Here is a 144,179-nt window from a genome sequence, read left to right on the forward strand (position 1 = left end):
TATCACTTAGAGAGGGAATGTAAAAACCGCTACACTTGAACTGAATTACAAAACAGAACAGCGTCACACGTTTACAAAACACACTATGGCTGCTTAACGGGAAAGGTGAGGTCGGGTGAGGTAGAAAACAAGGGTTTCAAATGAGCTCAGATACCGTTCCATAAACCCAATATGTAATAGACAAGACCTACTCCTTGCTCAGTGAACTGGACTCGACACCCCCTGTTCACCGCCCAAGAATATACCTGACTAGGAAGAATCTTCAAAGCTATGTATTGATATCTCTCTGTAAATGAGTCAAGTGAGTGTAAAGCAGCATGAACAGAGCAGTGAAAAGCAGCTACACCCCATTATAAAAATCAATTACTTTTAAAATCCCGTGAAACAAAGACAGTGAAAGAGAGAGAAATTCTTACAAAATTCGTTCAGGGGCTGTGATGCCACCTGGATTGACCATATCTAGACCCACAGCTGATTGAGACATAAGGGTGGACACTCTTGGGGCTGAGAGGTTTGGTGAGGTTGGGTGAGCAAACGCACACCCTTTAAAGTAATACTGCGTGGTACCCATCCCATGGGTCCCAAATCTCCAGGTTCAAGGGCATCTTCCTACATCGAAAACATGCATGAGAAACCCAGAAGATGGTACACCGTGTGATCGGGAAAGGTTTCTAAAACGCACCTCATTTCTCATCTCCTTGTGCTCGGGTTCGCCATTCCAGCCGCGTTAGTAGCAATCTCCCTCCGTGGAGAATCAGCACCTTTAACCTCCTGTTCCGTACAGGTTGCAATTTGTCCTGAGGATGAACGGGAAGAGGGGGAACCAATGAGAAACTAGCTCTAGGTGTTGGGACAGGCACAGGTCACTCTATTTTCCCATCAGGAAGAAGAATTAACCACAGGCTCAGCCTGCCGCCCGGAACCAGAATAGGGCCTGAAGCAATCCTGCGCTTTTGCGGCCAGCTCCGAAGAAAGCGAGTTGAAAAGTCGAGCTCAGGGGCACTGCAATTCACAAACCTGCAGAGTTAGAAATGATAACTCTCGTCCACAAATATATTGAGGGAAGGCAACGAAGAGGATTTGAAAGCAAGGCAGAATTGCAGGAAACAGATTTCAGGAGGTAGATATGAATCGCCTTTAAAGCACAGGAAAGGCGGCAAAACCTCGACCATGATGCCCTTGGCCAAAAAGGGCATATGCGTTTTTTCCTGAATATATTCAGGAAAAAACGCAGACGCCCTTTTTGGCCAACCAAGCAACCTGGAAAGGCATATCAGCGCTACAAAGAAGTCTCGCTTCCCATCGGTCAAAAGGGCCATGCTGAATAAAGTGTCAAAACCAGAAATGCAGGACAGGCCATGGAGAAACGGGAGCCTTGCTACGCTCATGGGCGGGATGTAAATTGCCAACAGCCACTCTGGAGAAGAGTACGGTGTGTCCTGAAACCTCTAAAAAACTCAGCTTAGAGAGCATAGGGCACTTCCACTCATGGGCGTATAAATTGGGAAAACTAAAAATCAGCAAGACACAGGCACCCCAAAGTTTAGGGCTGCTCTGTTGACAAGAACCTCCACTTCGTTACACCTTAAATATCCCAGGAAAGAGAAAAATGGATAAAGAAGTTGTGGTCCTTATGTACAATGGAATATCACTCAGCAATGAAATCAACGTCATAAGGCTAGTAGCAGCATGATGAGTGGATTTAGGTACGACGATTCTAAGTGAAATAAGTCAACCAGAAAACGACACTTATCATAAGATATCACTTATAGAGGGAATGTAAAAACCGCTACACTTGAACTGAATTACAAAACAGAACAGAGACACACGTTTACAAAACACACTATGGCTACTTAACGGGAAAGGTGAGGTCGGGTGAGGCAGAAAACAAGGGTTTCAAATTAGCTCAGATACCGTTCCATAAACCCAATATGTAATAGACAAGACCTACTCCTTGCTCAGTGAAGTGGACTCAACACCCCCTGTTCACCGCCCAAGAATATATCAGACTAGTAAGACTCTTAAAACCAATGTATTGATATCTCTCTGTAAGTGAGAAAAGTGGGTGTAAAGTGGCATAAACACAGCAGTGAAAAGCAGCTAAACCCCATTATAAAAATCAATTACTTTTAAAAACCCGTGAAACAAAGACAGTGAAAGAGAGAGAAATTCATACAGAATTCGTTCAGGGGCTGTGATGCCACCTTTATTGACCATCTCTAGACCCACAGCTGATTGAGACATAAGGGTGGACACTCGTGGGGCTGAGAGGTTTGGTGAGGTTGGGTGAGCAAACGCAGACCCTTTAAAGTAATACTGCGTGGTACCCATCCCATGGGTCCCAAATCTCCAAGTTCAAGGGCATCTTCCTATATCAAAAACATGCATGAGAAACCCAGAAGATGGTACACCGTGCGATCGGGAAAGGTTTCTAAAACGCACCTCATTTCTCATCTCCTTGTGCTCGGGTTCGCCATTTCAACCGAGTTACTAGCAATCTCCCTCTGTGGAGAATCAGCACCTTTAACCTCCTGTTCCGTACAAGTTGCAATCTGTCCTGAGGATGAACGGGAAGAGGTGGAACCAATGAGAGACTAGCTCTAGGTGTTGGGACAGGCACAGGTCACTCTATTTTCCCATCAGGAAGAAGAATTAACCACAGGCTCAGCCTGCCGCCCGGAACCAGAATAGGGCTTGAAGCAATCCTGCGCTTTTGCGGCCAACTCCGAAGAAAGCGAGTTGAAAAATGGAGCTCAGGGGCACTGCAATTCACAGACCTGCAGAGTTAGAAATGATAACTCTCGTCCACAAATATATTGAGGGAAGGCAACAAAGAGGATTTGAAAGCAAGGCAGAATTGCAGGAAAGAGATTTCAGGAGGTAGATTTGAATCGCCTTTAAAGCACAGGAAAGGCGGCAAAACCTCGACCATGATGCCCTTGGCCAAAAAGGGCGTATGCGTTTTTTCCTGAATATATTCAGGAAAAAACGCATACGCCCTTTTTGGCCAACCAAGCAACCTGGAAAGGCAAATCAGCGCTACAAAGAAGTCTCGCTTCCCATCGGTCAAAAGGGCCATGTTGAATAAAGTGTCAAAACCAGAAATGCAGGACAGGCCATGGAGAAACGGGAGCCTTGCTACGCTGATGGGCGGCATGTAAATTGCCAACAGCCACTCTGCAGAAGTGTACGGTGTGTCCTGAAACCTCTAAACAACTCAGCTTAGAGAACATAGGGCACTTCCACTCATGGGCGTATAAATTGGGAAAACTAAAAATCAGCAAGACACAGGCACCCCAAAGTTTAGGGCTGCTCTGTTGACAAGAACCTCCACTTCGTTACACCTTAAATATCCCAGGAAAGAGAAAAATGGATAAAGAAGTTGTGGTCCTTATGTTCAATGGAATATCACTCAGCCATGAAATCAACGTCATAAGGCTAGTAGCAGCATGATGAGTGGATTTAGGTACGACGATTCTAAGTGAAATAAGTCAACCAGAAAACGACACATATCATAAGATATCACTTATAGAGGGAATGTAAAAACCGCTACACTTGAACTGAATTACAAAACAGAACAGAGACACACGTTTACAAAACACACTATGGCTGCTTAACGGGAAAGGTGAGGTTGGGTGAGGCAGAAAACAAGGGTTTCAAATTAGCTCAGATACCGTTCCATAAACCCAATATGTAATAGACAAGACCTACTCCTTGCTCAGTGAAGTGGACTCAACACCCCCTGTTCACCGCCCAAGAATATATCAGACTAGTAAGACTCTTAAAACCAATGTATTGATATCTCTCTGTAAGTGAGAAAAGTGGGTGTAAAGTGGCATAAACACAGCAGTGAAAAGCAGCTAAACCCCATTATAAAAATCAATTGCTTTTAAAAACCCGTGAAACAAAGACAGTGAAAGAGAGAGAAATTCATACAGAATTCGTTCAGGGGCTGTGATGCCACCTTTATTGACCATCTCTAGACCCACAGCTGATTGAGACATAAGGGTGGACACTCGTGGGGCTGAGAGGTTTGGTGAGGTTGGGTGAGCAAACGCAGACCCTTTAAAGTAATACTGCGTGGTACCCATCCCATGGGTCCCAAATCTCCAAGTTCAAGGGCATCTTCCTATATCAAAAACATGCATGAGAAACCCAGAAGATGGTACACCGTGCGATCGGGAAAGGTTTCTAAAACGCACCTCATTTCTCATCTCCTTGTGCTCTGGTTCGCCATTTCAACCGAGTTACTAGCAATCTCCCTCCGTGGAGAATCAGCACCTTTAACCTCCTGTTCCGTACAGGTTGCAATCTGTCCTGAGGATGAACGGGAAGAGGTGGAACCAATGAGAGACTAGCTCTAGGTGTTGGGACAGGCACAGGTCACTCTATTTTCCCATCAGGAAGAAGAATTAACCACAGGCTCAGCCTGCCGCCCGGAACCAGAATAGGGCTTGAAGCAATCCTGCGCTTTTGCGGCCAACTCCGAAGAAAGCGAGTTGAAAAATGGAGCTCAGGGGCACTGCAATTCACAGACCTGCGGAGTTAGAAATGATAACTCTCGTCCACAAATATATTGAGGGAAGGCAACAAAGAGGATTTGAAAGCAAGGCAGAATTGCAGGAAACAGATTTCAGGAGGTAGAGTCGAATCGCCTTTAAAGCACAGGAAAAGCGGCAAAACCTCGACCATGATGCCCTTGGCCAAAAAGGGCGTATGCGTTTTTTCCTGAATATATTCAGGAAAAAACGCATACGCCCTTTTTGGCCAACCAAGCAACCTGGAAAGGCAAATCAGCGCTACAAAGAAGTCTCGCTTCCCATCGGTCAAAAGGGCCATGCTGAATAAAGTGTCAAAACCAGAAATGCAGGACAGGCCATGGAGAAACGGGAGCCTTGCTACGCTGATGGGCGGCATGTAAATTGCCAACAGCCACTCTGCAGAAGTGTACGGTGTGTCCTGAAACCTCTAAACAACTCAGCTTAGAGAACATAGGGCACTTCCACTCATGGGCGTATAAATTGGGAAAACTAAAAATCAGCAAGACACAGGCACCCCAAAGTTTAGGGCTGCTCTGTTGACAAGAACCTCCACTTCGTTACACCTTAAATATCCCAGGAAAGAGAAAAATGGATAAAGAAGTTGTGGTCCTTATGTTCAATGGAATATCACTCAGCCATGAAATCAACGTCATAAGGCTAGTAGCAGCATGATGAGTGGATTTAGGTACGACGATTCTAAGTGAAATAAGTCAACCAGAAAACGACACATATCATAAGATATCACTTATACAGGGAATGTAAAAACCGCTACACTTGAACTGAATTACAAAACAGAACAGAGACACACGTTTACAAAACACACTATGGCTGCTTAACGGGAAAGGTGAGGTTGGGTGAGGCAGAAAACAAGGGTTTCAAATTAGCTCAGATACCGTTCAATAAACCCAATATGTAATAGACAAGACCTACTCCTTGCTCAGTGAACTGGACTCGACACCCCCTATTCACCACCCAAGAATATATCTGACAAGGAAGAATCTTCAAAGCTATGTATTGATATCTCTCTGTAAATGAGTCAAGTGGGTGTAAAACAGCATAAACACAGCAGTGAAAAGCAGCTAAACCCCATTATAAAAATCAATTACTTTTAAAATCCCATGAAACAAAGACAGTGAAAGAGAGAGAAATTCTTACAAAATTCGTTCAGGGGCTGTGATGCCACCTTTGTTGACCATCTCTAGACCCACAGCTGATTGAGACATAAGGGTGGACACTCGTGGGGCTGAGAGGTTTGGTGAGGTTGGGTGAGCAAACGCAGACCCTTTAAAGTAATACTGCGTGGTACCCATCCCATGGGTCCCAAATCTCCAAGTTCAAGGGCATCTTCCTATATCAAAAACATGCATGAGAAACCCAGAAGATGGTACACCGTGCGATCGGGAAAGGTTTCTAAAACGCACCTCATTTCTCATCTCCTTGTGCTCTGGTTCGCCATTCTAGCCGAGTTACTAGCAATCTCCCTCCGTGGAGAATCAGCACCTTTAACCTCCTGTTCCGTACAGGTTGCAATTTGTCCTGAGGATGAACGGGAAGAGGTGGAACCAATGAGAGACTAGCTCTAGGTGTTGGGACAGGCATAGGTCACTCTATTTTCCCATCAGGAAGAAGAATTAACCACAGGCTCAGCCTGCCGCCCGGAACCAGAATAGGGCCTGAAGCAATCCTGCACTTTTGGGGCCAGCTCCCAAGAAAGCGAGTTGAAAAATGGAGCTCAGGGGCACTGCAATTCACAGACCTGCAGAGTTAGAAATGATAACTCTCGTCCACAAATATATTGAGGGAAGGCAACGAAGAGGATTTGAAAGCAAGGCAGAATTGCAGAAAAAAGATTTCAGCAGGTAGATTCGAATCGCCTTTAAAACACAGGAAAAGCGGCAAAACCTCGACCATGATGCCCTTGGCCAAAAAGGGCGTATGCGTTTTTTCCTGAATATATTCAGGAGAAAACGCATACGCCCTTTTTGGCCAACCAAGCAACCTGGAAAGGCAAATCAGCGCTACAAAGAAGTCTCACTTCCCATCGGTCAAAAGGGCCATGCTGAATAAAGTGTCAAAACCAGAAATGCAGGACAGGCCATGGAGAAACGGGAGCCTTGCTACGCTGATGGGCGGGATGTAAATTGCCAACAGCCACTCTGGAGAAGTGTACGGTGTGTCCTGAAACCTCTAAAAAACTCAGCTTAGAGAGCATAGGGCACTTCCACTCATGGGCGTATAAATTGGGAAAACTAAAAATCAGCAAGACACAGGCACCCCAAAGTTTAGGGCTGCTCTGTTGACAAGAACCTCCACTTCGTTACACCTTAAATATCCCAGGAAAGAGAAAAATGGATAAGGAAGTTGTGGTCCTTATGTACAATGGCATATCACTCAGCCATGAAATCAACGTCATAAGGCTAGTAGCAGCATGATGAGAGGATTTAGGTACGACGAGTCTAAGTGAAATAAGTCACACAGAAAAAGACACTTATCATAAGATATCACTTATAGAGGGAATGTAAAAACCGCTACACTTGAACTGAATTACAAAACAGAACAGCGTCACACGTTTAGAAGACACACTATGGCTGCTTAACGGGAAAGGTGAAGTGGGGTGATGCATAAAACAAGGGTTTCAAATAGGCTCAGATACCGTTCCATACACCCAATATGTAATAGACAAGACCTACTCCTTGCTCAGTGAAGTGGACTAAACACCCCCTGTTCACCGCCCAAGAATATATCTGACTAGTAAGAATCTTAAAACCAATGTATTGATATCCCTCTGTAAGTGAGTCAAGTGGGTGTAAAGCGGCATAAACACAGCAGTGAAAAGCAGCTAAACCCCATTATAAAAATCAATTACTTTTAAAAACCCGTGAAACAAAGACAGTGAAAGAGAGAGAAATTCTTACAAAATTCGTTCAAGGACTGTGATGCCACCTTTGTTGACCATCTCTAGACCCACAGCTGATTGAGACATAAGGGTGGACACTCGTGGGGCTGAGAGGTTTGGTGAGGTTGGGTGAGCAAACGCAGACCCTTTAAAGTAATACTGCGTGGTATCCATCCCATGGGTCCAAAATCTCCAGGTTCAAGGGCATCTTCCTACATCGAAAACATGCATGAGAAACCCAGAAGATGGTACACCGTGTGATCGGGAAAGGTTTCTAAAACGCACCTCATTTCTCATCTCCTTGTGCTCGGGTTCGCCATTCCAGCCGCGTTAGTAGCAATCTCCCTCCGTGGAGAATCAGCACCTTTAACCTCCTGTTCCGTACAGGTTGCAATTTGTCCTGAGGATGAACGGGAAGAGGGGGAACCAGTGAGAGACTAGGTCTAGGTGTTGGGACAGGCACAGGTCACTCTATTTTCCCATCAGGAAGAAGAATTAACCACAGGCTCAGCCTGCCGCCCGGAACTAGAATAGGGCCTGAAGCAATCCTACGCTTTTGTGGCCAGCTCCCAAGAAAACGAGTTGAAAAATGGAGCTCAGGGGCACTGCAATTCACAAACCTGCAGAGTTAGAAATGATAACTCTCGTCCACAAATATATTGAGGAAAGGCAACGAAGAGGATTTGAAAGCAAGTCAGAATTGCAGGAAACAGATTTCAGGAGGTATATTCGAATCGCCTTTAAAGCACAGGAAAAGCGGCAAAACCTCGACCATGATGCCCTTGGCCAAAAAGGGCATCTGCGTTTTTTCTGAATATATTCAGGAAAAAACGCAGACGCCCTTTTTGGCCAACCAAGCAACCTGGAAAGGCAAATCAGCGCTACAAAGAAGTCTCGCTTCCCTTCTGTCAAAACGGCCGTGCTGAATAAAGTGTCAAAACCAGAAATGCAGGACAGGCCATGGAGAAACGGGAGCCTTGCTACGCTGATGGGCGGGATGTAAATTGCCAACAGCCACTCTGGAGAAGTGTACGGTGTTTCCTGAAACATCTAAAAAACTCAGCATAGGGAGCATAAGGCACTTCCACTCATGGGCGTATAAATTGGGAAAACTAAAAATCAGCAAGACACAGGCACCCCAACGTTTAGGGCTGCTCTGTTGACAAGAACCTCCACTTCGTTACACCTTAAATATCCCAGGAAAGAGAAAAATGGATAAGGAAGTTGTGGTCCTTATGTACAATGGCATATCACTCAGCCATGAAATTAACGTCATAAGGCTAGTAGCAGCATGATGAGAGGATTTAGGTACGACGATTCTAAGTGAAATAAGTCACACAGAAAAAGACACTTATCATAAGATATCACTTAGAGAGGGAATGTAAAAACCGCTACACTTGAACTGAATTACAAAACAGAACAGCGTCACACGTTTACAAAACACACTATGGCTGCTTAACGGGAAAGGTGAGGTCGGGTGAGGTAGAAAACAAGGGTTTCAAATTAGCTCAGATACCGTTCCATAAACCCAATATGTAATAGACAAGACCTACTCCTTGCTCAGTGAACTGGACTCGACACCCCCTATTCACCGCCCAAGAATATACCTGACTAGGAAGAATCTTCAAAGCTATGTATTGATATCTCTCTGTAAATGAGTCAAGTGGGTGTAAAGCAGCATAAACAGAGCAGTGAAAAGCAGCTAAACCCCATTATAAAAATCAATTACTTTTAAAATCCCGTGAAACAAAGACAGTGAAAGAGAGAGAAATTCTTACAAAATTCGTTCAGGGGCTGTGATGCCACCTGGATTGACCATATCTAGACCCACAGCTGATTGAGACATAAGGGTGGACACTCTTGGGGCTGAGAGGTTTGGTGAGGTTGGGTGAGCAAACGCAGACCCTTTAAAGTAATACTGCGTGGTATCCATCCCATGGGTCCCAAATCTCCAGGTTCAAGGGCATCTTCCTACATCGAAAACATGCATGAGAAACCCAGAAGATGGTACACCGTGTGATCGGGAAAGGTTTCTACAACGCACCTCATTTCTCATCTCCTTGTGCTCGGGTTCGCCATTCCAGCCGCGTTAGTAGCAATCTCCCTCCGTGGAGAATCAGCACCTTTAACCTCCTGTTCCGTACAGGTTGCAATTTGTCCTGAGGATGAACGGGAAGAGGGGGAACCAATGAGAAACTAGCTCTAGGTGTTGGGACAGGCACAGGTCACTCTATTTTCCCATCAGGAAGAAGAATTAACCACAGGCTCAGCCTGCCGCCCGGAACCAGAATAGGGCCTGAAGCAATCCTGCGCTTTTGCGCCCAGCTCCGAAGAAAGCGAGTTGAAAAATGGAGCTCAGGGGCACTGCAATTCACAAACCTGCAGAGTTAGAAATGATAACTCTCGTCCACAAATATATTGAGGGAAGGCAACGAGGAGGATTTGAAAGCAAGGCAGAATTGCAGGAAACAGATTTCAGGAGGTAGAGTCGAATCGCCTTTAAAGCACAGGAAAAGCGGCAAAACCTCGACCATGATGCCCTTGGCCAAAAAGGGCGTATGCGTTTTTTCCTGAATATATTCAGGAAAAAACGCATACGCCCTTTTTGGCCAACCAAGCAACCTGGAAAGGCAAATCAGCGCTACAAAGAAGTCTCGCTTCCCATCGGTCAAAAGGGCCATGCTGAATAAAGTGTCAAAACCAGAAATGCAGGACAGGCCATGGAGAAACGGGAGCCTTGCTACGCTGATGGGCGGGATGTACATTGCCAACAGCCACTCTGGAGAAGAGTACGGGGTGTCCTGAAACATCTAAAAAACTCAGCTTAGAGAGCATAGGGCACTTCCACTCATGGGCGTATAAATTGGGAAAACTAAAAATCAGCAAGACACAGGCACCCCAAAGTTTAGGGCTGCTCTGTTGACAAGAACCTCCACTTCGTTACACCTTAAATATCCCAGGAAAGAGAAAAATGGATAAGGAAGTTGTGGTCCTTATGTACAATGGCATATCACTCAGCCATGAAATCAACGTCATAAGGCTAGTAGCAGCATGATGAGAGGATTTAGGTACGACGAGTCTAAGTGAAATAAGTCACACAGAAAAAGACACTTATCATAAGATATCACTTATAGAGGGAATGTAAAAACCGCTACACTTGAACTGAATTACAAAACAGAACAGCGTCACACGTTTAGAAGACACACTATGGCTGCTTAACGGGAAAGGTGAAGTGGGGTGATGCATAAAACAAGGGTTTCAAATAGGCTCAGATACCGTTCCATACACCCAATATGTAATAGACAAGACCTACTCCTTGCTCAGTGAAGTGGACTAAACACCCCCTGTTCACCGCCCAAGAATATATCTGACTAGTAAGAATCTTAAAACCAATGTATTGATATCCCTCTGTAAGTGAGTCAAGTGGGTGTAAAGCGGCATAAACACAGCAGTGAAAAGCAGCTAAACCCCATTATAAAAATCAATTACTTTTAAAAACCCGTGAAACAAAGACAGTGAAAGAGAGAGAAATTCTTACAAAATTCGTTCAGGGACTGTGATGCCACCTGGATTGACCATCTCTAGACCCACAGCTGATTGAGACATAAGGGTGGACACTCTTGGGGCTGAGAGGTTTGGTGAGGTTGGGTGAGCAAACGCAGACCCTTTAAAGTAATACTGCGTGGTATCCATCCCATGGGTCCCAAATCTCCAGGTTCAAGGGCATCTTCCTACATCGAAAACATGCATGAGAAACCCAGAAGATGGTACACCGTGTGATCGGGAAAGGTTTCTACAACGCACCTCATTTCTCATCTCCTTGTGCTCGGGTTCGCCATTCCAGCCGCGTTAGTAGCAATCTCCCTCCGTGGAGAATCAGCACCTTTAACCTCCTGTTCCGTACAGGTTGCAATTTGTCCTGAGGATGAACGGGAAGAGGGGGAACCAATGAGAAACTAGCTCTAGGTGTTGGGACAGGCACAGGTCACTCTATTTTCCCATCAGGAAGAAGAATTAACCACAGGCTCAGCCTGCCGCCCGGAACCAGAATAGGGCCTGAAGCAATCCTGCGCTTTTGCGGCCAGCTCCGAAGAAAGCGAGTTGAAAAATGGAGCTCAGGGGCACTGCAATTCACAAACCTGCAGAGTTAGAAATGATAACTCTCGTCCACAAATATATTGAGGGAAGGCAACGAGGAGGATTTGAAAGCAAGGCAGAATTGCAGGAAACAGATTTCAGGAGGTAGAGTCGAATCGCCTTTAAAGCACAGGAAAAGCGGCAAAACCTCGACCATGATGCCCTTGGCCAAAAAGGGCGTATGCGTTTTTTCCTGAATATATTCAGGAAAAAACGCATACGCCCTTTTTGGCCAAGCAAGCAACCTGGAAAGGCAAATCAGCGCTACAAAGAAGTCTCGCTTCCCATCGGTCAAAAGGGCCATGCTGAATAAAGTGTCAAAACCAGAAATGCAGGACAGGCCATGGAGAAACGGGAGCCTTGCTACGCTGATGGGCGGGATGTACATTGCCAACAGCCACTCTGGAGAAGAGTACGGGGTGTCCTGAAACATCTAAAAAACTCAGCTTAGAGAGCATAGGGCACTTCCACTCATGGGCGTATAAATTGGGAAAACTAAAAATCAGCAAGACACAGGCACCCCAAAGTTTAGGGCTGCTCTGTTGACAAGAACCTCCACTTCGTTACACCTTAAATATCCCAGGAAAGAGAAAAATGGATAAGGAAGTTGTGGTCCTTATGTACAATGGCATATCACTCAGCCATGAAATCAACGTCATAAGGCTAGTAGCAGCATGATGAGAGGATTTAGGTACGACGAGTCTAAGTGAAATAAGTCACACAGAAAAAGACACTTATCATAAGATATCACTTATAGAGGGAATGTAAAAACCGCTACACTTGAACTGAATTACAAAACAGAACAGCGTCACACGTTTAGAAGACACACTATGGCTGCTTAACGGGAAAGGTGAAGTGGGGTGATGCATAAAACAAGGGTTTCAAATAGGCTCAGATACCGTTCCATACACCCAATATGTAATAGACAAGACCTACTCCTTGCTCAGTGAAGTGGACTAAACACCCCCTGTTCACCGCCCAAGAATATATCTGACTAGTAAGAATCTTAAAACCAATGTATTGATATCCCTCTGTAAGTGAGTCAAGTGGGTGTAAAGCGGCATAAACACAGCAGTGAAAAGCAGCTAAACCCCATTATAAAAATCAATTACTTTTAAAAACCCGTGAAACAAAGACAGTGAAAGAGAGAGAAATTCTTACAAAATTCGTTCAGGGACTGTGATGCCACCTGGATTGACCATCTCTAGACCCACAGCTGATTGAGACATAAGGGTGGACACTCTTGGGGCTGAGAGGTTTGGTGAGGTTGGGTGAGCAAACGCAGACCCTTTAAAGTAATACTGCGTGGTATCCATCCCATGGGTCCAAAATCTCCAGGTTCAAGGGCATCTTCCTACATCGAAAACATGCATGAGAAACCCAAAAGATGGTACACCGTGTGATCGGGAAAGGTTTCTAAAACGCACCTCATTTCTCATCTCCTTGTGCTCGGGTTCGCCATTCCAGCCGCGTTAGTAGCAATCTCCCTCCGTGGAGAATCAGCACCTTTAACCTCCTGTTCCGTACAGGTTGCAATTTGTCCTGAGGATGAACGGGAAGAGGGGGAACCAGTGAGAGACTAGGTCTAGGTGTTGGGACAGGCACAGGTCACTCTATTTTCCCATCAGGAAGAAGAATTAACCACAGGCTCAGCCTGCCGCCCGGAACTACAATAGGGCCTGAAGCAATCCTACGCTTTTGTGGCCAGCTCCCAAGAAAACGAGTTGAAAAATGGAGCTCAGGGGCACTGCAATTCACAAACCTGCAGAGTTAGAAATGATAACTCTCGTCCACAAATATATTGAGGAAAGGCAACGAAGAGGATTTGAAAGCAAGTCAGAATTGCAGGAAACAGATTTCAGGAGGTATATTCGAATCGCCTTTAAAGCACAGGAAAAGCGGCAAAACCTCGACCATGATGCCCTTGGCCAAAAAGGGCGTCTGCGTTTTTTCTGAATATATTCAGGAAAAAACGCAGACGCCCTTTTTGGCCAACCAAGCAACCTGGAAAGGCAAATCAGCGCTACAAAGAAGTCTCGCTTCCCTTCGGTCAAAACGGCCGTGCTGAATAAAGTGTCAAAACCAGAAATGCAGGACAGGCCATGGAGAAACGGGAGCCTTGCTACGCTGATGGGCGGGATGTAAATTGCCAACAGCCACTCTGGAGAAGTGTACGGTGTTTCCTGAAACATCTAAAAAACTCAGCATAGGGAGCATAAGGCACTTCCACTCATGGGCGTATAAATTGGGAAAACTAAAAATCAGCAAGACACAGGCACCCCAAAGTTTAGGGCTGCTCTGTTGACAAGAACCTCCACTTCGTTACACCTTAAATATCCCAGGAAAGAGAAAAATGGATAAGGAAGTTGTGGTCCTTATGTACAATGGCATATCACTCAGCCATGAAATTAACGTCATAAGGCTAGTAGCAGCATGATGAGAGGATTTAGGTACGACGATTCTAAGTGAAATAAGTCACACAGAAAAAGACACTTATCATAAGATATCACTTAGAGAGGGAATGTAAAAACCGCTACACTTGAACTGAATTACAAAACAGAACAGCGTCACACGTTTACAAAACACACTATGGCTGCTTAACGGGAAAGGTGAGGTCAGGTGAGGTAGAAAACAAGGGTTTCAAATTAGCTCAGATACCGTTCCATAAACCCAATATGTAATAGACAAGACCTACTCCTTGCTCAGTGAACTGGACTCGACACCCCCTATTCACCGCCCAAGAATATACCTGACTAGGAAGAATCTTCAAAGCTATGTATTGATATCTCTCTGTAAATGAGTCAAGTGGGTGTAAAGCAGCATAAACAGAGCAGTGAAAAGCAGCTAAACCCCATTATAAAAATCAATTACTTTTAAAATCCCGTGAAACAAAGACAGTGAAAGAGAGAGAAATTCTTACAAAATTCGTTCAGGGGCTGTGATGCCACCTGGATTGACCATATCTAGACCCACAGCTGATTGAGACATAAGGGTGGACACTCTTGGGGCTGAGAGGTTTGGTGAGGTTGGGTGAGCAAACGCAGACCCTTTAAAGTAATACTGCGTGGTACCCATCCCATGGGTCCCAAATCTCCAGGTTCAAGGGCATCTTCCTACATCGAAAACATGCATGAGAAACCCAGAAGATGGTACACCGTGTGATCGGGAAAGGTTTCTAAAACGCACCTCATTTCTCATCTCCTTGTGCTCGGGTTCGCCATTCCAGCCGCGTTAGTAGCAATCTCCCTCCGTGGAGAATCAGCACCTTTAACCTCCTGTTCCGTACAGGGTGCAATTTGTCCTGAGGATGAACGGGAAGAGGGGGAACCAATGAGAAACTAGCTCTAGGTGTTGGGACAGGCACAGGTCACTCTATTTTCCCATCAGGAAGAAGAATTAACCACAGGCTCAGCCTGCCGCCCGGAACCAGAATAGGGCCTGAAGCAATCCTGCGCTTTTGCGGCCAGCTCCGAAGAAAGCGAGTTGAAAAGTGGAGCTCAGGGGCACTGCAATTCACAAACCTGCAGAGTTAGAAATGATAACTCTCGTCCACAAATATATTGAGGGAAGGCAACGAAGAGGATTTGAAAGCAAGGCAGAATTGCAGGAAACAGATTTCAGGAGGTAGATTTGAATCGCCTTTAAAGCACAGGAAAGGCGGCAAAACCTCGACCATGATGCCCTTGGCCAAAAAGGGCGTCTGCGTTTTTTCCTGAATATATTCAGGAAAAAACGCAGACGCCCTTTTTGGCCAACCAAGCAACCTGGAAAGGCAAATCAGCGCTACAAAGAAGTCTCGCTTCCCATCGGTCAAAAGGGCCATGCTGAATAAAGTGTCAAAACCAGAAATGCAGGACAGGCCATGGAGAAACGGGAGCCTTGCTACGCTGATGGGCGTGATGTAAATTGCCAACAGCCACTCTGGAGAAGTGTACGGTGTGTCCTGAAACCTCTAAAAAACTCAGCTTAGAGAGCATAGGGCACTTCCACTCATGGGTGTATAAATTGGGAAAAGTAAAAATCAGCAAGACACAGGCACCCCAAAGTTTAGGGCTGCTCTGTTGACAAGAACCTCCACTTTGTTACACCTTAAATATCCCAGGAAAGAAAAAAATGGATAAAGAAGTTGTGGTCCTTATGTACAATGGAATATCACTCAGCCAGGAAATCAACGTCATAAGGCTAGTAGCAGCATGATGAGTGGATTTAGGTACGACGATTCTAAGTGAAATAAGTCAACCAGAAAACGACACTTATCATAAGATATCACTTATAGAGGGAATGTAAAAACCGCTACACTTGAACTGAATTACAAAACAGAACAGAGACACACGTTTACAAAACACACTATGGCTGCTTAACGGGAAAGGTGAGGTCGGGTGAGGCAGAAAACAAGGGTTTCAAATTAGCTCAGATACCGTTCAATAAACCCAATATGTAATAGACAAGACCTACTCCTTGCTCAGTGAACTGGACGCAAAAACCCCCTATTCACCGCCCAAGAATATATCTGACTAGGAAGAATCTTCAAAGCTATGTATTGATATCTCTCTGTAAGTGAGTCAAGTGGGTGTAAAGCAGCATAAAAACAGCAGTGAAAAGCAGCTAAACCCCATTATAAAAATCAATTACTTTTAAAAACCCGTGAAACAAAGACAGTGAAAGAGAGAGAAATTCTTACAATATTCGTTCAGGGGCTGTGATGCCACCTGGATTGACCATCTCTAGACCCACAGCTGCTTGAGACATAAGGGTGGACACTCTTGTGGCTGAGAGGTTTGGTCAGGTTGGTTGAGGAAACGCAGGCCCTTTAAAGTAATACTGCGTGGTACCCATCCCATGGGTCCCAAATCTCCAAGTTCAAGGGCATCTTCCTATAACAAAAACATGCATGAGAAACCCAGAAGATGGTACACCGTGTGATCGGGAAAGGTTTCGAAAACGCACCTCATTTCTCATCTCCTTGTGCTCGGGTTGGCCATTACAGCCGCTTTACTAGCAATCTCCCTCCTTCGAGAATCAGCACCTTCAACCTCCTGTTCCGTACAGGTTGCAAATTGTCCTGAGGATGAACGGGAAGAGGGGGAACCAGTGAGAGACTAGCTCTAGGTGTTGGGACAGGCACAGGTCACTCTATTTTCCCATCAGGAAGAAGAATTAACCACAGGCTCAGCCTGCCGCCCGGAAGCAGAACAGGGCCTGAAGCAATCCTGTGCTTTTGCGGCCAGCTCCCAAAAAAACGAGTTGAAAAATCGAGCTCAGGGGCACTGCAATTCACAAACCTGCAGAGTTAGAAATGATAACTCTCGTCCACAAATATATTGAGGGAAGGCAACGAGGAGGATTTGAAAGCAAGGCAGAATTGCAGGAAACAGATTTCAGGAGGTAGAGTCGAATCGCCTTTAAAGCACAGGAAAAGCGGCAAAACCTCGACCATGATGCCCTTGGCCAAAAAGGGCGTATGCGTTTTTTCCTGAATATATTCAGGAAAAAACGCATACGCCCTTTTTGGCCAACCAAGCAACCTGGAAAGGCAAATCAGCGCTACAAAGAAGTCTCGCTTCCCATCGGTCAAAAGGGCCATGCTGAATAAAGTGTCAAAACCAGAAATGCAGGACAGGCCATGGAGAAACGGGAGCCTTACTACGCTGATGGGCGGGATGTAAATTGCCAACAGCCACTCTGGAGAAGTGTACGGTGTTTCCTGAAACATCTAAAGAACTCAGCATAGAGAGCATAAGGCACTTCCACTCATGGGCGTATAAATTGGGAAAACTAAAAATCAGCAAGACACAGGCACCCCAAAGTTTAGGGCTGCTCTGTTGACAAGAACCTCCACTTCGTTACACCTTAAATATCCCAGGAAAGAGAAACATGGATAAGGAAGTTGTGGTCCTTATGTACAATGGCATATCACTCAGCCATGAAATTAACGTCATAAGGCTAGTAGCAGCATGATGAGAGGATTTAGGTACGACGATTCTAAGTGAAATAAGTCACACAGAAAAAGACACTTATCATAAGATATCACTTAGAGAGGGAATGTAAAAACCGCTACACTTGAACTGAATTACAAAACAGAACAGCGTCACACGTTTACAAAACACACTATGGCTGCTTAACGGGAAAGGTGAGGTCGGGTGAGGTAGAAAACAAGGGTTTCAAATGAGCTCAGATACCGTTCCATAAACCCAATATGTAATAGACAAGACCTACTCCTTGCTCAGTGAACTGGACTCGACACCCCCTGTTCACCGCCCAAGAATATACCTGACTAGGAAGAATCTTCAAAGCTATGTATTGATATCTCTCTGTAAATGAGTCAAGTGGGTGTAAAGCAGCATAAACAGAGCAGTGAAAAGCAGCTACACCCCATTATAAAAATCAATTACTTTTAAAATCCCGTGAAACAAAGACAGTGAAAGAGAGAGAAATTCTTACAAAATTCGTTCAGGGGCTGTGATGCCACCTGGATTGACCATATCTAGACCCACAGCTGATTGAGACATAAGGGTGGACACTCTTGGGGCTGAGAGGTTTGGTGAGGTTGGGTGAGCAAACGCAGACCCTTTAAAGTAATACTGCGTGGTACCCATCCCATGGGTCCCAAATCTCCAGGTTCAAGGGCATCTTCCTACATCGAAAACATGCATGAGAAACCCAGAAGATGGTACACCGTGTGATCGGGAAAGGTTTCTAAAACGCACCTCATTTCTCATCTCCTTGTGCTCGGGTTCGCCATTCCAGCCGCGTTAGTAGCAATCTCCCTCCGTGGAGAATCAGCACCTTTAACCTCCTGTTCCGTACAGGTTGCAATTTGTCCTGAGGATGAACGGGAAGAGGGGGAACCAATGAGAAACTAGCTCTAGGTGTTGGGACAGGCACAGGTCACTCTATTTTCCCATCAGGAAGAAGAATTAACCACAGGCTCAGCCTGCCGCCCGGAACCAGAATAGGGCCTGAAGCAATCCTGCGCTTTTGCGGCCAGCTCCGAAGAAAGCGAGTTGAAAAGTGGAGCTCAGGGGCACTGCAATTCACAAACCTGCAGAGTTAGAAATGATAACTCTCGTCCACAAATATATTGAGGGAAGGCAACGAAGAGGATTTGAAAGCAAGGCAGAATTGCAGGAAACAGATTTCAGGAGGTAGATTTGAATCGCCTTTAAAGCACAGGAAAGGCGGCAAAACCTCGACCATGATGCCCTTGGCCAAAAAGGGCGTCTGCGTTTTTTCCTGAATATATTCAGGAAAAAACGCATACGCCCTTTTTGGCCAACCAAGCAACCTGGAAAGGCAAATCAGCGCTACAAAGAAGTCTCGCTTCCCATCGGTCAAAAGGGCCATGCTGAATAAAGTGTCAAAACCAGAAATGCAGGACAGGCCATGGAGAAACGGGAGCCTTGCTACGCTGATGGGCGTGATGTAAATTGCCAACAGCCACTCTGGAGAAGTGTACGGTGTGTCCTGAAACCTCTAAAAAACTCAGCTTAGAGAGCATAGGGCACTTCCACTCATGGGTGTATAAATTGGGAAAAGTAAAAATCAGCAAGACACAGGCACCCCAAAGTTTAGGGCTGCTCTGTTGACAAGAACCTCCACTTTGTTACACCTTAAATATCCCAGGAAAGAAAAAAATGGATAAAGAAGTTGTGGTCCTTATGTACAATGGAATATCACTCAGCCAGGAAATCAACGTCATAAGGCTAGTAGCAGCATGATGAGTGGATTTAGGTACGACGATTCTAAGTGAAATAAGTCAACCAGAAAACGACACTTATCATAAGATATCACTTATAGAGGGAATGTAAAAACCGCTACACTTGAACTGAATTACAAAACAGAACAGAGACACACGTTTACAAAACACACTATGGCTGCTTAACGGGAAAGGTGAGGTCGGGTGAGGCAGAAAACAAGGGTTTCAAATTAGCTCAGATACCGTTCAATAAACCCAATATGTAATAGACAAGACCTACTCCTTGCTCAGTGAACTGGACGCAAAAACCCCCTATTCACCGCCCAAGAATATATCTGACTAGGAAGAATCTTCAAAGCTATGTATTGATATCTCTCTGTAAGTGAGTCAAGTGGGTGTAAAGCAGCATAAAAACAGCAGTGAAAAGCAGCTAAACCCCATTATAAAAATCAATTACTTTTAAAAACCCGTGAAACAAAGACAGTGAAAGAGAGAGAAATTCTTACAATATTCGTTCAGGGGCTGTGATGCCACCTGGATTGACCATCTCTAGACCCACAGCTGCTTGAGACATAAGGGTGGACACTCTTGTGGCTGAGAGGTTTGGTCAGGTTGGTTGAGGAAACGCAGGCCCTTTAAAGTAATACTGCGTGGTACCCATCCCATGGGTCCCAAATCTCCAAGTTCAAGGGCATCTTCCTATAACAAAAACATGCATGAGAAACCCAGAAGATGGTACACCGTGTGATCGGGAAAGGTTTCGAAAACGCACCTCATTTCTCATCTCCTTGTGCTCGGGTTGGCCATTACAGCCGCTTTACTAGCAATCTCCCTCCTTCGAGAATCAGCACCTTCAACCTCCTGTTCCGTACAGGTTGCAAATTGTCCTGAGGATGAACGGGAAGAGGGGGAACCAGTGAGAGACTAGCTCTAGGTGTTGGGACAGGCACAGGTCACTCTATTTTCCCATCAGGAAGAAGAATTAACCACAGGCTCAGCCTGCCGCCCGGAAGCAGAACAGGGCCTGAAGCAATCCTGTGCTTTTGCGGCCAGCTCCCAAAAAAACGAGTTGAAAAATCGAGCTCAGGGGCACTGCAATTCACAAACCTGCAGAGTTAGAAATGATAACTCTCGTCCACAAATATATTGAGGGAAGGCAACGAGGAGGATTTGAAAGCAAGGCAGAATTGCAGGAAACAGATTTCAGGAGGTAGAGTCGAATCGCCTTTAAAGCACAGGAAAAGCGGCAAAACCTCGACCATGATGCCCTTGGCCAAAAAGGGCGTATGCGTTTTTTCCTGAATATATTCAGGAAAAAACGCATACGCCCTTTTTGGCCAACCAAGCAACCTGGAAAGGCAAATCAGCGCTACAAAGAAGTCTCGCTTCCCATCGGTCAAAAGGGCCATGCTGAATAAAGTGTCAAAACCAGAAATGCAGGACAGGCCATGGAGAAACGGGAGCCTTACTACGCTGATGGGCGGGATGTAAATTGCCAACAGCCACTCTGGAGAAGTGTACGGTGTTTCCTGAAACATCTAAAGAACTCAGCATAGAGAGCATAAGGCACTTCCACTCATGGGCGTATAAATTGGGAAAACTAAAAATCAGCAAGACACAGGCACCCCAAAGTTTAGGGCTGCTCTGTTGACAAGAACCTCCACTTCGTTACACCTTAAATATCCCAGGAAAGAGAAACATGGATAAGGAAGTTGTGGTCCTTATGTACAATGGCATATCACTCAGCCATGAAATTAACGTCATAAGGCTAGTAGCAGCATGATGAGAGGATTTAGGTACGACGATTCTAAGTGAAATAAGTCACACAGAAAAAGACACTTATCATAAGATATCACTTAGAGAGGGAATGTAAAAACCGCTACACTTGAACTGAATTACAAAACAGAACAGCGTCACACGTTTACAAAACACACTATGGCTGCTTAACGGGAAAGGTGAGGTCGGGTGAGGTAGAAAACAAGGGTTTCAAATGAGCTCAGATACCGTTCCATAAACCCAATATGTAATAGACAAGACCTACTCCTTGCTCAGTGAACTGGACTCGACACCCCCTGTTCACCGCCCAAGAATATACCTGACTAGGAAGAATCTTCAAAGCTATGTATTGATATCTCTCTGTAAATGAGTCAAGTGGGTGTAAAGCAGCATAAACAGAGCAGTGAAAAGCAGCTACACCCCATTATAAAAATCAATTACTTTTAAAATCCCGTGAAACAAAGACAGTGAAAGAGAGAGAAATTCTTACAAAATTCGTTCAGGGGCTGTGATGCCACCTGGATTGACCATATCTAGACCCACAGCTGATTGAGACATAAGGGTGGACACTCTTGGGGCTGAGAGGTTTGGTGAGGTTGGGTGAGCAAACGCACACCCTTTAAAGTAATACTGCGTGGTACCCATCCCATGGGTCCCAAATCTCCAGGTTCAAGGGCATCTTCCTACATCGAAAACATGCATGAGAAACCCAGAAGATGGTACACCGTGTGATCGGGAAAGGTTTCTAAAACGCACCTCATTTCTCATCTCCTTGTGCTCGGGTTCGCCATTCCAGCCGCGTTAGTAGCAATCTCCCTCCGTGGAGAATCAGCACCTTTAACCTCCTGTTCCGTACAGGTTGCAATTTGTCCTGAGGATGAACGGGAAGAGGGGGAACCAATGAGAAACTAGCTCTAGGTGTTGGGACAGGCACAGGTCACTCTATTTTCCCATCAGGAAGAAGAATTAACCACAGGCTCAGCCTGCCGCCCGGAACCAGAATAGGGCCTGAAGCAATCCTGCGCTTTTGCGGCCAGCTCCGAAGAAAGCGAGTTGAAAAGTGGAGCTCAGGGGCACTGCAATTCACAAACCTGCAGAGTTAGAAATGATAACTCTCGTCCACAAATATATTGAGGGAAGGCAACGAAGAGGATTTGAAAGCAAGGCAGAATTGCAGGAAACAGATTTCAGGAGGTAGATTTGAATCGCCTTTAAAGCACAGGAAAGGCGGCAAAACCTCGACCATGATGCCCTTGGCCAAAAAGGGCGTCTGCGTTTTTTCCTGAATATATTCAGGAAAAAACGCATACGCCCTTTTTGGCCAACCAAGCAACCTGGAAAGGCAAATCAGCGCTACAAAGAAGTCTCGCTTCCCATCGGTCAAAAGGGCCATGCTGAATAAAGTGTCAAAACCAGAAATGCAGGACAGGCCATGGAGAAACGGGAGCCTTGCTACGCTGATGGGCGTGATGTAAATTGCCAACAGCCACTCTGGAGAAGTGTACGGTGTGTCCTGAAACCTCTAAAAAACTCAGCTTAGAGAGCATAGGGCACTTCCACTCATGGGTGTATAAATTGGGAAAAGTAAAAATCAGCAAGACACAGGCACCCCAAAGTTTAGGGCTGCTCTGTTGACAAGAACCTCCACTTTGTTACACCTTAAATATCCCAGGAAAGAAAAAAATGGATAAAGAAGTTGTGGTCCTTATGTACAATGGAATATCACTCAGCCAGGAAATCAACGTCATAAGGCTAGTAGCAGCATGATGAGTGGATTTAGGTACGACGATTCTAAGTGAAATAAGTCAACCAGAAAACGACACTTATCATAAGATATCACTTATAGAGGGAATGTAAAAACCGCTACACTTGAACTGAATTACAAAACAGAACAGAGACACACGTTTACAAAACACACTATGGCTGCTTAACGGGAAAGGTGAGGTCGGGTGAGGCAGAAAACAAGGGTTTCAAATTAGCTCAGATACCGTTCAATAAACCCAATATGTAATAGACAAGACCTACTCCTTGCTCAGTGAACTGGACGCAAAAACCCCCTATTCACCGCCCAAGAATATATCTGACTAGGAAGAATCTTCAAAGCTATGTATTGATATCTCTCTGTAAGTGAGTCAAGTGGGTGTAAAGCAGCATAAAAACAGCAGTGAAAAGCAGCTAAACCCCATTATAAAAATCAATTACTTTTAAAAACCCGTGAAACAAAGACAGTGAAAGAGAGAGAAATTCTTACAATATTCGTTCAGGGGCTGTGATGCCACCTGGATTGACCATCTCTAGACCCACAGCTGCTTGAGACATAAGGGTGGACACTCTTGTGGCTGAGAGGTTTGGTCAGGTTGGTTGAGGAAACGCAGGCCCTTTAAAGTAATACTGCGTGGTACCCATCCCATGGGTCCCAAATCTCCAAGTTCAAGGGCATCTTCCTATAACAAAAACATGCATGAGAAACCCAGAAGATGGTACACCGTGTGATCGGGAAAGGTTTCGAAAACGCACCTCATTTCTCATCTCCTTGTGCTCGGGTTGGCCATTACAGCCGCTTTACTAGCAATCTCCCTCCTTCGAGAATCAGCACCTTCAACCTCCTGTTCCGTACAGGTTGCAAATTGTCCTGAGGATGAACGGGAAGAGGGGGAACCAGTGAGAGACTAGCTCTAGGTGTTGGGACAGGCACAGGTCACTCTATTTTCCCATCAGGAAGAAGAATTAACCACAGGCTCAGCCTGCCGCCCGGAAGCAGAACAGGGCCTGAAGCAATCCTGTGCTTTTGCGGCCAGCTCCCAAAAAAACGAGTTGAAAAATCGAGCTCAGGGGCACTGCAATTCACAAACCTGCAGAGTTAGAAATGATAACTCTCGTCCACAAATATATTGAGGGAAGGCAACGAGGAGGATTTGAAAGCAAGGCAGAATTGCAGGAAACAGATTTCAGGAGGTAGAGTCGAATCGCCTTTAAAGCACAGGAAAAGCGGCAAAACCTCGACCATGATGCCCTTGGCCAAAAAGGGCGTATGCGTTTTTTCCTGAATATATTCAGGAAAAAACGCATACGCCCTTTTTGGCCAACCAAGCAACCTGGAAAGGCAAATCAGCGCTACAAAGAAGTCTCGCTTCCCATCGGTCAAAAGGGCCATGCTGAATAAAGTGTCAAAACCAGAAATGCAGGACAGGCCATGGAGAAACGGGAGCCTTACTACGCTGATGGGCGGGATGTAAATTGCCAACAGCCACTCTGGAGAAGTGTACGGTGTTTCCTGAAACATCTAAAGAACTCAGCATAGAGAGCATAAGGCACTTCCACTCATGGGCGTATAAATTGGGAAAACTAAAAATCAGCAAGACACAGGCACCCCAAAGTTTAGGGCTGCTCTGTTGACAAGAACCTCCACTTCGTTACACCTTAAATATCCCAGGAAAGAGAAACATGGATAAGGAAGTTGTGGTCCTTATGTACAATGGCATATCACTCAGCCATGAAATTAACGTCATAAGGCTAGTAGCAGCATGATGAGAGGATTTAGGTACGACGATTCTAAGTGAAATAAGTCACACAGAAAAAGACACTTATCATAAGATATCACTTAGAGAGGGAATGTAAAAACCGCTACACTTGAACTGAATTACAAAACAGAACAGCGTCACACGTTTACAAAACACACTATGGCTGCTTAACGGGAAAGGTGAGGTCGGGTGAGGTAGAAAACAAGGGTTTCAAATGAGCTCAGATACCGTTCCATAAACCCAATATGTAATAGACAAGACCTACTCCTTGCTCAGTGAACTGGACTCGACACCCCCTGTTCACCGCCCAAGAATATACCTGACTAGGAAGAATCTTCAAAGCTATGTATTGATATCTCTCTGTAAATGAGTCAAGTGGGTGTAAAGCAGCATAAACAGAGCAGTGAAAAGCAGCTACACCCCATTATAAAAATCAATTACTTTTAAAATCCCGTGAAACAAAGACAGTGAAAGAGAGAGAAATTCTTACAAAATTCGTTCAGGGGCTGTGATGCCACCTGGATTGACCATATCTAGACCCACAGCTGATTGAGACATAAGGGTGGACACTCTTGGGGCTGAGAGGTTTGGTGAGGTTGGGTGAGCAAACGCACACCCTTTAAAGTAATACTGCGTGGTACCCATCCCATGGGTCCCAAATCTCCAGGTTCAAGGGCATCTTCCTACATCGAAAACATGCATGAGAAACCCAGAAGATGGTACACCGTGTGATCGGGAAAGGTTTCTAAAACGCACCTCATTTCTCATCTCCTTGTGCTCGGGTTCGCCATTCCAGCCGCGTTAGTAGCAATCTCCCTCCGTGGAGAATCAGCACCTTTAACCTCCTGTTCCGTACAGGTTGCAATTTGTCCTGAGGATGAACGGGAAGAGGGGGAACCAATGAGAAACTAGCTCTAGGTGTTGGGACAGGCACAGGTCACTCTATTTTCCCATCAGGAAGAAGAATTAACCACAGGCTCAGCCTGCCGCCCGGAACCAGAATAGGGCCTGAAGCAATCCTGCGCTTTTGCGGCCAGCTCCGAAGAAAGCGAGTTGAAAAGTGGAGCTCAGGGGCACTGCAATTCACAAACCTGCAGAGTTAGAAATGATAACTCTCGTCCACAAATATATTGAGGGAAGGCAACGAAGAGGATTTGAAAGCAAGGCAGAATTGCAGGAAACAGATTTCAGGAGGTAGATTTGAATCGCCTTTAAAGCACAGGAAAGGCGGCAAAACCTCGACCATGATGCCCTTGGCCAAAAAGGGCGTCTGCGTTTTTTCCTGAATATATTCAGGAAAAAACGCAGACGCCCTTTTTGGCCAACCAAGCAACCTGGAAAGGCAAATCAGCGCTACAAAGAAGTCTCGCTTCCCATCGGTCAAAAGGGCCATGCTGAATAAAGTGTCAAAACCAGAAATGCAGGACAGGCCATGGAGAAACGGGAGCCTTGCTACGCTGATGGGCGTGATGTAAATTGCCAACAGCCACTCTGGAGAAGTGTACGGTGTGTCCTGAAACCTCTAAAAAACTCAGCTTAGAGAGCATAGGGCACTTCCACTCATGGGTGTATAAATTGGGAAAAGTAAAAATCAGCAAGACACAGGCACCCCAAAGTTTAGGGCTGCTCTGTTGACAAGAACCTCCACTTTGTTACACCTTAAATATCCCAGGAAAGAAAAAAATGGATAAAGAAGTTGTGGTCCTTATGTACAATGGAATATCACTCAGCCAGGAAATCAACGTCATAAGGCTAGTAGCAGCATGATGAGTGGATTTAGGTACGACGATTCTAAGTGAAATAAGTCAACCAGAAAACGACACTTATCATAAGATATCACTTATAGAGGGAATGTAAAAACCGCTACACTTGAACTGAATTACAAAACAGAACAGAGACACACGTTTACAAAACACACTATGGCTGCTTAACGGGAAAGGTGAGGTCGGGTGAGGCAGAAAACAAGGGTTTCAAATTAGCTCAGATACCGTTCAATAAACCCAATATGTAATAGACAAGACCTACTCCTTGCTCAGTGAACTGGACGCAAAAACCCCCTATTCACCGCCCAAGAATATATCTGACTAGGAAGAATCTTCAAAGCTATGTATTGATATCTCTCTGTAAGTGAGTCAAGTGGGTGTAAAGCAGCATAAAAACAGCAGTGAAAAGCAGCTAAACCCCATTATAAAAATCAATTACTTTTAAAAACCCGTGAAACAAAGACAGTGAAAGAGAGAGAAATTCTTACAATATTCGTTCAGGGGCTGTGATGCCACCTGGATTGACCATCTCTAGACCCACAGCTGCTTGAGACATAAGGGTGGACACTCTTGTGGCTGAGAGGTTTGGTCAGGTTGGTTGAGGAAACGCAGGCCCTTTAAAGTAATACTGCGTGGTACCCATCCCATGGGTCCCAAATCTCCAAGTTCAAGGGCATCTTCCTATAACAAAAACATGCATGAGAAACCCAGAAGATGGTACACCGTGTGATCGGGAAAGGTTTCGAAAACGCACCTCATTTCTCATCTCCTTGTGCTCGGGTTGGCCATTACAGCCGCTTTACTAGCAATCTCCCTCCTTCGAGAATCAGCACCTTCAACCTCCTGTTCCGTACAGGTTGCAAATTGTCCTGAGGATGAACGGGAAGAGGGGGAACCAGTGAGAGACTAGCTCTAGGTGTTGGGACAGGCACAGGTCACTCTATTTTCCCATCAGGAAGAAGAATTAACCACAGGCTCAGCCTGCCGCCCGGAAGCAGAACAGGGCCTGAAGCAATCCTGTGCTTTTGCGGCCAGCTCCCAAAAAAACGAGTTGAAAAATCGAGCTCAGGGGCACTGCAATTCACAAACCTGCAGAGTTAGAAATGATAACTCTCGTCCACAAATATATTGAGGGAAGGCAACGAGGAGGATTTGAAAGCAAGGCAGAATTGCAGGAAACAGATTTCAGGAGGTAGAGTCGAATCGCCTTTAAAGCACAGGAAAAGCGGCAAAACCTCGACCATGATGCCCTTGGCCAAAAAGGGCGTATGCGTTTTTTCCTGAATATATTCAGGAAAAAACGCATACGCCCTTTTTGGCCAACCAAGCAACCTGGAAAGGCAAATCAGCGCTACAAAGAAGTCTCGCTTCCCATCGGTCAAAAGGGCCATGCTGAATAAAGTGTCAAAACCAGAAATGCAGGACAGGCCATGGAGAAACGGGAGCCTTACTACGCTGATGGGCGGGATGTAAATTGCCAACAGCCACTCTGGAGAAGTGTACGGTGTTTCCTGAAACATCTAAAGAACTCAGCATAGAGAGCATAAGGCACTTCCACTCATGGGCGTATAAATTGGGAAAACTAAAAATCAGCAAGACACAGGCACCCCAAAGTTTAGGGCTGCTCTGTTGACAAGAACCTCCACTTCGTTACACCTTAAATATCCCAGGAAAGAGAAACATGGATAAGGAAGTTGTGGTCCTTATGTACAATGGCATATCACTCAGCCATGAAATTAACGTCATAAGGCTAGTAGCAGCATGATGAGAGGATTTAGGTACGACGATTCTAAGTGAAATAAGTCACACAGAAAAAGACACTTATCATAAGATATCACTTAGAGAGGGAATGTAAAAACCGCTACACTTGAACTGAATTACAAAACAGAACAGCGTCACACGTTTACAAAACACACTATGGCTGCTTAACGGGAAAGGTGAGGTCGGGTGAGGTAGAAAACAAGGGTTTCAAATGAGCTCAGATACCGTTCCATAAACCCAATATGTAATAGACAAGACCTACTCCTTGCTCAGTGAACTGGACTCGACACCCCCTGTTCACCGCCCAAGAATATACCTGACTAGGAAGAATCTTCAAAGCTATGTATTGATATCTCTCTGTAAATGAGTCAAGTGGGTGTAAAGCAGCATAAACAGAGCAGTGAAAAGCAGCTACACCCCATTATAAAAATCAATTACTTTTAAAATCCCGTGAAACAAAGACAGTGAAAGAGAGAGAAATTCTTACAAAATTCGTTCAGGGGCTGTGATGCCACCTGGATTGACCATATCTAGACCCACAGCTGATTGAGACATAAGGGTGGACACTCTTGGGGCTGAGAGGTTTGGTGAGGTTGGGTGAGCAAACGCACACCCTTTAAAGTAATACTGCGTGGTACCCATCCCATGGGTCCCAAATGTCCAGGTTCAAGGGCATCTTCCTACATCGAAAACATGCATGAGAAACCCAGAAGATGGTACACCGTGTGATCGGGAAAGGTTTCTAAAACGCACCTCATTTCTCATCTCCTTGTGCTCGGGTTCGCCATTCCAGCCGCGTTAGTAGCAATCTCCCTCCGTGGAGAATCAGCACCTTTAACCTCCTGTTCCGTACAGGTTGCAATTTGTCCTGAGGATGAACGGGAAGAGGGGGAACCAATGAGAAACTAGCTCTAGGTGTTGGGACAGGCACAGGTCACTCTATTTTCCCATCAGGAAGAAGAATTAACCACAGGCTCAGCCTGCCGCCCGGAACCAGAATAGGGCCTGAAGCAATCCTGCGCTTTTGCGGCCAGCTCCGAAGAAAGCGAGTTGAAAAGTGGAGCTCAGGGGCACTGCAATTCACAAACCTGCAGAGTTAGAAATGATAACTCTCGTCCACAAATATATTGAGGGAAGGCAACGAAGAGGATTTGAAAGCAAGGCAGAATTGCAGGAAACAGATTTCAGGAGGTAGATTTGAATCGCCTTTAAAGCACAGGAAAGGCGGCAAAACCTCGACCATGATGCCCTTGGCCAAAAAGGGCGTCTGCGTTTTTTCCTGAATATATTCAGGAAAAAACGCAGACGCCCTTTTTGGCCAACCAAGCAACCTGGAAAGGCATATCAGCGCTACAAAGAAGTCTCGCTTCCCATCGGTCAAAAGGGCCATGCTGAATAAAGTGTCAAAACCAGAAATGCAGGACAGGCCATGGAGAAACGGGAGCCTTGCTACGCTCATGGGCGGGATGTAAATTGCCAACAGCCACTCTGGAGAAGAGTACGGTGTGTCCTGAAACCTCTAAAAAACTCAGCTTAGAGAGCATAGGGCACTTCCACTCATGGGCGTATAAATTGGGAAAACTAAAAATCAGCAAGACACAGGCACCCCAAAGTTTAGGGCTGCTCTGTTGACAAGAACCTCCACTTCGTTACACCTTAAATATCCCAGGAAAGAGAAAAATGGATAAAGAAGTTGTGGTCCTTATGTACAATGGAATATCACTCAGCAATGAAATCAACGTCATAAGGCTAGTAGCAGCATGATGAGTGGATTTAGGTACGACGATTCTAAGTGAAATAAGTCAACCAGAAAACGACACTTATCATAAGATATCACTTATAGAGGGAATGTAAAAACCGCTACACTTGAACTGAATTACAAAACAGAACAGAGACACACGTTTACAAAACACACTATGGCTACTTAACGGGAAAGGTGACGTCGGGTGAGGCAGAAAACAAGGGTTTCAAATTAGCTCAGATACCGTTCCATAAACCCAATATGTAATAGACAAGACCTACTCCTTGCTCAGTGAAGTGGACTCAACACCCCCTGTTCACCGCCCAAGAATATATCAGACTAGTAAGACTCTTAAAACCAATGTATTGATATCTCTCTGTAAGTGAGAAAAGTGGGTGTAAAGTGGCATAAACACAGCAGTGAAAAGCAGCTAAACCCCATTATAAAAATCAATTACTTTTAAAAACCCGTGAAACAAAGACAGTGAAAGAGAGAGAAATTAATACAGAATTCGTTCAGGGGCTGTGATGCCACCTTTATTGACCATCTCTAGACCCACAGCTGATTGAGACATAAGGGTGGACACTCGTGGGGCTGAGAGGTTTGGTGAGGTTGGGTGAGCAAACGCAGACCCTTTAAAGTAATACTGCGTGGTACCCATCCCATGGGTCCCAAATCTCCAAGTTCAAGGGCATCTTCCTATATCAAAAACATGCATGAGAAACCCAGAAGATGGTACACCGTGCGATCGGGAAAGGTTTCTAAAACGCACCTCATTTCTCATCTCCTTGTGCACGGGTTCGCCATTTCAACCGAGTTACTAGCAATCTCCCTCCGTGGAGAATCAGCACCTTTAACCTCCTGTTCCGTACAAGTTGCAATCTGTCCTGAGGATGAACGGGAAGAGGTGGAACCAATGAGAGACTAGCTCTAGGTGTTGGGACAGGCACAGGTCACTCTATTTTCCCATCAGGAAGAAGAATTAACCACAGGCTCAGCCTGCCGCCCGGAACCAGAATAGGGCTTGAAGCAATCCTGCGCTTTTGCGGCCAACTCCGAAGAAAGCGAGTTGAAAAATGGAGCTCAGGGGCACTGCAATTCACAGACCTGCAGAGTTAGAAATGATAACTCTCGTCCACAAATATATTGAGGGAAGGCAACAAAGAGGATTTGAAAGCAAGGCAGAATTGCAGGAAACAGATTTCAGGAGGTAGAGTCGAATCGCCTTTAAAGCACAGGAAAAGCGGCAAAACCTCGACCATGATGCCCTTGGCCAAAAAGGGCGTATGCGTTTTTTCCTGAATATATTCAGGAAAAAACGCATACGCCCTTTTTGGCCAACCAAGCAACCTGGAAAGGCAAATCAGCGCTACAAAGAAGTCTCGCTTCCCATCGGTCAAAAGGGCCGTGCTGAATAAAGTGTCAAAACCAGAAATGCAGGACAGGCCATGGAGAAACGGGAGCCTTGCTACACTGATGGGCGGCATGTAAATTGCCAACAGCCACTCTGCAGAAGTGTACGGTGTGTCCTGAAACCTCTAAACAACTCAGCTTAGAGAACATAGGGCACTTCCACTCATGGGTGTATAAATTGGGAAAACTAAAAATCAGCAAGACACAGGCACCCCAAAGTTTAGGGCTGCTCTGTTGACAAGAACCTCCACTTCGTTACACCTTAAATATCCCAGGAAAGAGAAAAATGGATAAAGAAGTTGTGGTCCTTATGTTCAATGGAATATCACTCAGCCATGAAATCAACGTCATAAGGCTAGTAGCAGCATGATGAGTGGATTTAGGTACGACGATTCTAAGTGAAATAAGTCAACCAGAAAACGACACATATCATAAGATATCACTTATAGAGGGAATGTAAAAACCGCTACACTTGAACTGAATTACAAAACAGAACAGAGACACACGTTTACAAAACACACTATGGCTGCTTAACGGGAAAGGTGAGGTTGGGTGAGGCAGAAAACAAGGGTTTCAAATTAGCTCAGATACCGTTCCATAAACCCAATATGTAATAGACAAGACCTACTCCTTGCTCAGTGAAGTGGACTCAACACCCCCTGTTCACCGCCCAAGAATATATCAGACTAGTAAGACTCTTAAAACCAATGTATTGATATCTCTCTGTAAGTGAGAAAAGTGGGTGTAAAGTGGCATAAACACAGCAGTGAAAAGCAGCTAAACCCCATTATAAAAATCAATTACTTTTAAAAACCCGTGAAACAAAGACAGTGAAAGAGAGAGAAATTCATACAGAATTCGTTCAGGGGCTGTGATGCCACCTTTATTGACCATCTCTAGACCCACAGCTGATTGAGACATAAGGGTGGACACTCTTGGGGCTGAGAGGTTTGGTGAGGTTGGGTGAGCAAACGCAGACCCTTTAAAGTAATACTGCGTGGTACCCATCCCATGGGTCCCAAATCTCCAAGTTCAAGGGCATCTTCCTATATCAAAAACATGCATGAGAAACCCAGAAGATGGTACACCGTGCGATCGGGAAAGGTTTCTAAAACGCACCTCATTTCTCATCTCCTTGTGCTCTGGTTCGCCATTTCAACCGAGTTACTAGCAATCTCCCTCCGTGGAGAATCAGCACCTTTAACCTCCTGTTCCGTACAGGTTGCAATCTGTCCTGAGGATGAACGGGAAGAGGTGGAACCAATGAGAGACTAGCTCTAGGTGTTGGGACAGGCACAGGTCACTCTATTTTCCCATCAGGAAGAAGAATTAACCACAGGCTCAGCCTGCCGCCCGGAACCAGAATAGGGCTTGAAGCAATCCTGCGCTTTTGCGGCCAACTCCGAAGAAAGCGAGTTGAAAAATGGAGCTCAGGGGCACTGCAATTCACAGACCTGCAGAGTTAGAAATGATAACTCTCGTCCACAAATATATTGAGGGAAGGCAACAAAGAGGATTTGAAAGCAAGGCAGAATTGCAGGAAACAGATTTCAGGAGGTAGAGTCGAATCGCCTTTAAAGCACAGGAAAAGCGGCAAAACCTCGACCATGATGCCCTTGGCCAAAAAGGGCGTATGCGTTTTTTCCTGAATATATTCAGGAAAAAACGCATACGCCCTTTTTGGCCAACCAAGCAACCTGGAAAGGCAAATCAGCGCTACAAAGAAGTCTCGCTTCCCATCGGTCAAAAGGGCCGTGCTGAATAAAGTGTCAAAACCAGAAATGCAGGACAGGCCATGGAGAAACGGGAGCCTTGCTACGCTGATGGGCGGCATGTAAATTGCCAACAGCCACTCTGCAGAAGTGTACGGTGTGTCCTGAAACCTCTAAACAACTCAGCTTAGAGAACATAGGGCACTTCCACTCATGGGTGTATAAATTGGGAAAACTAAAAATCAGCAAGACACAGGCACCCCAAAGTTTAGGGCTGCTCTGTTGACAAGAACCTCCACTTCGTTACACCTTAAATATCCCAGGAAAGAGAAAAATGGATAAAGAAGTTGTGGTCCTTATGTTCAATGGAATATCACTCAGCCATGAAATCAACGTCATAAGGCTAGTAGCAGCATGATGAGTGGATTTAGGTACGACGATTCTAAGTGAAATAAGTCAACCAGAAAACGACACATATCATAAGATATCACTTATAGAGGGAATGTAAAAACCGCTACACTTGAACTGAATTACAAAACAGAACAGAGACACACGTTTACAAAACACACTATGGCTGCTTAACGGGAAAGGTGAGGTTGGGTGAGGCAGAAAACAAGGGTTTCAAATTAGCTCAGATACCGTTCCATAAACCCAATATGTAATAGACAAGACCTACTCCTTGCTCAGTGAAGTGGACTCAACACCCCCTGTTCACCGCCCAAGAATATATCAGACTAGTAAGACTCTTAAAACCAATGTATTGATATCTCTCTGTAAGTGAGAAAAGTGGGTGTAAAGTGGCATAAACACAGCAGTGAAAAGCAGCTAAACCCCATTATAAAAATCAATTACTTTTAAAAACCCGTGAAACAAAGACAGTGAAAGAGAGAGAAATTCATACAGAATTCGTTCAGGGGCTGTGATGCCACCTTTATTGACCATCTCTAGACCCACAGCTGATTGAGACATAAGGGTGGACACTCGTGGGGCTGAGAGGTTTGGTGAGGTTGGGTGAGCAAACGCAGACCCTTTAAAGTAATACTGCGTGGTACCCATCCCATGGGTCCCAAATCTCCAAGTTCAAGGGCATCTTCCTATATCAAAAACATGCATGAGAAACCCAGAAGATGGTACACCGTGCGATCGGGAAAGGTTTCTAAAACGCACCTCATTTCTCATCTCCTTGTGCTCTGGTTCGCCATTTCAACCGAGTTACTAGCAATCTCCCTCCGTGGAGAATCAGCACCTTTAACCTCCTGTTCCGTACAGGTTGCAATCTGTCCTGAGGATGAACGGGAAGAGGTGGAACCAATGAGAGACTAGCTCTAGGTGTTGGGACAGGCACAGGTCACTCTATTTTCCCATCAGGAAGAAGAATTAACCACAGGCTCAGCCTGCCGCCCGGAACCAGAATAGGGCTTGAAGCAATCCTGCGCTTTTGCGGCCAACTCCGAAGAAAGCGAGTTGAAAAATGGAGCTCAGGGGCACTGCAATTCACAGACCTGCAGAGTTAGAAATGATAACTCTCGTCCACAAATATATTGAGGGAAGGCAACAAAGAGGATTTGAAAGCAAGGCAGAATTGCAGGAAACAGATTTCAGGAGGTAGAGTCGAATCGCCTTTAAAGCACAGGCAAAGCGGCAAAACCTCGACCATGATGCCCTTGGCCAAAAAGGGCGTATGCGTTTTTTCCTGAATATATTCAGGAAAAAACGCATACGCCCTTTTTGGCCAACCAAGCAACCTGGAAAGGCAAATCAGCGCTACAAAGAAGTCTCGCTTCCCATCGGTCAAAAGGGCCATGCTGAATAAAGTGTCAAAACCAGAAATGCAGGACAGGCCATGGAGAAACGGGAGCCTTGCTACGCTGATGGGCGGCATGTAAATTGCCAACAGCCACTCTGCAGAAGTGTACGGTGTGTCCTGAAACCTCTAAACAACTCAGCTTAGAGAACATAGGGCACTTCCACTCATGGGCGTATAAATTGGGAAAACTAAAAATCAGCAAGACACAGGCACCCCAAAGTTTAGGGCTGCTCTGTTGACAAGAACCTCCACTTCGTTACACCTTAAATATCCCAGGAAAGAGAAAAATGGATAAAGAAGTTGTGGTCCTTATGTTCAATGGAATATCACTCAGCCATGAAATCAACGTCATAAGGCTAGTAGCAGCATGATGAGTGGATTTAGGTACGACGATTCTAAGTGAAATAAGTCAACCAGAAAACGACACATATCATAAGATATCACTTATACAGGGAATGTAAAAACCGCTACACTTGAACTGAATTACAAAACAGAACAGAGACACACGTTTACAAAACACACTATGTCTGCTTAACGGGAAAGGTGAGGTTGGGTGAGGCAGAAAACAAGGGTTTCAAATTAGCTCAGATACCGTTCAATAAACCCAATATGTAATAGACAAGACCTACTCCTTGCTCAGTGAACTGGACTCGACACCCCCTATTCACCGCCCAAGAATACATCTGACAAGGAAGAATCTTCAAAGCTATGTATTGATATCTCTCTGTAAATGAGTCAAGTGGGTGTAAAGCAGCATAAACACAGCAGTGAAAAGCAGCTAAACCCCATTATAAAAATCAATTACTTTTAAAATCCCATGAAACAAAGACAGTGAAAGAGAGAGAAATTCTTACAAAATTCGTTCAGGGGCTGTGATGCCACCTTTGTTGACCATCTCTAGACCCACAGCTGATTGAGACATAAGGGTGGACACTCGTGGGGCTGAGAGGTTTGGTGAGGTTGGGTGAGCAAACGCAGACCCTTTAAAGTAATACTGCGTGGTACCCATCCCATGGGTCCCAAATCTCCAAGTTCAAGGGCATCTTCCTATATCAAAAACATGCATGAGAAACCCAGAAGATGGTACACCGTGCGATCGGGAAAGGTTTCTAAAACGCACCTCATTTCTCATCTCCTTGTGCTCTGGTTCGCCATTCCAGCCGAGTTACTAGCAATCTCCCTCCGTGGAGAATCAGCACCTTTAACCTCCTGTTCCGTACAGGTTGCAATTTGTCCTGAGGATGAACGGGAAGAGGTGGAACCAATGAGAGACTAGCTCTAGGTGTTGGGACAGGCATAGGTCACTCTATTTTCCCATCAGGAAGAAGAATTAACCACAGGCTCAGCCTGCCGCCCGGAACCAGAATAGGGCCTGAAGCAATCCTGCACTTTTGGGGCCAGCTCCCAAGAAAGCGAGTTGAAAAATGGAGCTCAGGGGCACTGCAATTCACAGACCTGCAGAGTTAGAAATGATAACTCTCGTCCACAAATATATTGAGGGAAGGCAACGAAGAGGATTTGAAAGCAAGGCAGAATTGCAGAAAAAAGATTTCAGCAGGTAGATTCGAATCGCCTTTAAAACACAGGAAAAGCGGCAAAACCTCGACCATGATGCCCTTGGCCAAAAAGGGCGTATGCGTTTTTTCCTGAATATATTCAGGAGAAAACGCATACGCCCTTTTTGGCCAACCAAGCAACCTGGAAAGGCAAATCAGCGCTACAAAGAAGTCTCGCTTCCCATCGGTCAAAAGGGCCATGCTGAATAAAGTGTCAAAACCAGAAATGCAGGACAGGCCATGGAGACACGGGAGCCTTGCTACGCTGATGGGCGGGATGTAAATTGCCAACAGCCACTCTGGAGAAGTGTACGGTGTGTCCTGAAACCTCTAAAAAACTCAGCTTAGAGAGCATAGGGCACTTCCACTCATGGGCGCATGAATTGGAAAAATTAAAAATCAGCAAGACACAGGCACCACAAAGTTTAGGGCTGCTCCGTTGACAAGAACCTCCACTTCGTTACACCTTAAATATCCCAGGAAAGAAAAAAATGGATAAAGAAGTTGTGGTCCTTATGTACAATGGAATATCACTCAGCCATGAAATCAACGTCATAAGGCTAGTAGCAGCATGATGAGAGGATTTAGGTACGACGATTCTAAGTGAAATAAGTCAACCAGAAAACGACACTTATCATAAGATATCACTTATAGAGGGAATGTAAAAACCGCTACACTTCAACTGAATTACAAAACAGAACAGAGACACACGTTTACAAAACACACTATGGCTGCTTAACGGGAAAGGTGAGGTGGGGTGAGGCATAAAACAAGGGTTTCAAATTAGCTCAGATACCGTTCCATAAACCCAATATGTAATAGACAAGACCTACTCCTTGCTCAGTGAAGTGGACTCAACGCCCCCTGTTCACCGCCCAAGAATATATCAGACTAGTAAGACTCTTAAAACCAATGTATTGATATCTCTCTGTAAGTGAGTTAAGTGGGTGTAAAGCGGCATAAACACAGCAGTGAAAAGCAGCTAAACCCCATTATAAAAATCAATTACTTTTAAAAACCCGTGAAACAAAGACAGTGAAAGAGAGAGAAATTCATACAGAATTCGTTCAGGGGCTGTGATGACACCTTTATTGACCATCTCTAGACCCACAGCTGATTGAGACATAAGGGTGGACACTCGTGGGGCTGAGAGATTTGGTGAGGTTGGGTGAGCAAACGCAGACCCTTTAAAGTAATACTGCGTGGTACCCATCCCATGGGTCCCAAATCTCCAAGTTCAAGGGCATCTTCCTATATCAAAAACATGCATGAGAAACCCAGAAGACGGTACACCGTGCGATCGGGAAAGGTTTCTAAAACGCACCTCATTTCTCATCTCCTTGTGCTCTGGTTCGCCATTCCAACCGAGTTAGTAGCAATCTCCCTCCATGGAGAATCAGCACCTTCAACCTCCTGTTCCGTACAGGTTGCAATTTGTCCTGAGGATGAACGGGAAGAGGGGGAACCAGTGAGAGACTAGCTCTAGGTGTTGGGACAGGCACAGGTCACTCTATTTTCCCATCAGGAAGAAGAATTAACCACAGGCTCAGCCTGCCGCCCGGAAGCAGAACAGGGCCTGAAGCAATCCTGCGCTTTTGCGGCCAGCTCCCAAAAAAGCGAGTTGAAAAATCGAGCTCAGGGGCACTGCATTTCACAAACCTGCAGAGTTATAAATGATAACTCTCGTCCACAAATATATTGAGGGAAGGCAACGAGGAGGATTTGAAAGCAAGGCAGAATTGCAGGAAACAGATTTCAGGAGGTAGAGTCGAATCGCCTTTAAAGCACAGGAAAAGCGGCAAAACCTCGACCATGATGCCCTTGGCCAAAAAGGGCGTATGCGTTTTTTCCTGAATATATTCAGGAAAAAACGCATACGCCCTTTTTGGCCAACCAAGCAACCTGGAAAGGCAAATCAGCGCTACAAAGAAGTCTCGCTTCCCATCGGTCAAAAGGGCCATGCTGAATAAAGTGTCAAAACCAGAAATGCAGGACAGGCCATGGAGAAACGGGAGCCTTGCTACGCTGATGGGCGGGATGTAAATTGCCAACAGCCACTCTGGAGAAGTGTACGGTGTGTCCTGAAACCTCTAAAAAACTCAGCTTAGAGAGCATAGGGCACTTCCACTCATTGGCATATAAATTGGGAAAACTAAAAATCAGCAAGACACAGGCACCCCAAAGTTCAGGGCTGCTCTGTTGACAAGAACCTCCACTTCGTTACACCTTAAATATCCCAGGAAAGAGAAAAATGGATAAAGAAGTTGTGGTCCTTATGTACAATGGAATATCACTCAGCCATGAAATCAACGTCATAAGGCTAGTAGCAGCATGATGAGTGGATTTAGGTACGACGATTCTAAGTGAAATAATTCAACCAGAAAACGACACTTATCATAAGATATCACTTATAGAGGGAATGTAAAAACCGCTACACTTGAACTGAATTACAAAACAGAACAGAGACACACGTTTACAAAACACACTATGGCTGCTTAACGGGAAAGGTGAGGTCGGGTGAGGCAGAAAACAAGGGTTTCAAATTAGCTCAGATATCGTTCAATAAACCCAATATGTAATAGACAAGACCTACTCCTTGCTCAGTGAACTGGACTCGACACCCCCTATTCACCGCCCAAGAATATATCTGACTAGGAAGAATCTTCAAAGCTATGTATTGATATCTCTCTGTAAATGAGTCAAGTGGGTGTAAAGCAGCATAAACAGAGCAGTGAAAAGCACCTAAACCCCATTATAAAAATCAATTACTTTTAAAATCCCGTGAAACAAAGACAGTGAAAGAGAGAGAAATTCTTACAAAATTCGTTCAGGGGCTGTGATGCCACCTTTATTGACCATCTCTAGACCCACAGCTGATTGAGATATAAGGGTGGACACTCGTGGGGCTGAGAGGTTTGGTGAGGTTGGGTGAGCAAACGCAGACCCTTTAAAGTAATACTGCGTGGTATCCATCCCATGGGTCCAAAATCTCCAGGTTCAAGGGCATCTTCCTACATCGAAAACATGCATGAGAAACCCAGAAGATGGTACACCGTGTGATCGGGAAAGGTTTCTAAAACGCACCTCATTTCTCATCTCCTTGTGCTCGGGTTTGCCATTACAGCCTCTTTACTAGCAATCTCCCTCCTTCGAGAATCAGCACCTTTAACCTCCTATTCCGTACAGGTTGCAATTTGTCCTGAGGATGAACGGGAAGAGGGGGAACCAGTGAGAGACTAGATCTAGGTGTTGGGACAGGCACAGGTCACTCTATTTTCCCATCAGGAAGAAGAATTAACGACAGGCTCAGCCTGCCGCCGGGAAGCAGAACAGGGCCTGAAGCAATCCTGCGCTTTTGCGGCCAGCTCCCAAAAAAGCGAGTTGAAAAATCGAGCTCAGGGGCACTGCAATTCACAAACCTGCAGAGTTATAAATGATAACTCTCGTCCACAAATATATTGAGGGAAGGCAACGAGGAGGATTTGAAAGCAAGGCAGAATTGCAGGAAACAGATTTCAGGAGGTAGAGTCGAATCGCCTTTAAAGCACAGGAAAAGCGGCAAAACCTCGACCATGATGCCCTTGGCCAAAAAGGGCGTATGCGTTTTTTCCTGAATATATTCAGGAAAAAACGCATACGCCCTTTTTGGCCAACAAAGCAACCTGGAAAGGCAAATCAGCGCTACAAAGAAGTCTCGCTTCCCATCGGTCAAAAGGGCCATGCTGAATACAGTGTCAAAACCAGAAATGCAAGACAGGCCATGGAGAAACGGGAGCTTTACTACGCTGATGGGCGGGATGTAAATTGCCAACAGCCACTCTGGAGAAGTGTACGGTGTTTCCTGAAACATCTAAAAAACTCAGCATAGAGAGCATAAGGCACTTCCACTCATGGGCGTATAAATTGGGAAAACTAAAAATCAGCAAGACACAGGCACCCCAAAGTTTAGGGCTGCTCTGTTGACAAGAACCTCCACTTCGTTACACCTTAAATATCCCAGGAAAGAGAAAAATGGATAAGGAAGTTGTGGTCCTTATGTACAATGGCATATCACTCAGCCATGAAATTAACGTCATAAGGCTAGTAGCAGCATGATGAGAGGATTTAGGTACGACGATTCTAAGTGAAATAAGTCACACAGAAAAAGACACTTATCATAAGATATCACTTAGAGAGGGAATGCAAAAACCGCTACACTTGAACGGAATTACAAAACAGAACAGCGTCACACGTTTACAAGACACACTATGGCTGCTTAACGGGAAAGGTGAGGTGGGTGATGCATAAAACAAGGGTTTCAAATTAGCTCAGATACCGTTCCATAAACCCAATATGTAATAGACAAGACCTACTCCTTGCTCAGTGAAGTGGACTCAACACCCCCTGTTCACCGCCCAAGAATATATCTGACTAGTAAGAATCTTAAAACCAATGTATTGATATCCCTCTGTAAGTGAGTCAAGTGGGTGTAAAGCGGCATAAACACAGCAGTGAAAAGCAGCTAAACCCCATTATAAAAATCAATTACTTTTAAAAACCCGTGAAACAAAGACAGTGAAAGAGAGAGAAATTCTTACAAAATTCGTTCAGGGGCTGTGATGCCACCTGGATTGACCATCTCTAGACCCACAGCTGATTGAGACATAAGGGTGGACACTCTTGGGGCTGAGAGGTTTGGTGAGGTTGGGTGAGCAAACGCAGACCCTTTAAAGTAATAATGCGTGGTATCCATCCCATGGGTCCAAAATCTCCAGGTTCAAGGGCATCTTCCTACATCGAAAACATGCATGAGAAACCCAGAAGATGGTACACCGTGTGATCGGGAAAGGTTTCTAAAACGCACCTCATTTCTCATCTCCTTGTGCTCGGGTTGGCCATTACAGACGCTTTACTAGCAATCTCCCTCCTTCGAGAATCAGCACCTTTAACCTCCTGTTCCGAACAGGTTGCAATTTGTCCTGAGGATGAACGGGAAGAGGGGGAACCAGTGAGAGACTAGCTCTAGGTGTTGGGACAGGCACAGGTCACTCTATTTTCCCATCAGGAAGAAGAATTAACCACAGGCTCAGCCTGCCGCCCGGAAGCAGAACAGGGCCTGAAGCAATCCTGCGCTTTTGCGGCCAGCTCCCAAAAAAGCGAGTTGAAAAATCGAGCTCAGGGGCACTGCAATTCACAGACCTGCAGAGTTATAAATGATAACTCTCGTCCACAAATATATTGAGGGAAGGCAACGAGGAGGATTTGAAAGCAAGGCAGAATTGCAGGAAACAGATTTCAGGAGGTAGAGTCGAATCGCCTTTAAAGCACAGGAAAAGCGGCAAAACCTCGACCATGATGCCCTTGGCCAAAAAGGGCGTATGCGTTTTTTCCTGAATATATTCAGGAAAAAACGCATACGCCCTTTTTGGCCAACCAAGCAACCTGGAAAGGCAAATCAGCACTACAAAGAAGTCTCGCTTCCCATCGGTCAAAAGGGCCATGCTGAATAAAGTGTCAAAACCAGAAATGCAGGACAGGCCATGGAGAAATGGGAGCCTTGCTACGCTGATGGGCGGGATGTAAATTGCCAACAGCCACTCTGGAGAAGTGTACGGTGTGTCCTGAAACCTCTAAAAAACTCAGCTTAGAGAGCATAGGGCACTTCCACTCATGGGCATATAAATTGGGAAAACTAAAAATCAGCAAGACACAGGCACCCCAAAGTTTAGGGCTGCTCTGTTGACAGGAACCTCCACTTCGTTACACCTTAAATATCCCAGGAAAGAAAAAAAAGGATAAAGAAGTTGTGGTCCTTATGTACAATGGAATATCACTCAGCCATGAAATCAACGTCATAAGGCTAGTAGCAGCATGATGAGTGGATTTAGGTACGACGATTCTAAGTGAAATAAGTCAACCAGAAAACGACACTTATCATAAGATATCACTTATAGAGGGAATGTAAAAATCGCTACCCTTGAACTGAATTACAAAACAGAACAGAGACACACGTTTACAAAACACACTATGGCTGCTTAACGGGAAAGGTGAGGCCGGGTGAGGCAGAAAACAAGGGTTTCAAATTAGCTCAGATACCGTTCCATAAACCCAATATGTAATAGACAAGACCTACTCCTTGCTCAGTGAACTGGACTCGACACCCCCTATTCACCGCCCAAGAATATATCTGACTAGGAAGAATCTTAAAAGCTATGTATTGATATCTCTCTGTAAATGAGTCAAGTGGGTGTAAAGCAGCATACACAGAGCAGTGAAAAGCAGCTAAACCCCATTATAAAAATCAATTACTTTTAAAATCCCATGAAACAAAGACAGTGAAAGGGAGAGAAATTCTTACAAAATTCGTTCAGGGGCTGTGATGCCACCTGGATTGACCATCTCTAGACCCACAGCTGATTGAGACATAAGGGTGGACACTCTTGGGGCTGAGAGGTTTGGTGAGGTTGGGTGAGCAAACACAGACCCTTTAAAGTAATACTGTGTGGTACCCATCTCATGGGTCCCAAATCTCCAGGTTCAAGGGCATCTTCCTACATCGAAAACATGCATGAGAAACCCAGAAGATGGTACACCGTGTGATCGGGAAAGGTTTCTAAAACGCACCTCATTTCTCATCTCCTTGTGCTCGGATTCGCCATTCCAGCCGCGTTAGTAGCAATCTCCCTCCGTGGAGAATCAGCACCTTTAACCTCCTGTTCCGTACAGGTTGCAATTTGTCCTGAGGATGAACGGGAAGAGGGGGAACCAATGAGAGACTAGGTCTAGGTGTTCGGACAAGCACAGGTCACTCTATTTTCCCATCAGAAAGAAGAATTAACCACAGGCTCAGCCTGCCGCCCGGAAGCAGAACAGGGCCTGAAGCAATCCTGTGCTTTTGCGGCCAGCTCCCAAAAAAGCAAGTTGAAAAATCGAGCTCAGGGGCACTGCAATTCACAAACCTGCAGAGTTATAAATGATAACTCTCGTCCACAAATATATTGAGGGAAGGCAACGAGGAGGATTTGAAAGCAAGGCAGAATTGCAGGAAACAGATTTCAGGAGGTAGAGTCGAATCACCTTTAAAGCACAGGAAAAGCGGCAAAACCTCGACCATGATGCCCTTGGCCAAAAAGGGCGTATGCGTTTTTTCCTGAATATATTCAGGAAAAAATGCATACGCCCTTTTTGGCCAACCAAGCAACCTGGAAAGGCAAATCAGCGCTACAAAGAAGTCTCGCTTCCCATCGGTCAAAAGGGCCATGCTGAATAAAGTGTCAAAACCAGAAATGCAGGACAGGCCAAGGAGAAACGGGAGCCTTGCTACGCTGATGGGCGGGATGTAAATTGCCAACAGCCACTCTGCAGAAGTGTACGGTGTTTCCTGAAACATCTAAAAAACTCAGCATAGAGAGCATAAGGCACTTCCACTCATGGGCGTATAAATTGGGAAAACTAAAAATCAGCAAGACACAGGCACCCCAAAGTTTAGGGCTGCTCTGTTGACAAGAACCTCCACTTCGTTACACCTTAAATATCCCAGGAAAGAGAAAAATGGATAAGGAAGTTGTGGTCCTTATGTACAATGGCATATCACTCAGCCATGAAATTAACGTCCTAAGGCTAGTAGCAGCATGATGAGAGGATTTAGGTACGACGATTCTAAGTGAAATAAGTCACACAGAAAAAGACACTTATCATAAGATATCACTTAGAGAGGGAATGCAAAAACCGGTACACTTGAACTGAATTACAAAACAGAACAGCGTCACACGTTTAGAAGACACACTATGGCTGCTTAACGGGAAAGGTGAGGTGGGTGATGCATAAAACAAGGGTTTCAAATTAGCTCAGATACCGTTCCATAAACCCAATATGTAATAGACAAGACCTACTCCTTGCTCAGTGAACTGGACTCAACACCCCCTGTTCACCGCCCAAATATATATCTGACTAGTAAGAATCTTAAAACCAATGTATTGATATCCCTCTGTAAGTGAGTCAAGTGGGTGTAAAGCGGCATAAACACAGCAGTGAAAAGCAGCTAAACCCCATTATAAAAATCAATTACTTTTAAAAACCCGTGAAACAAAGACAGTGAAAGAGAGAGAAATTCTTACAAAATTCGTTCAGGGGCTGTGATGCCACCTGGATTGACCATCTCTAGACCCACAGCTGATTGAGACATAAGGGTGGACACTCTTGGGGCTGAGAGGTTTGGTGAGGTTGGGTGAGCAAACGCAGACCCTTTAAAGTAATACTGCGTGGTATCCATCCCATGGGTCCAAAATCTCCAGGTTCAAGGGCATCTTCCTACATCGAAAACATGCATGAGAAACCCAGAAGATGGTACACCGTGTGATCGGGAAAGGTTTCTAAAACGCACCTCATTTCTCATCTCCTTGTGCTCGGGTTGGCCATTACAGCCGCTTTACTAGCAATCTCCCTCCTTCGAGAATCAGCACCTTTAACCTCCTGTTCTGTACAGGTTGCAATTTGTCCTGAGGATGAACGGGAAGAGTGGGAACCAATGAGAGACTAGGTCTAGGTGTGGAGACAGGCACAGGTCACTCTATTTTCCCATCAGAAAGAAGAATTAACCACAGGCTCAGCCTGCCGCCCGGAAGCAGAACAGGGCCTGAAGCAATCCTGTGCTTTTGCGGCCAGCTCCCAAAAAAGCAAGTTGAAAAATCGAGCTCAGGGGCCCTGCAATTCACAAACCTGCAGAGTTATAAATGATAACTCTCGTCCACAAATATATTGAGGGAAGGCAACGAGGAGGATTTCAAAGCAAGGCAGAATTGCAGGAAACAGATTTCAGGAGGTAGAGTCGAATCGCCTTTAAAGCACAGGAAAAGCGGCAAAACCTCGACCATGATGCCCTTGGCCAAAAAGGGCGTATGCGTTTTTTCCTGAATATATTCAGGAAAAAACGCATACGCCCTTTTTGGCCAACCAAGCAACCTGGAAAGGCAAATCAGCGCTACAAAGAAGTCTCGCTTCCCATCGGTCAAAAGGGCCATGCTGAATAAAGTGTCAAAACCAGAAATGCAGGACAGGCCAAGGAGAAACGGGAGCCTTGCTACGGTGACGGGCGGGATGTAAATTGCGAACAGCCACTCTGGAGAAGTGTACGGTGTGTCCTGAAACATCTAAAAAACTCAGGTTAGAGAGCATAGGGCACTTCCACTCATGGGCGTATAAATTGGGAGAACTAAAAATCAGCAAGACACAGGCACCCCAAAGTTTAGGGCTGCTCTGTTGACAAGAACCTCCACTTCGTTACACCTTAAATATCCCAGGAAAGAGAAAAATGGATAAAGAAGCTGTGGTCCTTATGTACAATGGAATATCACTCAGCCATGAAATCAACGTACTAAGGCTAGTAGCAGCATGATGAGTGGATTTAGGTACGACGATTCTAAGTGAAATAAGTCACACAGAAAAAGACACTTATCATAAGATATCACTTATAGAGGGAATGTAAAAACCGCTACACTTGAACTGAATTACAAAACAGAACAGCGTCACACGTTTAGAAAACACACTATGGCTGTTTAACGGGAAAGGTGAGGTGGGGTGATGCATAAAACAAGGGTTTCAAATTAGCTCAGATACCGTTCCATAAACCCAATATGTAATAGACAAGACCTACTCCTTGCTCAGTGAACTGGACTCAACACCCCCTATTCACCGCCCAAGAAAATATCTGACTAGTAAGAATCTTCAACGCTATGTATTGATATCTCTCTGTAAGTGAGTCAAGTGGGTGTAAAGCGGCATAAACACAGCAGTGAAAAGCAGCTAAACCCCATTATAAAAATCAATTACTTTTAAAAACCCATGAAACAAAGACAGTGAAAGAGAGAGAAATTCTTACAAAATTCGTTCAGCGGCTGTGATGCCACCTGGACTGACCATCTCTAGACCCACAGCTGATTGAGACATAAGGGTGGACACTCTTGGGGCTGAGAGGTTTGGTGAGGTTGGGTGAGCAAACGCAGACCCTTTAAAGTAATACTGCGTGGTATCCATCCCATGGGTCCAAAATCTCCAGGTTCAAGGGCATCTTCCTACATCGAAAACATGCATGAGAAACCCAGAAGATGGTACACCGTGTGATCGGGAAAGGTTTCTAAAACGCACCTCATTTCTCATCTCCTTGTGCTCGGGTTGGCCATTACAGCCGCTTTACTAGCAATCTCCCTCCTTCGAGAATCAGCACCTTTAACCTCCTGTTCTGTACAGGTTGCAATTTGTCCTGAGGATGAACGGGAAGAGTGGGAACCAATGAGAGACTAGGTCTAGGTGTGGAGACAGGCACAGGTCACTCTATTTTCCCATCAGAAAGAAGAATTAACCACAGGCTCAGCCTGCCGCCCGGAAGCAGAACAGGGCCTGAAGCAATCCTGCGCTTTTGCGGCCAGCTCCCAAAAAAGCGAGTTGAAAAATCGAGCTCAGGGGCCCTGCAATTCACAAACCTGCAGAGTTATAAATGATAACTCTCGTCCACAAATATATTGAGGGAAGGCAACGAGGAGGATTTGAAAGCAAGGCAGAATTGCAGGAAAGAGATTTCAGGAGGTAGAGTCGAATCGCCTTTAAAGCACAGGAAAAGCGGCAAAACCTCGACAATGATGCCCTTGACCAAAAAGGGCGTATGCGTTTTTTCCTGAATATATTCAGGAAAAAACGCATACGCCCTTTTTGGCCAACCAAGCAACCTGGAAAGGCAAATCAGCGCTACAAAGAAGTCTCGCTTCCCATCGGTCAAAAGGGCCATGCTGAATAAAGCGTCAAAACCAGAAATGCAGGACAGGCCATGGAGAAACGGGAGCCTTACTACGCTGATGGGCGGGATGTAAATTGCCAACAGCCACTCTGGAGAAGTGTACGGTGTTTCCTGAAACATCTAAAAAACTCAGCATAGAGAGCATAAGGCACTTCCACTCATGGGCGTATAAATTGGGAAAACTAAAAATCAGCAAGACACAGGCACCCCAAAGTTTAGGGCTGCTCTGTTGACAAGAACCTCCACTTCGTTACACCTTAAATATCCCAGGAAAGAGAAAAATGGATAAGGAAGTTGTGGTCCTTATGTACAATGACATATCACTCAGCCATGAAATTAACGTCCTAAGGCTAGTAGCAGCATGATGAGAGGATTTAGGTACGACGATTCTAAGTGAAATAAGTCACACAGAAAAAGACACTTATCATAAGATATCACTTAGAGAGGGAATGCAAAAACCGGTACACTTGAACTGAATTACAAAACAGAACAGCGTCACACGTTTAGAAGACACACTATGGCTGCTTAACGGGAAAGGTGAGGTGGGTGATGCATAAAACAAGGGTTTCAAATTAGCTCAGATACCGTTCCATAAACCCAATATGTAATAGACAAGACCTACTCCTTGCTCAGTGAACTGGACTCAACACCCCCTGTTCACCGCCCAAATATATATCTGACTAGTAAGAATCTTAAAACCAATGTATTGATATCCCTCTGTAAGTGAGTCAAGTGGGTGTAAAGCAGCATAAACACAGCAGTGAAAAGCAGCTAAACCCCATTATAAAAATCAATTACTTTTAAAAACCCGTGAAACAAAGACAGTGAAAGAGAGAGAAATTCTTACAAAATTCGTTCAGGGGCTGTGATGTCACCTGGATTGACCATATCTAGACCCACAGCTGATTGAGACATAAGGGTGGACACTCTTGGGGCTGAGAGGTTTGGTGAGGTTGGGTGAGCAAACACAGACCCTTTAAAGTAATACTGTGTGGTACCCATCTCATGGTTCCCAAATCTCCAGGTTCAAGGGCATCTTCCTACATCGAAAACATGCATGAGAAACCCAGAAGATGGTACACCGTGTGATCGGGAAAGGTTTCTAAAACTCACCTCATTTCTCATCTCCTTGTGCTCGGGTTCGCCATTCCAGCCGCGTTAGCAGCAATCTCCCTCCGTGGAGAATCAGCACCTTTAACCTCCTGTTCCGTACAGGTTGCAATTTGTCCTGAGGATGAACGGGAAGAGGGGGAACCAATGAGAGACTAGGTCTAGGTGTTGGGACAAGCACAGGTCACTCTATTTTCCAATCAGGAAGAAGAATTAACCACAGGCTCAGCCTGCCGCCCGGAACCAGAATAGGGCCTGAAGCAATCCTACGCTTTAGTGGCCAACTCCGAAGAAAGCGAGTTGAAAAATGGAGCTCAGGGGCACTGCAATTCACAGACCTGCAGAGTTAGAAATGATAACTCTCGTCCACAAATATATTGAGGGAAGGCAACGAAGAGGATTTGAAAGCAAGGCAGAATTGCAGGAAACAGATTTCAGGAGGTAGATTCGAATCGCCTTTAAAGCACAGGAAAAGCGGCAAAACCTCGACCATGATGCCCTTGCCCAAAAAGGGCGTATACGTTTTTTCCTGAATATATTCAGGAAAAAACGCATATGCCCTTTTTGGCCAACCAAGCAACCTGGAAAGGCAAATCAGCGCTACAAAGAAGTCTCGCTTCCCATCGGTCAAAAGGGCCATGCTGAATAATGTGTCAAAACCAGAAATGCAGGACAGGCCATGGCGAAACGGGAGCCTTGCTACGCTGATGGGCGGGATGTAAATTGCCAACAGCCACTCTGGAGAAGTGTACGGTGTGTCCTGAAACCTCTAAAAAACTCAGCTTAGAGAGCATAGGGCACTTCCACTCATGGGCATATAAATTGGGAAAACTAAAAATCAGCAAGACACAGGCACCCCAAAGTTTAGGGCTGCTCTGTTGACAAGAACCTCCACTTCGTTACACCTTAAATATCCCAGGAAAGAGAAAAATGGATAAGGAAGTTGTGGTCCTTATGTACAATGGCATATCACTCAGCCATGAAATTAACGTCATAAGGCTAGTAGCAGCATGATGAGAGGATTTAGGTACGACGATTCTAAGTGAAATAAGTCACACAGAAAAAGACACTTATCATAAGATATCACTTAGAGAGGGAATGCAAAAACCGCTACACTTGAACGGAATTACAAAACAGAACAGCGTCACACGTTTACAAGACACACTATGGCTGCTTAACGGGAAAGGTGAGGTGGGTGATGCATAAAACAAGGGTTTCAAATTAGCTCAGATACCGTTCCATAAATCCAATATGTAATAGACAAGACCTACTCCTTGCTCAGTGAACTGGACTCAACACCCCCTGTTCACCGCCCAAGAATATATCTGACTAGTAAGAATCTTAAAAGCAATGTATTGATATCCCTCTGTAAGTGAGTCAAGTGGGTGTAAAGCGGCATAAACACAGCAGTGAAAAGCAGCTAAACCCCATTATAAAAATCAATTACTTTTAAAAACCCGTGAAACAAAGACAGTGAAAGAGAGAGAAATTCTTACAAAATTCGTTCAGGGGCTGTGATGCCACCTGGATTGACCATCTCTAGACCCACAGCTGATTGAGACATGAGGGTGGACACTCTTGGGGCTGAGAGGTTTGGTGAGGTTGGGTGAGCAAACGCAGACCCTTTAAAGTAATACTGCGTGGTATCCATACCATGGGTCCAAAATCTCCAGGTTCAAGGGCATCTTCCTACATCGAAAACATGCATGAGAAACCCAGAAGATGGTACACCGTGTGATCGGGAAAGGTTTCTAAAACGCACCTCATTTCTCATCTCCTTGTGCTCGGGTTGGCCATTACAGCCGCTTTACTAGCAATCTCCCTCCTTCGAGAATCAGCACCTTTAACCTCCTGTTCCGTACAGGTTGCAATTTGTCCTGAGGATGAACGGGAAGAGGGGGAACCAGTGAGAGACTAGCTCTAGGTGTTGGGACAGGCACAGGTCACTCTATTTTCCCATCAGGAAGAAGAATTAACCACAGGCTCAGCCTGCCGCCCGGAAGCAGAACAGGGCCTGAAGCAATCCTGCGCTTTTGCGGCCAGCTCCCAAAAAAGCGAGTTGAAAAATCGAGCTCAGGGGCACTGCAATTCACAAACCTGCAGAGTTATAAATGATAACTCTCGTCCACAAATATATTGAGGGAAGGCAACGAGGAGGATTTGAAAGCAAGGCAGAATTGCAGGAAACAGATTTCAGGAGGTAGAGTCGAATCGCCTTTAAAGCACAGGAAAAGCGGCAAAACCTCGACCATGATGCCCTTGGCCAAAAAGGGCGTATGCGTTTTTTCCTGAATATATTCAGGAAAAAACGCATACGCCCTTTTTGGCCAACCAAGCAACCTGGAAAGGCAAATCAGCGCTACAAAGAAGTCTCGCTTCCCATCGGTCAAAAGGGCCATGCTGAATAAAGCGTCAAAACCAGAAATGCAGGACAGGCCATGGAGAAACGGGAGCCTTACTACACTGATGGGCGGGATGTAAATTGCCAACAGCCACTCTGGAGAAGTGTACGGTGTTTTCTGAAACATCTAAAAAACTCAGCATAGAGAGCATAAGGCACTTCCACTCATGGGCGTATAAATTGGGAAAACTAAAAATCAGCAAGACACAGGCACCCCAAAGTTTAGGGCTGCTCTGTTGACAAGAACCTCCACTTCGTTACACCTTAAATATCCCAGGAAAGAGAAAAATGGATAAGGAAGTTGTGGTCCTTATGTACAATGGCATATCACTCAGCCATGAAATTAACGTCATAAGGCTAGTAGCAGCATGATGAGAGGATTTAGGTACGACGATTCTAAGTGAAATAAGTCACACAGAAAAAGACACTTATCATAAGATATCACTTAGAGAGGGAATGTAAAAACCGCTACACTTGAACTGAATTACAAAACAGAACAGCGTCACACGTTTAGAAGACACACTATGGCTGCTTAACGGGAAAGGTGAGGTGGGTGAGGCAGAAAACAAGGGTTTCAAATTACCTCAGATACCGTTCCATAAACCCAATATGTAATAGACAAGACCTACTCCTTGCTCAGTGAACTGGACTCAACACCCCCTGTTCATCGCCCAAGAATATATCTGACTAGTAAGAATCTTAAAACCAATGTATTGATATCCCTCTGTAAGTGAGTCAAGTGGGTGTAAAGCGGCATAAACACAGCAGTGAAAAGCAGCTAAACCCCATTATAAAAATCAATTACTTTTAAAAACCCGTGAAACAAAGACAGTGAAAGAGAGAGAAATTCTTACAAAATTCGTTCAGGGGCTGTGATGCCACCTGGATTGACCATCTCTAGACCCACAGCTGATTGAGACATAAGGGTGGACACTCTTGGGGCTGAGAGGTTTGGTGAGGTTGGGTGAGCAAACGCAGACCCTTTAAAGTAATACTGCGTGGTATCCATCCCATGGGTCCAAAATCTCCAGGTTCAAGGGCATCTTCCTACATCGAAAACATGCATGAGAAACCCAGAAGATGGTACACCGTGTGATCGGGAAAGGTTTCTAAAACGCACCTCATTTCTCATCTCCTTGTGCTCGGGTTGGCCATTACAGCCGCTTTACTAGCAATCTCCCTCCTTCGAGAATCAGCACCTTTAACCTCCTGTTCCGTATAGGTTGCAATTTGTCCTGAGGATGAACGGGAAGAGGGGGAACCAGTGAGAGACTAGCTCTAGGTGTTGGGACAGGCACAGGTCACTCTATTTTCCCATCAGGAAGAAGAATTAACCACAGGCTCAGCCTGCCGCCCGGAAGCAGAACAGGGCCTGAAGCAATCCTGCGCTTTTGCGGCCAGCTCCCAAAAAAGCGAGTTGAAAAATCGAGCTCAGGGGCACTGCAATTCACAAACCTGCAGAGTTATAAATGATAACTCTCGTCCACAAATATATTGAGGGAAGGCAACGAGGAGGATTTGAAAGCAAGGCAGAATTGCAGGAAACAGATTTCAGGAGGTAGAGTCGAATCGCCTTTAAAGCACAGGAAAAGCGGCAAAACCTCGACAATGATGCCCTTGACCAAAAAGGTCGTATGCGTTTTTTCCTGAATATATTCAGGAAAAAACGCATACGCCCTTTTTGGCCAACCAAGCAACCTGGAAAGGCAAATCAGCGCTACAAAGAAGTCTCGCTTCCCATCGGTCAAAAGGGCCATGCTGAATAAAGCGTCAAAACCAGAAATGCAGGACAGGCCATGGAGAAACGGGAGCCTTACTACGCTGATGGTCGGGATGTAAATTGCCAACAGCCACTCTGGAGAAGTGTACGGTATTTCCTGAAACATCTAAAAAACTCAGCATAGAGAGCATAAGGCACTTCCACTCATGGGCGTATAAATTGGGAAAACTAAAAATCAGCAAAACACAGGCACCCCAAAGTTTAGGGCTGCTCTGTTGACAAGAACCTCCACTTCGTTACACCTTAAATATCCCAGGAAAGAGAAAAATGGATAAGGAAGTTGTGGTCCTTATGTACAATGGCATATCACTCAGCCATGAAATTAACGTATAAGGCTAGTAGCAGCATGATGAGAGGATTTAGGTACGACGATTCTAAGTGAAATAAGTCACACAGAAAAAGACACTTATCATAAGATATCACTTAGAGAGGGAATGCAAAAACCGCTACACTTGAACGGAATTACAAAACAGAACAGCGTCACACGTTTAGAAGACACACTATGGCTGCTTAACGGGAAAGGTGAGGTGGGTGATGCATAAAACAAGGGTTTCAAATTAGCTCAGATACCGTTCCATAAACCCAATATGTAATAGACAAGATCTACTCCTTGCTCAGTGAACTGGACTCAACACCCCCTGTTCACCGCCCAAGAATATATCTGACTAGTAAGAATCTTAAAACCAATGTATTGATATCCCTCTGTAAGTGAGTCAAGTGGGTGTAAAGCGGCATAAACACAGCAGTGAAAAGCAGCTAAACCCCATTATAAAAATCAATTACTTTTAAAAACCCGTGAAACAAAGACAGTGAAAGAGAGAGAAATTCTTACAAAATTCGTTCAGGGGTTGTGATGCCACCTGGATTGACCATCTCTAGACCCACAGCTGATTGAGACATAAGGGTGGACACTCTTGGGGCTGAGAGGTTTGGTGAAGTTGGGTGAGCAAACGCAGACCCTTTAAAGTAATACTGCGTGGTATCCATCCCATGGGTCCAAAATCTCCAGGTTCAAGGGCATCTTCCTACATCGAAAACATGCATGAGAAACCCAGAAGATGGTACACCGTGTGATCGGGAAAGGTTTCTAAAACGCACCTCATTTCTCATCTCCTTGTGCTTGGGTTCGCCATTCCAGCCGCTTTACTAGCAATCTCCCTCCTTGGAGAATAAGCACCTTTAACCTCCTGTTCCGTACAGGTTGCAATTTGTCCTGAGGATGAACGGGAAGAGGCGGTACCAATGAGAGACTAGCTTTAGGTGTTGGGACAGGCACAGGTCACTCTATTTTCCCATCAGGAAGACGAATTAACCACAGGCTCAATCTGCCGCCCGGAACAAGAACAGAGCCTGAAGCAATCCTGCACTTTTGCGGCCAGCTCCCAAGAAAGCGAGTTGAAAATTGGAGCTCAGGGGCACTGCAATTCACAAACCTGCAGAGTTATAAATGATAACTCTCGTCCCCAAATATATTGAGGGAAGGCAACGAAGAGGATTTGAAAGCAAGGCAGAATTGCAGGAAACAGATTTCAGGAGGTAGATTCGAATCGCCTTTAAAGCACAGGAAAAGCGGCAAAACCTCGACCATGATGCCCTTGGCCAAAAAGGGCGTATGCGTTTTTTCCTGAATATATTCAGGAAAAAATGCATACGCCCTTTTTGGCCAACCAAGCAACCTGGAAAGGCAAATCAGCGCTACAAAGAAGTCTCGCTTCCCATCGGTCAAAAGGGCCATGCTGAATAAAGTGTCAAAACCAGAAATGCAGGACAGGCCAAGGAGAAACGGGAGCCTTGCTACGGTGACGGGCGGGATGTAAATTGCGAACAGCCACTCTGGAGAAGTGTACGGTGTGTCCTGAAACATCTAAAAAACTCAGGTTAGAGAGCATAGGGCACTTCCACTCATGGGCGTATAAATTGGGAGAACTAAAAATCAGCAAGACACAGGCACCCCAAAGTTTAGGGCTGCTCTGTTGACAAGAACCTCCACTTCGTTACACCTTAAATATCCCAGGAAAGAGAAAAATGGATAAGGAAGTTGTGGTCCTTATGTACAATGGCATATCACTCAGCCATGAAATTAACGTCATAAGGCTAGTAGCAGCATGATGAGAGGATTTAGGTACGACGATTCTAAGTGAAATAAGTCACACAGAAAAAGACACTTATCATAAGATATCACTTAGAGAGGGAATGTAAAAACCGCTACACTTGAACTGAATTACAAAACAGACCAGCGTCACACGTTTAGAAAACACACTATGGCTGCTTAACGGGAAAGGTGAGGTGGGGTGATGCTTAAAACAAGGGTTTCAAATTAGCTCAGATACCGTTCCATAAACCCAATATGTAATAGACAAGACCTACTCCTTGCTCAGTGAACTGGACTCAACACCCCCTATTCACCGCCCAAGAAAATATCTGACTAGTAAGCATCTTAAAACCAATGTACTGATATCTCTCTGTAAATGAGTCAAGTGGGTGTAAAGCGGCATAAACACAGCAGTGAAAAGCAGCTAAACCCCATTATAAAAATCAATTACTTTTAAAAACCCGTGAAACAAAGACAGTGAAAGAGAGAGAAATTCTAACAAAATTCGTTCAGGGGCTGTGATGCCACCTGGATTGACCATCTCTAGACCCACAGCTGATTGAGACATAAGGGTGGACACTCTTGGGGCTGAGAGGTTTGGTGAGGTTGGGTGAGCAAACGCAGACCCTATAAAGTAATACTGCCTGGTACCCATCCCATGGGTCCCAAATCTCCAGGTTCAAGGGCATCTTCCTACATCGAAAACATGCATGAGAAAGCCAGAAGATGGTACACCGTGTGATCGGGAAAGGTTTCTAAAACGCACCTCATTTCTCATCTCCTTATGCTCGGGTTCTCCATTTCAGCCGCTTTACTAGCAATCTCCCTCCTTGGAGAATCAGCACCTTTAACCTCCTGTTCCGTATAGGTTGCAATTTGTCCTGAGGATGAACGGGAAGAGGGGGAACCAATGAGAGACTAGCTCTAGGTGTTGGGACAGGCACAGGTCACTCTATTTTCCCATCAGGAAGAAGAATTAACCACAGGCTCAGCCTGCCCCCCGGAACCACAATAGGGCCTGATGCAATCCTGCGCTTTTGCGGCCAGCTCCCAAGAAAGCGAGTTGAATAATGGAGCTCAGGGGCACTGCTTTCACAAACCTGCAGTTATAAATGATAACTCTCGTCCACATATATATTGAGGGAAGGCAACGAAGAGGATTTGAAAGCAAGGCAGAATTGCAGGAAACAGATTTCAGGGGGTAGATTCCAACCGCCTTTAAATCACATGAAAAGCGGCAAAACGTCGACAATGATGCCCTTGGCCAAAAAGTGCGTAGGCGTTTTTTTCCTGAATATATTCAGGAAAAAACGCCTACGCACTTTTTCGCCAACCAAGCAACCTGGACAGGCAAATCAGCGCTACAAAGAAGTCTCACTTCCCATCGGTCAAAAGGGCCATGCTGAATAAAGTGTCAAAACCAGAAATGCAGAAAATGTCATGGAGAAATGGGAGCCTTGCTACGCTGATGGGCAGGATGTAAACCGAGAACTGCCACTCTGGCGAAGTGCACGGTGTGTTGTGAGACATCTACAAAACACAGCTTAGAGAGCATAGGGCACTTCCCTTCGTGGGCGTATAAAATGGGAAAACTAAAAATCAGCAAGATACACGCACCCCAAATTTAGGGCTGCCCTGTTGACAAGAACCTCCACTTCAGTACACCTTAAATATGCCAGGATAGAGAAAAATGGATAAAGAAATTGTGGTACTTATGTATAATGGAATATCACTTAGCCATGAAATCAATATCATACGGCTAGTAGCAGCATGGTGAGTGGATCTAGGTACGGTGTTTCTAAGTGAAATAAGTCACACAGAAAAAGACACTTATCATAAGATATCACTTATAGAGGGTAAGTAAAAATCGCTACAGATTACCTCATTACAGAACAGAACAGAGTCACACATTTAGAAAACACTGGATGGCTGCTTAACTGGAAAGGTGAGGTGGGGTGTGGCATAAAACAAGGGTTTGAAATTAGCACACATATCGTTCCATAAACCAAATATGTAACAGACAAGACCTACCCCTTGCTCAGTGAACTGGACTCAACACCCCCTATTCACCGCCCAAGAATATATCTGACTAGTAAGAATCTTAAAACCTATGTATTGATATCTCTCTGTAACTGAATCAAGTGGGTGTAAAGCGGCATAAACACAGCAGTGAAAATCAGCTAAACCCCATTATAAAAATAAATTACCAAAAGAACTCCAACAGAGACAGTGAAAGAGAGAGAAATTCGTACAAAGTTCGTTCAGGGACAGTGAAGCAACCTGAATCGACCATATCTAGACCCACAGCTGGAATAGACATAAGGCTGGACACTCTTGGGGCTGAGAGGATTGGTGAGGTTGGGTGAGCAAACGCAGACCCTTTAAAGTAATACTGCATGGTACCCATTCTATGGGTCCCAAATCTCCAGGTTCAAGGGAATCTTCCTACAGCGGAAACATGCATGGGAAACCCAGTGGATGTTATACAGTGTGATCGAGAAAGGTTTCTGAAACGAACCTCATTTCTCATCTCCTTGTGCTCGGCTTCGCCATTCCAGCCGCTTTACTAACAATCTCCCCACTTGGAGAGTCAGCACGTTTAACCTCCTGTTTCGTACAGGTTGCAGTTTGTCCTGAGGATGAATGGGAAGAGGGGGAACCCATGAGAGGCTAGCTCTAGGTGTTGGGACAGGCACAGGTCACTCTAATTTCCATCAGGAAGAAGAATTAACCACAGGCTCAGCCTGCCCCACGGAACCAGAATAGGGCCTTAAGCAATCGTGCGCTTTTGCGGCCAGCTTCCAAAAAAGCGAGTTGAAAAATGGAGCTCAGGGGCACTGCAATTCACAATCCTGTAGAGTTATAAATGGTAACTCTCGTCCAAAAATATACTGAAGGAAGGCAACGAAGAGGATTTGAAAGCAAGGCAGAATTGCAGGAAACTTATATAGTTTATATGTTAAGTGTTTATATACATTTAACATACATTAGCCTATTTAGGTTAGCCCCGTAATCCTAATGTTTCCATCCTTCCACCTTTCATTTTGGTTAACCATTAGTTTGTTTTATAAGTCTGTGAGTGTCTTTTTCTGTGGAAGTATGTTCATTGGTAGCAATCTTAGGATAACTTGTATAAATGATATCATAGGATATTTGTCATTCCCTTTTGACTTACTTTACCTAATATGATTATTTCTAGGCTCATTTTTAATCCTGAAAACGGCACTCTTCGTTTTCTTCCCGAGGCTACTATTCCATTCTGTACATATACCTCTTCTTCTTTGCCAGTTCATCTGTTTATGGACCTTTTTTTTGCTTCCATGTCTTGGCTATTTCAATATTGCTGCAGTGCACATTTGCCTGCCTCTGTCTTTCCGATTCTGGTGGTCTTAGATTATAGGCCCAAAACGTGCCCTCCCACGTCATCTGGTAGCTCAATTTTTACCTTTTAAAGCAGCTCCATTCAGTTTTTGTGAGTGCTGTTACCACTTTACATCCCACCAGCTGCTAGAAGGTACAAGGTTCTCTAAAACCCCTTCAGCATTTACAGTTTGTAGACGTTTTGCTGATGGTCCTTTGACTGGTGTGAGCTGAAACCTTTTTGGAGGCTGGATTTGAATGTGGCTAACAATTCCTTATACTGAGCTTTAGGCATGTCCTTTTTTTCTTTTCCTCTTTTTTTTTAGAGTGAGTACAACTTCTCTCTTCATATTGACTTCTTGAAAAATTTGTCATGTGTTGAATTTTCTTGCCTATTCCCTACCCCAGGGCATTTTTTGAGGGGAGGTGTCATTTACAGCCCTGCAGTCCTTGTGACTCTTAAGCAACCATTAGCACTGCGTTTAAAGCTGCTGTTGTGAGAAACAGCCACAAGGCGGCAGCATTATTACGTTCTCAACCCTTGTTACTAGGGCAACAGAGTCTTCCTGGAGGTAGTGTTCCGAGGTTGTATATTAGAGAGGAATGTGCGGGGACAAGCCCCCAGATTTCAGGGGGTAGATACGAATCGCCTTTAGAGCACATGAAAAGCGGCAAAACGTCGACAATGATGCACTTTGCCAAAAAGGGCGTATGCGTTTTTTCCTGAATATATTCAGGAAAAAACGCATACGCCCTTTTTGGCCAACCAAGCAAGCCGGAAAGGCAAATCAGCACTACAAATAAGTCTCACTTCCCATCCGTCCAAAGGCCATCCAAAACAGTGTAAAAACCAGAAGTGCAGGACAGGCCAGGGAGAAAAGGGAGCCTTGTTAGGCTGATGGGAGGGATGTAAATTGCCAACGGCCACTCTGGAGAAGTGCATGGTGTTTCCTAAAATATCTAAAAAGCACAGCTAGAGAGCGTAGGGCCCTTCCACTCGTGGGCGTATAAAATGGGAAAACTAAAAATCAACAAGACACAGGCACCCCAAACTTTAGGCCTACTCTGTTTACAAGAACCTCCAGTTCAGTACACCTTAAATATGCCAGGATAGAGAAAAATGGATAAAGAAGTGTGGTACTTAGGTACAATGGAATATCACTCACCCATGAAATCAATGTCATATGGCTACCAGCAGCATGATGAGTGGATTTAGGTACGACAATTCTAAGTGAAATAAGTCACACAGAAAAAGACACTTATCATAAGATATCACTTATAGAGGGAAAGTAAAAATCGCTACACATGACCTGATTACAAAACAGAACAGAGTCACACATTTAGAAAACACTGGATGGCTGCTTAACTGGAAAGGTGAGTTGGGGTGAGGCATAAAACAAGGGTTTGAAATTAGCACACATACCGTTCCATAAACCAAATATGTAACAGACAACACCTACCCCTTGCTCAGTGAACTGGACTCAACGCCCCCTATTCACCACACAAGAGTATATCGGACTAGTAAGAATCTTCAAACCTATGTATTGATATCTCTCTGTAAGTGAGTCAAGTGGGTGTAAAGCGGCATAAACACAGCAGTGAAAATCAGCTAAACCCCATTATAAAAATAGATTACAAAAAAACCCCCAACAAAGACAGTGAAAGAGAGAGAAATTCGTACAAAGTTCGTTCAGGGGCAGTGAAGCATCCTGGATCGACCATATCTAGACCCACAGCTGGATTAGACATAAGGCTGGACACTCTTGGGGCTGAGAGGATTGGTGAGGTTGGGTGAGCAAACGCCTACCCTTTAAAGTAACAGTGCGTGGTACCCATTCTATGGGTCCCAAATCTCCAGGTTCAAGGGAATCTTCTTACAGCGAAAAAATGCATGGGAAACCCAGTGGATGGTATACAGTGTGATCGGGAAAGGTTTCTGAAACGCACCTCATTCCTCATCTCCTGGTGCTCAGGTTCGCCATTCCAGCCGCGTTACTAGCAATCTCCCTCCTTGGAGAATAAGCACCTTTAACCTCCTGTGTCGTACACGTTGCAATTTGTCCTGAGGATGAACGGGAAGAGGGGGAACCAATGAGAGACTAGCTCTAGGTGTTGGGACAGGCACAGGTCACTCTATTTTCCCATCAGGAAGAAGAATTAACCACAGGCTCAGCCTGCCCCACGGAACCAGAATAGTGCCTGAAGCCATCCTGCCGGTTTGCGGCCAGCTCCCAAATAAGCGATTTGGAGAATGGAGCTCAGGAGCACGGCAATTCACAATTCTGCAGAGTTATAAATGATCACTCTCGTCTAAAATTGTATTGAGGTAAGGCAACGAAGAGGATCTCAAAGCAAGACAGAATTGAAGGAAACAGTTTTTCACAGATAGATTGGACTCGCCTTTAAAGCACATTGAAATTCCGCAGAACTTCGACAATGATGCAGTTGGCCAAAAAGGGCGTCTGCGTTCTTTCCTGAATAAATTTTGGAAAAAACGCAGATGCTCTTTTTGGCCACCTAAACAAGCGGGCAATGCAAATCAGCATTACAAAAATGTCTCACTTGGCATTGGTCAAAAGGCCCATGCTGAAAAAGTGTAAAACCCAGAAATGCAGGACAGGCCATGGAGAAAAGGCAGCCTTGTTTTGCTGATCGGCGGGATGTAAATTGACACCAGCCACTCTTGAGAAGTGTATGCTGTATCTTAAAACTTCTAAAAAACAGAGCTACAGAGCATACAGCACTTCCCCTCATGGGCGTATATCTTGGGAAAACCAAAAAATCGACAAGACACAGGCACCCCAAAGTTTAGGGCTGCTCTGTTTAGAAATGCCTCGATTTGGGTACAACTTACATGTCCTTGGAAGGAAAAAATGGATAAAGAAGATGTGGTACTTATGTACGATGGAATATTACTCAGCAATTAAATCAATGAAATAAGGCCAGTGGCATCAACTCGTGGAGACTGAGGTACGATCATTCTAAGTGACATAAGTCAGACATAAAAAGAGACTTATCATAAGGTATCACTTATAGATAGTATCTAAAAATGCCTTCACATGAACGCAATTACAAAACAGAAACGGAGTCACACATTTAGAAAACACACTTATGGCTGCTAAAGGAGAAAGGTGGGGCGGGGTGATGCATAAACCAGGAGGTTGAAATTAGCACAGATATGGTTCCATAAAGAAAATAGGTATTCGACAGGACCTACTCTATAGCTCAAAGAGCTGGACTCAGCACACTGTTGTCACCAGAAAAGGATATATAAGACTGGTAAGACTCTGCAAAAGAATTTACTGATGTCTCTCTTTAAGTGAATCAAGTGGATAGATGTAGAGCAGGAAGAAACACAGTATTGAAAATCAGCTATACCCCATTATAAAATTAAATAACAAGAACAAAATAAAGACAGTGAGAGAGAGAGAAATTCTTACAAAATTTGTTCAAGGGCTGTGATGCAACCTGGACTGACCATATCTAGACACAGAGCTGGATGGGACCTAAGGCTCTACACTCGTTGGTCTGAGAGGCTTCGTGAGGATGGGACAGCAAATGCAGCACTTTTAGAGTAATACTGCCTGGCCCCCATTCCATGGGTCCCATATCTCCAGGTGCAGGGGACCCTTCCTACAGCTAAAACATGCATGGCACATCCAGAGGATGGTACACCGTCTGATCGGGAAGAGTTTGGAAAAGTCACCTCATCTCCACGTCTCCTGGTATTCGGGTTCCCCAGCTCCTTTCCTTAGAGTCTCCCCACTTTGGGAAGGCAGCACACTCAACAGCCGGTTTTGCACGGCTTGGAATTTTCCGGTGAAGAAGGGGAATGGCGGGATGGAATGAGACACAAGCCTTAGATGTTTGGACAGGCATATGCCACTCTAGTTTCCTACCTGGAAGAAGAATTTCCCTATCCTTCAGGTGCCCCAGTAACTGGAATGGGTCTGTAGAAATCCTGCCCCTTTGTGTCTGCTTCCCTAAACAAGTTGAAAACCGGTGCTCAGGGGCACTGCAATTCACAAACATGCAGGGTTGTAATTGACACCTCTAATGGAGTCATTTCTTGAGCCAAGTATTCGTAAAGGCCTTGTAAGCAAGGCAGAATTGCAAGAAAGGGATTTCAAGGGGTAGTTTGCACTCGTCATTAAAGCACATGCAAAGCTGCTGAACATCGCCAATGATGCAGTTTGCCAAAAAGGCCGTATGCGTTATTCCTTAATCTATTCAGGAAAAACCCTTACTCCATTTTTGGCCAACAAAACAGGCGGGCAATGTAAATTAATACTACAAAGAGATATCACTTCGCACCAGTCAGAATGGCCAACCTCACAAACTGTAAAACCTGAAATGCAGGACAGGGCGTGGAGAAAAGGGAACCCTGACAAGCTGATGGTGGGAATGTAAATTGCTAACAGCCACTCTGGAGAAGTGGGTGGTGATTCCTTAAAAATCTAAAAACCAGAGCTTCAGAGCATATGGCGCTTCCACTCCTGGGCCTGTATCTTGGAAAAAACGTAAATTGACAGGACCCAGGCACTCTAAAATTTATCCAGCCCTGTTTACAAGAGCCTCTACTCGGAAGCTACCTAAAAGTCCTTGGAAGGAAGAACAGATAAAGAAATTATGGTAGATATGTACAATGGAATATTACTCAGCCATGAAGTGAATGAAATAAGGCCATTTAGGGCCACTCAGAAGGACCTACATACATTCATACTAAGTGTCATAAATCAGGCAATGAAAAATATCATATGATATTACTTATCGGTGGAATCTAAAAATTGATAGAAAGGTACTATCTTACAACACAGAAACAGAGTCCCAGACTTAGAACACAAACTTATGGTTACCAAACTGGAAAGGTGTGTTGGAGGCATAAATCATGAGGTTGGAGTTAGTATATACATATTTACAGAGAGAAAACTTGTAATCAACATGGACCTGCTGTAGAGCACTTGGAACTCTTCTCAACACCCTTTAGTAACCTCAATGGGAAAATAATTCTAAAAAGAATATATAGTTATCTCTGTATAAATGAATCATGTTGGTGTATGTCAAAAATGAACACAACATGATAAATCAACTATATACTCCATTATAAAATTAAAATTAAATTAAAGAAAAATGATCACTAAATTTGTTTAGTCACAGTGAACGTACTAGTGTCACATCCCTGGACACAGACACAATTTGGTCCCAAGGCTGGACTGTTGTGGGCCTGAGGACCTCGGGAGGATATGCCAGCTAATTCGCCCCCCTTGAACATGTAGTACCTGGTCCCCTCTGCATGGGATCACTATCTCCAGATCTAAGTGTGCCCTCATACTACTAAACCAACCCTCTGACACCCAAAGGATGGTGGACTCTCTGGGCTGGATGACACTTGGAAAATCACCTGCTCTCAACATATCCTGGTGTTTGGGTTCCGACCTCCCGACTCCTTCGTAAGGGTCATCCCACTCTACAAGACAGCACCCTCAACAGGTGATTTTGCAGGGGTTTATACTTGTTCGGGGGATGAAGGGTAAGGGGGAAGAAGGAATGGGACAGAAGCCCTTACATGTTTGGTCAGGCACATTCCACTCTAATTTAATACCCAAGAACAGGACTTGCCCTACATCTAAGGTTGTGTCAGTAACCAGAGAGGGACAGTAGAAATCCTGCCGCCTTCTGTTTCCCATAACAACAATTCTAAAACTGGACCTTATATGCACTTCATATTCACAATGCCTGGGGAGCTGTAAATGACAACAGCCCTCAAAAAATGTCTTGGGGTAGGTAATCGAAGTAGACTTCAAAACAAGGCAACCTTTCAATAACCCTTTTTCAAGGGATAAATCTTACTGACACTGTTCAAAAAAAAGCACATATGAAGATACTCACCATTGCTTTATGTTAGACAAATGCAAATCAGATGTACAAAGAAGTATCACCTGGAACCACTCAGAATAGCCATCGTCACAATGTCTACAAACAAGAAATGCTTCAGAGGGTGTGGAAAAAAGAGAAACCTACTACTTATTTTTTTTTTTTAATCTGCGTTGGGTCTTCGTTGCTGCGCGCGGCTTTTCTATAGTTGCAGCAAGCGGGGGCTACTCATCGTTGTGGTACTAAGCCTTCTCTTTGTGGTGGCTTCTCTTGTTGTGGAGCACAAGCTGTAGGCACACAGGCTTCAGTAGTTGTGGCTCGTGGGCTCTAGAGCGCAGACTGAGTAGTTGTGGTGCACGGGCTTACTTGTTCTGTGGCATGTGAGATCTTCCCGGGCCAGGGCTCGAACCTGTGTCCCCTGAACTGGCAGGCAGATTCTTAACCACTGCGCCACCAATTCTATGCTATCGGTGGCAATGCCAATTGGTAACAGCCACTAGGGAGCACAGAATGGAGGTTACCAGAGTAAGGGGAGGTGGGAGGGATAAATTGGAAATTGGGATTGACATATACACACCACTATATATAAAAGAGATAACAAATAAGGGCTTACTGTATAGCACAGGGAACTCTACTCAATACTCTGTAATGACCTGTATGGGAAAGGAATCCAAAAAGGATTGGATATATGTATAACTGCTTCACTGTGCTGTGCAGCAGAAAGTAACACAACATTGTAAATCAACTCTATTCCAAAAAAATTGAAATTGAAATGAAATGAAGTAAAATAAAATAAAATACAGCTACCAGATGATCCAGCAAGTTCACTCCTGTGTGCATATCTGGAGGAAAGCATAAATCGAAAAGACACATCTTCCCCAATGTTCACTGCAACACTCTTTACAATAGCGAAGACATGGAAGCAACCAAAATGTCCATCAACATATGAATATAGGTAAAGAATATGTGATACATATATATAATGGAATATGACTCAGCCATAAAATAGAAGAAAATAATGCCAGTTGCAGTAACATGGATGGACCTAGAGATGATTGTACTAAGTGAAGTAAGTCAGACAGAGTAAGACAAATATTGGATGATATCACTTCTAGGTGGAAGCTAAAAATTGATACAAATGAACTAACTTACAAAACAGAGGCAGACTCACAGACTTGGAAAACAAACTTATGGTTACCAAAGGGGAGAGGTGGGGGGTAGGGATAAATCAGGAGCTTGGGGTAAACATACGAATACTATTATATATAACAGATAAGCAACAAGGACCTACTGTATAGCACAGGGAGCTCTACTCAGTATTCTGGGAATACCGTTAACAGAAAAGAATCTGAAAAAGAATGAATATATGCATATGTGTAACTGAATCACTTGCTGTGCAGCTGAAATGAACACAACATTGAAAATCAACTATACTCCAATAAAATTTAAATTTCAAAATAAAGAAAATCACCTATATTTCAAAAGAAAAAAAAAAAAAAAAAGAATTCCCATCTCTTTATATGGCTTGATAGCTTACTTTTTTAGTGCTCAATATTATCCCATTCCCAGAATATATTAATACTATATCATTTCATTCACCTATTGGAGGACACCTTAGTTTCATTCACATTTTGGCAATATTGAATTAGGTGCTATAAATATCCATATGCAGGTTTTCCTCTGGAAGTATGTTTTAAACTACTTTCATTAAATATCCATGAGAACACTTGACGGATTGTACAGTAATGGAATGCTCAATATTCTAGCAAGGGTCAATCAGACTACCAAAGTAGCTGTATTATTTTTCATTTCCACCAATGACAAATGACATTTCCTATTTTTCCACATCTCCTACAGAATTTGTTCTTGTCATTGTTCACATTTTAGCCATTCTAAGTGTTACATAGTGGTATGTAATTGTATTTTTAATTTGCTTTTTCATGGCAGCATGTAATCTGGATTATTCTTCTGTATACTTATATGCATAGTGTCTATTTTCTTTGGTGAGGTGTCCATAAAGTATATTGGTCCACATTTTATTTAGGTTGCTTTCTTTTTTTTCTACCCAATCTGTATTTGTTTTATTTATTTTCGTGCCTTATTGCATTAGCAAAGACTTGGAGTAAAATATGGAAAAGGAGTCATGAAAGGGGACATCCTTGCTTTTACCTAAACTTAGTGGAAAAGCTTCATGGTTTTGACCATTGATCATGACGTAAGATAAAAGTTTCCTGTAAATCTTTGTTATCAACTTGAGAAAGCTCCAGTCTATTTCTTTAACTGAGAGTTTTTATGAAGAATGGGTGTTAGATTTTTTCAAAGGTCTTCTGAATCTATTGATATGCTAATGATTGTCTTTAAGGTGTTGATATGATGGATATAATTATTTGATTCTAGAATGTTGAACCAGCCTTTCATACCTGGGATTATTTCCTCTCATTCATGATATAAAATTCTCTCAAAATATTGTTGGATTCGATTTGGTAATATTTTGTTGAGGATTTTTGCATTGATGTTCCTGAGAGATATTGGTCAGTTTTCTTTACTATTCATATGTTCTTCTAAGTTTGGATGTTGTGGATTTAGTGTCAGACATTCATTTGGGGAGATTCCCAGTCATTTTTAAAAAATATTTTCTGTTCTTTATTATCTTTATTCTCCTCCTGCTATACCCATTATGTATAGGTCACAGCATTTTTCATTGTTCCACAATTATTGATTACTCTGTTCTGTTGATTTCTTTCCTGCCCATTTTCTCTTTTCTTTTGAGATTTAAAGGTTTCTCCTGATATGTCTTCAAGCTCACAGACATTTCTCCTCAGCCAGCTCTTTGACTGCTAAAACAAAATACGAGAGACTTGGTATTTTACAAACAACAGAATATTTTTGTTTTCTCATAATTGCTGAGGCTGAAAAGTTCAAGAACAAGTAACCAGGGGCTTCCCTGGAGGTGCAGTGGTTAAGAATCTGCCTACCAATAAAGGGGACAAGGGTTCGAGCCCTGGTCCAGGGAGATCCCACATGCCATGGAACAACTAAGCCCGTGCACCACAAATACTGAGCCTGTGCTCTAGAGTCCACAGGCCACAACTACTGAGCCCGTGAGCCACAACTACTGAAACCCACACTCCTAGAGCCCGTGCTCCGCAACAAGAGAAGCCACTCAATCAGAAGCCCGCGCACCGCACCAAAGACCCAACACAGCCAAAAAATTAATTAATTAATTATCTAATTAATTATTTTTTAAAAAAAGAACAAGTTGCCAGCTGACTTAGTGTCTGGCGAGGGACCAATTTCTGGTTCATAATGTGGGTCTTCTCGCTCGGCAATGAAATCATAGAATGGGCATAAGGTCTTCTGTGTGCTACATTTATTAGGTCACTAATCCCATGTTTGAGGTCTCTGGCCTCATAACCTAATCACCTCCCAAAACCCCCACCTCCTAATACCATCAACATGGGAGCTGGGTTTCAAAATTTTAAAATTAGAGGTACAAAATATTTACACCATAACAGGGACCACAGAGTTAACTGATTTTTCCTTTCATGTTAAAGGTTTGCACATTTATATTTATTATATAATCCCAAAACCCTTGTTTTTTTTTTATAAGATTCTTTTTCCGTATACGCCAGTACAGACCACTGAGTAGAGTTCCCTGTGCTATAAAGCAGGTCTTTATCAATACTTATCTATTTTATATATAGTAGTGTGTATAAGTCAGTCCCAATCTCCCAATTTATCCCTTCCCCACTTATCCCTTGGTAACCATAAGTTTGTTTTCTATATCCATGATTCTATTTCTGTTGTGTAAGTAAGTTCATTTGTACCTTTTTTTTTCTTTTTTAGATTCCTCATATAAGCAGTATCATATGATATCTGTCTTTCTGTGTCTGACTTGCTTCACTCAGTATAACAATCTCTAGGTCCATCCATGTTGCTACAAAACCCTTAATTGTTAAGGATAACTCTCAATTTTTCCCAGTATCATCAGCAATTCTTTCTGGCAGACACGTGATAACACTTTTTAAACAGGGATATTGAGACCAAGGCTCCTGACCTGCAAACAAACAAAACATCATTCATATAGTGAAAACTTTGCAAATCAAAGGATGAAAGCACTTGGTCTAAATCCCTTTGCACCCACTGCTGACAGAGGGCAGAGGAGTTTGACTCACTAATCTTCCTTACGTGCACTTCTTCCTAATGGGGTATTCCATCTAAAACTTATAAGAAGCGGGGATGTATCATGGAACACACCAATCGCTACTACAGATTCTGAAGCAGCAAAAACAAACAAACAAACAAAAAAACCATGATGAATCCATCCAAAGGGTTCTGTCCACATTGTTACAATAGTTTCCCTCACACTGTGAACCCTTTTCAAACCCTATCACTTGAACCTATTTTTATTTTTTTCAACCAAAATAATGTTAATCTGCAGTCAGATACTCCAGTAATATTACACTATCCCTTGTGCAAGTATGTAGGGATTTGAGGAGCTATGGGAGGCCACCATGAGAGGTTGCCTAGAGTAATTAGGACATTTCATTTAATGTTGGTTCTTCTCCCTAAGATGTCTGCTATCCTCTTCTTTTTGTAGCTACTAGCATTGAGAAAGTGACCAAGATAAGGCCCTTCTCTTTTACTGCCCATGAATGCAACTGTGATTAACCCCACAGAACTTGGTGCTTCCAGAATCCCCTGAACCTACTGACCCTCCATGCATGGCATGACATAGATAAGGATGGTGACGTGTATCCTTGTATAGAGCATGTTATAAAATGTTTGACTCTTCCCTTCCTCATAATTCCAAAGAATAGTTTTCTTTGGATTTCTGCTTAATGCTGCTGGAGTTGGTACATAAGTTGAGGGAGGTATCAGGGCACACCAAAAGAGAGGGTAACTGCACAGAAAATACAAGCAGGTACATTTCTGTGTAGTTTCAAGCAGCTTATTTGCTATATCAACCATGGTGTCATGTCGACCCTTCCTCTTTCTACTAGTAGTACAACAAACATAGAGGATATTTAGGCTGCTTGTTTTATCCCCACCTCTCACAATTGATCTGCATTAACATATAGGACAATGAAGGGCCCTTTCTACCATCTTAACCAATATTTGAGAACTAGAAAATGTCCAGATTTTGGGGGGTTTATTTTCATATTCCCCAATCAGGCCTACGAAGGAATCTTACCTATTGTGTTTAATGAAGTCATATCTCTGACGGCATCCCATCATCAACAAAACTGGAAAGAAATTTGAAGGGTCTTCGATTTTACCATATTTGAAATAACAATATTTTAGCCTGACACGTTTTTGGATTTTAGAAAAAAATATTTTAAATGAGACAAAAAATCATTTTTATGACACAAAAAGACAGCAATAGTTTTATATTTTTATCTGTTCCACTTGCACACAAGTGTCTCATGGGGTTATGTAAAGCTCTCCTGTTGGGTGCTGTGCATGGTGCAAGTATGGATTAAAGCTTAGGAATCTTAAGCTTCAGTCACCTGAAACATTTAAATTAGGATGCAAACAATCCTGTCCAACATTTGAAAAGAGCAAGACACTCTCTTTATTTTATTTGTTAGGTAATTAATCTGTCTTTTCCCCAAGGAGAGAAACAAGTGGCATCTTCCATCAATGTGTTGCACAAATATCTTTGAACAGAGAGTGCAAGCAGAGGCTGATACAGGATGTGAAAAAAAAAAAAAGAGAGAGACCCTTGTGGCATTTTCTCCTAACTTATTGCAATCTCCCATTTAAAATGTGGGAATAATCAATCTTCTGAGGAAAAAGGCCCAAGGAAGGTTTTTGCTTCTGTGGAATAATGGGATTGCTAAAGATTTCAGGAGGCAAGACGAATTAGTGAGAATGACCATGAGAAATCAGAGAAAAGTCAGATCCATGGATGAAGTGATGTTTACCACTGTGAATCAATGAGAAGTAGGAGCAAATGAAAAGAAAGCTGATACAACATTTTCTGAATAAATGTAACCTTTCAGCTGTCATAGAAAAATTAATACTCACTATGATACAACATATTTAGTTTAGAAAGTTAACTTAAATTTAAAGCTTAATAATTACATTTATTGAAGAAATGAAAACATATTTGTGGTTTAGAATAAATAATGTGTTCTGCTACAGGTAAGAAGACTACATAAATAAATAGAAATAAGACTAAATAAATAAAGAGGAAAATAACAAATTAGATGTTATTAACATTAAAAACTGGCACTCATCTAAAGAAAGAGAAGGAGAGACAGAAAGAGAGAAGAACTCATCTCAAGCATGTATTAAAAACTCCTAAATAAGAAGTCTTCAGATGTTAAAAAAAGGAAGTCTTCAATAAGAAGATAATAGAATAGCAAAATGGGGGAAATATACCAAAAGATATTTCAAAAAAGAGAGTACAGAATGTTAAGTAAACATATCAAAAGATGCTTGGCTTCTTAGTAGTCAATTAAACGCAAAAGCGTGATACCTGGAATTATCACTCACCAACCAGAAAGTTCAAATGAAAATGACAGGTATTATCAAGTTTGACAAGAATGTGTATAATCCTTGAATCTCATTCACTGCTGCTGAAGATGAAAAATCATACAAATGTTTTGAAAATATTTAGAAATATCTAAAAAGATAAACACAAGAAAGCTATGACTCGAAAATGTTACTACTACATGTATACTGAACAATAATTTATACACACACCACCAAAGCTCAAGTTCTAGAATTTATATACCAGTGCTGTTCTCAATAGACACAAACTGAAAATCACTCATATTGTAATACACATTGGAATAAATTAATTAATAGTTAAATATTTACATTATGGAATCCTATGCAACAGTGGCAATGCATGATCACAACAACAGGCAACCATATAGGCATATTCACAAACAACATAAAATAAAAAAAGCCCAATCCAAAAGTGATTTTACTGTGCCATAGCATTTATATAAAATACAAAATACAGGTAAAGTTATCTTTTTGTTAGATACCAGAACAATATTAAACCTTAAGGGGAGTCACTAGAATGGGACCAGGGGGCCTCTGAGTATCTGGCAATTTTCTGTGTCTTTATCTAGAAGCTATGTTTAGAGTGTATTCAGATGCTGAATTTTCTGAAATTTGTCATTTCCTTACAAACCATGCATGTTTTTCGTTGTTTTTTATACATAACAAAAACTAAAAAAGATAGACCAGGGAAGGTAATTGTATTAGCACTTTAATATCCATGCTTTTCAAGGTGGAAGTGAAAAGTATGAAATACTTGACATTGTGATTACTTCTTAAAACTAAGGTGAAAATTTGAGGTTAATAAATAAGACACACTTCTTCATATATAATCCTCAAAGAGGAGGGGTAGAAAGGAGTATTATTTTTTTTCTTTAATACAGAATCGTTAAGATAGAAAATAATGAAAACAGACTAGGTTTAAAAAAGAGCACACTGGACTTCCCTGGTGGCACAGTGGGTAAGAATTTGCCTGCCAATGCAGGGAACAGGGGTTCCATCCCTGGTCTGGGAAGATCCCACATGCCACAGAGCAACTAAGCCCGTGTGCCACAAGTACTGAGCCTGTGCTCTAGAGCCTGCAAGCGACAACTATTGAGCCTGCATGACACAACTACTGAAGCCCATGCACCTAGAGCCCATACTCCACAACAAGAGAAACCACCGCAAGGAGAAGCCCGTGCACCACAACGATGAGTAACCCCTGCTTCTCTAGTAACAACTGGAGAAACCCTGTGCAGCAACGAAGACCCAACACAACCAAAAATTTAAAAAAATAAATCTTTTGACTTCTGAGATGACTCACTCACGTGGCTGTAGGTAAGAGGCCTCAGTTCCTTGCCACATGGATCTCTCCTTAGGGCTGCTTGAGTGTCCTCATGACATGGCAGCTGGCTTACCCCAGGATGAGTGATCTAGCAGAAACCAAAGCAGAAGCTGCAATGTCTTTTATAACTTTGGAAGCTGCACTTTGTCACTTCTGCAATTTCTTATTAGTTAAACAGTCAACCCTTTTCAAGTGCGAGGAGCCACACTGGTACATGGAGACTGGGAGATAATTAGGGGATAATTAGGTCCATCTTGGAGGCTGGCTACCAAAGTGGCTGACTAGCCAAAGTCTGAATTTTGTTTCCTTCACTTCTGGAGAGAAAATGGTCAGTGAACCTCATTGGTGGTCTTTGAGATGTACCAAAGCTACCTCTTGCTCTCACCCCCAGCTGTGTGGCTGACAGGGTCTTGGTGCTCCAGCCGGGTGTCAAGCCTGTGCCTCTGAGGTGGGAGAGCCGAGTTCAGGACATTGGTCTACCAGAGACCTCTGGCACCTTGTAATATCAAATGGCGAAAGCTCTCCCAGAGATACCCGTCTCAACGCTAAGACCCAGCTCCACTCAGAGACCAGCAAGATCCAGTGCTGGACATCCCATGCCAAACAACTAGCAAGACAGGAATGCAGGCCCACCCATTAGCAGAGAGGCTGCCGAAAATCACAATAAGGTCACAGACACCCCAAAACACACCACCAGATGCGGATCTGTCCACCAGAAAGACAAGATCCAGACACACCCACCAGAACACAGGCACCAGTCCCCTCCATCAGAAAGCCTACACAGCCCACTGAACCAACCTTAGCCACTGGGGGCAGACACCAAATACAACGGGAACTACGAATCTGCAGCCTCTGAAAAGGAGAGCCCAAACACAGTCCCCAAAGCCAAATGAGAAGACACAGAAACACACAGCAGATGAAGGAGCAAGGTTAAAACCCACCAGACCAAACAAATGTGGAGGAAATAGGCAGTCTACCTGAAAAAGAATTCAGAGTAATGATAGTAAAGATGATCCCAAATCTTGGAACTGGAATGGAGAATAGACAAGAAACGTTTAACAAGGACCTAGAAGAACTAAAGAGCAAACAAACAATGATGAACAACACAATAAATGGAATTAAAAATTCTCTAGAAGGAAACAATAGCAGAATAACTGAGGCAGAAGAATGGATAAATGACCTGGAAGATAAAATAGTGGAAATAACTACTGCAAAGCAAAATAAAGAAAAAAGAATGAAAAGAATTGAGGACAATCTGAGACATCTCTGGGAAAACATTAAACGCACCAACATTCGAATATAGGGGTCCCAGAAGTAGAAGAGAAAAAGAAAGACACTGAGAAAATATTTGAAGAGATTATAGTTGAAAACTTCCCTAATATGGGAAAGGAAATCGTTAATCAAGTCCAGGAAGCGCAGGGAGTCCCATACAAGATAAACCCAAGGAGAAACATGCCAAAACATATATTAATCAAACTATCAAAAATTAAATACAAAGAAAAAATATTAAAAGCAGCAAGGGAAAAACAACAAATAACATACAAGGGAATCCCCATAAGGTTAACAGCTGAACTTTCAGCAGAAACTCTGCAGGCCAGAAGGGACTGGCAGGACATATTTAAAGTAATGAAAGGGGAAAAGCTACAACCAAGATTACTCGACCCACCAAGGATCTCGTTCAGATTCGACAGAGAAATTAAAACCTTTACAGAGAAGCAAAAGCTAAGAGAATTCAGGACCACCAAACCCGCTTTACAACAAATGCTAAAGGAACTTCTCTAGGCAGGAAACACAAGAGAAGGAAAAGACCTACAATAAGAAACCCAAAACAATTAAGAAAATGGTAATAAGAACATACATATCAATAATTACCTTAAATGTAAATGGATTAAATGCTCCAACCAAAAGACATAGACTGGCTGAATGGATCCGAAAACACGACCGGTATGTATGTGGTCTACAAGAGACCCACTTCAGACATAGGGACACATACAGATGGAAAGTGAGGGGATGGAATAAGATATTCCATGCCAATGGAAATCAAAAGAAAGCTAGAGTAGCAATTCTCATATCAGACAAAAAAGATTTTAAAATAAAGACTATTACAGGGGACAAAGATGGACACTACATAATGATCAAGGGATCGATCCAAGAAGAAGATATAACAATTGTATATATTTAGGCACCCAACATAGGAGCACCTCAATACATAAGGCAAATGCTAACAGCCATAAAAGGGGAAATCGACAGTAACACAATCATAGTAGGGGACTTTAGCACCCCTCTTTCACCAACGAACAGATCATCCACAATGAAAATAAATAAGGAAACACAAGCTTTAAATGATACATTAAACAAGATGGACTTAATTGATATTTATAGGACATTCCATCCAGAAACAACAGAATACACTTTTTCTCAAGTGCTCCTGGAACATTCTCCAGGATAGATCATATCTTGGGTCACAAATCAAACCTTGGTAAATATAAGAAAATTGAAATCGTATCAAGTATCTTTTCCGACCACAATGCTATCAGACTAGATATCAATTACAGGAAAAAAATCTGTAAAAAATAGAAACACATGGGCGCTCAACAATACACTACTTAATAACCAAGACATCACTGAAGAAATCAAAGAGGAAATAAAAAAATACCTAGAAACAAATGACAATGAAAACATGAAGACCCAAAACCTATGGGATGCAGCAAGAGCAGTTCTAAGAGAGAAGTTTATAGCAATACAATCCTACCTCAAGAAACAAGAAATATCTCAAATAAACAAGTTAACCTTACACCTAAAGCAATTAGAGAAAGAAAGAAAAAAAAAAAAAAAAAAAAAAAACAAAGTCAGCAGAGGAAAGACATCATAAAGATCAGACCAGAAATAAATGAAAAAGAAATGAAGGAAACAACAGCAAAGATCAAAAAAAACTAAAAGCTGGTTCTTTGAGAAGATAAACAAAATTGATAAAGCATTAGCCAGACTCATCAAGAAAAAAAGGGAGACGACTCAAATCAATAGAATTACAAATGAAAAAGGAGAAGTGACAACTGACACTGCAGACATACAAAGGATCATGAGAGATTACTGCAAGCAACTATATGCCAATAAAATGGACAACCTGGAAGAAATGGACAAATGCTTAGAAAAGCACAACCTTCCAAGACTGAACCAGGAAGAAATAGAAACTACAAACAAACCAATCCCAAGCACTGAACTTGAGACTGTGATTAAAAATCTTCCAACAAACAAAAGCCCAGGACCAGATGGCTTCACAGGCAAATTCTATCAAACATTTAGAGAAGAGTTAACACCTATCCTTCTCAAACTCTTCCAAAATATAGCAGAGGGAGGAACTCTCCCAAACTTATTCTATGAGACCACCATCTCCCTGACACCAAAACCAGACAAAGATGTCACAAAGAAAGAAAACTACAGGTCAATATCACTGATGAACATAGCTGCAAAAATCCACTGCACAATACTAGCAAACAGAATCCAACAGCGCCTTAAAAGGATCATACACCATGATCAAGTGGGGTTTATCCCAGGGATGCAAGGATTCTTTAATACATGCAAATCAATGAGATACACCATATTAAAAAACTGAAGGATAAAAACCATATGGTCATCTCAATAGATGCAGAAAATGCTTTCGACAATATTAAACACCCATTTATCATAAAAACCCTCCAGAAAGTAGGCATAGAGGGAACTTTCCTCAACATAATAAAGGCCATATATGACAAACCCACAGCCAGCATCGTTCTCAATGGTGAAAAAGTGAAACCATTTCCACCAAGATCAGGAACAAGACAAGGTTGCCCACTCTCACCACTATTATTCCACACACTTTTGGAATTTTTAGCTACAGCAATCAGAGAAGAAAAAGAAATAAAAGGAATCCAAATCGGAAAAGAAGAAGTTAAGCTCTCACTGTTTGCAGATGACATGATACTATACATAGAGAATCCTAAAGATGCTACCAGAAACCTACTAGAGCTAATCAATGAACTGGTAAGGTTGCAGGATACAAAATTAATGTACAGATATCTCTTTCATTCCTATACACTAAAGATGAAAATTCTGAAAGAGAAATTAGGGAAACACTCCCATTTACCACTGCAACACAAAGAATAAAATACCTAGGAATAAACCTACCTAAGGAGACAAAAGACGTTTACTCAACAAACTATAAGACACTGATGAAAGAAATCAAAGATGACACAAACAGATACAGAGATATACCATGTTCTTGGATTGGAAGAATCAACATTGTGAAAATGACTCTACTACCCAACGCAATCTACAGATTCAATGCAATCCCTATGAAACCACCAATGGAATTTTTCAGAGAACTAGAACAAAAAAATTTCACAATTTGTATGGAAACACAAAAGACCCCGAACAGCCAAAGCAATCTTGAGAAGAAAAACAGAGCTGGAGGAATCAGGCTCCCTGACTTCAGACAATACTACAAAGCTACAGTAGTCAAGACAGTATGGTACTGGCACAAAAACAGAAATATAGAGCAATGGAACAGGAGAGAAAGCCCAGACATAAACCCATACACATATGGTCACCTTATTTTTGATAAAGGAGGCAAGAATATACAATGGAGAAATCACAGCCTCTTCAATAAGTGGTGTTGGGAAAACTGGACAGCTACATGTAAAAGAATGAAATTAGAATACTCCCTAACACCATACACAAAAATAAACTCAAAATGGATTAGAGACCTAAATATAAGACTGGACACTATAAAACTCTTAGAGGAAAACATAGGAAGAACACTCTTTGACATAAATCACAGCAAGATCTTTTTTGATCCACCTCCTAGAGTAATGGAAATAAAAAACAAAAATAAACAAGTGGGACCTAATGAAACTTCAAAGCTTTTGCACAGCAAAGGAAACCATAAACAAGACGAAAAGACAACCCTCAGAATGGGCGAAAATATTTGCAAATGAACCAACGGACAAAGGATTAATCTCCAAAATATATAAACAGCTCATTCAGCTCAATATTAAAGAAACAAACACCCCAATCCAAAAATGGGCAGAAGACCTAAATAGACATTTCTCCAAAGAAGACATACAGACGGCCACGAAGCACATGAAAAGATGCTCAACATCACTAATTATTAGAGAAATGCAAATCAAAACTACAATGAGGTATCACCTCACTCCTGTTAGAATGGGCATCATCAGAAAATCTACAAACAACAAATGCTGGAGAGGGTGTGGAGAAAAGGGAAACCTCTTGCACTGTTGGTGGGAATGTAAATGGACACAGCCACTATGGAGAACAATATGGAGGTTCCTTAAAAAACTAAAAATAGAATTACCATATGACCCAGCAATCCCACTACTGGGCATATACCCAGAGAAAACTGTAATTCAAAAAGACACATGCACCCGAATGTTCATTGCAGCACTATTTACAATAGCCAGGTCATGGAAGCAACCTAAATGCCCATCAACAGACGAATGGATAAAGAAGTTGTGGTACATATATACAATGGAATATTACTCAGCCATAAAAAGGAACGAAATTGAGTCATTTGTTGAGACGTGGATGGATCTAGAGACTGTCATACAGAGTGAAGTAAGTCAGAAAGAGAAAAACAAATATCGTATATTAATGCATGTATGTGGAACCTAGAAAAATGGTACAGATGAGCCAGTTTGCAGGGCAGAAGTTGAGACACAGATGTAGAGAATGAACATATGGACACCAAGGGGGGAAAAGTGCGGTGGGGTGGGGATGGTGGTGTGCTGAATTGGGCGATTGGGATGGACATGTATACACTGATGTGTATAAAATTGATGCCTAATAAGAACCTGCAGTATAAAAAAACAAACAAAACAACTAATACTAAACTTTCATTGGGTTATTTGTATGGAAATATGTTAATATAAATGTTTCAGACATTACATGAAATTTCTAAAAATCTTATATTTGTATTTGTATGGGAATATGTATGGATATATGTTAATATAAATGTTTCAGACATTACATGAAATTTCTAAAAATCTTATATGTTCTGGTATGATGTTATAAGTAATAATCCTAGTTATTACTTTAAAATGTATATCTCAGAAATAACTAATTTTCTTGTCAACTGCATTATTATGAACTTTCATCAAATCTTTAATCGTGGTCATTTTTAAGTCTTTTGTCATTTACAGACAGTTCTGGGTGTACTCTGATGATTTTGCAAATATGTTCCTATAAAAGGGTTACATCTTCAAGAAATTCATGGAAAAGACTCTGACAAGTACAGGTTTCTGGTAACTGACTGTACTGCTGAACTGAATGAATAAGCATTTTCAGAACTCTAATGAAAAACTGATGAACTCATAAAAGTGCTAACAAAAGATCAAGATGAAAAAAAAATTAATTACATGGGACTGAGTGAACTGATGAGGATGAGTATAATTTTTGTGACTTTCTGTCTGAATTAAAAAAAAAAAAATCCCACAAGGACTCAGAGGCAAAGAATATACAAATCAATTTTCACTGCAAAGTAAAGGAGCTGTTACAGTGGAGGATTACTGGATTGAATGTCAATATTATGACATAGTATGAGTGTGTTTCATGTTTGGTAATTGCAATCACAATTTCACAATTTGTATGGAAACACAAAAGACCCCGAACAGCCAAAGCAATCTTGAGAAGAAAAACAGAGCTGGAGGAATCAGGCTCCCTGACTTCAGACAATACTACAAAGCTACAGTAGTCAAGACAGTATGGTACTGGCACAAAGACAGAAATATAGAGCAGTGGAACAGGAGAGAAAGCCCAGACATAAACCCATACACATATGGTCACCTTATTTTTGATAAGGGAGGCAAGAATATACAATGGAGAAATCACAGCCTCTTCAATAAGTGGTGCTGGGAAAACTGGACAGCTACCGGTACAAGAATGAAATTAGAAGACTCCCTAACACCATACACAAAAATAAACTCAAAATGGATCAAAGACCTAAATGTAAGGCCAGACACTATCAAACTCTTAGAGGAAAACATAGGCAGAACACTCTATGACATCAATCACAGCAAGATCCTTTATGACCCACCTCCTAGAAAACGGAAATTAAAAAGAAACATAAACAAATGAGACCTAAGGAGACTTAAAAGCTTTTGCACAGCAAAGGAAAACGTAAACAAGACGAAAAGGCCACCCTCAGAATGGGAGAAAATATTTGCCAACGAAGCAGCTGACAAAGGATTAATCTCCAAACGTTACAAGCAGCCCATGCAGCTCAATATCAAAAAAAACAAAAACAAACAACCCAATCCATAAATGGGCAGAAGACCTAAATAGACATTTCTCCAAAGAAGATATACAGATTGCCAACAAACACATGAAAGAATGCTCAACATCACTGATCATTAGAGAAATGCAACTCGAAATTACAATGAGGTATCACCACACACAGGTAAGAATGGCCATCATCAAAAAAATCTACAAACAATAAATGCTGCAGAGGTGTGGAAAAAAGGGAACCCTCTTGCACCGTTGGTGGGAGTGTAAATTGATACAGCCACTATCGAGAACGGTATCGAGGTTCTTTAAAAAACTAAAAATAGAACTACCATATGACACAGCAATCCCACTACTGGGCATATACCTGGAGAAAACCATAATTCAAAAAGAGTCATGTTCCACAATGTTCACTGCAGCTCTATTTGCAATAGCCAGGACATGGAAGCAACCTAAGTGTCCATCAACTGATGAATGGGTAAAAAAGATGTTGCACATCTTCAATATAAAATGGAATATTACTCAGCCATAAAAAGAAATGAAATTGAGTTATTTGTAGTGAGATGGATGGACCTAGAGTCTGTCCTACAGAGTGAAGTAAGTCAGAAAGAGAAAAACAAATACTGTATGCTAACACATATATGTGGAATCTAAAAAGAAAAGGAAAAGAAACGGTTGGGAAGAACCTAGGGACAGGACAGGAATGAAGACGCAGACATAGAGAATGGACTTGAGGCCATGGGGAGGGGGAAGGGTAAGCTGGGACGAAGTGAGAGAGTGGCATGGACTTATATATACTACCAAATGTAAAATAGCTAGCTAGTAGGAAACAGCTGCATAGAAGAGGGAGATCAGCTCAGTGCTTTATGACCACTTAGAGGGGTGGGATAGGGAGGGAGGGAGGGAGACGCAACAGGGAGGAGATATGGGGATATATGGATATGTATATCTGATTCACTTTGTTCTAAAGCAGAGACTAACACACCATTGTAAAGCAATTATAGTCCAATAAAGATGTTAAAATTAAATACATAAATAAATGAATAATTTCTGCCCCCCCCCCAAATTAAATCTTTTTTAAAAATAAATTAAAAAAAAGAGCACTCAATGACATGGAACGCTAAACCTAAGTATTTTCAGTACTATAGTAAATGTAAATGGATTAATATCTCCTATTAAAGTGTAATTTTTTATATTATGTGCAATTAAATTTTTTTCACAATATACAGGTAAAATAAAAGAATTACATTAGAAAGGAGAAAACATTCCATGTATTTAAAAACAATAAAACAATAAGCATAGAATATGCATCTTAGATTTAAGTAGTCTTTAAGTTCAGAACAATTTGTCATTATTGTAATTAGTATTATTATACCAATTTCTTTAAAACATTTCAATACTTGTTGTATTTGAAAAAAATACTTTAATATTTTTTCTTCTCTCTTTTGTGGTCTAATACATGGTAAGTATTTAGCTGCTAACATAACTTAAAAATATATTTTGTTTTTTTTACAGCCGAACAAAACTGAATCAAGAAGAAATAGATAACTTGAACATACTGATCACTAAAAGCAAAATAGAGGGCTTCCCTGGTGGCGCGGTGGTTGAGAATCTGCCTGCCAATGCAGGGGACACGGGTTCGAGCCCTGGTTTAGGAAGATCCCACATGCTGCAGAGCAACTGGGCCCGTGAGCCACAACTACTGAGCCTGAGCGTCTGGAGCCCGTGCTCCACAACAAGAGAGGTCACGATAGTGAGAGGCCCACGCACCGTGATGAAGAGTGGCCCCCACTCGCTGCAACTAGAGAAAGCCCTCGCACAGAAACGAAGACCCAACACAGCCAAAATAAATAAATAGAATTAAAAAAAACATAGAATCTGTAATTTAAAAAAACTCCCTAGCAACAGAAGTCCAGGATCAGATGGTTTCACAGGCAAATTCTACCAAATATAAAAAGCAGAACTTACACTGATTCTTCTCAAACTCTTCGAAAAGATTGAAGAGTAAGGAATACTTCCAAAGACATTCTATGAAGCCACTATCACGCTGATATCAAAAACAGATGGGGAGGGGGGACTTCCCTGGTGGCACAGTGGTTAAGAATCTGTCTGCCACTGCAGGGGACATAGGTTCAAGACCTGGTCTGGAAAGATCCCACGTGCCATGGAGCAACTAAGCCTGTGTGCCACAACTACTGAGCCTGCGCTCTACAGCCCACGAGCCACAACTACTGAGCCTGATAGCCACAACTGCTGAAGCCCACGCACCTAGAGCCCATGATCTGCAACAAAAGAAGCCACCACAATGAACAGCCTGCACACCACAACGAAGAGTAGCCCCTGCTCACCGCAACTAGAGAGAGCCCGAGCACAGCAACGAATGCCCAATGCATCCAAAAATAAAGAAAGAAAGAAATTTACTTAAAAAAAAACCAAATAAAACAGATGGGGACTTTTCTGGTGGTCCAGCAGTTAAGATTTCGCCTTCCAGTGCAGGGGGTGCGGGTTCGATCCCTGGTTTTGGAGCTAAGATCCCACATGCCTCACAAACAAGAAACCAAAACATAAAACAGAAGCAATATTGGAACAAATTCAATAAAGACTTTTAAAAAACACACAGAGAAAGACACTACCAAAAAAGAAAACTGCAGGCCAATATCGTTGATAAATATAGATGCAAAAATTCTCAACTGAATATTAGAAAACCGAATCCAACAACACATAAGAGGATCATACACCATGACCAAATTTGATTCACCCCAGTGTCACAAAGCTGTTTCAACATATGCAAATCAATCAACATAACATGATACACCCCATCGACAAAGGAAAAACAAGAAACAAACGATCATCTCAATAGATGGCGAAAAAGCATTTGAAAAGCTTCAACATCCATTCATGGTAAAAACACTTACCAACGTGGGTACAGAGGAAACATATCTCAACATAATAAAAGCTATTTATGACAAACCCACAGCCAATATAATACTCAACGTTCATAAGCTGAAAGCCTTCCCGCTAAAATCTGGAACAAGACAAGGATGCCCACTCTCACGTCTTCTCTTCAACATAGTACTGGCAGTCCTAGCCACAACAATCAGACAAGAAAAAGAAATATAATCTAACCAAATTGGAAGGGAAGAGGTAAAGTTGTCATTATATGCAGATGACATGATAATATATATAAAGGAAACCCTAAAAATTCCACACAAACACTACTAGAACTGATAAACAAATTCAGCAAAGTAGCAGGATACAAGATTAACATATATAAATTGGTTGCATTTCCTGGTTTTTCTTTCTTTTTTTTTTTAAATTTATTTTGGCTGCATTGGGTCTTCATTGCTGTGCACGGGCTTTCTCTAGTTGTGGCCAGTGGGGACTAGACTTTCTTGTGGTGTGCAGGCTTCTCGTTGCAGTGGCTTCTCTTGTTGTGGAGCACGGGCTCTAGGCATGCAGGCTTAAGTAGTTGTGGCACATGGGCTCAGTATTTGTGGCTCACTGGCTCTAGAGTGCAGGCTAAGTAGTTGTGGCACACAGGTTTAGTTGCTCTACGGCATGTGAGATCTTCCTGCATCAGGGCTCAAACCCGTGTCCCCTGTATTGGCAGGCGGATTCTCAACCACCGAGCCACCAGGGAAGTCCCTGGTTGCATTTCTTTACACTAACAATGAAATATCAGAAAGGAAATGTAAACAAGCAATCCTTTTTTTAATGGCATCAAAAAAATAAAATGCTTAGGAATAAACCTCACCAAGGAGGTGAAAGACTTATATACTGAGAACTACAAAACATTAGTAAAGGAAGCTGAAGATGATTCAAAGAAATGGAAAGACATCCCACGCTCTTGGATGGGAGGAATTCATACTGTTAAAATGGCTATACTACCCAAAGCAATCTACAGATTGAATGTGATCCCTATCAAATTACCCATGACATTTTCCCCAGAACTAGAACAAATAATCCTAAAATGTATCTGGAACCATAAAAAGTCAGAAATGTGAACACAATCCCCAGGAAAAAGAACAAAGCAGGAGGCATAACCCTCCTAAACTTCAGAAAATACTACAAAGTTACAGTAATCAAAGCCGCATGGTATTGGCACAGAAAGAGATACATGGATCAATGGAATAGAATAGAGAGCTAAGAAATAAACCCACACACCTATGGTCAATTAACCTTTGACAAAGGAGGCAAGAATATACAATGGGGAGAAGACAGTCTCTTCAGCAAGTGGTGTTTTGAAAGTTGGAGAGCCGTATGCAAATCAGTGAAGTCAGAACATACCCTCACACCATACACAAAAATAAACTCAAAACGGCTTATATGCTTAAATATAAGATAGGACACCTTATAACTCCTAGAAGAGAACATAAGCAAAACATTCTCTGACATAAGTCATACCAAAATTTTCCTAGGTAGTTCTCCCTAGGCAGTACAAATACAGTAAGTCACCTACATATGAACCTTCAAGTTGCAAACTTTCAAAGATGCAAACGTCCATTCGCATGTCCAATCATGTAAGTTAGTTCACGTGTCTGGCATACATTGTCACGTGCGTGCTTCCTCTATATGTGGTTGTGCTTTTGTGTACTTTACAGTACTGTATAGAGTACAGTAGTACAGTACCTTTATTTCAAGCCCCAGATGTCTGGAAGCAAGCGTAAAAGCAGAGGTGATGTAGCTGGTACTGTTAAGAAGCGCCAAGCGATAATGACGGAAACAAAAGTGAAAGTAATTGAGAGAGTGGAGCGAGGCAAAAAGATGTTAGACATCGCTCATTCTTATAACATGAATCATTCAATCATTGGCACGAATCTAAAGAACAAGGACAAGATCATGGAACATGTGAAGTCTGCTGTGCCGACGATGTTGACAAAATATCCAAGAAGCATGGAAAAGTGATGGAGGAGATGGAGAAACTTCTCAGTGTGCGGATGCAGGATCAACATCAGCACTGAGTCCTGCTCAACTTAACGCTGATTCAAGAGAAAGCTAAAAGCCTTTATGAAGACTTGAAGAAGAAACACGGCAAAGAATCAGAGGGCACATCTTTTAATGCCAGCCATGGCTGGTTTCATTGGTTCAAGGCTAGAGCCAGCCTTCACAATGTAAAAGTAAGTGGAGAGACAGCAAGTGCAGATAGGGTAGCTGTCCAGGAACTTCCAGAAACACTTTGAGATATTATTGATGATGGTGTGTATTTACCCAACCAGGTTTTTAATGTGGATGAGACACAACTGTACTGGAAGAGGATGCCAGACCGAAGTTACGTCAGTAAGGAGGAAAAGTTGATGCCGGGCTGTAAAGCAGCAAAGGATAGGCTAACTGTTGTTTGGTGGCAATGCTTCCAGTGAATTGAAGCTGAAACCTCTCTTAGTTTATCATTCATGGAACCCAAGAACCCTTAAAAACATAGCCAAGGGCTCTCTTCCTGTTGTGTGGAAGCGTAACCCCAAATCCCGGATTACACAGGCCATGTTCCAGGACTGGTTTTGCCACCACTTTATCCCAGATGTAGAGAAATATTGCTTGGAGGAGGACGTTCCAGCAAAACATTCTTTTGCTGCTCGACTATGCTCTAGGCCACCCCCCATTCATGGATGACTTTCATCCCAACGTCAAAGTACTGCATCTGTCACCAAATACTACGTTGCTCATCCAACCTATGGACCAGGGCGTTATAGCGACGTTCAAGAAATATTATTTATGTCACACTTTTTGTCAGGCAGTAAAGGTAAGTGACAAATCAGGAACAACCTAGGGACAACTTTGGGAGGACTATAACATCTACAAGACCATAAAAAAAACATTGACTTTGCATGGTGTGAGGGTATGGCGGTCACGATGAATGGGGTTTGGAAGAACCTTTGCCCACAGTTTGTTCATGATTTTTGTGGATTTGAGAAGGTAGATCAGAAGTCCGAAGAGGTCTTCAGCAACGTAGTGACCCTCAGCGAGAAGCTGGAGCTAGATCTGCAAGAGGACGATTTCGCTGAACTCCTTGCTGTGCAACATGAGGAGCTTACTGATGGAACTGGAGGCCCAGAGAAAGGATGAAGAGGGACAGGAGGAAGAAAAAGTAACTGAAGAACTGAAGAGATTCACGACACAGAAAATGGCAAGGGAATCTTCGTTATTTGAGGAAGCACTGTTAGTTTTTGAGGCACAGGACCCGAACCTAGAATGGGACCCAAAGGTGGCAGCGGCCATTCAGATTGCAATCCAGTGCTACCTTGTCATCTATGATGAGAAAAAAAGAGCTACTACCCAGACATCAATGGATCATTCTTTCAAGAGGGTAGATAGAATTAAATCCAGCAAGGAACCAGAACCTTTGCCATCAACGTCAGGTATGAGTGAAATTGCAGCTTGCTCTCTGTCTCCTGCTGCTGATAATCCTTCACCCCTACCATCTCCCACCTCCCCTCCCTCCTCCAATCAGTAACTCTGCTCGCCTGTTCCCTCGATGCCAGCCCGAGTATCCCAGCTGTTCTACTGTATTACTGTACTTTTCAAGTTACTGTACTGTAAGATTAAAAATGCTTTCTTTGTTTTTGTGCTTGTTTTTTATGTATTGTTTGCGTGAAAAGTATTATAAACCTATTACGGTACAATACCATATAGCCGACTGTGTAAGTTGGGTACCTAGGCGAAATTTGTTGGACTTACAAACAAATTGAACTTACAAACGCACTCTTGGAACAGAACTTGTTCATATGTAGGGGATTTACTGTAAAAGCAAAAAAGAAACAGGAACTAATCAAACTTATAAGCTTTTGCACAGCAAAGGAAACCATAATCACAATGAAAATACAACCTATGGACTGGGAGAAAATATTAGCAAATGATGAGACCGACAAGGGCTTCATTTCCAAACTATACAAACAGCTCATACAACCCAATAACAAAATAACAAATAACTCAATGGAAAAATGGGTAGAAGACCTAAATAAACATTTCTCCAAAGAAGACATACAGAGTGCCAATAGGCACATGAAAAGATGCTCATCATCACTAATTATTAGATAAACGCAAATCCAAATTACAATGAGGTATCACTTCACACTGATCAGAATGGCCATCATTTAAAAAAAAATCTACAATTAACAAATGCTGGAGTGGGTATGGAGAAAAGGGAACCCTTCTACACTGTCGGTGGCCATGTAAGTTGGTGCAGCCACTATGGAAAACAGTATGGAGGTTCCTCAAAAAAACTATAAAGAGAGTTGTCATATGATCTAGCAATCCCACTTGTGGACATATATCTAGACAAAACTATAATTCAAAAAGATACATGAAACCCTATGTTCATAGCAGCACTATTTATAATAGGCAAGACATGGAAACAACCTAAATGTTCATTGAAAAATGAATGTATAAAGAAGGTGTGGTATACGTATACAATAGATATTACTCAGACATAAAAAAGCATGAAATAATGCCATTTGCAGCAACATGGATGGACCTAGAGATAATGATACTAAGTGAAGTAAGTCAGAGAGAGAAAGACAAATACCATATAATATCACTTATATGTGGAATCGAAAACAGGACACAAATGAACATGTCAGTGAAACAGAAACAAACACACAGATATAGAAAAGAGACTTGTGGTTGCCAAGGAGAGAGTGAAGGAAAGATTGGGAGTTTTGGAATAGCAGAAGCAAACTATTCTACATACGATGGACAACCCACCACGACCTACTGTATAGCACAGGAAACTATATTCAATATCCTGTGATAAACCATAATGGAAAAGAATATATATAGATATATAGATACATAGATATAGATATATAGATATAGATAGATAGATAGATATAAAACTGAATCACTTTGCTGCACAGCAGAAATTAATACAACAATGTATAAAGGCTGCAGAGGGTGTGGAGAAAAGGGAACCCTCCTGAACTGTTGGTGGGAATGTAAACTGACACAGCCACTATGGAGAACAGTATGGAGATTCCTTAAAAGCTAAAAATAGAACTACCATATGACCCAGCAATCCCACTACTGGGCATATACCCGGAGAAAACCATAATTCAAAAAGATACATGTACCACAATGTTCACTGTAGCACTATTTACAATAGCCAGGACATAGAAGCAACCTAAATGTCCATCGACAGATGAATATATGAAGAAGATGTGGCACATCTATACAATGGAGTATTACTCAGCCATAAAAAGGAACAAAATTGAGTTATTTGCAGTGAGGTGGTTGGACCTAGAGTCTGTCATACAGAGTGAAGTAAGTCAGAAAGAGAAAAACCAATACCGTACGCTAACACATATATATGGAATCTAGAAAAATGGTACTGACGAACCTAGTGACAGGGCAGGAATAAAGACACAGAGGTAGAGAACGGACTTAAGGACACAGGGGGGGAAGGGGAGACAGGGGCGTAGTGAGAGAGTAGCACTGACATATATACACTACCAAATGTAAAATAGCTAGTGGTAAGCTGCCGCATAGCACAGGGAGATCAGCTCGGTGCTTTATGTCCCCCAGAGGGGTGGGATAGGGAGTGTGGGAGGGAGGCTCCAGAGGGGGGGATATGGGGAATATATGTATACATATAGCTGAGTCACTTTGTTGTAAAGCAGAAACTAATACAGTGTTATAAGGTAAGTATACTCCAATAAACATGTATTTTAAAACCCCACAACATTGTAAATCAACTACACTTGAAAATATTTCTTAAGTGCAAACAATTTTCTGAATGTAAGTTTTACTGTGTGTGTGTACCACAGGTTCAATATATATGAATTATGTCAAATTGATTACATTGCTTTTCAAAATAAAGAATTTTTGATATTTTACATCAGCTTCATGTCATAAATGCAGAAAAACTATATTATTTTTTTCTAAAGTTCAGAAATAGCCATTTTGCTCATTCGGTATACTATAAACCATTAACTATTAAAAAGGGATTCGTGACCTCTTCCTTCCAAAGAAATATTTCTCCACTCACACAAGCTTAATAGAATGTTCCGCCATGAACTGACTTCCCACCTTAGAGACACGAGATTTGCATCCTGAAACCTCTTTCTTGCAAAAATGTCCAATTATCATCCTAGCATTACAGAAAAGAAATGCTTTTTTCCAGATCTCAAATTCCATACAACTTTAGTCAAGACATCATGTATGTTTTTTTCACACACACACAGACTGTATTTTATTTTTACAAGAGATAAATCAACTGACACCAAGCACTGTAAATGGATGACCACAAGAAAAGCAACAATGATTGCAATTACCAAACACGAAACACACTCATACTATGTCATAACATTGACATTCAGTCCAGTAATCCTCCACTGTAACAGCTCCTTTACTTTGCAGTGAAAGACATCATGTATTTTTAAATAATCAGCACTCACCTGAGGTCTTTAAAACTCAACATAAACATAATTTTGTGTTCTCTTTCATTTACTCTGGTTCTAAGTGGTCATTTCTAAACGAAAGTATTTAAGTATGTTAACGTCATCTTATAACATCATATTTCAAATGACTACCGTGTCTCCAAAGATGAAATATGAGGAACTCACAATTAGGCTCTCCAAAGTTTTGCTCTCTGAATGTGTATGACCCTTCTGCTGAACTCCACACTGTTCATTATTCTCTGAGAATATTCTTTTTCTTGTATGGCCATCTCACATGCTCTTTCATTTCATGAAGTTTTTTCCTACAATGTTATGCCTAGTTTATTTCTGAGAATATGCATTATTTCAGAATGATATTTATAGACACAAAGACTTCTCTATAATTCCGGGAGAGTTTCAAGAACTCCTTCTTCTTTTTTTTTTTTTTTTTAATACCTAGATTCTGAAGCTCTCCACAAAGCATTACTAAACTTGCATTTACATAAGTATCTACATATTAATCACACTTTAATGCATTCACAATTGTATTATGATTTATTGCTAATTTTGGAGCTGTCTTATTTACCACCCTCTTGGAAATCACTTTAATATTTGCACTTAGGACTTGAAAGAGAATGGATAAATAAAAACCTGAAGAATATGCAAATACAATTTATATATTTCTCATAAAATTAGGTGATTATCTAACCTTTATCCAGAAAAAAAGAAGAGCCCAGATACTCTGCAGGCATGATCCTCGAGAATGTGTGGTCTTCCAGCAGGAAAACATGCAGTAATCCATGTGGCAGAGTTTACCTGTGACCAGCTGGGGTTAGTGACCTATGCATTCCTTACATGCAACATATCAGGAGTGGAAAAAGGGAATTTGTCCGTTGTGGCAATAAGTATAATGAAGATTTGTAGCAGGTCATGCTCATATGTTCAACACAGGTACAATCAAAAGTTTGCTCAATTCTGGTAGATCTAAGTCTGTATCTGTTACCTTGTCTTTAACGAGGAAATGTCAGAACTGACTTACCAAAAAAAAAGTGTTTTGTTTGTTTGTTTGTTTTAATTAGAGTCACGGTGAGTAAGGCAGAGTTCAGAACAGCTAATGTGACTTAGTGATTCTCTCATCAGGAAATACAGTTTCTACTTCCCTGTTTATTCTCCACATCCTGTAGTAAGTAAAGTTTCAATGAAAGATAAATCTACAGCGTGAAAAGAAAAGAAAACTTACATGTGTTGATAAGGTCATTTTGACAGGTTTTACCACGTATGTCAGTGTTTCTGGGGATGGACACAAGCCAGAGCTCCCTACTCTGACATTTTCACTGCTGTCATTCCCCTTGATCCTCAATTTGAAAGTGGATAAAAATGTTTTCTATGCTTTCTTCTTTAAGAAATTAAATAAAGAATGCTTTCTAGACATGATCCTCTAATGATTTGCAGTCAGTGGTCATCAACAGAGGAAAAGCACAGAATCTCATCCCCACAGAAGGGTGACATTCAGTCAGGTAAGAAAATTCTCCCCGAAATCAGAGCTTCATCTTGAACATGCAATCAAAGGCTTTCACAGGTTCTTCATCACTCTGCACTCAGCCCTACCATAGGGGATTGGCTCTGAGAATCTCACATCAGATGACTGACAAACATGTCATAGTACACTGATCTGGTACCAGATCCTGCCTCTCTTAATGATCTCCCACAGGGACATTGGGATATTCTAGGATATTTCCTGGAGCCCTCTATTCTACACAGGTACACTTCCAAGTAGAAACAGAAGCTTGGATTCTCACTGGGACCCCTGCTCTGTCCAACCAACCTCCCTAGAAATATGATGTTCTAATCTCTCCTGATTAGAACATTTCAAGGTCTCTCCCTGTGCTAATTTAATAAAGGTAAAAGAGAAACAAGAAAGAGCAAACTATGCAGGGAGCAATATATAAGATTCCTTTACTTAACGTATTTATCTGATATACCCAAATACTGAGAAATATAGATTCGTTTCATAATGTTCAAGAAAAGAGGAGGAGGAACCTCCATGCCAACAGTATATATAAAATGGAATCAATATTGCATAAGCTCCAGCTTAAGCTTAGCTACGAGGTACTAACCCTTCTCATAAAGAAGCAATAGTTCTCCATCATTTGAAGCACACTGAGGACTCAGACAGCTCGACACTGAAGGTGTAGCCTCCTCACTCGAATTCTGTACCTGCATCACAGAGCAGTGAAATATTCCCAAAGAATTATTAAGGATGAGGGGGGGAGGCGAAATAAAAAAGATGAATCCATCGTCTGTCCTACCGTCTGTTCTGTTGGATATTACCACCATCTTGGCCCAATATGACCTTCCCACTTTTCTCTGGGTCTCCCTACTTTCCACCTCCATCCTCTCATTATATCTTACCTACACTTGGGAACGACTCTAGTTTTTCCACTTATCTTTATCAACAAGTAATCCAAATAGCAACTGTGTATATAACTCCTTAGAAACCTCAGGTCTGACTCAGTAATAATACATGACCTTCAAAGTCCAAAGTTTTCCTAATCCCCTTTATTATTATTATTATTTTTTTCTAATTTCCATGTACTTACACTCTTAAGACCTCCACTGTTCTCAGGTTCGTCTTCCCTGCAAAATCTGTCAACCTAGACATAGACTTAAGTACCACCCTCTAATTATCTCCTAGGGAATCCAGTTTTTAAAAAAGCCTCAGCAAGCCTTATGGACTTTATTAAAGACTCTTTAAGATAACCCATGGGAGATAGCAGCACACCCACAGATATCTATCTAATACACCCTCAGAGTAATTTCTTTTCTCTTTTATAAAGTCTCTTCTGGCCAATGAAGACTCTCAGCTCTTCTTCTTCAACATATGCAGTGTCTCACCCTTCTGATTACTCTCTGCTCTATCCCAGGTCCACTCCCTTTCCTGATATTACATTCTTTCCCAATTTTGTATGTTGGTAAAATCAAATAACATAAAATATAACATGTTAGTTATTATAAAGTGCACCGTTCAGTGATATTAAATGCATTCATATTATTGGGCGATCAACATCACCATTTATCTTTCTAATTCTTTTCTACGTTTTAAAACTGTAACTCCATATCCTTTAAATATAACTTTCCTTTTTGTTCCATAACCACCTGAAAAGCGTCATTACCCTCCCAATTTCTATGGTTTTGACTACACTAAGTACCCCCATATAATTGAAATAAGTAGTTGTATTGTTATGACTCACTAAAAGTCACAAAAATGGCATTTTTGGTAGCTAAATTTCCTCAAGATTCATCCATGTTGTAGCATATTCCTAGATCTTTTCCTTTTTAACACTGAATAATATTGTATTATATGGGTATACCACACTTTGCTTGTCCAGGAACTAGTGGATGAACACTTAGGTTGCTTTCATATTTTAGCTACTGTGATTATCACTGCTCTAAACACTGGAGTACAAATATTTCTTTAAGACCCTGATTTCAATACCTTTGGGTATACCTCATAGTAAAATTCCTGGATCATGTAGTAATTCTATTTTTCAATATCTGAAAAATTGCCATACTCTTTTGCAAAGCAGCTGTATCATTCTGCATTCCCTCTGACATAGCACAATGGTTCCAACTCCCTCACATCCTCACCAATAGTTGTTTTCTGCTTGTGTATGTGTGTGTGTGCTTGTGTGTATATGCATGCACACAAATATATAAACATGCATTTAGTGATATGGAGCATCTATTCAAGTGCTTAGTCATTTGTACATCTTTTTGAAGAACCATCTATTCAAGTCTTTTATCCATTTTTGAATCAGGGTGTTTGCCCTTTGTTTAGCTGTAGGAGTTCTCTGTATATGCTGAATAGAAATCTCTTGTCAGATAGATGGCTCTGAAATATTTTCTCCCATCTTGTGGGTTGCCATTTTATTCTGTTTACATTTCTTTGATACACATTTTTTTTTAACTTATGTACTGCAAATTGTTTATTTTTTTGTTAGCTGTACCTTTGTTGTTCCTTCGTTTCATATGGAGGAAAACACTGCCAAATCCAATATCATGAAGCTCTTGTCCTGTATCTTCTCCTAAGACTTTTTATATTATTAGGTCTTCTATTTAGTTTCTTGATACGTTTTCATTAATTTTTGCATATGATGTTAGGTAAGGGTCCATCTTCCTTCTTTTGCATGTTGCCCACAAGACTTCTCAGCACCATGTGTTGAAAATACTATCCTTTCTACTTTGAAAAGTCTTGGCAAATTGTCAAAAATCATTTGGCCATATATCAGGGTTTATTTCTGGGTGTTGTATTCTATTCTATTCTATTGGTCTTGAATAAGGGAGAAAAGAGTATAACCTATCCAGGTTGATGAAGAACATAAAGAAAGACCAGGACTGAGAATTAGGAGGGCAATATAAAACAGCAGGGAGTAAAAGACAGTGTGAGAGAAGATCTTGTATTTGCGAGTTCATGGAAATAGGATCATGCTAAAACCACTAAACGCCTGACTTTGAACAATACGGTAAATGTGCCAGCAAGAAACATAACACTTACCCATCTCTGGGAAATATAGTATGGGCATAAAGATACACTACACATAAATATATTAAAAAGGGAAGGGTTTTCATGGTGTGAGAATATTGTGGCATTTGAAATACAATTCACTTCTGTTCTACCATTGTCTCTAAAATTTATCAAAGTGTATATACAAGCAATTCCAATTCTGGTAATGTGCTTGACAGGTTTATATATGAACTTCAGTGGAGCAGTAAATGTACATTCATAGTAGGACTGTTCCCTAAACCAAAAAACAAAACACAAAAACTGCAAAGACTAGAGTTCACTTTGTCAACACACATACAGATGCAATGATGGTCAACGGTCCGAAAACAGAAGGTGAGCATGGGTGAAAGAGGTTAATCCCCAGGCTGGGGTGGGGTGCAGAGTTTGAGGGTAACACAAGTAGAAAAGGCTTTTGTCCTATCCTTGATTTTTGAGGTATGGAAATTCACAGGTCACTACCTTCATTTCAAACTGAATGAATGCACTATTCAATTTTTTTAAACAGGTGAAGTAAACATGAGTGATAATAAATTTCAAACTGTCGCTAATCAAATAAGATACTAAGAAAACTTAAATAATATGATTTAAGAATGAAGTAGAGAGATTGTCCAACATGGTAGCATTCAAAGACCCAGAGCTTGATGCCTCTCATGGGCACACCAAAGTCACAACTGTTTACAGAACAGCAATTGATGAAAAAGGCCGGGACCTACCATAAAAGATGTTTTACAGCTAAAGATATAAGGAAGGCACCTCGACAAGACAGAAAGGAAGGGCAAAATCTCAATAGAGTCAAGACCCATACCACCAAGTGGGTGGCCCACAAATGGGAGAATAATTACAATTTCAGAGGTGCTCCCAGGTAGCAAGGGGTATGAAGCCAACATCAGGCTCCCAAGCCCAGGGATCCTGTTGTGGAAAGAAGAGTTCCTAGAAAGTTGGGCTTTGAAGACCAGTAGTGCTTATTTTCCAGAGAGCCAGAGGGTTGTGGGAAATAGAGATTCCACTCTTAAAAGATGCTCACAAAATCCCACGTGATCTGAGAATCAGAACAGAAGCAGTCATTTGAAAGGATCCCGGGTCACACCTACCTCCTGATCTTGGAGAGTCTCCCAGAGAGGCATGAGGCAACTACAGCACAGCCTCAGGGACAGAGACACTGGCAGCAGCCATTCGGGGGAGCTCCTTCTACCTCGTGGATGCTGGTACCAGCAAGCATAATTTCAGAATCCTCCCTGTAGCTTATCAGCCTCAGGACCGAGCCCCACCCATTTCCACCAGACTACAGACACAAGTACTAGGATGCTGCAGGCCAAGCAACTAACTGAGCAGGGGCATAGCCCCATCCACCAGCAAACAGGCTGCCTTCAGATCCTCTCAGTGCACAGCTGCCCCTGGACATGGGTCCAGCCACCAAAAGCCCCAGGACCAGCCTCCACACCTCAGTGGACAGGCACCAGCCCCAGAGTCCCTGGCCCCTCTGACAAGTGAGCCTGCTCTGGCCTTGGAGTCAGCCTCACCATGGGCAGGTGGTAACTGCACAGGGACTGGATGGAGCTTGGACCTACCCAACAGCAAACCTGCTTTAGCAGTGGGATCAGCCTCATACACCAACAGGCACACACCAGCTCCAGGAATACCACAGCCCAGCAGCCTGTGTAACCAGGCCACTTAATTGCAGGCCAGAAGCAGCCATGGACTCAGCTGGGTCCTGACCCCGCCCATCAGAATGCCAACACAAGATTAGGGATACCCCCGGCCCTGCAGAGAGCTGTGTCAGGAACAGTGATCCAACACCAACTCTGTGGCTCCTGGGCCCTGCAGCCAGAACGCAGAACCTGTCTCTTCCTCCCAGTAGCCAGCATAGCCCCAGAACCAGTGACTGGGCACTAGGCCTGATATCACCTGGACTGCAATTCTACCCATAAGTGAACCAGCACCAGATTTGGTGTCCCCCAGAGTTGTGCAGCCAGCTGCCTTATGATTTAGTCTCACCAAGCAGCACAGACAGCCTCCATACAAGGCAGAGCCTGGCAAACAAGCAGTCTGGGGGCAGCCAAGCCTACCAGACTACCCACAGTAGTCAGCCCGCCACAGCAGAAGAGCCCAAGCAGCCCACATAGGGGGTACACCTAGAATATACAGCTCTAGTGACCAGGGGAGAGGGGGCTGCTGGGACCCATAGGACAGCTCCTACAAAAGGCCACTTCCCCAAGGTCAGGAAATGTAACGAACCTACTACACACATAGCAATAAAAACAGGAAGTTAAGAAAAATGAGGTGACACAGAAACACGATCCAAATGAAGGACCAAGATAAGAATTCAGAAGAAGATCTAAGTGAAGTGGAGATAGCCAATCTCCTCAACAAAGGGTTCAAGGTAATGACTGTAAAGATGATCAAAGAACTCAGGAGAAGAATGGACGACCAGAGCAAGAAGTTAGAATTTTTTTAAAAAGAGTTAGACCATTAAAGAACAACAAAACAGAGATGAGGAATACAATAACTGAAATGAAAAATACATTAAAGGAAACTACTGTAGACTAAATGTTACAGAGGAATGAATCAGAAAACTGAAGGACAGAGTACTGGCAATCACTGAAGATGAACGGTAAAACAATAGATTAAAATGAAATGAGGAAAGTTGAACAGACTTGTGAAACAACATCAAGTGTACTAATATTTGCATTATACTGGTCCCAGAAGCAAAAAGGAAAGACAAAGCAGTGTAGAACATACCTGAAGACATAAGAGTTGAAAACTTCCCTAACCTGGGAAAGAAAACAGACATCCAAGTCCAGTAAACACAGTAAGGCCAAAACAAGATCAACCCAAAGAGGACCACACCAAGACTCATTGTAATTAAAATGGAAAAAAAAAATAAAGATAAAAAGACACTATTAAAAGGAGCAAAGGAAAAGCAACAAGTTACAAACATGGGAAATTGCATAAAGTTATCTGCTGACTTTTCAGGATAACCTCTGCATGCCAGAAGGGAGTGGCATGGTATATTTAAAGTCATGAAAGGGAAAAGCCTATAAGCAAAAATACTCTACCCAGCAAGGCTCTCCTTCAGATTTGATGGTGAGATCTAAAGTTTTACAGAGAAGCAAAACTAAAAGAGCTCAGCATCGCCAAACCAGCTTTATGAGAAACCTCAAAGGGGTTTTTCTAAGTGAAAAAGAAAAGGTCACGATTGAAACATAAAAATTAGGAAAGGAAACTTACTAAAGGAAAAACCTCATTGGTTAAGGCAAATATTCAACAAAGGTAGTAAATCAACCATGGACACAGCTAATAGGAAGGATGAAAAAAAAACAGTAATAAAATCATCTATATTCACAATAAGAAGTTAAGGGACACACAAAACAGGTAGATGTAAAATATAAGGTCAAATTCAGTAACTGTGGGGGAGCAGAGTAACAATGCAGGGTTGTTAGTGTCCATGTGAAATTAAGAGCTCAGCAACTTAAATAATCACACACACACACACACACACACAAACAAAACTGAAAGAAATCCAAACATAATATTAAAGATAGTCCTCACATCACAGATGAAGGGAATAAAAGGGGAAGAAAGGAACACTGAAGAAATTAAAGAGGGATTCTAAAAATACCCAAGACAAATGAAAATGAACATACAATGATCCAAAATCTATGGGACACAGCCAACACAGTTCACAGGGGGAAGTTATAGTGATACAAGCTTATTCTTAGGAATCAAGAAAAATATCAAATAAACAACCTAACATTACACCTGAAGGAATTAGAAAAAGAAGAAAAAACAAAACTCAAAGTTGTCAGAGAGAAAAATTAAGAAAACTATACCATATGCAATGACATCAAAAAGAATAAGATACCTAGGAATAAACACACCTAAGCAGGTAAAAGACATGTGCTCAGAAATCTATCAGCCATTGGTGAAAGAAGTTGAAGACAACACAAAAAGATGGAAAAATATAGCATGTGCATCGACTGGAAGAATTAATACTGTTAAAATAACCATACTACCAAAGACAATCTACAGATTTAATGCAATCCCTATCAGAATACCAAAGCATTTTCACAGAACTTGAAAAAGTCATTTTAAAATTTGTATAGAAACACAAAGACCCCAAATAGCCAAACAATCTTGAGAAAGAACACAGCTGGAGGCATCACGCACCTTGACTTCAGACTATACTGCAAAGCGACAGTAATCAAAGAGAAAGGTACCAGAGCAAAAACAGACCCAAAGATCACTGGAATAGAATAGAGATCCCAGAAATAAGCCCACACACTTATATTTAATTGATTTATGACAAAGCAGGCAATATGGAGAAAAAACTGTCTCTTCAATAAGTGGTACTGGGAAAACTGGTCAGCTACATGGGAAAGAATAAAATTAGATTATTTTAGCACACCATATATAAAATAAATGCAAAACTGAATAAAGATCTAAACGTAGGACCAGAAACCATAAAACCCCTAGAGGAAAATATAGAACATTCTTCAACATAAATGATAGCAACAGTTTTAGGTTCAGTCTACTAAGGCAAATGAAACAAAAGCAAAAATAAACAAATGGGACTTCACTAAACTTAAAAGATTTTGCACAGCAAAGGAAACCAAAGGCAAAATGAAAAGACAACCTGCTGAGGGAGAGACAATATTTGCACATGATTAAGAGGTTAACATCAAAAAAGATGACCAAGCAAGGGTTCATACCTAAACTACAGAAACAGCACATACAACTCAATATCAAAAAAAAAAACACCCAAAATCTTTTTTAAAAAAATGAGAAGACCTAAATAGACATTTTTTCCAAGGAAAAACTACATATAGACAGTCAGAACTCACAAAGATGCTAAACATAGCTAATCGGCAGTAAAATGCAAATCAAAACTATGAGATATATCACCTCAGTCTTGTCAGAATGGCTGTCATCCAAAAGATCACAAATAACAAAGGTTAGTGAGGATGTGGAGAAAGGGAAACTCTTGTACACTCTTGATGTGAATGTGAAGTAGTGCAGCTACTGTGGAAAGCAGAATGGAGGTTCCACAAAAACCTAAAAATAGAACTACCATAATATCCAGCAATTCCACTGTTGGGTATATCAGAAGGAAACAAAAACACTATTTCAAAAAAAATAACTGCACACCAATGTTCATAACAGTGTTATTTGCCATAGCCAAGATATAGAGTCAAACTAAATGTTCATCAATAGCTTAGCGGATAAAAAAGATTTTTTATGATGACTTCAGCAAAAAATGACATTTTGCCATTTGCAAGAACATGGATGGATTTGGAGGGTATTATGCTTAGTAAAATAAGCCACAGAGAAAACAAGCATGGCATGTTATGAGAAAAAAAGCATGGTATGTTATGAGAAAACAAGCATGGTGTGTTATCACTTACACGTGGCATCTAAAAAAATTGAATACAACAACAACAAAAAAAACAGACTCACAGATTAAAGAACAGACTAGTGGTTACCAGCAGGGAGAGATAGGGTGGAGGGGCAAAATAGTGGTAGGAGATTTTGAGGTACAATCCACTATGTATAAAATCAATAATCTACAGTGATGTACTGTATAGCATGGGGAATATAGCCACTCTTTTATAATAACTACAAATGGAGAAGAACCTAAACATTTATGAATCACTATGCTGTACCTCTGAAACTAATATAATAATGTAAATTAACTATAGATCAATAAAATATAAAGTAAGAAACAATAAAGGGGAGACACAGATTATTAGATAGAAATCAATTAAATAAACACAAGTTTTGGAAATCAAGGAATTAAAAAACAACACGTAAGACACAACATTGGCATTTAAAGTGTACAATCTATTCATTTAAAAGAAATCATTTAAGTGGTAAAAAATGGTACCCATTCTCACAATTTTGTATATCTAGGATAAATTATTATCTACAAAAATATGTTACAAATATTCACTCAAAAAGAAAGAGAAAATTGGGATAAACCCATTTTAGTATCCAAATTTAATATCAAAGTCTCTATGCAAAATTGATTTGAATAAGCTCTGTTAGCCACTTCTAGTTTCTTTGTGATGTAAAATCTTTTAAAGCATAAAAATCAGCCTTTCTACATTATTCCATTAGACATACATAGAAGTTAAAAGAAATGAGAAGACAGAACAATCCACCAGGAAGGCGAATTTACTGAGAAACAGTCATTCGTTCTCCCTCCTCCTTTTCTTTTCCTCCTTTTCCAGGTCTCTTTCGGTTCCGATCAAGAGAAATCTTGAGAGTTCTGAGAATATTTCTTTGAGGGCTTCAAATCACCATACCTACATCCTCTGCCACAACTACACACACGGGAACAAAAATAAACCTCTGCTATCTACTCACGTAGGAGGGATTCATTCAAAATAAACTCCTACATGGAGACCAACAGGTGAGTTTTCTACCTGTTCTTTCTAATGTCCTTCCATTATAGTAAATCCCACACATTATGAGGAAGAAACGGTTATGTGAGCTTTTCCTTGACGTCAAAAAACTTGCATTCATTTCAAGTACCTGGTGATCATAGGGTACAGCCAGGGAAGGTGCCATCCCCCTTGGGGGGAGGGGCGGTGGATGGGCTCCCGCACCCATGCACCTCCTGATGCACAGATTCTGGAGAAACAAAGGGCGGTCACACCGCAGTCAGCCTGTCAGGCTGTCGGGCCACTGGGCAACCCGACCAGCCTGGAAGTGCCCCATCAGTTTGCTGAAAGCAAAACCCTGTCCCCCCTGTGAAGCCAGGCAATTTGGGTCAGAGAGTCAGAGGAGACCGGTAATCAACTCCTCCTCTCTGCTCACCTCCTTGGGGTTACAGCAAGCCCATCTCCAAACCCAAATCTGACCCTGGAGTGCCAAACTGGGAGTGGCAGGTGGGCTCTGCCGGTGCTTCAGCGCCCCCTGGAGGTTGTCTGCTCTAATGGCAACTCTCAGCCCTTCCTCCTCCTCCTTCCCTAGTCCTGGGGGCTGCCCTGGCCTCCTGCAGCTGCTGGCCTGAATTCATTCTTCTTTTTTCTCCAATTACAATGAAGTGTCTTACAGAGGTTTGGAATCTCTTGAAGAAGGAAGATCTTTTAGCCAATACACCTTAACCGTGAGAAGTTGGTTTCAAGAATGAACCTGAAATACTGTATTTTTCTCCTGATGATTCCAAGGAGAGACAGCTCAAGTTTTCTAAATCATAAGAAAAACCAAGGTAAATATGATATTCTGAGCCAGAGATGAAAAAGCAGTTTTTAGCACCCCCTCCTCATGTCATATGACCAGGATTTAAATCAATCAACTGCCACTGGTTTTTAAATCAAGTGACCCAACTTTAAATCCATCAGCTGCTTCCCTGTAACTCACGTGACTTGGCTTTGAATAGTAAGAAATGCAGAGGTATAAAAATGATGTTCTGAACAATAAATGGAAAGACAACATTTTAGAAAGTTTTTTCCTTTTCGAATGGACCATTCATTGCCTACAGAATAAAGGATTCCCTTGTGGATTTCTTGAACTGTAAACACATACATTGTCTCCGTTGGCTTGATTGACGTAGATTTGGGGGTTTTTTGTTGTTGTTGTTGTTAACATCTTTATTGGAGTATAACTGCTTTACCTTGTTGTGTTATCTTCTGCTGTATAACAAAGTGAATCAACTATTCGTATACATATATCCCCATATCCTCTCCCTCTTGTGTCTCCCTCCCACCTTCCCTATCCCACCCCTCTAGGTGGTCACAAAGCACTGAGCTGATCTCCCTGTGCTATATGCAGCTGCTTCCCAATAGCTATCCATTTCACCTTTGGTAGTGTATATATGTCCATGCCACTCTCTCACTTCATCCCAGCTTACCCTTCCCCCTCCCTGTGTCCTCAGGTCCGTTCTCTACATCTACGTCTTTATTCCTCTGCAGCGACTCCTGCTAGGGACGGATACTTCCTTTTATGCTCAGGGAAATCCCCTAGTTTGAATATGATTTGAGTCTGATCCTGTGAAACCATCAGAACTTCCCACCAGAGATAAATGAGGAGATTCTGGCCTTTATTAGTATGCATGATGAACACGGGTGTCCTGGCTGTACTTGCCAACCCTCCTATTTTACCCACCTATTTTTATCCACCTTCCTCCCTGTGAGTACCTTTGACCAACCCTGAGTTCAGACTCCTGACCTATTCCAGTGACTTTGTCAGCCTTTCTTTAAAAATGGACAGGTAATAAAACGAATTTAACCTAGAAGCAGCAGCTCAGTAAGGGAAATAAAATCATCAGAAGTTATCTAATCACAGCCACAGCCATCCAGGGCTCTGTCTTACCTGCTGGGTCATAAGAATGGGACCTTCCTAAACTTGAAGGGCATCCAATCAAATAAGTAAAGGTCTGCTCACCTCTGGCTCTTGGAGGGATTGCTAGGCACTCTACACAGTGTATACTAACTGCAAAACACTGTCATGGTTGTGAAACACCTATGTTCCAGGAAAGCTTTTTGGGGTGCATGGGGAAGGTTTCTTTTTGACATCAAGCAAAAAATAAATCACCAAGCTCTTTGAGCACAGGGGTTCTTAAGAGAGCAGTAGAAGGAAGGAATGGGCAGAAAAGACGATCTCCAGTGAAGTGAAGGCCGTTTTTCCAAAAGAGTAGGATTTAGTCTCAGTTTAAGGAGAACACTTTTAAATAGCTGGGACAGCTCCAAACTGCAGTTTAGGGAACGAGTGCTTCAAAAGAACAGTGCTTTAAAAGCCCTGGCAAGGCAGCAAGAGGATGAAGAGTTGGTTTTGCATAGTTTTGAACACAGGAGTAAAGAAGCAGAGGCATCTCTGACTAAAAGGCCCTGAGATCCTATGGCATCAATGGGTCAGTTGCAGGGGCAGGGGGTGTGGGGGGCGATATTTCTCTCTCAACGTCTCCCAGGGCAGCCACCCCTCCCGACCCCACCCCCCCACACCCTTCACCCTTCCTCCCTCCACTGTTGGGTCCCCAGGGACAGCACTTTTCAAGCTGGAGCCCTCAGGCACCATCTCTGCTGTCTGGATTCTTCCTGGAGCCTGGCAAGTTCTGGGACAGGAAAGCGGGTCTGCAAGGCCGCTGCGGTGCAGTCGGACCTGGAGGCCTGGAGGGGAACTGGAGCCCTGAAGCCCACCCACGTCCTTGAAGCCGAGGGAGGAACACATCCTCCTAACAGTACTTCTCAGGGGTCAGCGTGCTCCCCACCCGACGGTGATCCATACTCACTTGAGGCAGCAAGGACTGCCTCTAACTGGCCCCCTCGATTCCTCCTTAAGGGTCCTCGCACATGTGTGATAGCGCAGGCCCCGGATCTCTTTAGTCAGCTGAAGCCAGTGCTGCCGGCATCCCACCAGTCCCATCCCCCAGCCCCTCTCTCTGGGACTGTATCTAATAGAAGAAAGAGCACAGAGGAATTGGCTGAATCAAGGGACCTGGGAGCCTGGGGATGAGTTTGAAGACCGAGAACCTAAGGCGCAATTACATATTATTGGAAACTCTTGCGGAGTGTGTGTGGGGGAGGTTAGGAGGCTGAGAGGCTGAGTCGACCTGGTGAGTCCAGCCCCAGGACACCACACAGCCCTGTCCCCCTTTCCCTGCCATCAGACAAGCGGTGCCGCAACTCCAGACGGGACTCTGCACTTCCCCCTCCCTGATTCTCCAGAAGAGCAGGTGGCCCCCCTCTGAGGGCAGGGGCAAGACAACGGACCAAGTCCCCCTGCACAAAGGCGCTACTGGAATCTCTTCCTGAGCAGCAGTGCTGGCTTGGAGCGAACCCGTGCACCGCCAAAGTTGGTCTCATCCTGCAGCTGAGGGACGCAGGCTTTAAGTCAGCTGCCTTGGCTTTAAATCAATCAGTCCCCCCTTTAAGTCAGGTGACCCGACTTTAAATCACTGTGTGCCCCTCAAGCCTGCCACTTCAAAAGTTGGGAACTTCACTTTGATCCCAGCACCTCACACAGCTGAATGCACACTGTAGTCACCCCAAGCCTGGCTTAGAGGCAGGATATAAGGTAAGGGGATGGGCTGCACACATGGTGAGAAGGGTACACTTCATGTACCAGAAGGGTCCAGGTACTCTGGGTACAGCAAGCAGTGCACGATACAGCAGCTCCCTGGCAAAGCTGCTGATGCACAGGGGGAGCAGGCACACCCAGGCACGCAGAGGTTCCAGGCAGGGAGCTGGGGCACAGCCAGCCGGGAGGGTGTGAAAGCCGAGGATCTGAGCCTTCTTGAGAAAGGCAGACACAGAGGATGGATGAGAAACAAAGACCAGATGAAACATGGATTTGAAAAGCACACCCTGCTCTTGAAATTGGGGTGGGGTCACCCCAGATTTGAGTCTTCTTACGCCCCTGTAACTAGTGCTTTGGCATTTGCCCAATTACTTGTGAAATGTGACTGATAATATCTAAACCATAGAATACTGCATTTGGAGTGGTTTTGCGTGTTTATGTTTCTATAGTGGAATAATCTTTCCTACAAGAAAAATGTACACAATCTGAAATAAATTCAAACCCCTCTTTAAAAAGTACTATATCGGACTTCCCTGGTGGGGCAGTGGTTAAGAATCTGCCTGCCAAGGCAGGGGACATGGGTTCGAGCCCTGGTCAGGGAAGATCCCACATGCCGCGGAGCAGCTAAGCCCATGGGCCACAACTACTGAGCCTGCAGACCACAACTACTGAAGCCCGCGCGCCTAGAACCGGTGCTCCACAACAAGCGCAGCAAGAGAAGCCACCGCAATGAGAAGCCCGCGCACCGCAACAAAGAGTAGCCCCCGCTTGCCGCAACTAGAGAAAGCCTGCGCATAGCAACGAAGACCCAACGCAGCCAAAAACAAATTAATTAATTAATTAGTTAACTATTTAAAAAAAAAAAGTACTATATCCTTCTGTACAGCTTCTCTGGGAAGAACAGAGAGATGGCGTAGGAGAGTGAGAAAGACCAATATTTAGTGCACATCTCTCATGCAGGTGCTCTGCTGGCTCAGATAGATTTATCCCCACTTTACAAAGGAGGAAATAATCTCAGAGAGGTTTAGTAATTTTCCCAAAGCCAAACAGCTATGGAGTGGCAGAACCAAGATCTGAACCAAGTCTGTTACCTTCAAAGCCTAAGTCCTCATCACAACAAAACTCAATTAATATTTACATTTATCGAATTACATTGCAACCTGGGGAGTTCTTGGCACAATCCTGAATAAGAGTGAGAAAGAAAGAAATAGCATTGTTCCTACAGTCAACCCAAATTTTTGGAGCAGCTCCTAGATGCCTGGCCCTTTTTGGGGTTCAGCAGTGATCAAGACAGGAAGAGTCCTGCTTTCATGAACCACGTAGTGGGGAGGAGAGACGGGTGCAACTTGGGTGAGGGATTTCACCTTGCTGGACCTCTGTTTTGTCATCTGGAAAATGGGATGGGTGTTCCTCATTTTCTGGGATTGTCCAGCCCTCACATTCTCTGATTCCATAAGAAGCATTTGTTTTCCTGTTTCTTTAAAATTCATTCAGGCCGTGAGCTGTGATGAATGTTGTTAGCTGCTCCCCAAAGCACTCTATTCCCACCCTTTTCCTGTGATCAGGTCTTTCCCGAAACATGACTCACAGTCAGTCAGTCAAGTCACAGAACCTAAGGGGCACCCAGCAGAAAAATTCCAACCCTTGCTTCCCAGGAGCTCTGCGGTCTACCTGCCAGGTAAACTTAACTCACCTGGCACAAGGTGGCCATCCCTGGTTTCACATCAACATGATCTCAGGCACAAACCTCCTTGTTTTTCCATTTTGTCTTTAAGTTACTTGTTGAAACAACTGCACAAATATGACAAAGGTATAAAATCAGGCATCTTCTGCCCCCAGTGCCTACTAATAAATGATTTTCTGCCACTTTAATGATAAAGATAGAACATTTCAACATTCTGCTACCCTTATTATTTGCCATTTTTGTTGATATTTCTATTGAATACATCTTTCAATATTTTAACAATGGAACATTTATTTAGGTTGTTCCAGACCCAGCCTTTAGTGGTAAAGGTTTTGTTGTTATATTTCTATTATGTTTCCTTTAAAAATCATTATCCTATTTAAATGGATTAAGTCAATTCTATAGGCATTTATCTTATGATATTGATGGAATTGATACATAGAGGGCAGTAGTACAAGTTGATTGGACTTGAGAACCTCTATTAGCACAGTTAAGTATAAATATTGTCTATATGTAAACCAAAGTACATGCCGAGTGAGATTCTCCGACTTTTTTCACTGTCTGCCCCTCAAGCCTGTGGGAAATGGAATATTTCTTGCCCTATCAGTAAACAAAGGATGCCACAGTCTTCAGCACTTGCAGCCCTCCAATGTGAGCCGGCGGGCCCTGAGGCACTCAGGATATGCAAATACAGAATGCAGGCCCCAGAGAGCTGAGGTGCATATCAAAGGAAGGAATTCAGTGAGCCCATACAAAGAAAAGCGCCGCATTCCTCACCTTGGGAGAGCTGGTTTTCCTTAGTTAACAATCACCTTTTGATGTTCCCCATTACCTGCGCCAGTCCCCTGCCCTGTCCCCTCCCCCCGGTACTTTAGCTCAGGGAGGAAGGAGCGCAGAGGGACTCGGCTGAATAAGGGGCCTGCGCGCCTCGGGAGGAGTTTTCAGCCGCTTTCCCCGCAGTCGGGAGGAGGGGCGCTGACGCTGCAGCCGGACCCTGCGCCTCCCTTGCCCCGTTTCCCCTCAGGACGCTCAGGCCGACCCGCTCCCCACGCCCACCAGGCCTCGCGAGCCAGGCCGAGGGCAGGGGCGAGAGGAGGGACCGAAGTTCCCGGGGACCAGACGCTGGAGGCCGCTCTTTCTGCACAGCAGCGGCGGGTGGCAGCGAAACCCTGCCCCTCAGAAGCTGGTCTTGTGCTGCCGCCCGGGCACCGGACCAGGCGGAGGGTCGGCGCCCACTTACCCGGCCCGCCGTCCCCGCGACTGTCACGGCTTCGGCCGCCGGGGCACCTCCAGAGCCGGCAGCCTCAGTGAGGTGGCCCTCCCCTCGGGCTCCGGGGCAGTTCCGTGACGGCGGAGGGAAGAGACCCCGCCCGAGCCGGGAGTTCCAGCTCTGAGGAAACGCGGGCTCTGTTCAGCGCGCAGTGGGTGGGACCGCTCTGCCCCGAGGCCTTCCGGGAGGGAGCGGGGCGGCGGGGGAGGGAGCCGCCAGGAGCGCAGGGCCCCGTCGGGGGGGTCCTGGAGGGGCGGCCCGGCCTGGGGGCCACGCCCACTGTGGCCGCAGCCCAGGTCTTTTTCCAGGAATCCTACACGAAAAAGTTAGAAAAAGACACAGTCTACAGTAAATATTCACAAATGATTGTTGCTGCTGTGCTCACTATTCTATTAAAGGTGTAAAATCCATAAAACACTTTAAGTTCAAAATTAAATATGAATTTTTACCTTTCTAATTATGTCTCTGATATTCACAGTTGTGGTTAATGAATCAGAGACTGTGGCATCACTAGTTAAAAATGAGCTTGTTAAAAAAATAGAACTCAGGCCCACCGGACCTACTGAATCACAATCTGCACTTTTACAATCTCCCCAGTGTACTTGTGTACCCATGAATAGTTGAAAGGTACATTTCTACCTCGACATGTCTTTTCTGTATGAGAAATACACACACTTTATCCAATTTGATATAAATAAAACACTCAAAAATGCATATGCCTGTGTTGAAACCATCATTTTATCATTTCTTTTCCAGACAAGTATAGTCTCTATACTGGTTTTGTGGATCACATGCCATACTCTTTTCTTGTAGTTAGAAATAAGGTAGAGAAAGTTACTTTGTAAAAAAAAAATATCTATCTATCTATCTATATATATATATATTAGTGGATAATTGAAGACACTCTTCTAAATTAAAAGCAGTTCTCTTAACTTGCTGTTTTCTTCTTGGGTCGCATTATGAACTCTTCCCGTGGCCACATGGCATGTGTACTTTGAATTTCAGGGACTGCTGACATTCCAGGATGTGGCCATAGATTTCTCTCAAGAGGAGTGAGAATGCCTGGACCAAGATCAATGGGAATTGTACAGGGATATGATGTTAGAGAAGTATAGGAACCTGCTCTCCTTGGGTGAGGATACCTTCCTTCCAGAATTCCTTATCCAACCACAGGGTTTGGAGTCCTTCATTTGTAGAATGTCTCCTGAAATCTTCTGCTTCCTACAATAGGGTTTCAGATTGCAACGTTTCAGGAAAGATTGGGAGTTTGTGGGTATAATTTTTCTTATTCTTTTAAAATTGCAGCCTCCCTTTTAATATACTTTGTAACTGCTTGGGATGTGTCTCTATGAACTGTGTACTATATGCTTCTGTTATAGTCCTTACAATATTTTATTGTCTTATTTTCTGTAACCATTTTCCATGGATTCTTTGGGCTTAAGGTATAGTAAAAGGGAGACTGCGATTCTCCCTTTAAAAGGGGACTTATTAAAAGGGGACTTCCCTGGTGATGCAGTGATTAAGAATTCGCCTGCCAATGCAGGGGACCCGCTTCGATCCCCGGCCCGGGAAGATCTCACGTGCCACGGAACAACTAAGCCAGTGGGCCACAACTACTGAGTCTGCACGCCACAACTACTGAAGCCGGTGTGTCTTGAGCCCGTGCGCCATTTATTTTTTGGAGAATAAAACCACTTCTGAGTGATTAAAATTTAGGCCAGCTAGTCAAAATGCTTTATCACCTGTTCTTCTAAAACACTGATCAATGGAACAAGTTTTACTAGGGATAACAGTGTAATTGTATTCTGGAGTTCATATGGGCAATATGGTTTATGACCTTGATGCTGGATCACGACATTTCAATGGTATAACTGCTATTAATTGTCTGTTTGTTCAACGATTAAAGTCTCACGTGATCTGAGCTCAGACTGGAGTCATCCTGGTTGGTTTCTGTCTATTGCAGATTTCTTCCAGTATGAAAGGACAAGAGCAATACGGCTTACTTTACAAAATGTCTTCAAACTAAATGATGATATAATCTACCTTCAATTAATTTATACATACCCTGCTGTAGAACAGGGTTCGTTACGGTGGCAGAGCCCGGTAATTATGTAAAACTGAAACTTTTTCTGCACTGGTTCAAGTCCTCTTCCTAAGAATATGTTTATAATCAACATTCTTTCACAAATTACCCAACTTAATTCACCAGAGCATTCCTCATATTAACTAAATGGAAAATCCTAGGCTATATACAAATCCAGAAAGGGCCAAAAATCATCAGCCCCCATGGATGATCACAACCCATTGCTGAGGCATTCAAATTACTTATTAAAGAACCACTATGTCCATCAACATCATCAATTTATATATTATTGCCCCAGTGCTAGCCTTAACCCTGGCTCTCACAACATGAATTCCTCTTCCCATATCTTATCCACTAATTAATATAAATGTAGACATATTATTTCTATTAGCCATATCACACCTAGCCATTTATTCCATCCTCAGATCTGGATGAACTTCACATTCAAAATACTCACTCACTGGAGCTCTAGGAACAAGAGCACAGACAATCATCTCATATGAAGTAATGTAGCAGTTATTCCATTCTCAGTCTTACAGATAAATGGATCATTTACACTTTCAACAGTAATTATTACACAAGAACACCTATGACTAATTTTCTCCTGACCCCTACCCAGAATTTGATTATCTCCGCAGTAGCAGAAATCCAATGAAGCCCCACTTGATTTAACAGAAGTAGAATCAAAACCCGTATATGTCTTCAATGTAGAAAATGTAGCAGGCCCATTCACCCTGTCCCTCCTAGACAATGTGTCAATTTCCCTATAATAAACATTTCCACAGCAATCTATTTTTAGGAGCATTCGACAATCCCTAGGTGCCAGAATTATAGATTCTTTCATCGTGTAAATATAGTTTTTTTAAAAAGTAATTTTTATAGTTTTACTGCCTTTAAACAAAATGTACTCCATTGCTGTGGAATATTCCTTCATAGGAGCGTGCTTGGTTCATTTCTGCATCCGCCTGTGATGGCCTTCAGGTTCTTTCAGGTTTGGCTCCTGTGGCTGCGAGTCCATGTCCGTGTGTCCTGGTGCAGGGCTGGTGGGTTTGTGTTCAACTGGGAGGAGCACTGTGGGTCTCTGTGCAGGGACTTCGCTATCTGAGGCCCGATTGTTTCAGAAGTGGTTGCATCCCCCCGTTGCGTACCAGGCTTTCCATTGCTCCACATCCGGCTGATATTTGATACTATGTCTTTCATGTCTGCCATTCTGGTAGGTGTACGCACAGTATTTTTCTTATGGCTTTAATCCCTCTGTTGTTAGTGAAGTTGTGCATCTTGTGGTATTCATGGACTATTTCCTGTTGTTTTTTAAAAAGTTTAAAAAATTGTGGTCAGATATACATAACATAAAATTTACTATCTTAACCATTTTTAAGTGCACATTTCAGGGTCAAGAAGTAATTCACACTGTTGTGCAAACCTGACCACCATCATCCTCCAGAACTTTTTCATCTTGCAAAATTGAAACAGTCCCCATTAAACACTCACTCCCCATTGTCCCTCCCTCAGCCCCTGGCACTCAACATCCTACTTTATGTCTCTAGGTTTCCGACTGCTCTAGGGGCCTTGTATGAGTGGATCAAGCACTCTTTGTTTTTTTGTGTCTAGCTTACATCACTGAGCATAATGCCCTCAAGGTTCATCCCTGCTGCAGCCTGTGTCAGAATTGCCTTCCTTTTTAGGCTGAATAGCATTCCCTTGTATTGATGGACCGTGTTTCTCTTCTCCATTCATCCATTAGTGGACACATGTAATAGCTACATTCATTTCTCCTGTCATAATATTTGTGGAATAACATCAGAAAGTCCTATGAATCAAAAGTCATTTGCCATTAACTTTTTTCTTAAACTTTTTGTTGTGAAAAACATCAAGGCTAAGAAAAGGGAAAAATACATGTCAGCTTCACTTGTGTTCAGGAATTAATGCTTTACGGATTCACTTTATTCCCTGTGTGTGTGCTATGCGTGTGCATGTGCCTGTTTGCATACATATGCTGTGCATGTGCATAGGTATGTGCACTTGCACACATTAGTGTGTGCATGGGCATATGCATGCATGTGTGTTCACATGCTAGTGTGTGAATATAGTTGTGCTGTGCACATGCATATGTTTGTGTGTGTGCTGTGCCTGCCTGTGCGCACACCTGTGTGTTTGCTGGAACCACTTGCAAGTTGGTTGCAGACTGAATTGTGCCCCAGATATATCCGCACGCAGCTGCTCTAACAATCCTGCGTAGCCACGTAAAGGTCACAGATCTCAGGGATTTAAATGGATGGAGCAGGATATCCTGACACAGAGTGTGTCTTCCAATGACTGTCACTGTCTCAGTAACATCCTTCACACCTTCTTTAAGCCCCATTCAGGGTCCAGTTTAGACTCCCTTTACATTCAGTCACCTGCCCCAGGTCCCCTAAAGCAACAATGTCACCGTTGGAGAGCCCGGCCAAGGCTGGGGGTGCCCCTCCTGTTGGCCTGGCCTCCAGGCCCTGCACTTGGCTCCTGTGTTCCCATCTCTCAGCCAGGCCCCGATTTGGATGGGGCCGCCACCTCTTTCCACACAGGGTCCCATCGCCCAGTCAAGGGGGTTCATTCTCCCCAAACACAGCATCAGGAGTGGGGGGGTGTGTGACAGTCCCCACTGGGTCTCCTTCATGTGAGACCCTGTGCTGTTGAAAGAGCAGGCACCCTGCCCTCGGGGGTGGGGGGCTTGGGGGTGACATGCGGCCCACGATGGGCAGGCGGGTTTCCTGATGGGGCGAGCCAGTGTGCAAGGAGTTCCGCGGTGGGTTCTCCTCTCCAACGGCTTCTGTGCCCCTACCTCTCCCCGTGCCTCCCCTTGAAGACAGCGCGGTGCCCGGGACGGGAGCCATGGGAGCCGTCAGCCACCGCCCCCTCTACACACACACACACACACACACACACACACGCGCACGCACACGCACACGCACACGCACACGCACACGCACACGCTGCAGGGAAGCAGGACCTGAGTGCAGGGCTCTCAGCGGCCCTGAGCGCCCCGCCCGGAATCGGCCAGCTGAATGGACAGACCGGATCTCCCGGCCCGGACCATGCAGGACTCTCCTGCCTGGGCTTCCAGTGTGGCCGCCTCCTTCTGGAAGCCTGGGAGGCTGGAATCAGGCCACTTCTTGTCTGTCCTGGCAGCAGACTGGGCTGCACTCTAAGAAGTTCGTGGCTCGCCCGTGGATCCTGACCATCAGGTGGCCAGAGAAATTGGGAACATTTCTGTTTTGCCTGTTGAAATGTTTAATGACAAAGATTTTGTTCAGTTTCCTGATGTGGGTGTCCAAAGATGAGAGACCCATGTGTGTGATCTGTACCTCCTATGAGATCAGCCCTAAGCTAGTTTAAACATGATCAAGTTCTGTCTACATGGTAGATTTAGACCTCTGCATGTCCTGTCTACTGATTATGTTTAGAGCTGACCATGTGTTGTCTATAATAAGAAGATTTAGACCTGACCATGCTCTGTGTACGCTAGGACTATGGGGACCTGGGTAGAGACCCGGCCTGGCCTCAGTACTGGGAAGCTCCGTGCCTGCATCTGAATGTCAGTGCTTAGATGTCTGGGGTCTGGAGCTGAGGTGGGCTTGTCTACGTAACAGCCTCTCTTCTGAGTGTGGTGACCTGGTCCTCCCAAGGGTCAGTGCTATGGTCGGGGCCTTAGTCTTAATCCCTGCAAGGTTCACCTTCCCTGGGGCTCATGGAGAATCCTCAGGAGGACTACCTGGCAATAATTCCAATTTACCAGCACGTGCATGGTGCATAGGGAAGCAGGTTTAGCTGGTGAATTGATTGCAGGGCACGCAGATCGGGCAAAAGGCCGATGGGTGACAGCTGAGGCTGCTGCTGAGCTCTCCCTCCAGTCTACCGTCCCTACTCAGCAGAGTCCAGAGCTGCCCCTCGGCTTTCAGCCCTGCTGTCCTGTGAGTTTTCTCAACATGTAAGTGAGACGAGAAAGGACTGAGCATGCCAGCACCAAGGTCGTGTGTTCAACTCTAGTATGAAAGCTTTAAAAACAGTTAAAATCACACAGAACCAAAGTGAGAAGAGGAGGACTCCTCTGGGACAAGTGTGGGGAAAGGAGACCCGCCTGACACTTTTTCCCATCCCAGGAGGTCCCAGGGACCCAGCTTGTTTCCACATTGGGGGAGCCCCCTGCAGAGCCATGGTGTCCTGACCAAGGGGACGTGTGACCCCAGGTGCAGGGTCTGGGGAGGTGAGGTCACCCTGGGACTGTGGACATGTGACCCAGGTGGAGGGGTCTGGGGAGGTGGGTCACCCTGGTGAGTGTGGATGTGTGGCCCCAGGTATAGGGTGCGGGGACTGTGTGGGTCTCACCATACCTGCATGGGTCAGGCTCACATGTATGGGGAGACCGCATATGTGCTCTTTGCCTGCAGTGTGTCCTGTCCCCTTTGAGATTTCCAACCTCTGCATTAAGGGTGTTGTCCTGATTAACCTGTGGTTCCTTTTCTTCTCTTAATCTTGTCACAATCATATGAGGCCAGGCATGTTTGAGTGGGTTGCTGCTCTGTGTTCCGGTGAGTGACAACACTTGGTGGTATCATATTAATACTATAGCATATCATATGTCTAATCTATGGGGGTCACCACTGCCTGGGTCCCCCTGGACAGAGGTCAGGTGAGCACAGACTAGCCCCCCCTAAGAATGGTCTCCCCCGTGCTCTGTGAGGGTACCGTGATGGCCCCTAAGGTAGGGGACTGTGTCCGGGCCTCCGACATTTGTGATGAAGGGGAGTCGAAATGGAATCTCAATTAACAAGACATTATTTTAAGAATGTATTTTAAGTGAAATAAAACACACGTCACATACCCTTTACCATCATCACCATTTTAAGTGCACGTTTCTGAGGCATCAGATATATTCACTTTCTCGTGGAGCCATCACCACCATCCCTAGAACTTTTCATCTTGCAAAACCAAAATTCCACAACCATGAAAGTCTCATTCCCCATTCCCTCCCACTGCCCCTGGCACCGATATCCACTTCAGTCCCTGAGTTGTCGACTCCAGGGCACCCACTGGAGTGGAATCCTGCAGTGTTTGCTGACGGGTCATTTTGGAAGAGCTGACTTTCAGTCTGAAGCTCTGCCTGTTTGCATCTGAAGACTATGCATTTAAGGAGAGGGTGTATGAGGAAGGGGGTGTATGCGGGACAAAGGTGTCCGGGGTACAGGTGAGCCAGGACCTGACCAGCTGCCTTTTGGGTCCTCTGGTCCCATCTCTTGGTCTGTGCCTCATCTGCATCCTCACTGTCCCCGCTGGCACCGCTGGGGTGTTGTTGTCTGAGTGAGATTCCCCTGGTGCCCCTGCTCTCCTCCCCTCCTCCTGCTGGTCGGGGAGGGAACTGCTTGCTGTGTGGTCTCTACTCCTGAGGCATGAAGGACCCTGTAGCATGGACCTGCAGAGTGTGGGGTGTGGTCCCAAGAGCATGGGGCCCACATAGGACACGACATCGGGGCGTGACAAGTGCTAGGGCTGCCTCATCACTGACAGGGAATGTTGCCCAGATCCTGCTCGAGACGGCGTGGTGGGTGGCCTGGGACCCTAGAGGCCCCATTTCTATACTGAAGCTTGGAGAGTGCCTCCCCATGGGCTCCAGATTCACACCATATCTCAGCCATATCCCTCTGTCCTGTCTTTGAACTCAGGAAAACGAGCTCTCTTGTCCACAACATAGGCCTGGTCCTGTTGATATTAGGATTCTTTAAGTTAGGCGTCCTGGGATAGCAGCTCCTTTTAGGCCTGAGAAGGAACAACTCCGGAGTGTACAACAATTTCAGATGAAACTAATATTCAATGACTATCCCTAACTACTCGGTTGTTGACTTCTATTAGTCATTATTCTCCTGGTTTTAGCTCTGATGTGGGGATTACAGAGGAGTCAACATTTAAATCTTCATAATCTGTGTATTTGTAGCTTCAGTATCATTACTGACCCATAGTTTTTTTATGGTTTGGGAAGAGTTATTGATTTCATGTATCATGTAAAGCATTCACAATGATGATAGGGCAATTAAGATTACAATAATAGCTAGTAAATTGTTCACATTTTCTCTACCTGTGCATCTATTGTATGCATATGAGTTTAGATGTCAATATTAGTGAAATGATATAGAGGACTAGAGAACTTATTTTAAAAATCACTATTAATGTGTGATGATGAAAATGTAAAAGTTCTTCCATAATCGGTGATGTTGTATCTTGAGAGCCTAGATGAAATTGATATGCCTTAGTGATATACAGGATTTTAGCCTATCATTTAACTTTGACAAAGCTACATCACTTTTTACTTTTATCTCATTTATTGAGGAAGACATAATTGTTATGGTGTTGGCTTGAAACTGGTTGAAAAGGACTTGAGTCCTTCCTTATTTTACATTTACGTAGGTAGGATCTTGAAACATAGGATATGGTGGCGGACATCCGTGTAACCATTCTAGGTTAGGAGTAGCAATTTCCACTGCTAAGACTTCTTGTTTAGACACAAATGCTTTTCAAAGTATGAAGATTATTAGCATTACTGCTGCTACTGAGATGAATGAGCCTAAAGACAAAATATTTCATGTTGTGTGTGCCTCAGGGTACTCAGACTAACATAGTGACATCCCTGAGAGGCCACGAAAATGCTGCAGGAAGACATATTTACTACTACAAATATACTTGTGAAGTGAATTTTTGCTCATGCTGAGCTAACAGTATAACCTGAGAATAGTGGGAATCAGTGTAGGAAGCCTCCTATAATAGTGAAGACTGCTCCCATGGACATTAGGTCATGGAAGTGTGCTACTACATAGTATGTATCCTGGAGGACAATGTCTGGGGATGAGTTGGCTAAGATGATTCTTGTCTAACCACCTACTGTAAGAAGAAAAACTAAAGCCTAAAACTCATAATATAGTGGAAGGTCATATAGTATTACCTCCGTGAACAGTTGCTAACCAGGGACTTCCCTGGTGACGCAGTGGTTAAGAATTTGCCTGCCAATGCAGGGGACACGGGTTCGAGCCCTTGTCTGGGAAGATTCCACATGCCGCGGAGCAAAAAGCCCGTGTGCCACAACTACTGAGCCTGCCCTCTAGAGCCCGCAAGCCACAACTACTGAAGCCCACGCACCTAGAGGCCGTGCTCTGCAACAAGGGAAGCCACTGCAATGAAAGGACCGCACACCGCAACGAAGAGTAGCTGCCGCTCACCGCAACCAGAGAAAGCCCATGCGCAGCAACCAAGACCCAACTCAGCCAAAAAAAAAAAAAAAAAATGAAAAGAAAAAGAAACATTAAATAAAGAGTTGCTAATCAGCTAGATACTTTTACTCCTGTAGGGATAGAAGTAATTACGGTAGCTGATGCAAAGTATCCTCCTGAGTCCACAGCTATCCCTATGGTAAACATATGATGGGCCCACAAGAGAACTCCTAAAAAACCAGTGGGCATGACTCATACTATTCCCAGATAGCTGAAAGGCAATTTTTGTCCTAAATAGTATGTAATGATATGTGAGTTTATAACAAACCCTGTTAGGCCATGAATACAGACTTCAGGGTGAGCGAAGTATCAAAATAGGTGTTGGTATAGGATTCGGTCTCCTCCTGCAGGGTCAAAGAAAGTAGTGTTTAGATTTCTATCTCTTAACAGCATGGCAATTCTGGCTGCTTGGACTGAGATTGGTAATTATAGTAATATGGCTATAGTTGGGGAAGATTAAACAAATAATGGTGTTTGGTATTGGGATATGACTGCTGGTTTTGTATTAAAGACTATAGTAATAAAAGTAATAATACCAGGAATTGAGGAGACACCTGCTGAATGTAAGGAGAAAACAGTTAGGTCGACAGAGGCTCCTGCATGGGCCAGATTGCAGGCTAGAGCTGAATACACGGTTCCACTGGTACCAGAACCAGCTTCTACTATTGGTGATATGAGTAGGAGTAAGAATGATGGGGGAAGTAGTCAAAAGTTTATATGATTTATTGGGGGAAATGCTACTTCAGGTGTCTGAGTTATTAGTGGCCCAAGTCAGTTTTCAAAGCCTGCAATCATAACGGGTACAGCTATAAAGAAAATTATTACAAGTGCAGGGACTGTTATGACTACCTTACAGATTTGGGCATCTCCAAGTAGCGGTCCAGGTCAGCATAGCTCAGCCTGGATTAATATAATTAAGGTGCTGCCTGCTACTCCAGCTCAAGCACCAAATAGGAAATATAAAATGCCAATATCTTTGTGATTGGTTGAAAAGAATCAGCAGTGTATGAACAGAGGTAAAATGACTGAGTTAGCATCAGACTGTAAATCTAAAGACAGAGATTGAGCCCTCTTTCTGGCAAACCCTGTGGTGAATCAACAAATTGAATTGTAACTTCAGAGAAGCAGCTTCAATTCTGCCAGTGATTTTCCTGCCTTTTTTTTCTTTTTTTCTTTCTCAAATGAAGAAGAAGTAGACTGAAGCCAGTTGACTAGAGGATTTGCCTGTTAACTAAAGTTTCCTGGGGTTAAAACTCATCAATCTCGTAAAGATTTGGCTTAAATACTGTGTTTGCTTTACATTCAATTGATGTAGAATAAAGTCTTGCAATCCTTATTTTTAGGAATTAAGTAAATTTCACTTGTTTAGGGTTTTGAAAGCTCTTGGTCTGAACTAACCTAAATTCCTAGTCCAGCACCGATAGAATGGGTGTTGTGTGTAGTAATCGTGTGGGTATTGTGATTGGTAATGATAGGAAGGTTATTTCTTTGTATGTTCAAATTGTTTTGTGTTTGTGTTGTTTAATGAAGGGAATAGAGTTAGTGATGTGGAGTATGTTAGCTGCAAGTAGAAATGTATGCTGAGGACTGCTATGATGGCTATTAGTGTTGGTAGAATGATGTTGTCATTTTTGTTATCTCTTGGATAATTATTCATTTGGGTAGAAACCCTGATAGTGATGGGCGATGTCCTAATGATACTATAATGGTGAGGGAAATGATTGTGATGGGAGGTGTTTTATCTCATGTGTGTGATAATGATACTCTTGTAGTACATGATCTGGGCATAAATAAGAAGAAGATAGTCTTGTTATGATATAAATTAGTATGTTTAGGATTGTTATAATCTGAATATACATTATAATAGCTGTTATTCATCCTATATGGGCAATTGATGAGGAGGGTGAAATATTTTCCAGGTGAGTATGGCGAAGTCTGCCTCAGCCTCCAGCTATGATTTATAATATCACTATGATTAATAGTATATTTAGGTTGATGGATGGTGACATGTGGTATAAAACTGATAGGGGTGCAATTTTTTCATGTTGATAGCATCAGGTCTGCTGTTCATGGGATGCCTTGTGTGACTTCAGGCACTCAGAAGTGAAATGGGGAAAGTCCTACTTTTGTGACAAGGGCGATTGTCATGAGGGTGGATGCTGCTGGATTAAAGATTTTTGTTATTCATTGTGCTCTTTGACCAGAGTATATTAGATTAATGATAATAGCCATTATAAGTAGTATTGATGCGGTGGACTGTTTTAGGAAATATTTGTTGGATGCTTCTGTAGCTTATGGGTTCATGTTTTTTATTAGAATGGGGATACCATTAACCAGTGTGAGCTTGTTATACAATTATATTTCCTGAGAAAATGGTCAGTGGAATGTTGGTAAAAACAATGAGAGTTTATTAGCACAGGGAGGATATACAAAAATATTTTGGGGGTATGGGCCTGAAGCTTACTTAGAGAACTTTACTATATAGCATGTGGTGTAATGTGGTACGTAGCATGGAGAATGTAAAATTATTAGGAAGAATTCAATTCCAGGAATAAGAGCATTGAAACCTCTGTGATTTACTCTATCAAAGTAACTCTTTTGTCAGACATATTTCTTAAATTTGTGGTGGGTTGCCTGGTATGATGACACGTAGTGAAAACTCTCATATACATAGGGTTAATGTTAGTCGTAAAAAAACTTTTTATAAGAGACGTATGCGTTGATCATATCAAAATTGTAGGTGGGAGGCTCAAATTCATAGAAAGGAGATTGTTAGATGTGTTTTCATGATGACTTGGGCTGTATATAATTCTGGCACCTAGGGATTGTCGAATGCTCCTAAAAATAGATTGCTGTGGAAATGTTTATTATAGGGAAATTGACACATTGTCTAGGAGGGACAGGGTGAATGGGCCTGCTACATTTTCTACATTGAAGACATATACGGGTTTTGATTCTACTTCTGTTAAATCAAGTGGGGCTTCATTGGATTTCTGCTACTGCGGAGATAATCAAATTCTGGGTAGGGGTCAGGAGAAAATTAGTCATAGGTGTTCTTGTGTAATAATTACTGTTGAAAGTGTAAATGATCCATTTATCTGTAAGACTGAGAATGGAATAACTGCTACATTACTTCATATGAGATGATTGTCTGTGCTCTTGTTCCTAGAGCTCCAGTGAGTGAGTATTTTGAATGTGAAGTTCATCCAGATCTGAGGATGGAATAAATGGCTAGGTGTGATATGGCTAATAGAAATAATATGTCTACATTTATATTAATTAGTGGATAAGATATGGGAAGAGGAATTCATGTTGTGAGAGCCAGGGTTAAGGCTAGCACTGGGGCAATAATATATAAATTGATGATGTTGATGGACATAGTGGTTCTTTAATAAGTAATTTGAATGCCTCAGCAATGGGTTGTGATCATCCATGGGGGCTGATGATTTTTGGCCCTTTCTGGATTTGTATATAGCCTAGGATTTTCCATTTAGTTAATATGAGGAATGCTCTGGTGAATTAAGTTGGGTAATTTGTGAAAGAATGTTGATTATAAACATATTCTTAGGAAGAGGACTTGAACCAGTGCAGAAAAAGTTTCAGTTTTACATAATTACCGGGCTCTGCCACCGTAACGAACCCTGTTCTACAGCAGGGTATGTATAAATTAATTGAAGGTAGATTATATCATCATTTAGTTTGAAGACATTTTGTAAAGTAAGCCGTATTGCTCTTGTCCTTTCATACTGGAAGAAATCTGCAATAGACAGAAACCAACCAGGATGACTCCAGTCTGAGCTCAGATCACGTGAGACTTTAATCGTTGAACAAACAGACAATTAATAGCAGTTATACCATTGAAATGTCGTGATCCAGCATCAAGGTCATAAACCATATTGCCCATATGAACTCCAGAATACAATTACACTGTTATCCCTAGTAAAACTTGTTCCATTGATCAGTGTTTTAGAAGAACAGGTGATAAAGCATTTTGACTAGCTGGCCTAAATTTTAATCACTCAGAAGTGGTTTTATTCTCCAAAAAATAAATGGCGCACGGGCTCAAGACACACCGGCTTCAGTAGTTGTGGCGTGCAGACTCAGTAGTTGTGGCCCACTGGCTTAGTTGTTCCGTGGCACGTGAGATCTTCCCGGGCCGGGGATCGAAGCGGGTCCCCTGCATTGGCAGGCGAATTCTTAATCACTGCATCACCAGGGAAGTCCCCTTTTAATAAGTCCCCTTTTAAAGGGAGAATCGCAGTCTCCCTTTTACTATACCTTAAGCCCAAAGAATCCATGGAAAATGGTTACAGAAAATAAGACAATAAAATATTGTAAGGACTATAACAGAAGCATATAGTACACAGTTCATAGAGACACATCCCAAGCAGTTACAAAGTATATTAAAAGGGAGGCTGCAATTTTAAAAGAATAAGAAAAATTATACCCACAAACTCCCAATCTTTCCTGAAACGTTGCAATCTGAAACCCTATTGTAGGAAGCAGAAGATTTCAGGAGACATTCTACAAATGAAGGACTCCAAACCCTGTGGTTGGATAAGGAATTCTGGAAGGAAGGTATCCTCACCCAAGGAGAGCAGGTTCCTATACTTCTCTAACATCATATCCCTGTACAATTCCCATTGATCTTGGTCCAGGCATTCTCACTCCTCTTGAGAGAAATCTATGGCCACATCCTGGAATGTCAGCAGTCCCTGAAATTCAAAGTACACATGCCATGTGGCCACGGGAAGAGTTCATAATGCGACCCAAGAAGAAAACAGCAAGTTAAGAGAACTGCTTTTAATTTAGAAGAGTGTCTTCAATTATCCACTAATATATATATATATAGATAGATAGATAGATATTTTTTTTTTACAAAGTAACTTTCTCTACCTTATTTCTAACTACAAGAAAAGAGTATGGCATGTGATCCACAAAACCAGTATAGAGACTATACTTGTCTGGAAAAGAAATGATAAAATGATGGTTTCAACACAGGCATATGCATTTTTGAGTGTTTTATTTATATCAAATTGGATAAAGTGTGTGTATTTCTCATACAGAAAAGACATGTCGAGGTAGAAATGTACCTTTCAACTATTCATGGGTACACAAGTACACTGGGGAGATTGTAAAAGTGCAGATTGTGATTCAGTAGGTCCGGTGGGCCTGAGTTCTATTTTTTTAACAAGCTCATTTTTAACTAGTGATGCCACAGTCTCTGATTCATTAACCACAACTGTGAATATCAGAGACATAATTAGAAAGGTAAAAATTCATATTTAATTTTGAACTTAAAGTGTTTTATGGATTTTACACCTTTAATAGAATAGTGAGCACAGCAGCAACAATCATTTGTGAATATTTACTGTAGACTGTGTCTTTTTCTAACTTTTTCGTGTAGGATTCCTGGAAAAAGACCTGGGCTGCGGCCACAGTGGGCGTGGCCCCCAGGCCGGGCCGCCCCTCCAGGACCCCCCCGACGGGGCCCTGCGCTCCTGGCGGCTCCCTCCCCCGCCGCCCCGCTCCCTCCCGGAAGGCCTCGGGGCAGAGCGGTCCCACCCACTGCGCGCTGAACAGAGCCCGCGTTTCCTCAGAGCTGGAACTCCCGGCTCGGGCGGGGTCTCTTCCCTCCGCCGTCACGGAACTGCCCCGGAGCCCGAGGGGAGGGCCACCTCACTGAGGCTGCCGGCTCTGGAGGTGCCCCGGCGGCCGAAGCCGTGACAGTCGCGGGGACGGCGGGCCGGGTAAGTGGGCGCCGACCCTCCGCCTGGTCCGGTGCCCGGGCGGCAGCACAAGACCAGCTTCTGAGGGGCAGGGTTTCGCTGCCACCCGCCGCTGCTGTGCAGAAAGAGCGGCCTCCAGCGTCTGGTCCCCGGGAACTTCGGTCCCTCCTCTCGCCCCTGCCCTCGGCCTGGCTCGCGAGGCCTGGTGGGCGTGGGGAGCGGGTCGGCCTGAGCGTCCTGAGGGGAAACGGGGCAAGGGAGGCGCAGGGTCCGGCTGCAGCGTCAGCGCCCCTCCTCCCGACTGCGGGGAAAGCGGCTGAAAACTCCTCCCGAGGCGCGCAGGCCCCTTATTCAGCCGAGTCCCTCTGCGCTCCTTCCTCCCTGAGCTAAAGTACCGGGGGGAGGGGACAGGGCAGGGGACTGGCGCAGGTAATGGGGAACATCAAAAGGTGATTGTTAACTAAGGAAAACCAGCTCTCCCAAGGTGAGGAATGCGGCGCTTTTCTTTGTATGGGCTCACTGAATTCCTTCCTTTGATATGCACCTCAGCTCTCTGGGGCCTGCATTCTGTATTTGCATATCCTGAGTGCCTCAGGGCCCGCCGGCTCACATTGGAGGGCTGCAAGTGCTGAAGACTGTGGCATCCTTTGTTTACTGATAGGGCAAGAAATATTCCATTTCCCACAGGCTTGAGGGGCAGACAGTGAAAAAAGTCGGAGAATCTCACTCGGCATGTACTTTGGTTTACATATAGACAATATTTATACTTAACTGTGCTAATAGAGGTTCTCAAGTCCAATCAACTTGTACTACTGCCCTCTATGTATCAATTCCATCAATATCATAAGATAAATGCCTATAGAATTGACTTAATCCATTTAAATAGGATAATGATTTTTAAAGGAAACATAATAGAAATATAACAACAAAACCTTTACCACTAAAGGCTGGGTCTGGAACAACCTAAATAAATGTTCCATTGTTAAAATATTGAAAGATGTATTCAATAGAAATATCAACAAAAATGGCAAATAATAAGGGTAGCAGAATGTTGAAATGTTCTATCTTTATCATTAAAGTGGCAGAAAATCATTTATTAGTAGGCACTGGGGGCAGAAGATGCCTGATTTTATACCTTTGTCATATTTGTGCAGTTGTTTCAACAAGTAACTTAAAGACAAAATGGAAAAACAAGGAGGTTTGTGCCTGAGATCATGTTGATGTGAAACCAGGGATGGCCACCTTGTGCCAGGTGAGTTAAGTTTACCTGGCAGGTAGACCGCAGAGCTCCTGGGAAGCAAGGGTTGGAATTTTTCTGCTGGGTGCCCCTTAGGTTCTGTGACTTGACTGACTGACTGTGAGTCATGTTTCGGGAAAGACCTGATCACAGGAAAAGGGTGGGAATAGAGTGCTTTGGGGAGCAGCTAACAACATTCATCACAGCTCACGGCCTGAATGAATTTTAAAGAAACAGGAAAACAAATGCTTCTTATGGAATCAGAGAATGTGAGGGCTGGACAATCCCAGAAAATGAGGAACACCCATCCCATTTTCCAGATGACAAAACAGAGGTCCAGCAAGGTGAAATCCCTCACCCAAGTTGCACCCGTCTCTCCTCCCCACTACGTGGTTCATGAAAGCAGGACTCTTCCTGTCTTGATCACTGCTGAACCCCAAAAAGGGCCAGGCATCTAGGAGCTGCTCCAAAAATTTGGGTTGACTGTAGGAACAATGCTATTTCTTTCTTTCTCACTCTTATTCAGGATTGTGCCAAGAACTCCCCAGGTTGCAATGTAATTCGATAAATGTAAATATTAATTGAGTTTTGTTGTGATGAGGACTTAGGCTTTGAAGGTAACAGACTTGGTTCAGATCTTGGTTCTGCCACTCCATAGCTGTTTGGCTTTGGGAAAATTACTAAACCTCTCTGAGATTATTTCCTCCTTTGTAAAGTGGGGATAAATCTATCTGAGCCAGCAGAGCACCTGCATGAGAGATGTGCACTAAATATTGGTCTTTCTCACTCTCCTACGCCATCTCTCTGTTCTTCCCAGAGAAGCTGTACAGAAGGATATAGTACTTTTTTTTTTTAAATAGTTAACTAATTAATTAATTAATTTGTTTTTGGCTGCGTTGGGTCTTCGTTGCTATGCGCAGGCTTTCTCTAGTTGCGGCAAGCGGGGGCTACTCTTTGTTGCGGTGCGCGGGCTTCTCATTGCGGTGGCTTCTCTTGCTGCGCTTGTTGTGGAGCACCGGTTCTAGGCGCGCGGGCTTCAGTAGTTGTGGTCTGCAGGCTCAGTAGTTGTGGCCCATGGGCTTAGCTGCTCCGCGGCATGTGGGATCTTCCCTGACCAGGGCTCGAACCCATGTCCCCTGCCTTGGCAGGCAGATTCTTAACCACTGCCCCACCAGGGAAGTCCGATATAGTACTTTTTAAAGAGGGGTTTGAATTTATTTCAGATTGTGTACATTTTTCTTGTAGGAAAGATTATTCCACTATAGAAACATAAACACGCAAAACCACTCCAAATGCAGTATTCTATGGTTTAGATATTATCAGTCACATTTCACAAGTAATTGGGCAAATGCCAAAGCACTAGTTACAGGGGCGTAAGAAGACTCAAATCTGGGGTGACCCCACCCCAATTTCAAGAGCAGGGTGTGCTTTTCAAATCCATGTTTCATCTGGTCTTTGTTTCTCATCCATCCTCTGTGTCTGCCTTTCTCAAGAAGGCTCAGATCCTCGGCTTTCACACCCTCCCGGCTGGCTGTGCCCCAGCTCCCTGCCTGGAACCTCTGCGTGCCTGGGTGTGCCTGCTCCCCCTGTGCATCAGCAGCTTTGCCAGGGAGCTGCTGTATCGTGCACTGCTTGCTGTACCCAGAGTACCTGGACCCTTCTGGTACATGAAGTGTACCCTTCTCACCATGTGTGCAGCCCATCCCCTTACCTTATATCCTGCCTCTAAGCCAGGCTTGGGGTGACTACAGTGTGCATTCAGCTGTGTGAGGTGCTGGGATCAAAGTGAAGTTCCCAACTTTTGAAGTGGCAGGCTTGAGGGGCACACAGTGATTTAAAGTCGGGTCACCTGACTTAAAGGGGGGACTGATTGATTTAAAGCCAAGGCAGCTGACTTAAAGCCTGCGTCCCTCAGCTGCAGGATGAGACCAACTTTGGCGGTGCACGGGTTCGCTCCAAGCCAGCACTGCTGCTCAGGAAGAGATTCCAGTAGCGCCTTTGTGCAGGGGGACTTGGTCCGTTGTCTTGCCCCTGCCCTCAGAGGGGGGCCACCTGCTCTTCTGGAGAATCAGGGAGGGGGAAGTGCAGAGTCCCGTCTGGAGTTGCGGCACCGCTTGTCTGATGGCAGGGAAAGGGGGACAGGGCTGTGTGGTGTCCTGGGGCTGGACTCACCAGGTCGACTCAGCCTCTCAGCCTCCTAACCTCCCCCACACACACTCCGCAAGAGTTTCCAATAATATGTAATTGCGCCTTAGGTTCTCGGTCTTCAAACTCATCCCCAGGCTCCCAGGTCCCTTGATTCAGCCAATTCCTCTGTGCTCTTTCTTCTATTAGATACAGTCCCAGAGAGAGGGGCTGGGGGATGGGACTGGTGGGATGCCGGCAGCACTGGCTTCAGCTGACTAAAGAGATCCGGGGCCTGCGCTATCACACATGTGCGAGGACCCTTAAGGAGGAATCGAGGGGGCCAGTTAGAGGCAGTCCTTGCTGCCTCAAGTGAGTATGGATCACCGTCGGGTGGGGAGCACGCTGACCCCTGAGAAGTACTGTTAGGAGGATGTGTTCCTCCCTCGGCTTCAAGGACGTGGGTGGGCTTCAGGGCTCCAGTTCCCCTCCAGGCCTCCAGGTCCGACTGCACCGCAGCGGCCTTGCAGACCCGCTTTCCTGTCCCAGAACTTGCCAGGCTCCAGGAAGAATCCAGACAGCAGAGATGGTGCCTGAGGGCTCCAGCTTGAAAAGTGCTGTCCCTGGGGACCCAACAGTGGAGGGAGGAAGGGTGAAGGGTGTGGGGGGGTGGGGTCGGGAGGGGTGGCTGCCCTGGGAGACGTTGAGAGAGAAATATCGCCCCCCACACCCCCTGCCCCTGCAACTGACCCATTGATGCCATAGGATCTCAGGGCCTTTTAGTCAGAGATGCCTCTGCTTCTTTACTCCTGTGTTCAAAACTATGCAAAACCAACTCTTCATCCTCTTGCTGCCTTGCCAGGGCTTTTAAAGCACTGTTCTTTTGAAGCACTCGTTCCCTAAACTGCAGTTTGGAGCTGTCCCAGCTATTTAAAAGTGTTCTCCTTAAACTGAGACTAAATCCTACTCTTTTGGAAAAACGGCCTTCACTTCACTGGAGATCGTCTTTTCTGCCCATTCCTTCCTTCTACTGCTCTCTTAAGAACCCCTGTGCTCAAAGAGCTTGGTGATTTATTTTTTGCTTGATGTCAAAAAGAAACCTTCCCCATGCACCCCAAAAAGCTTTCCTGGAACATAGGTGTTTCACAACCATGACAGTGTTTTGCAGTTAGTATACACTGTGTAGAGTGCCTAGCAATCCCTCCAAGAGCCAGAGGTGAGCAGACCTTTACTTATTTGATTGGATGCCCTTCAAGTTTAGGAAGGTCCCATTCTTATGACCCAGCAGGTAAGACAGAGCCCTGGATGGCTGTGGCTGTGATTAGATAACTTCTGATGATTTTATTTCCCTTACTGAGCTGCTGCTTCTAGGTTAAATTCGTTTTATTACCTGTCCATTTTTAAAGAAAGGCTGACAAAGTCACTGGAATAGGTCAGGAGTCTGAACTCAGGGTTGGTCAAAGGTACTCACAGGGAGGAAGGTGGATAAAAATAGGTGGGTAAAATAGGAGGGTTGGCAAGTACAGCCAGGACACCCGTGTTCATCATGCATACTAATAAAGGCCAGAATCTCCTCATTTATCTCTGGTGGGAAGTTCTGATGGTTTCACAGGATCAGACTCAAATCATATTCAAACTAGGGGATTTCCCTGAGCATAAAAGGAAGTATCCGTCCCTAGCAGGAGTCGCTGCAGAGGAATAAAGACGTAGATGTAGAGAACGGACCTGAGGACACAGGGAGGGGGAAGGGTAAGCTGGGATGAAGTGAGAGAGTGGCATGGACATATATACACTACCAAAGGTGAAATGGATAGCTATTGGGAAGCAGCTGCATATAGCACAGGGAGATCAGCTCAGTGCTTTGTGACCACCTAGAGGGGTGGGATAGGGAAGGTGGGAGGGAGACACAAGAGGGAGAGGATATGGGGATATATGTATACGAATAGTTGATTCACTTTGTTATACAGCAGAAGATAACACAACAAGGTAAAGCAGTTATACTCCAATAAAGATGTTAACAACAACAACAACAAAAAACCCCCAAATCTACGTCAATCAAGCCAACGGAGACAATGTATGTGTTTACAGTTCAAGAAATCCACAAGGGAATCCTTTATTCTGTAGGCAATGAATGGTCCATTCGAAAAGGAAAAAACTTTCTAAAATGTTGTCTTTCCATTTATTGTTCAGAACATCATTTTTATACCTCTGCATTTCTTACTATTCAAAGCCAAGTCACGTGAGTTACAGGGAAGCAGCTGATGGATTTAAAGTTGGGTCACTTGATTTAAAAACCAGTGGCAGTTGATTGATTTAAATCCTGGTCATATGACATGAGGAGGGGGTGCTAAAAACTGCTTTTTCATCTCTGGCTCAGAATATCATATTTACCTTGGTTTTTCTTATGATTTAGAAAACTTGAGCTGTCTCTCCTTGGAATCATCAGGAGAAAAATACAGTATTTCAGGTTCATTCTTGAAACCAACTTCTCACGGTTAAGGTGTATTGGCTAAAAGATCTTCCTTCTTCAAGAGATTCCAAACCTCTGTAAGACACTTCATTGTAATTGGAGAAAAAAGAAGAATGAATTCAGGCCAGCAGCTGCAGGAGGCCAGGGCAGCCCCCAGGACTAGGGAAGGAGGAGGAGGAAGGGCTGAGAGTTGCCATTAGAGCAGACAACCTCCAGGGGGCGCTGAAGCACCGGCAGAGCCCACCTGCCACTCCCAGTTTGGCACTCCAGGGTCAGATTTGGGTTTGGAGATGGGCTTGCTGTAACCCCAAGGAGGTGAGCAGAGAGGAGGAGTTGATTACCGGTCTCCTCTGACTCTCTGACCCAAATTGCCTGGCTTCACAGGGGGGACAGGGTTTTGCTTTCAGCAAACTGATGGGGCACTTCCAGGCTGGTCGGGTTGCCCAGTGGCCCGACAGCCTGACAGGCTGACTGCGGTGTGACCGCCCTTTGTTTCTCCAGAATCTGTGCATCAGGAGGTGCATGGGTGCGGGAGCCCATCCACCGCCCCTCCCCCCAAGGGGGATGGCACCTTCCCTGGCTGTACCCTATGATCACCAGGTACTTGAAATGAATGCAAGTTTTTTGACGTCAAGGAAAAGCTCACATAACCGTTTCTTCCTCATAATGTGTGGGATTTACTATAATGGAAGGACATTAGAAAGAACAGGTAGAAAACTCACCTGTTGGTCTCCATGTAGGAGTTTATTTTGAATGAATCCCTCCTACGTGAGTAGATAGCAGAGGTTTATTTTTGTTCCCGTGTGTGTAGTTGTGGCAGAGGATGTAGGTATGGTGATTTGAAGCCCTCAAAGAAATATTCTCAGAACTCTCAAGATTTCTCTTGATCGGAACCGAAAGAGACCTGGAAAAGGAGGAAAAGAAAAGGAGGAGGGAGAACGAATGACTGTTTCTCAGTAAATTCGCCTTCCTGGTGGATTGTTCTGTCTTCTCATTTCTTTTAACTTCTATGTATGTCTAATGGAATAATGTAGAAAGGCTGATTTTTATGCTTTAAAAGATTTTACATCACAAAGAAACTAGAAGTGGCTAACAGAGCTTATTCAAATCAATTTTGCATAGAGACTTTGATATTAAATTTGGATACTAAAATGGGTTTATCCCAATTTTCTCTTTCTTTTTGAGTGAATATTTGTAACATATTTTTGTAGATAATAATTTATCCTAGATATACAAAATTGTGAGAATGGGTACCATTTTTTACCACTTAAATGATTTCTTTTAAATGAATAGATTGTACACTTTAAATGCCAATGTTGTGTCTTACGTGTTGTTTTTTAATTCCTTGATTTCCAAAACTTGTGTTTATTTAATTGATTTCTATCTAATAATCTGTGTCTCCCCTTTATTGTTTCTTACTTTATATTTTATTGATCTATAGTTAATTTACATTATTATATTAGTTTCAGAGGTACAGCATAGTGATTCATAAATGTTTAGGTTCTTCTCCATTTGTAGTTATTATAAAAGAGTGGCTATATTCCCCATGCTATACAGTACATCACTGTAGATTATTGATTTTATACATAGTGGATTGTACCTCAAAATCTCCTACCACTATTTTGCCCCTCCACCCTATCTCTCCCTGCTGGTAACCACTAGTCTGTTCTTTAATCTGTGAGTCTGTTTTTTTTGTTGTTGTTGTATTCAATTTTTTTAGATGCCACGTGTAAGTGATAACACACCATGCTTGTTTTCTCATAACATACCATGCTTTTTTTCTCATAACATGCCATGCTTGTTTTCTCTGTGGCTTATTTTACTAAGCATAATACCCTCCAAATCCATCCATGTTCTTGCAAATGGCAAAATGTCATTTTTTGCTGAAGTCATCATAAAAAATCTTTTTTATCCGCTAAGCTATTGATGAACATTTAGTTTGACTCTATATCTTGGCTATGGCAAATAACACTGTTATGAACATTGGTGTGCAGTTATTTTTTTTGAAATAGTGTTTTTGTTTCCTTCTGATATACCCAACAGTGGAATTGCTGGATATTATGGTAGTTCTATTTTTAGGTTTTTGTGGAACCTCCATTCTGCTTTCCACAGTAGCTGCACTACTTCACATTCACATCAAGAGTGTACAAGAGTTTCCCTTTCTCCACATCCTCACTAACCTTTGTTATTTGTGATCTTTTGGATGACAGCCATTCTGACAAGACTGAGGTGATATATCTCATAGTTTTGATTTGCATTTTACTGCCGATTAGCTATGTTTAGCATCTTTGTGAGTTCTGACTGTCTATATGTAGTTTTTCCTTGGAAAAAATGTCTATTTAGGTCTTCTCATTTTTTTAAAAAAGATTTTGGGTGTTTTTTTTTTTGATATTGAGTTGTATGTGCTGTTTCTGTAGTTTAGGTATGAACCCTTGCTTGGTCATCTTTTTTGATGTTAACCTCTTAATCATGTGCAAATATTGTCTCTCCCTCAGCAGGTTGTCTTTTCATTTTGCCTTTGGTTTCCTTTGCTGTGCAAAATCTTTTAAGTTTAGTGAAGTCCCATTTGTTTATTTTTGCTTTTGTTTCATTTGCCTTAGTAGACTGAACCTAAAACTGTTGCTATCATTTATGTTGAAGAATGTTCTATATTTTCCTCTAGGGGTTTTATGGTTTCTGGTCCTACGTTTAGATCTTTATTCAGTTTTGCATTTATTTTATATATGGTGTGCTAAAATAATCTAATTTTATTCTTTCCCATGTAGCTGACCAGTTTTCCCAGTACCACTTATTGAAGAGACAGTTTTTTCTCCATATTGCCTGCTTTGTCATAAATCAATTAAATATAAGTGTGTGGGCTTATTTCTGGGATCTCTATTCTATTCCAGTGATCTTTGGGTCTGTTTTTGCTCTGGTACCTTTCTCTTTGATTACTGTCGCTTTGCAGTATAGTCTGAAGTCAAGGTGCGTGATGCCTCCAGCTGTGTTCTTTCTCAAGATTGTTTGGCTATTTGGGGTCTTTGTGTTTCTATACAAATTTTTTTTTTTTTTTTTTTTTTTTTTTTTAACTTATTTATTTATTTATTTATTTATTCTTGGCTGTGTTGGGTCTTCGTTTCTGTGCGAGGGCTTTCTCTAGTTGCGGCGAGCGGGGGCCACTCTTCATCGCGGTGCGCGGGCCTCTCACTATCGCGGCCTCTCTTGTTGCGGAGCACAGGCTCCAGATGCGCAGGCTCAGTAGTTGTGGCTCACGGGCCCAGCTGCTCCATGGCATGTGGGATCTTCCCAGACCAGGGCTCGAACCCGCGTCCCCTGCATTGGCAGGCAGACTCTCAACCACCGCGCCACCAGGGAAGCCCTCTATACAAATTTTAAAATGACTTTTTCAAGTTCTGTGAAAATGCTTTGGTATTCTGATAGGGATTGCATTAAATCTGTAGATTGTCTTTGGTAGTATGGTTATTTTAACAGTATTAATTCTTCCAGTCGATGCACATGCTATATTTTTCCATCTTTTTGTGTTGTCTTCAACTTCTTTCACCAATGGCTGATAGATTTCTGAGCACATGTCTTTTACCTGCTTAGGTGTGTTTATTCCTAGGTATCTTATTCTTTTTGATGTCATTGCATATGGTATAGTTTTCTTAATTTTTCTCTCTGACAACTTTGAGTTTTGTTTTTTCTTCTTTTTCTAATTCCTTCAGGTGTAATGTTAGGTTGTTTATTTGATATTTTTCTTGATTCCTAAGAATAAGCTTGTATCACTATAACTTCCCCCTGTGAACTGTGTTGGCTGTGTCCCATAGATTTTGGATCATTGTATGTTCATTTTCATTTGTCTTGGGTATTTTTAGAATCCCTCTTTAATTTCTTCAGTGTTCCTTTCTTCCCCTTTTATTCCCTTCATCTGTGATGTGAGGACTATCTTTAATATTATGTTTGGATTTCTTTCAGTTTTGTTTGTGTGTGTGTGTGTGTGTGTGTGATTATTTAAGTTGCTGAGCTCTTAATTTCACATGGACACTAACAACCCTGCATTGTTACTCTGCTCCCCCACAGTTACTGAATTTGACCTTATATTTTACATCTACCTGTTTTGTGTGTCCCTTAACTTCTTATTGTGAATATAGATGATTTTATTACTGTTTTTTTTTCATCCTTCCTATTAGCTGTGTCCATGGTTGATTTACTACCTTTGTTGAATATTTGCCTTAACCAATGAGGTTTTTCCTTTAGTAAGTTTCCTTTCCTAATTTTTATGTTTCAATCGTGACCTTTTCTTTTTCACTTAGAAAAACCCCTTTGAGGTTTCTCATAAAGCTGGTTTGGCGATGCTGAGCTCTTTTAGTTTTGCTTCTCTGTAAAACTTTAGATCTCACCATCAAATCTGAAGGAGAGCCTTGCTGGGTAGAGTATTTTTGCTTATAGGCTTTTCCCTTTCATGACTTTAAATATACCATGCCACTCCCTTCTGGCATGCAGAGGTTATCCTGAAAAGTCAGCAGATAACTTTATGCAATTTCCCATGTTTGTAACTTGTTGCTTTTCCTTTGCTCCTTTTAATAGTGTCTTTTTATCTTTATTTTTTTTTTCCATTTTAATTACAATGAGTCTTGGTGTGGTCCTCTTTGGGTTGATCTTGTTTTGGCCTTACTGTGTTTACTGGACTTGGATGTCTGTTTTCTTTCCCAGGTTAGGGAAGTTTTCAACTCTTATGTCTTCAGGTATGTTCTACACTGCTTTGTCTTTCCTTTTTGCTTCTGGGACCAGTATAATGCAAATATTAGTACACTTGATGTTGTTTCACAAGTCTGTTCAACTTTCCTCATTTCATTTTAATCTATTGTTTTACCGTTCATCTTCAGTGATTGCCAGTACTCTGTCCTTCAGTTTTCTGATTCATTCCTCTGTAACATTTAGTCTACAGTAGTTTCCTTTAATGTATTTTTCATTTCAGTTATTGTATTCCTCATCTCTGTTTTGTTGTTCTTTAATGGTCTAACTCTTTTTAAAAAAATTCTAACTTCTTGCTCTGGTCGTCCATTCTTCTCCTGAGTTCTTTGATCATCTTTACAGTCATTACCTTGAACCCTTTGTTGAGGAGATTGGCTATCTCCACTTCACTTAGATCTTCTTCTGAATTCTTATCTTGGTCCTTCATTTGGATCGTGTTTCTGTGTCACCTCATTTTTCTTAACTTCCTGTTTTTATTGCTATGTGTGTAGTAGGTTCGTTACATTTCCTGACCTTGGGGAAGTGGCCTTTTGTAGGAGCTGTCCTATGGGTCCCAGCAGCCCCCTCTCCCCTGGTCACTAGAGCTGTATATTCTAGGTGTACCCCCTATGTGGGCTGCTTGGGCTCTTCTGCTGTGGCGGGCTGACTACTGTGGGTAGTCTGGTAGGCTTGGCTGCCCCCAGACTGCTTGTTTGCCAGGCTCTGCCTTGTATGGAGGCTGTCTGTGCTGCTTGGTGAGACTAAATCATAAGGCAGCTGGCTGCACAACTCTGGGGGACACCAAATCTGGTGCTGGTTCACTTATGGGTAGAATTGCAGTCCAGGTGATATCAGGCCTAGTGCCCAGTCACTGGTTCTGGGGCTATGCTGGCTACTGGGAGGAAGAGACAGGTTCTGCGTTCTGGCTGCAGGGCCCAGGAGCCACAGAGTTGGTGTTGGATCACTGTTCCTGACACAGCTCTCTGCAGGGCCGGGGGTATCCCTAATCTTGTGTTGGCATTCTGATGGGCGGGGTCAGGACCCAGCTGAGTCCATGGCTGCTTCTGGCCTGCAATTAAGTGGCCTGGTTACACAGGCTGCTGGGCTGTGGTATTCCTGGAGCTGGTGTGTGCCTGTTGGTGTATGAGGCTGATCCCACTGCTAAAGCAGGTTTGCTGTTGGGTAGGTCCAAGCTCCATCCAGTCCCTGTGCAGTTACCACCTGCCCATGGTGAGGCTGACTCCAAGGCCAGAGCAGGCTCACTTGTCAGAGGGGCCAGGGACTCTGGGGCTGGTGCCTGTCCACTGAGGTGTGGAGGCTGGTCCTGGGGCTTTTGGTGGCTGGACCCATGTCCAGGGGCAGCTGTGCACTGAGAGGATCTGAAGGCAGCCTGTTTGCTGGTGGATGGGGCTATGCCCCTGCTCAGTTAGTTGCTTGGCCTGCAGCATCCTAGTACTTGTGTCTGTAGTCTGGTGGAAATGGGTGGGGCTCGGTCCTGAGGCTGATAAGCTACAGGGAGGATTCTGAAATTATGCTTGCTGGTACCAGCATCCACGAGGTAGAAGGAGCTCCCCCGAATGGCTGCTGCCAGTGTCTCTGTCCCTGAGGCTGTGCTGTAGTTGCCTCATGCCTCTCTGGGAGACTCTCCAAGATCAGGAGGTAGGTGTGACCCGGGATCCTTTCAAATGACTGCTTCTGTTCTGATTCTCAGATCACGTGGGATTTTGTGAGCATCTTTTAAGAGTGGAATCTCTATTTCCCACAACCCTCTGGCTCTCTGGAAAATAAGCACTACTGGTCTTCAAAGCCCAACTTTCTAGGAACTCTTCTTTCCACAACAGGATCCCTGGGCTTGGGAGCCTGATGTTGGCTTCATACCCCTTGCTACCTGGGAGCACCTCTGAAATTGTAATTATTCTCCCATTTGTGGGCCACCCACTTGGTGGTATGGGTCTTGACTCTATTGAGATTTTGCCCTTCCTTTCTGTCTTGTCGAGGTGCCTTCCTTATATCTTTAGCTGTAAAACATCTTTTATGGTAGGTCCCGGCCTTTTTCATCAATTGCTGTTCTGTAAACAGTTGTGACTTTGGTGTGCCCATGAGAGGCATCAAGCTCTGGGTCTTTGAATGCTACCATGTTGGACAATCTCTCTACTTCATTCTTAAATCATATTATTTAAGTTTTCTTAGTATCTTATTTGATTAGCGACAGTTTGAAATTTATTATCACTCATGTTTACTTCACCTGTTTAAAAAAATTGAATAGTGCATTCATTCAGTTTGAAATGAAGGTAGTGACCTGTGAATTTCCATACCTCAAAAATCAAGGATAGGACAAAAGCCTTTTCTACTTGTGTTACCCTCAAACTCTGCACCCCACCCCAGCCTGGGGATTAACCTCTTTCACCCATGCTCACCTTCTGTTTTCGGACCGTTGACCATCATTGCATCTGTATGTGTGTTGACAAAGTGAACTCTAGTCTTTGCAGTTTTTGTGTTTTGTTTTTTGGTTTAGGGAACAGTCCTACTATGAATGTACATTTACTGCTCCACTGAAGTTCATATATAAACCTGTCAAGCACATTACCAGAATTGGAATTGCTTGTATATACACTTTGATAAATTTTAGAGACAATGGTAGAACAGAAGTGAATTGTATTTCAAATGCCACAATATTCTCACACCATGAAAACCCTTCCCTTTTTAATATATTTATGTGTAGTGTATCTTTATGCCCATACTATATTTCCCAGAGATGGGTAAGTGTTATGTTTCTTGCTGGCACATTTACCGTATTGTTCAAAGTCAGGCGTTTAGTGGTTTTAGCATGATCCTATTTCCATGAACTCGCAAATACAAGATCTTCTCTCACACTGTCTTTTACTCCCTGCTGTTTTATATTGCCCTCCTAATTCTCAGTCCTGGTCTTTCTTTATGTTCTTCATCAACCTGGATAGGTTATACTCTTTTCTCCCTTATTCAAGACCAATAGAATAGAATAGAATACAACACCCAGAAATAAACCCTGATATATGGCCAAATGATTTTTGACAATTTGCCAAGACTTTTCAAAGTAGAAAGGATAGTATTTTCAACACATGGTGCTGAGAAGTCTTGTGGGCAACATGCAAAAGAAGGAAGATGGACCCTTACCTAACATCATATGCAAAAATTAATGAAAACGTATCAAGAAACTAAATAGAAGACCTAATAATATAAAAAGTCTTAGGAGAAGATACAGGACAAGAGCTTCATGATATTGGATTTGGCAGTGTTTTCCTCCATATGAAACGAAGGAACAACAAAGGTACAGCTAACAAAAAAATAAACAATTTGCAGTACATAAGTTAAAAAAAAATGTGTATCAAAGAAATGTAAACAGAATAAAATGGCAACCCACAAGATGGGAGAAAATATTTCAGAGCCATCTATCTGACAAGAGATTTCTATTCAGCATATACAGAGAACTCCTACAGCTAAACAAAGGGCAAACACCCTGATTCAAAAATGGATAAAAGACTTGAATAGATGGTTCTTCAAAAAGATGTACAAATGACTAAGCACTTGAATAGATGCTCCATATCACTAAATGCATGTTTATATATTTGTGTGCATGCATATACACACAAGCACACACACACATACACAAGCAGAAAACAACTATTGGTGAGGATGTGAGGGAGTTGGAACCATTGTGCTATGTCAGAGGGAATGCAGAATGATACAGCTGCTTTGCAAAAGAGTATGGCAATTTTTCAGATATTGAAAAATAGAATTACTACATGATCCAGGAATTTTACTATGAGGTATACCCAAAGGTATTGAAATCAGGGTCTTAAAGAAATATTTGTACTCCAGTGTTTAGAGCAGTGATAATCACAGTAGCTAAAATATGAAAGCAACCTAAGTGTTCATCCACTAGTTCCTGGACAAGCAAAGTGTGGTATACCCATATAATACAATATTATTCAGTGTTAAAAAGGAAAAGATCTAGGAATATGCTACAACATGGATGAATCTTGAGGAAATTTAGCTACCAAAAATGCCATTTTTGTGACTTTTAGTGAGTCATAACAATACAACTACTTATTTCAATTATATGGGGGTACTTAGTGTAGTCAAAACCATAGAAATTGGGAGGGTAATGACGCTTTTCAGGTGGTTATGGAACAAAAAGGAAAGTTATATTTAAAGGATATGGAGTTACAGTTTTAAAACGTAGAAAAGAATTAGATAAATGGTGATGTTGATCGCCCAATAATATGAATGCATTTAATATCACTGAACGGTGCACTTTATAATAACTAACATGTTATATTTTATGTTATTTGATTTTACCAACATACAAAATTGGGAAAGAATGTAATATCAGGAAAGGGAGTGGACCTGGGATAGAGCAGAGAGTAATCAGAAGGGTGAGACACTGCATATGTTGAAGAAGAAGAGCTGAGAGTCTTCATTGGCCAGAAGAGACTTTATAAAAGAGAAAAGAAATTACTCTGAGGGTGTATTAGATAGATATCTGTGGGTGTGCTGCTATCTCCCATGGGTTATCTTAAAGAGTCTTTAATAAAGTCCATAAGGCTTGCTGAGGCTTTTTTAAAAACTGGATTCCCTAGGAGATAATTAGAGGGTGGTACTTAAGTCTATGTCTAGGTTGACAGATTTTGCAGGGAAGACGAACCTGAGAACAGTGGAGGTCTTAAGAGTGTAAGTACATGGAAATTAGAAAAAAAAAATAATAATAATAAAGGGGATTAGGAAAACTTTGGACTTTGAAGGTCATGTATTATTACTGAGTCAGACCTGAGGTTTCTAAGGAGTTATATACACAGTTGCTATTTGGATTACTTGTTGATAAAGATAAGTGGAAAAACTAGAGTCGTTCCCAAGTGTAGGTAAGATATAATGAGAGGATGGAGGTGGAAAGTAGGGAGACCCAGAGAAAAGTGGGAAGGTCATATTGGGCCAAGATGGTGGTAATATCCAACAGAACAGACGGTAGGACAGACGATGGATTCATCTTTTTTATTTCGCCTCCCCCCCTCATCCTTAATAATTCTTTGGGAATATTTCACTGCTCTGTGATGCAGGTACAGAATTCGAGTGAGGAGGCTACACCTTCAGTGTCGAGCTGTCTGAGTCCTCAGTGTGCTTCAAATGATGGAGAACTATTGCTTCTTTATGAGAAGGGTTAGTACCTCGTAGCTAAGCTTAAGCTGGAGCTTATGCAATATTGATTCCATTTTATATATACTGTTGGCATGGAGGTTCCTCCTCCTCTTTTCTTGAACATTATGAAACGAATCTATATTTCTCAGTATTTGGGTATATCAGATAAATACGTTAAGTAAAGGAATCTTATATATTGCTCCCTGCATAGTTTGCTCTTTCTTGTTTCTCTTTTACCTTTATTAAATTAGCACAGGGAGAGACCTTGAAATGTTCTAATCAGGAGAGATTAGAACATCATATTTCTAGGGAGGTTGGTTGGACAGAGCAGGGGTCCCAGTGAGAATCCAAGCTTCTGTTTCTACTTGGAAGTGTACCTGTGTAGAATAGAGGGCTCCAGGAAATATCCTAGAATATCCCAATGTCCCTGTGGGAGATCATTAAGAGAGGCAGGATCTGGTACCAGATCAGTGTACTATGACATGTTTGTCAGTCATCTGATGTGAGATTCTCAGAGCCAATCCCCTATGGTAGGGCTGAGTGCAGAGTGATGAAGAACCTGTGAAAGCCTTTGATTGCATGTTCAAGATGAAGCTCTGATTTCGGGGAGAATTTTCTTACCTGACTGAATGTCACCCTTCTGTGGGGATGAGATTCTGTGCTTTTCCTCTGTTGATGACCACTGACTGCAAATCATTAGAGGATCATGTCTAGAAAGCATTCTTTATTTAATTTCTTAAAGAAGAAAGCATAGAAAACATTTTTATCCACTTTCAAATTGAGGATCAAGGGGAATGACAGCAGTGAAAATGTCAGAGTAGGGAGCTCTGGCTTGTGTCCATCCCCAGAAACACTGACATACGTGGTAAAACCTGTCAAAATGACCTTATCAACACATGTAAGTTTTCTTTTCTTTTCACGCTGTAGATTTATCTTTCATTGAAACTTTACTTACTACAGGATGTGGAGAATAAACAGGGAAGTAGAAACTGTATTTCCTGATGAGAGAATCACTAAGTCACATTAGCTGTTCTGAACTCTGCCTTACTCACCGTGACTCTAATTAAAACAAACAAACAAACAAAACACTTTTTTTTTGGTAAGTCAGTTCTGACATTTCCTCGTTAAAGACAAGGTAACAGATACAGACTTAGATCTACCAGAATTGAGCAAACTTTTGATTGTACCTGTGTTGAACATATGAGCATGACCTGCTACAAATCTTCATTATACTTATTGCCACAACGGACAAATTCCCTTTTTCCACTCCTGATATGTTGCATGTAAGGAATGCATAGGTCACTAACCCCAGCTGGTCACAGGTAAACTCTGCCACATGGATTACTGCATGTTTTCCTGCTGGAAGACCACACATTCTCGAGGATCATGCCTGCAGAGTATCTGGGCTCTTCTTTTTTTCTGGATAAAGGTTAGATAATCACCTAATTTTATGAGAAATATATAAATTGTATTTGCATATTCTTCAGGTTTTTATTTATCCATTCTCTTTCAAGTCCTAAGTGCAAATATTAAAGTGATTTCCAAGAGGGTGGTAAATAAGACAGCTCCAAAATTAGCAATAAATCATAATACAATTGTGAATGCATTAAAGTGTGATTAATATGTAGATACTTATGTAAATGCAAGTTTAGTAATGCTTTGTGGAGAGCTTCAGAATCTAGGTATTAAAAAAAAAAAAAAAAAGAAGAAGGAGTTCTTGAAACTCTCCCGGAATTATAGAGAAGTCTTTGTGTCTATAAATATCATTCTGAAATAATGCATATTCTCAGAAATAAACTAGGCATAACATTGTAGGAAAAAACTTCATGAAATGAAAGAGCATGTGAGATGGCCATACAAGAAAAAGAATATTCTCAGAGAATAATGAACAGTGTGGAGTTCAGCAGAAGGGTCATACACATTCAGAGAGCAAAACTTTGGAGAGCCTAATTGTGAGTTCCTCATATTTCATCTTTGGAGACACGGTAGTCATTTGAAATATGATGTTATAAGATGACGTTAACATACTTAAATACTTTCGTTTAGAAATGACCACTTAGAACCAGAGTAAATGAAAGAGAACACAAAATTATGTTTATGTTGAGTTTTAAAGACCTCAGGTGAGTGCTGATTATTTAAAAATACATGATGTCTTTCACTGCAAAGTAAAGGAGCTGTTACAGTGGAGGATTACTGGACTGAATGTCAATGTTATGACATAGTATGAGTGTGTTTCGTGTTTGGTAATTGCAATCATTGTTGCTTTTCTTGTGGTCATCCATTTACAGTGCTTGGTGTCAGTTGATTTATCTCTTGTAAAAATAAAATACAGTCTGTGTGTGTGTGAAAAAAACATACATGATGTCTTGACTAAAGTTGTATGGAATTTGAGATCTGGAAAAAAGCATTTCTTTTCTGTAATGCTAGGATGATAATTGGACATTTTTGCAAGAAAGAGGTTTCAGGATGCAAATCTCGTGTCTCTAAGGTGGGAAGTCAGTTCATGGCGGAACATTCTATTAAGCTTGTGTGAGTGGAGAAATATTTCTTTGGAAGGAAGAGGTCACGAATCCCTTTTTAATAGTTAATGGTTTATAGTATACCGAATGAGCAAAATGGCTATTTCTGAACTTTAGAAAAAAATAATATAGTTTTTCTGCATTTATGACATGAAGCTGATGTAAAATATCAAAAATTCTTTATTTTGAAAAGCAATGTAATCAATTTGACATAATTCATATATATTGAACCTGTGGTACACACACACAGTAAAACTTACATTCAGAAAATTGTTTGCACTTAAGAAATATTTTCAAGTGTAGTTGATTTACAATGTTGTGGGGTTTTAAAATACATGTTTATTGGAGTATACTTACCTTATAACACTGTATTAGTTTCTGCTTTACAACAAAGTGACTCAGCTATATGTATACATATATTCCCCATATCCCCCCCTCTGGAGCCTCCCTCCCACACTCCCTATCCCACCCCTCTGGGGGACATAAAGCACCGAGCTGATCTCCCTGTGCTATGCGGCAGCTTACCACTAGCTATTTTACATTTGGTAGTGTATATATGTCAGTGCTACTCTCTCACTACGTCCCTGTCTCCCCTTCCCCCCCTGTGTCCTTAAGTCCGTTCTCTACCTCTGTGTCTTTATTCCTGCCCTGTCACTAGGTTCGTCAGTACCATTTTTCTAGATTCCATATATATGTGTTAGCGTACGGTATTGGTTTTTCTCTTTCTGACTTACTTCACTCTGTATGACAGACTCTAGGTCCAACCACCTCACTGCAAATAACTCAATTTTGTTCCTTTTTATGGCTGAGTAATACTCCATTGTATAGATGTGCCACATCTTCTTCATATATTCATCTGTCGATGGACATTTAGGTTGCTTCTATGTCCTGGCTATTGTAAATAGTGCTACAGTGAACATTGTGGTACATGTATCTTTTTGAATTATGGTTTTCTCCGGGTATATGCCCAGTAGTGGGATTGCTGGGTCATATGGTAGTTCTATTTTTAGCTTTTAAGGAATCTCCATACTGTTCTCCATAGTGGCTGTGTCAGTTTACATTCCCACCAACAGTTCAGGAGGGTTCCCTTTTCTCCACACCCTCTGCAGCCTTTATACATTGTTGTATTAATTTCTGCTGTGCAGCAAAGTGATTCAGTTTTATATCTATCTATCTATCTATATCTATATATCTATATCTATGTATCTATATATCTATATATATTCTTTTCCATTATGGTTTATCACAGGATATTGAATATAGTTTCCTGTGCTATACAGTAGGTCGTGGTGGGTTGTCCATCGTATGTAGAATAGTTTGCTTCTGCTATTCCAAAACTCCCAATCTTTCCTTCACTCTCTCCTTGGCAACCACAAGTCTCTTTTCTATATCTGTGTGTTTGTTTCTGTTTCACTGACATGTTCATTTGTGTCCTGTTTTCGATTCCACATATAAGTGATATTATATGGTATTTGTCTTTCTCTCTCTGACTTACTTCACTTAGTATCATTATCTCTAGGTCCATCCATGTTGCTGCAAATGGCATTATTTCATGCTTTTTTATGTCTGAGTAATATCTATTGTATACGTATACCACACCTTCTTTATACATTCATTTTTCAATGAACATTTAGGTTGTTTCCATGTCTTGCCTATTATAAATAGTGCTGCTATGAACATAGGGTTTCATGTATCTTTTTGAATTATAGTTTTGTCTAGATATATGTCCACAAGTGGGATTGCTAGATCATATGACAACTCTCTTTATAGTTTTTTTGAGGAACCTCCATACTGTTTTCCATAGTGGCTGCACCAACTTACATGGCCACCGACAGTGTAGAAGGGTTCCCTTTTCTCCATACCCACTCCAGCATTTGTTAATTGTAGATTTTTTTTTAAATGATGGCCATTCTGATCAGTGTGAAGTGATACCTCATTGTAATTTGGATTTGCGTTTATCTAATAATTAGTGATGATGAGCATCTTTTCATGTGCCTATTGGCACTCTGTATGTCTTCTTTGGAGAAATGTTTATTTAGGTCTTCTACCCATTTTTCCATTGAGTTATTTGTTATTTTGTTATTGGGTTGTATGAGCTGTTTGTATAGTTTGGAAATGAAGCCCTTGTCGGTCTCATCATTTGCTAATATTTTCTCCCAGTCCATAGGTTGTATTTTCATTGTGATTATGGTTTCCTTTGCTGTGCAAAAGCTTATAAGTTTGATTAGTTCCTGTTTCTTTTTTGCTTTTACAGTAAATCCCCTACATATGAACAAGTTCTGTTCCAAGAGTGCGTTTGTAAGTTCAATTTGTTTGTAAGTCCAACAAAGTTCGCCTAGGTACCCAACTTACACAGTCGGCTATATGGTATTGTACCGTAATAGGTTTATAATACTTTTCACGCAAACAATACATAAAAAACAAGCACAAAAACAAAGAAAGCATTTTTAATCTTACAGTACAGTAACTTGAAAAGTACAGTAATACAGTAGAACAGCTGGGATACTCGGGCTGGCATCGAGGGAACAGGCGAGCAGAGTTACTGATTGGAGGAGGGAGGGGAGGTGGGAGATGGTAGGGGTGAAGGATTATCAGCAGCAGGAGACAGAGAGCAAGCTGCAATTTCACTCATACCTGACGTTGATGGCAAAGGTTCTGGTTCCTTGCTGGATTTAATTCTATCTACCCTCTTGAAAGAATGATCCATTGATGTCTGGGTAGTAGCTCTTTTTTTCTCATCATAGATGACAAGGTAGCACTGGATTGCAATCTGAATGGCCGCTGCCACCTTTGGGTCCCATTCTAGGTTCGGGTCCTGTGCCTCAAAAACTAACAGTGCTTCCTCAAATAACGAAGATTCCCTTGCCATTTTCTGTGTCGTGAATCTCTTCAGTTCTTCAGTTACTTTTTCTTCCTCCTGTCCCTCTTCATCCTTTCTCTGGGCCTCCAGTTCCATCAGTAAGCTCCTCATGTTGCACAGCAAGGAGTTCAGCGAAATCGTCCTCTTGCAGATCTAGCTCCAGCTTCTCGCTGAGGGTCACTACGTTGCTGAAGACCTCTTCGGACTTCTGATCTACCTTCTCAAATCCACAAAAATCATGAACAAACTGTGGGCAAAGGTTCTTCCAAACCCCATTCATCGTGACCGCCATACCCTCACACCATGCAAAGTCAATGTTTTTTTTATGGTCTTGTAGATGTTATAGTCCTCCCAAAGTTGTCCCTAGGTTGTTCCTGATTTGTCACTTACCTTTACTGCCTGACAAAAAGTGTGACATAAATAATATTTCTTGAACGTCGCTATAACGCCCTGGTCCATAGGTTGGATGAGCAACGTAGTATTTGGTGACAGATGCAGTACTTTGACGTTGGGATGAAAGTCATCCATGAATGGGGGGTGGCCTAGAGCATAGTCGAGCAGCAAAAGAATGTTTTGCTGGAACGTCCTCCTCCAAGCAATATTTCTCTACATCTGGGATAAAGTGGTGGCAAAACCAGTCCTGGAACATGGCCTGTGTAATCCGGGATTTGGGGTTACGCTTCCACACAACAGGAAGAGAGCCCTTGGCTATGTTTTTAAGGGTTCTTGGGTTCCATGAATGATAAACTAAGAGAGGTTTCAGCTTCAATTCACTGGAAGCATTGCCACCAAACAACAGTTAGCCTATCCTTTGCTGCTTTACAGCCCGGCATCAACTTTTCCTCCTTACTGACGTAACTTCGGTCTGGCATCCTCTTCCAGTACAGTTGTGTCTCATCCACATTAAAAACCTGGTTGGGTAAATACACACCATCATCAATAATATCTCAAAGTGTTTCTGGAAGTTCCTGGACAGCTACCCTATCTGCACTTGCTGTCTCTCCACTTACTTTTACATTGTGAAGGCTGGCTCTAGCCTTGAACCAATGAAACCAGCCATGGCTGGCATTAAAAGATGTGCCCTCTGATTCTTTGCCGTGTTTCTTCTTCAAGTCTTCATAAAGGCTTTTAGCTTTCTCTTGAATCAGCGTTAAGTTGAGCAGGACTCAGTGCTGATGTTGATCCTGCATCCGCACACTGAGAAGTTTCTCCATCTCCTCCATCACTTTTCCATGCTTCTTGGATATTTTGTCAACATCGTCGGCACAGCAGACTTCACATGTTCCATGATCTTGTCCTTGTTCTTTAGATTCGTGCCAATGATTGAATGATTCATGTTATAAGAATGAGCGATGTCTAACATCTTTTTGCCTCGCTCCACTCTCTCAATTACTTTCACTTTTGTTTCCGTCATTATCGCTTGGCGCTTCTTAACAGTACCAGCTACATCACCTCTGCTTTTACGCTTGCTTCCAGACATCTGGGGCTTGAAATAAAGGTACTGTACTACTGTACTCTATACAGTACTGTAAAGTACACAAAAGCACAACCACATATAGAGGAAGCACGCACGTGACAATGTATGCCAGACACGTGAACTAACTTACATGATTGGACATGCGAATGGACGTTTGCATCTTTGAAAGTTTGCAACTTGAAGGTTCATATGTAGGTGACTTACTGTATTTGTACTGCCTAGGGAGAACTACCTAGGAAAATTTTGGTATGACTTATGTCAGAGAATGTTTTGCTTATGTTCTCTTCTAGGAGTTATAAGGTGTCCTATCTTATATTTAAGCATATAAGCCGTTTTGAGTTTATTTTTGTGTATGGTGTGAGGGTATGTTCTGACTTCACTGATTTGCATACGGCTCTCCAACTTTCAAAACACCACTTGCTGAAGAGACTGTCTTCTCCCCATTGTATATTCTTGCCTCCTTTGTCAAAGGTTAATTGACCATAGGTGTGTGGGTTTATTTCTTAGCTCTCTATTCTATTCCATTGATCCATGTATCTCTTTCTGTGCCAATACCATGCGGCTTTGATTACTGTAACTTTGTAGTATTTTCTGAAGTTTAGGAGGGTTATGCCTCCTGCTTTGTTCTTTTTCCTGGGGATTGTGTTCACATTTCTGACTTTTTATGGTTCCAGATACATTTTAGGATTATTTGTTCTAGTTCTGGGGAAAATGTCATGGGTAATTTGATAGGGATCACATTCAATCTGTAGATTGCTTTGGGTAGTATAGCCA

This window comes from Balaenoptera borealis (genome assembly GCF_965194805.1).
Source record: "Balaenoptera borealis genome assembly, chromosome: 6".
NCBI lineage: Eukaryota > Metazoa > Chordata > Mammalia > Artiodactyla > Balaenopteridae > Balaenoptera > Balaenoptera borealis.